General features: G+C 37.1%; 3 protein-coding genes and 3 long non-coding RNA genes across 11 annotated transcripts; all 6 read right to left on the bottom strand.

The window, feature by feature from the left end:
• Positions 1–32,632: 32,632 nt before the first annotated feature.
• On the bottom strand, positions 32,633–40,474 carry LOC126594789 (uncharacterized). Its single transcript, XR_007613431.1, has 3 exons — positions 40,433–40,474; positions 33,906–33,980; positions 32,633–33,571 (listed from the first exon to the last, which is right to left on the bottom strand). It is a non-coding gene; the product is annotated as an uncharacterized LOC126594789 (long non-coding RNA).
• A 512-nt stretch (positions 40,475–40,986) lies between these two features.
• On the bottom strand, positions 40,987–44,720 carry LOC126594788 (uncharacterized). 5 transcript variants are annotated; one of them, XR_007613428.1, is made up of 5 exons: positions 44,487–44,720; positions 44,243–44,378; positions 43,427–43,687; positions 42,567–42,630; positions 40,987–41,189 (listed from the first exon to the last, which is right to left on the bottom strand). It is a non-coding gene; the product is annotated as an uncharacterized LOC126594788 (long non-coding RNA). The 5 variants fall into 5 exon arrangements; XR_007613430.1 differs by lacking the exon at positions 40,987–41,189 and adding an exon at positions 41,268–41,722; XR_007613429.1 differs by lacking the exon at positions 40,987–41,189 and adding an exon at positions 41,912–42,311.
• A 9,959-nt stretch (positions 44,721–54,679) lies between these two features.
• LOC126597118 (protein SIEVE ELEMENT OCCLUSION B-like) lies at positions 54,680–58,532 on the bottom strand. Its single transcript, XM_050263892.1, has 7 exons — positions 58,211–58,532; positions 57,860–57,952; positions 57,291–57,736; positions 57,022–57,116; positions 56,802–56,932; positions 55,855–56,313; positions 54,680–55,495 (listed from the first exon to the last, which is right to left on the bottom strand). Exons 1-7 carry the CDS (start codon positions 58,445–58,447, stop codon positions 54,908–54,910), a joined length of 2,049 nt encoding a protein of 682 aa, XP_050119849.1. The 5' UTR covers positions 58,448–58,532; the 3' UTR covers positions 54,680–54,907.
• Positions 58,533–62,543: 4,011 nt separating this feature from the next.
• On the bottom strand, positions 62,544–126,636 carry LOC126597132 (uncharacterized). Its single transcript, XR_007614149.1, has 2 exons — positions 126,263–126,636; positions 62,544–62,712 (listed from the first exon to the last, which is right to left on the bottom strand). It is a non-coding gene; the product is annotated as an uncharacterized LOC126597132 (long non-coding RNA).
• Positions 102,498–108,584, bottom strand: LOC126597124 (uncharacterized). Of its 2 annotated transcripts, none has more exons than XM_050263899.1 (2): positions 107,721–108,584; positions 102,498–102,678 (listed from the first exon to the last, which is right to left on the bottom strand). In XM_050263899.1, exons 1-2 carry the CDS (start codon positions 108,513–108,515, stop codon positions 102,532–102,534), a joined length of 942 nt encoding a protein of 313 aa, XP_050119856.1. In that variant the 5' UTR covers positions 108,516–108,584; the 3' UTR covers positions 102,498–102,531. The 2 variants fall into 2 exon arrangements, with proteins under 2 accessions (XP_050119856.1, XP_050119855.1); XM_050263898.1 differs by lacking the exon at positions 102,498–102,678 and adding an exon at positions 104,342–105,053 and having other exon boundaries at positions 105,968–108,584.
• Positions 117,130–120,987, bottom strand: LOC126597117 (protein SIEVE ELEMENT OCCLUSION B-like). The gene is made up of 7 exons (XM_050263891.1): positions 120,665–120,987; positions 120,314–120,406; positions 119,741–120,186; positions 119,472–119,566; positions 119,252–119,382; positions 118,305–118,763; positions 117,130–117,945 (listed from the first exon to the last, which is right to left on the bottom strand). Exons 1-7 carry the CDS (start codon positions 120,899–120,901, stop codon positions 117,358–117,360), a joined length of 2,049 nt encoding a protein of 682 aa, XP_050119848.1. The 5' UTR covers positions 120,902–120,987; the 3' UTR covers positions 117,130–117,357.
• Positions 126,637–135,297: the final 8,661 nt, after the last annotated feature.

The raw sequence follows: 135,297 nt of genomic DNA, 5'->3' as shown, positions 1-135,297 counted from the left end.
TTAATTATTTTGGTTATTCCGTGAAAAATTATGTTGAATAACAACCAAACTGACAAAAATACTATCAATTTAATTTGACAAAAATTGAGGCTATTTTGGTCATTTTATCCTTATTTAATGGGTTTTTCACGAAAAGACCAAAATGATTGATAGTAGACAAACTCAGAAACATATTCTATTGGTTTCAAATCTCAAAGACTAAAGTTAGGAGTCATGCATATCTCAAAGATTATTTTAGGTAAAAAAACCTTTCTTTTATTTGGTCAAGTACTTGAAGATGGGATTTAAAACCTATTTATTTTGATTATTTTAAATATTATTTTTAAAGTGAATCTCACGTTTAATATGAATATGGTGATGATGTACAATTTGATTCTGGCACCAATTAAAAATTTGTGAAGTCACCGAAGTCATTGTAAGGACATAAAATATCTCTTCCTCCCTTGATATAAATTCACTCAATTAGTCGAGAATATTATCACCTGGGACTTGGACCTTAACATGACGTAACTACGTAAGAGTAGGGTCCAGTTAATCAGTATTTATATTGACAATTTCCCAAAGTCTTCACCATTCGCAGTGATCTATCGACTATCTGCCAATCCTATTGAGTGCTGAAAGTCTCGTTTCACATAGATCGAAACTTCATATTTTAATTTTAAATTAAGTAATACTTCACAATTGATGACTTGATCTCAAAACCCGAACCCTTCAATTTTTGTTTTATTTTATTTTAGGTTAAGTACGGATAACTTTTTAATCTTAGTAGATAATTTTATTGGTCCCAACCTTTTAAAACATTCCAAAAAACTACATAACATTATTAAAATTAGACATTAATCGGTCAACATCGTTAAGTGATGGTATGAACAAGAATTGAAGCGGGTTTCAGTGTTACATCATCTATAGAGCTCTAGATCCTTGAACCGCTCCCTTTTAAATAGACAAATATAGTTTTAATTTTGGCTAAGAGGGGTCGATTTGAGGATTTAAAACTCCATGAATGACGAGTTAGTGAAAATCAACTTCAATATTTGTCCACGCATTACTTAACAATATCCTTGAACGACAATGATATCATCACTTAACACTAGTGATCTAACAAGTGTCTATTTTTCAAAACGTTAGGTAGTTATTTAGAATGTTTTAAAAGGTTGGGATTCATTTGGAACCACATCTAAAAGTTGAATAGTTATTCGTACTTGACCCTTTTATTTTTTAATACAACAATATTTGAACTAAAGTGGTAAGATATATGTTTATACCATACTTAGGGCCTCCGTATTTAGATCTTGTACAAATACTCGGGGGACTTAAATGTAATTATGTAATAAAGGAAGAGGCAAATATGTAATAAGTGAATAGCCTTTATTCTATAAAAGGGACTCATCACCCTCATAATTGGGGGAGGCCATTTCTTAAGCCATGGGAAGAGTTCTATCACCCTCAGAACCTCTCTCCCTCACTCCCCTCACTTCTCAGAGAAATACAATATCAGTGTGGACGTAGCCCAAACCTTGGGGTGAACCACGATACATCTTGTGTTATTTACATTTCTTGCAGATTCACGGTCGGATACTACGTTGTTCCAAGACCTCCGGTTTTGTGCATCAACATTTGGCGCTGTCCGTTGGAATCGACACGAAAAGCTATGTCGGTTCTCTCTCAATTTTTCACCTTCGCCGTGAATCTGCAAAAACACCAAAACAAGGCCTCAGGTGATCAGTTTGTTCAATATTCATAACCAAACCACAAATTCAGTTGAACGCCGTACCCAAGTCAATGAACTCAGTAGACTCAGTTTCTGTACCCAAACCCAGCTCCAAATCATCATGGCTTTCAGCTTCAACTTCTTTGTTTCTAATCTTGATCATCCCCATTTTTGCTGTAACCCTAATCTACCAACTTGACTCGTTCAACCCGGCTCCCCTGCCGTTTAGCGAGTTGACTCGGCACTTAATCAAGAAGGCCCCATCTCAAAACTCTCGCATGCTTCGAGGAGCTGAGCGTGTGTTAGAGAAATGGCTTATGTTTCTATACCTGCAGCTGGCAGCAGTGCTTCTATTGCAAGTGTTTCTCATCACCACCCGCCTCCTTTTTACTTCGACGAGAAGTGGACGCTGTCGAAGAAATGAGGGTTGTCGAGATCGAGCCGTTCATTATCTTCCATTCATCTGATGAAGAATTCATCGTAGTCGAATCAACGGTGCGAGTTTTCTAGAAAGTGTGCGAGGTTGGTGAAGGAGCAGAGAGCTCGGTTCTACATCGTGAGGTGCTGCGTCACCATGCTCATCTGTTGGCACGACTACAACGATTCATAAACTGAGAACAAACAGAGAAGAGAGAAAGTTGCCATCTTTTGCCTCTGTTTTTATTAGATCTTTTTGGGGTTTGATTGCTGCAGAAAAGCCCAGTTCACAATCAATTTTTGTTCTTGACTAATTCAAAATCTCCCCCGACCGAAACTCTTACTCTTTCTTTCCGATTGATTTACTGGTAGGCAATAATAACAACCGAATAGTGACCAGTTCTGTGAAATTTCTGACAGATAAGATTGGCCGGCGGAGGCGGAGGAGGACACGATGGCATTGGCGGCGCCGGTGAACAGGGCCGAGCGGGCCCATCAGATGTACTGGGAAATCAAGAAATCCCGCATCCATGAAGGTAGTTTGGAAAGTACCATGAGTAGGCATCCAGAAATCCCAGGGCAGGGACGAGTTCTTCAAGACACGCATCCAGAAATCTCAGCTCGTCGCCTTCCTTAATGGCAAGAGCTTCCCGATGCTCTTCGACGTCTTAAAAGTTGAGAAGAATGACATCTTCACCGGAACCTACATGCCCTCCCTAAAGCTCGCCGGCGGCTACCGCATCCTCTCCTACCTCAACCCATCAAAACTGCCGAAGTGGAACTACGACGACTCAAGCACAGACCAAGCCCATGCTATCCTGTCCGTCTATCAGCTTGTCAAAAGAAGCAGAAACAAAAGCAAAAGCAAAAGGAAAAGAGAAAAAAGAAAAAGGTGCGGAAAGTGAAAAAGGGATGGGGAGTGATGGTGAAAAAGTTGAAACGGGTTGTGTTGGTGAGGAAAAGATGAGGGCTTTCCTCCAATACACCACTTTCTCTGCTTTTGTGTTGGTGAGTAAAACAGATTACTTTAGTGAATCAAAGACTCTCACAGCTATGCAGTCAACACTATCGTTGTGGATACAGCTATGTAGTCAACAATTATTTCCGGAGGAAGCCATAACCTTCACCCAGACCGACAGTAGAGAGGAAAAAGATAAAGCTTCCTATTATTATTCTATCATGATTCTTTTTTGCCAGGTGAAGAGACAGAGAGAGTGCGGTGGAATGTTATGCCTTTATCTGTCATCGCCAAAAGAAAGATAAAGAGAAAGCAAAAGGGAGACACATGGGGACACTGCAAAAGTAAGGAATAAAAACCCTACCAGAATGATGTAATTTATTTTTCTTATCTTTCGGAGACATCTGTATAACCCCATCAGAGGGTAATAATAATAATAATAATAATAATAATAATAAATAAATAAATAAATGGCAAAGCCCAAAATAAATGGGCTGGAATGTTATGTGGAGGGCGAAGGCCCATAAGCCCAAAATAGCACCAACCAGGTGACCAAACGTACGCCTAGTACTACAAAAAATTATTCGGCACCCCGCCTCTGTTATCACCAACCAGGTGATCAAAAGTACGTCCAGTGCTACAAAAAATTATTCGGCAGCCTGCCGCTATTACCACCAACCAAGTGATCAAAAGTACGCCCAGTACTCTAAAATTATTCGACAGCCCGCTGCTATTATCACCAACCAGGTGATCAAAAGTACACCCAGTACTTCAAATTATACATGAGCATTACTCATGTCAATCATACATAAACATTCATGAGCATTACTCAAGTCAATCATACATAAACATTCATGAACATCACTCATATCAACCATACATAAACATTCATAAGCATCACTCATGTCAACATTCATGAGCATCACTCATGTTAACATCCATGAGCATCACTCATGTTAACATCCATGAGCATCACTCATGTCAATTAACATAAACATTCATGAGCATCACTCATGTCAATCAGCTTCAAAAGCTTCATTTATAGAGCTCTAGCTTTAAAAGCTTCATTTACAGAGCTCTAACTTCAAAAGCTTCATTTACAAAAGCTCTAGCTTCAAAAGCTTAATTAACAGAGCTCCAGCTTCAAAAGCTTCATTTACAAAAGCTTTAGGTTCAAAAGCTTCATTTACAGAGCTACAGCTTCAAAGCTTCACTTACAAAGCTTCACCTACAAAGCTTCAGTGCAGGGTATACAAATACCGTCTCCGAACAACCGCCACTTTGGCCCATACATGGATTCAATTTGAAGTCTCCAGCCAACAAACTCTATTGACCGAAGACTTGAGAGACTACACTATACACCATATATTGGGCCTCATGAAAAATACTTGGGGGATTTAGCCCATTATTTATGTACTGAGGAGCGAGCCCTTATTCTATAAAAGGGACTCCCTCACTTTCATTAGAGAGCAGCCATCACTTATGTATTGAGGAGCGAGCCCTTATTTTATAAAATGGACTCCCTCACTTTCATTAAAGAGCACCCATTCTTCATGAACTGAGAAGCAAGCCCTTATTCTATAAAAGGGACTCCCTCACCATCATTAGAGAACATCGCTGCCAGCTGAGCAACTGCCTCGCCGCGAGCATCACTCCTAATCCATCATTTTTGTATTGAGGAGTGAGCCCTTATTCTATAAAAGGGACTCCCTCACCTTCGACGCCACAAGCCGAGCCAACCAAGACAACATAAGCCACAAGCCGAGCAGCCTTGCAACATGTGCTACTTCTAGTTGAGCATCATTTCAAATTGAGCACCGCCTCATATCAAGCATCAGTTCAAGATAACATTTAGTTACTTCGGCCCACACATGGACTGAATTTCAAGTCTCCAGCCAAAAGACTCTTTTGACTGAAGACTTGGGGGACTACTGTTTATACCATACTTAGGGCCTCTGTATTTAGATCTCGTACAAATACTCGGGGGACTTAAATGTAATTATGTAATAAAGAAAGTGACAAATATGTAATAAGTTAGGAGCCCTTATTATATAAAAGGGACTCCTTACCCTCACAATTGGGGGAGGCAATTTCTTAGGCCATGGTAAGAGTTCTCTCACCCTCATAAGCTCTCTCCCTCACTCCTATCACTTCTCAGAGAAATACAATATCAGTGTGGACGTAGCCCAAACCTTGGGGTGAACCACAATACATCTTGTGTTATTTATATTTCTTGCAGATTCACGGTCGGATACTACGTTGTTCCAAGACCTCCGGTTTTGTGCATCAATAATATATATATATATATATATATATATATATATATATATATATTATATATAATGAGTTAGCCTCAAGGTGCAAAACTCTAATCCTTTCTGTGAACTCCAGAACTCTAATCTTTGATTAATTAATATTTAACCTGATTATTTGTTGGAAAAATTAGTTTCCGGTCCTGATTTATTAATGTTTATTGACTGAAATCTTATTAGTTTTCAGATTTTAATTGAAGTCCCTAGCATTAATATAATAATGAATTTACAAATCAGTTACATAATTTTTTTAAATAAAAATTAATAATTAATTTTGGATTTTAATACTCATACCTTTATTAGACTCCTAACTAATTTTCAATTCAAAACATTTCCAAAATAAATAAAAAATTAGAATAAGTTTGTACCCATTAGCTTTTTAAAAAAATGCTTTCAAATTTTATGCACCCATTCATGTAATTGTTTTTTCAATTTTTAATCTTAAAATGTACCTGTTATTAAATATACCAATTTGTTATACGTAAATGTACCTTTTTTTTTAATATAAAATATATTCAATTTTTTTCTAACCATTTTTAAACTTATATGGTTACATTCTTTTCTTTTGATTTGAAAATGTATCCATGTCAAGTTTAATTGAAGAAATTTACTAATGTTATTAAGCCTAATATCTATTACTTTTTTTGTGTGGTTTTGAAGAATGTACCCATGTTTTGGTACAATAATTTTTTTTTGTTAATTTTGATGAATGTACCTATGTTTATATATACGTATACACAATAATGTAATTTATATTTAAATATTTTTAATCCCACAAATTATGGGCTTTTATTTAAAATCTCATTAATATAAACAATTATAAATTTCAATTTGTAATTTATAAAATATAGTAACCTACATAGAAATCAAGTATCACATTAATTTTGAGGACTTCGATCCAAAAATGAAAACCAACAAGACTTCAATTAAAGAATATTTGTAACTAGAGACTGCATCCAAAATCTACCTTATTTGTTTTGCTCAAAACCAACATGGAAACCACAGGTGGCTCCTCCATATAGACCCACAATCCATTTTAATATAAGCCGACCAACACTTGTACGCTACCTAGAGGTTGTTCCCACTTCCAATGTCAGACTAACATGAAATTCCAACTCAAACAAATAAGCTGAGACCCTACAATGCTCTTAAGTATGCTTTTACTTATTATACAAAAATATGATACAAAAATATGATGATCTTTCATCATAAAATTAATTTATAATATGGGAAGTAGCTTTAATTATTTATAAGTACATTTATGGTCCCTTTTTCCTCCGATGTGGAATTCATACTCTTAATATGTCACTTTATTTGTGGCAAAATTTTAAGCCTAGCACTAGAAATCTGTGGATGGAGAATGACAAATGGCAACTCAAAGGAGAGAGAGTGAATGCACACGAAGGAGAAAGTTTTTCACTGCGCTTGTTTCACGCGGCTGCTGAGAGAGAGATTAGGGAATTTTGAGAGAGAGAGAGAGAGAGAGAGAGAGAGAGAGAGAGTCCATGCGGCTAGGGTTTTTAGGAGGTCACGGCTAAGAGGTGAATGAGATGTCATGATGACGTAACACTGTGTTTGGATGAGAAAATTTAAAATAACTATGGAATTCCAAAATGACGGAATTTTATTTTCTACAATTTGTGAATTTTCTTGTTTGGGTTACCTAAAAGAACAATAGAATTTGACGTTGGTTTTGACTTTGTGAAGAGCTATGTAAGGATGTCATGGGAGCAAATTTGCTTGACTTCAATCTTCTAATACTTTGCAGATGTGAGAAGGGTGCAATATGTTTGGTGTTAACTTCGTTGAAGCATCTTGTCTTGGTCTGGTTGAAGGGTGCAATATGTTTGATGTTAACTTCGTTGAAGTATCTTGTCTTGGTTTGCTTGAAACATGCGGTATTATCTTCATAGTTTGTCGTTGAGACTAAACGATAGATAAAAAACCATACGTACTTTGAAAATGCTCAATAAGAGCTCTCAACCATATCTCTCACATGTGATGTAGTGAGGTGCAGTGAGCTTGGAACGATTCCAAGATTTTACAACTAATGTCTATTTTGTTAACCTCCAAAATATTGTTGTATCGGTAACAAAAAAGACATAACTATTTGGGAACGAATAGTTTAAAGTTTGTCCATTACCCACTTCCCCAGTATCACTATGAAAAAAAATGAGCACTATTTTCTTACTGCTTAAAGTTATTAAGAGTAGCTAGAAAGGAGCAGCAGTGTAAATACCTGTTCAATAATATTGTGAATGATCTCGATTGAATCCTTAATTTGTTTTTTTACTTGTCGAGAAAAGAGCATGAACAACAAAGTTGGCATGGCTCTCAGTAACATTGTAATTAATTGCAAACATGAGCTTGATCATTTCGTTTTGAGGCCTGGCGAAAAGGCTGATCCATTCACTACCTTTTCTTCTAGGCTTTGTATCCAAAATGGTATTTGTTGATGCACAAAACCGGAGGTCTTGGAACAACGTAAATCCGACCGTGAATCTGCAAGTAATGTAAATGACACAAGATGTATCGTGGTTCACCCCAAGGTTTGGGCTACGTCCACACTGATTGTATTATGTTTTTCTGTTGAGGGGGGAGAGAGAAAGAGCTTAGAGCTTAGGGGGTGTGAGGAGGCTTAGGGTTTGTGAGGGTGAGGAGACCATTTTATAGAATAAGGGCTCCTCCCCTAATTACATATTTGCCCCTTCCTTTATTACATAATTATATTTAAGTCCCCCGAGTATTTATACGAGGTCTAAATATGATGCCCTAAATATGGTATAAACAGTAGTCCCCCAAGTCTTCAGTCAAGAGAGTATTTTGGCTGGAGACTTGAAATTCAGTCTATGTGTGGGCCGAAGTAACTAGATGTTGTCTTGAACTGATGCTCGATATGAGGCAGTGCTCAATCTGAAATGACGCTCAACTAGAAGTAGTACACGCTGCGAGGCTGCTCGGCTCGTGGCTTATGTTGCCTTGGTTGGCTCGGCTTGTGGCGTCGAAAGTGAGGGAGTCCCTTTTATAGAATAAAGGCTCGCTCCTCAATACATAAATGATGGGCTAGAGTTTATGCTCGCGGCGAGGCGGTTGCTCAGTAAGCGGCGATACTCTCTAATGGTGGTGAAGGAGTCCCTTTTATAGAATAAGGGCTCGCTCCTCAATACATAAGTGATAGGTTAGGAGTGATGCTCGCGGCGAGGCGGTTGCTCATCTGGCGGCGTTGCTCTCTAATGAAGGTGAGAGAGTCCCTTTTATAAAATAAAGGCTCGCTCCTCAGTACATAAATAATGGGTGCTCTTTAATGAAAGTGAGGGAGTCCCTTTTATAGAATAAGGGCTCGCTCCTTAATACATAAATAATGGGCTAAGTGCCCCGAGTATTTTTCATGAGGCCCAGTTGAGGCCCAATATATGGTGAGACTTGTATAACTCTTCATTTTAGTTCCTAAGATTTGTCCACCATCAATCTTTCCATAAAAAATTATGTTAAATAAGAGCAAAAATGACGAAAATACTATCAATTTAATAAATAATGTTCAAATTGATTTGACTAAAATTGAGGGTATTTTGGTCATTTTATCCTTATTTAATGGATTTTTCACGGAATTACCAAAATGATTGATAGTAAACAAACTGAGGAACCACTTCAATTGATTTCAAATCTCGTTGATTAAAATGAGAAGTTATGCCTATCTATCTCATGAACTAAAAATACCTTTCTTTTATGCAGTCAAGAAAATGGGCTTTAAAAACTATTTATTTTGATTATTTTAAATATTATGTTGAAAGTGAATCTCACATTAAATATGAATACGATGATGTTGTATAATTTGACTCCGGTACCAATTAAAAATTTACGAAGTCACCGAAGTCTTTGTAAGGACATAAAATATCTCATCTTCCATCGATATAAATTCACTTAATAGTAGAGAATATTATCACCCGGGACTTGGACCTTAACATGATGTAACTACGTAAGAGAAGGGTCCACCTTAATCAGTATTTATATTCACAATTTGCCCCAAAGTCTTCACCATTCACAGTGATCTATCGACTATTTGCCAATACCATTGACTGCTGAAAGTTTCCCGTTTCACATTGATCGAAACTTCATATTTTAAATTTTAAATTAAGTTAGGTGATACGTCACCATTGATGACTTGATCACAAATCTTTCACTTTTTGTTTTATTTTATCTTGGATAAAGTACGGATAACCATCTAATTCTAGGAGGTAATTTTATTGGTCCCATCCTTTTAAAATAAGGAGTTTTAACGAAAAACCCACGGTACTGTCTACTTTAACGAAAAATCATATTTTTAGACTAAAAAGTCAAACCTGATACTATTCACTTTACCCTTTATTTTATCCTTATCATTAAAACTCCAAGTTTTCAAACCATTTTCATTAGTTTTCTTTTTAAAATATTCTCCATAAATAGATAACATTTTGAAAATTAGACATTCATACTTCACCAGCGTTAAGTGATGGCATGAACAAGAATTGAAGCGGGTTTCACTTTAAATTATCTATAAAGCTCCAGATCCTTAAACCGATCCCTTTTAAATAGACAAATATAGTTTTAATCTTGGCTAAGAGGGGTCGATTTGGGGATTCAAAACTCCATGAATGATGTGTTAGTGAAAATCAGCTTCAATATTTGTCCACGCATCTGTAGACATCAAAATTTCGGTAAATAAATGTTGACCGATAAATCAAAGTTTCAACGCTCATGTATTACATAAATTTTACACGTAGCGTGTGTCTAAACAAAAAATCAAAATAAGTTGGAAAAGTCATCAAACAGGACACGTGTCAACACCTGGCAGAAACGACTTATTTCATCTGGAATATTATATTCAAAATTAGGCCTTGGAAATTTCTATAAATAGAAGGCTAATTCATTCATTTAGGAGGACCAAAATCATTAGGCAAAATTCTTGAAGTTCTGAAGCTCTGAAACTCCGAAGCTCTCAAGCATCCAGGTTTCCGAAGAATCAAGAAAGCGTTCTTCGTTCTTCGTTCATCGTTCTTCCAAGATCAAGCCCCGACGGTCCTTGGATTAACAATCACCAATTCAAGATCAAGCCTCAATGCCTAATTTTGAATATAATATTCCAGATGAAATAAGTCGTTTTTGCCAGGTGTTGACACGTGTCTTGTTTGATGACTTTTCCAACTTATTTCAATTTTTTGTTTAGACACACGCTACGTGTAAAATTTATGTAATACATGAGCGTTGAAACTTTGATTTATCGGTCAACATTTATTTACCGAAACTTTAATTTATCGGTCAACATTTATTTACCGAAATTTCGATGTCTACAAATGCCCCCACTTCAAGGCGTGTCGTATACATGTGCTTGTCACGTGTAGGAGATGCGTTTGAAGTCTCTTACTGTAGATGTCGATTCAAGGGTCATCGAAGCTTGATCTTGAATTGGGCTGGAGATTTCTTCAAGGGCGGTTGAGGCTTGATCTTGAATTGGGCTTGAGATTTCTTCAAAGGCCGTCGAGGCTTGATCTTGAAGGTTGAATTTGGACCACAAGGAGCTTCATGTGGTAGATGATCTTTGGCTTTGGTAGTGGATGAATTGGCACATATTTGTTTTTTACGCTTGTTGACTTTCCACAGCTTTGATCTTGAACTGGGTTTGATTCAAGGGTGGTGGACACTTGATCTTGAATCGGTCTTGTGATTTCTTCCAAGGCCGTCGAGGCTTGATTTTGAATTTGGCTGGAAGCTTTTTCAAGGGCTGTTAAGGCTTGATTCTTGAAGGTTGACTCGAACACATGGCAAACAAACACGAGGTGAAAGTGATGACTTGTTGCTTTGTTCAATCCTTCTAATTCACACATGAGCAGTTTGGTCAATGGTATGATCTTCAAGATTGATGGGCTCTTCTTCCAGTTGGTGACTTGGTCTTTAAGGATTTGATTCAAGGGTGGTGAATCAGCACGTGCAGCCCACAACGCCTAGCGAGTCGACCCAAGAATTTGAGGGTCAAAACGAGTCATCCACCCATAGTGATTGCAACCCTGATGATATGAGATACTTTTGCTTTGGTGTCATTTGTTTGTTGAGGTACCCTAAGGAATAAGGAACACTGGGTGACTTGAGAGGCTTCGTTGGGAAGGCATTCTCGGAGATGAAGAAAGGTTCTCGGAGATGAAGAAAGGTTCTGTATGTCTGCCTTGCTATGGAGGGTGAAGGTGGACAGTTATAGGAAGTTTTTTTTTTAATACCTGTAGAGGTACTATTCTTTCACTCGTGTCGGCAACCATTGAGTGATTGATCAGTATGGCTTCACGTGTTTTCTTCTTCAACAGAAATCTTCGACAAATTGTCCGTAATTTCCGCAAAGCTGAGTTTGCGCGTGACGGGTGCTGACGAGGCTGAAAAAGATTGGTGCCTCTTCGATATCTGGGATTGGCGCTTTAACAAATTGCCCGTGATTTTCGCAAAGCTGAGTTTGCGCGTGACGGGTGCTAACGCGTCTGGAAAAGCAAGATGCTTCTCCGATTTTTGAGCTTGCCTCCTCGATTTTTGAATTGGCCTTTTCGAATTCTGAGCTCGCTTCTTCAATCTCTGAAATCCCGTCAAGTGTTGATTTTTATAGAGGCACGCAGTTCGTTTCAAAGCACACTTGAATTTTTTTTGCTTGTAGAAAACTCCATTCGTGCATTTCTAAGATCTTGATTTTGTCCGACTTCTTATTTCTTCAACACCTTTGAAAATGTCTGGACCCTCCGACCGTCGTTTTGATTTGAACCTTGGTGAAAAGGCAGCCCCGCCTTCTCCAGATAACATATGGCGCCCATCCTTCATATCCCCTACTGGTCCTCTTACCATTGGGGATTCGATGATGAAGAATGATATGACCGCTGCGGTGGTGGCCCGGAACCTTGTCACTCCCAAAGATAACAGACTACTTTCCAAGCGGTCTGATGAGTTGGCTGTTAAGGATTCTCTGGCTCTCAGTATGCAGTGTGCAGGTTCTGTGTCTAATATGGCCCAACGCCTATTTGCTCGAACCCGTCAAGTTGAATCTTTGGCGGCTGAAGCGATGAGTCTCAAACAGGAGATTAGAGGGCTCAAGCATGAGAATAAACAGTTGCACAGGCTTGCACATAACTATGCTACAAACATGAAGAGGAAAATCGACCAGATGCAGGAATCTGATGGTCAAATTTTACTTGATCATCAGAGGTTTGTGGGTTTGTTCCAACAACATTTGCCTTCGTCTTCTGGGGCTGTACCGCGTAATGAAGCTCCAAATGATCAACCTTCGGTGCCTTCTCCTTCTGGGGTTCCGCCGAGTGATGATGCTCTGAATAATCACCCTCTGGTGCCTCTCCGATCTGGGGCTCCGCCGAGTACTGAGGCGCCACCTGATCAATAAAGGCTTTTGTTTGTTTGCACCTTTTTTTTTTTTTTTTTGGCATGTAAATGTTCCGTCTGTAATTTTTCCAGAGAAATCAATGAAATGGACTTTATTTCTCTCAATGCATTTTTTTTTCTTCATGTGGTGCAATCCGCAACATCCCTTTTTTTTTATTTTTAATTAATATATTTATATATTTATTTTTTATTTTATTATTTTTTTTTCTTTTCAGATGGTGCAATCCGCACCATCCCCCCTTTTTTTATTATTTTTTTATTATTAATTTTTTTCTTTTCAATGGTGCAATCCGCACCATCCTTTTTTTTTATTATATATATATATATATATATATATTTTTTTTTTATTATTATTTTTTTTCTTTTCAGATGGTGCAATCCGCACCATCCCCTTTTTTTATTATTAATTTTTTTCTTTTCAATGGTGCAATCCGCACCATCCCTTTTTTATTTTTATTTTTTTTTATTTTATATATATATTTCTTATATTATTTTATTATATATATATTTTTAATTAATTTATTTTATTTATATATATATTTTTTATATATTTTTTTATTATATTTTTTTTTCTTTTCAAATGGTGCAATCCGCACCATCCCCTTTTTTTTTAATTATTTTTTTTTCCTTTTCAATGGTGCAATCCGCACCATCCCTTTTTTTTTTTAATTTTTTTTAATTTATTTTATATATATATTTTTTATATGTTATTTTATTATATTTTTTTTTCTTTTCAGATGGTGCAATCCGCACCATCCCCCTTTTTTTATTGTTTTAATTTTTTCTTTTCAGATGGTGCAATCCGCAACATCCCCCTTTTTTTAATTTTTTTTCTTTTCAGATGGTGCAATCCGCACCATCCCCCCTTTTTTTTAATTTATTTATTATTTATTATTTATTATTTTAATTTTTTATATTTTTATATTTTTTCTTTTTAGATGGTGCAATCCGCACCATCTCTTTTTTTTTTTTTTTGTTAAATCATCACCCTCTCTCTTTTTTTTTTTTCTATAAATACCCCCATATGTTGCTTGGCAATGGGCAGAAGATTGAGCAGATGGAGGATGCAGACGGACAGAGAACTGCAGTAGAGGCTTCATGACCGGCTAGTCGTTTGACGGCGGTTATTGTTTTTTTTTTCATGTGGTGCAATCCGCACCATCCCTTTTTTATTTTATTTTATTTTTATTTTTTTAAAATATTTTTTTATATTATTATTATTTTTTTCTTTTCAGATGGTGCAATCCGCACCATCCCCTTTTTTTATTATTTTTTAATTTAATTTAATTATATATATATATATATTTTTTTTTTATATATTTTTTTATTATATTTTTTTTCTTTTCAGATGGTGCAATCCGCACCATCCATTTTTTTTATTTTTTATATTATTTTTTTTTCTTTTCAGATGGTGCAATCCGCACCATCTTTTTTTTTTTTTTAAATTATCACCCTTTCTTTTTTTTTTTTCTATAAATACCCCCATATGTTGCTTGGCAATGGGCGGAAGATTGAGCAGAGGGAGGATGCAGACGGGTGACATTGTGCTGCAGCAACAACAAGTTTTTAGGTATGTTTTAGGTTGAGGACAATTTCAATCTTTTGGACCTCATATATATATAATCTGTTTAGGATGCCAGAATATATATACATTCCTTCAATCGTCCCATCACCATCACCATTTGCGTCTTTTCAAGCCATATATATATACGCACACCCATATACACACACACATATAATACCATATAATGTGTCTATTTTTATGAACAGTGTGTTTGTGCCCCCACTGAGGGATTTCTTTGCTGTGACGTCAGGAATCCTTAATTTTTAAGAAGGCAGAGCATGATACTGGGACCCTCATGAAGCTTTTAGAGGTGTGATTGTTGGTGGCGGAGTGAACAGGTTGCCTAGTGCTTGTGCCAGAGACTGCAGCAGAGTTTCGCTATGTAGTGCCTTTTGATCACAGTTTTCCCTCGGTTGTGCGCTGCCGTGTGGTGCTGTGCAAGAGACTGCAACGGGGATTTGCTATGTGGGGCTTGAGGCAGAATGTAAGGTGGCAAGCTTCATGATCGGCTAGTCGTTTCCTTTTTTTTTTTTATTTATTTATTTTTTATTATATATATATATTTCTTATATTATTTTATTATATCTTTTTTTAAAATTTATTTTTAATTTATTTAATTTATATATTTTTTTTATTATAATTTTTTTCTTTTCAAATGGTGCAATCCGCACCATCCCCCTTTTTTTTTTAATTATTTTTTTATTATTATTTTTTTCCTTTTCAATGGTGCAATCCGCACCATCCCTTTTTTTTTTTAATTTTTTAGTATATATATATATTTTTTATATGTTATTTTATTATATTTTTTTTTTCAGATGGTGCAATCCGCACCATCCCTTTTTTTTTTTTTTTAATTTTTTCTTTTCGGATGGTGTAATCCGCACCATCTCTTTTTTTTTTTTTTTTTCTTAAATCATCACCCTCTCTCTTTTTTTTTCTATAAATACCCCCATTGCCAAGCAACATATGGGGGTATTTATAGAAAAAAAAAAAGAGAGAGGGTGATGATTTAAAAAAAATAAAAATAAAAAGAGATGGTCTAAAAAGAAAAAATATAAAAATATAAAAAATAAAAAAAATAAATAGTAAATAATAAATAAATTAAAAAAAAGGGTATTATATTTTTTTTTTAATTTTTTAGTATATATATATATTTTTTATATGTTATTTTATTATATTTTTTTTTTCAGATGGTGCAATCCGCACCATCCCTTTTTTTTTTTTTTTAATTTTTTCTTTTCGGATGGTGTAATCCGCACCATCTCTTTTTTTTTTTTTTTTTCTTAAATCATCACCCTCTCTCTTTTTTTTTCTATAAATACCCCCATTGCCAAGCAACATATGGGGGTATTTATAGAAAAAAAAAAAGAGAGAGGGTGATGATTTAAAAAAAATAAAAATAAAAAGAGATGGTCTAAAAAGAAAAAATATAAAAATATAAAAAATAAAAAAAATAAATAGTAAATAATAAATAAATTAAAAAAAAGGGGGGATGGTGCGGATTGCACCATCTGAAAAGAAAAAATTAAAAAAAAAAAAAAAAAGAGGGGCGATGGTGCGGATTGCACCATCTGAAAAGAAAAAAAAATATAATAAAAAAATATATATATATAAAATAAAATAAATAAATAAATAATAAATTTAAAAAAAAAAGGGGATGGAAGATTGCACCATTGAAAAGGAAAAAAATAATAATAAAAAAATAATTAAAAAAAAAGAGGGGATGGTGCGGATTGCACCATTTGAAAAGAAAAAAAAATATAATAAAAAAATATATAAATAAAATTAAAAAAAAAGATATAATAAAATAATATAAGAAATATATATATAAAATAAAAAAAATAATAAAAAAAAAAAGGAAACGACTAGCCGGTCATGAAGCTTGCCACCTTACATTCTGCCTCAAGCCTCACATAGCAAATCCCCGTTGCAGTCTCTTGCACAGCACCACATGGCAGCGCACCACCGAGGGAAAACTGTGATCAAAAGGCACTACACAGCGAAACTCTACTACAGTCTCTGGCACAAGCACTAGGCAACCTGCTCACTCCGCCACCAACAATCACACATCTAAAAGCTTCATGAGGGTCCCAGCATCATGCTCTGCCTTTTTAAAAATTAAGGATTCTTGACGTCATAGCAAAGAAATCCATCAGTGGGGGCACAAACACACTGTGCATAAAAATAGACACATTATATGATATTATATGTGTGTGTGTGTGTGTGTATGGGTGTGCGTATATATATATATGGCTTGAAAAGACGCAAATGGTGATGGTGATGGGATGATTGAGGGAATGTATATATATTCTGGCATCCTAAACAGATTATATATATATGAGGTCCAAAAGATTGAAATTGTCCTCAACCTAAAACATACCTAAAAACTTGCTGTTGCTGCACCACAATGTCACCCGTCTGCATCCTCCCTTTACTCAATCTTCCGCCCATTGCCAAGCAACATATGGGGGTATTTATAGAAAAAAAAAAAAGAGAGGTTGATGATTTAAAAAAATAAAAAATAAAAAATAAAAAGATGGTGCGGATTGCACCATCTGAAAAGAAAAAAAATAAATAAATAAAATAATATAAAAAATTAAAAATAAATAAATAAATAAATAATAAATAAATAAAAAGGGGATGGTGCGGATTGCACCATTTGAAAAGAAAAAAAATATAATAAAATAATATAAAATAAAATAAAATAATAATTAATAAATAAATAAAAGGGGATGGTGCGGATTGCACCATCTGAAAAGAAAAATAAAATAAAATAATATAAAAAATATAAAATAAATAAAATAAATAAAAAATAAATAAATAAAACGGATGGTGCGGATTACACCATCTGAAAAGGAAAATATATATATATATATATATATATATATATATAAATATAATATATATATATATAATTAAATTAAATTAAATAAATAAAAAAAAGGTAAATAAAAAAAAGGGGATGGTGCGGATTGCACCATCTGAAAAGAAAAAAAATTAAAAAAAATATAAAAAATAAAAAATAAAAAAAATAAATAAAAAAACAGATGGTGCGGATTGCACCATCTGAAAAGAAAAAAAATATATAATAAAATAATATAATATATATATAATTAAATTAAATTAAAAAAAGAAAAAGAAAAAAAGGGGGATGGTGCGGATTGCACCATCTGAAAAGAAAAAATAAAATAAAATAATATAAAAAAATATTTAAAAAAATAAAAAAATAAAATAAAATAAAAAAGGGATGGTGCGGATTGCACGACATGAAAAAAAAATGCATTAAGAGAAATAAAGTCCATTTCATTGATTTCTCTGGAAAATTACAGAGGGAACATTTACATACCAAAAAAAAAAAATGCAAAAAAACAAAAGCCTTCATTGATCAGGTGGCGCCTCAGTACTCGGCGGAGCCCCAGATCGGAGAGGCACCAGAGGGTGATTATTCAAAGCCTCAGTACTAGGCAGAACCCTAGGAGGAGTAGGCATCAAAGGTTGATCATTTGAAGCTTCATTACACGGTACAGCCCTAGAAGACGAAGGCAAATGTCGTTGGAACAAACCCATGAACTTCTGATGATCAAGTAAAATCTGACCATCAGATTCCTGCATCTGGTTAATCTTCCTCTTCATGTTTGTGGCATAGTTATGTGTGAGCATGAGCAACTGTTTATTCTCATGCTTAAGCCTTCTAATCTCCTGTTTGAGACTCATCACTTCAGCTGCCAATGATTCAACTTGACGGGTTCGAGCAAATAAACGTTGGGCCATATTAGACACAGAACCTGCACACTGCATACTGAGAGCCAGAGAATCCTTAACAGCCAACTCATCAGACCATTTGGAAAGTAGTCTGTTATCTTTGGGAGTGACAAGGTTCCGAGCCACCACCGCAGCTGTCATATCATTCTTCATTATCGAATCCCCAACGGTAAGAGGACCAGTAGGGGATATGAAGGATGGGCGCCATATGTTGTCTGGAGAAGATGGGACTACCTCTTCACCAAGGTTCAAATCAAAACGACGGTCGGAGGGTCCAGACATTTTCAAAGGTGTTGAAGAAAGAAGAGGTCGGACAAATCAAGATCTTAGAAGTGCAAGAAGAGAGTTTCTACAAGCGAAAATTCAAGTGTGCTTTGAAACGAACTGCATGCCTCTATAAAAATCAACACTCGACGGGATTTTAGAGATTGAAGAGGCGAGCTCAGAATTCGAAGAGGCCAATTCAAAAATCGAAGAGGCAAGCTCAGGAATCGGAGAAGCATCTTGCTTTTCCAGACGCGTTAGCACCCGTCACGTGCAAACTCAGCTTTGCAGAAATCACATGCAATTTGTTAAAATGCCAATCCCAAATATCAAATAGGCGCCAGTCTTTTTCAACCTCATCAACACTTGTCACACGCAAACTCAGCTTTGTGGAAATCACGGGCAATATGTCGAAGCGTCGATCCCAGATATCGAAGAGGCGCCAGTCTTTTTCGGCCTCGTCAACACCTGTCACATGCACACTCAGCTTGGGGGAAATTACGGGCAATTTGTCGAAGATTTCTGATAAAGAAGAAATCACGTGAAGCCATACCGATCAATCACGCATTGGTTGCTGACACGAGTGAAAGAATAGTACCTCTACAGGTATTAAAAGACTTCCTATAACTGTCCACCTTCACCTTCCATAGCAAGGCAGACATACAGAACCTTTCTTCATCTCCGAGAACCTTTCTTCATCTCCGAGAATGCCTTCCCAACGAAGCCTCTCGAGTCACTCAGTGTTTCTTATTCCTTGGGGTACCTCTGCAAGCAAATGACACCAAAGCAAAAGTATCTCATATCATCAAGGTAGAAAGCAAGAGTATCTCATATCATGCTTTATCCCCGTCCTTTCCTTTGTCCTTGTTCTTACCTGCAAAGACAAGGATAAAGAAAACAATATGTCGAAACCTCCACTCAAACTCGGGTAAGGAATCGACTACCAACCTTTGCCTGGTTACTTACATGGTATTACTCTCGAGTACTCGTCTTCCACTGCTGCTGTACTTCCAAAGAAGCTGCCACATCTGCCTGGAGGACAAATAAGGCAAGTGAAAATGATACCTTGCAACATGTGGAGACAACATGCAGAAGGAGTCTGAGTTGAGGAACTTAAGAAGCTGCCACATCTACCTGAAGAAACAAGTAAAGAAGAATGCAGCCTGCACAGTCAGCTCAGCAGAAGGAGTCTGAGTTGAAGAACTCGAGAAGATGCTACATTCTGCCAGAATAATAGATAAGACAAGGGAAAATGATACATTGAAGCATGTGGAGACAAGCACAACAAAGCACGTGCCGATTTATCCGCTACTTCTTCAAAATCAAAAGTATCTCATATCATCAGGTTTGCAATCACTCTGGGTGGAGGACTCGTTTTGACCCTCAAATTCTTGGGTCGACTTGCTAGGCGTTGTGGGCTGCATGTGCCGTTTCACCACCCTTGAATCAAATCCTTAAAGATCAAGTCACCAACTGGAAGAAGAGCCTATCAATCTTGAAGATCATACCGTTGACCAAACTGCTCAGGTGTGAATTAGAAAGATTGAACAAAGCAACAAGTCGTCACCTTTACCTCGTGCCTGCTTGCCAAGTGTTTGAGTCAACCTTCAAGAATCAAGCCTCAACGGCCCTTGAAGAAATCACAAGTCCGATTCAAGATCAAGTGTCTACCACTCTTGAATCAAAACCTAGTTCAAGAATAAGCTGTGAAAAATCAACAATTGGAGGAATCTAGAAAATTCTCCAACCCAGTTCAAGATCAAAGCTGTGGAAAGTCAACAAAGCGCAAAAAACAAATACGTGCCGATTCATCCACTACCCAAGCCAAAGATCATCTACCACATGAAGCTCCTTGTGGTCCAATTTCAACCTTCAAGATCAAGCCTCGACGGCCCTTGAAGAAATTCCAAACAAATTCAAGATCAAGCCTTGACGGCCCTTGAAGAAATCTCCAGCCCAATTCAAGATCAAGCCTCGATGGCCCTTGGATCGACATCTACATTAAGGGACTTCAAAACGCATCTCCTACACGCGACAAACACATGTATACAACGCGTCTTGAAGTGGGGGCATTTGTAGACATCGAAATTTCGGTAAATAAATGTTGACCGATAAATCAAAGTTTCAACGCTCATGTATTACATAAATTTTACACGTAACGTGTGTCTAAACAAAAAATCAAAATAAGTTGGAAAAGTCATCAAACAGGACACGTGTCAACACCTGGCATAAACGACTTATTTCATCTGGAATATTATATTCAAAATTAGGCCTTGGAAATTTCTATAAATAGAAGGCTAATTCATTCATTTAGGAGGACCAAAATCATTAGGCAAAATTCTTGAAGCTCTGAACCTCTGAAACTCCGAAGCTCTCAAGCATCCAGGTTTCCGAAGAATCAAGAAAGCGTTCTTTGTTCTTCGTTCATCGTTCTTCCAAGATCAAGCCCCGACGGCCCTTGGATTAACAATCACCAATTCAAGATCAAGCCCCGACGGCCCTTGAAGAAAGTGTTCTTCGTTCTTCGTTCATCGTTCTTCCAAGATCAAGCCCCAACGACCCTTTGGATCAACAATCATCCACCAATTCAAGATCAAGCCCCAACGGCCCTTGAAGAAAGTGTTCTTCGTTCCTCGTTCATCGTTCTTCCAAGATCAAGCCCCGACGGTCCTTGGATCAACCATCCACCAATTCAAGATCAAGCCCCAAAGGCCCTTGAAGAACTTCCACCAATTCAAGATCAAGCCCCGACGACCCTTGAAGAAAGCACCATCGTTCATCATCCGTTCATCCAAGATCAAGCCTCAACGGCCCTTTAGATCAACAACGTCGACAAATCCACACATCCAACCGTTCTTCAAGATTAAGCCCAAAAGCCCTTGAAGATCCGTTCATCACTGTTTTTTTCAAGATCAAGCCCAAAAGCCCTTGAAGATCCGTTCATCACCGTTATTCAAGATCAAGCCTTAACGGCCCTTGAAGAAACACTCATCCTCAAGATCAAGCCCCAACGGCTCCTTGAAGATCCGCTCAAATCCACCTTCAAAGATCAAGCCCACGGCCCCTTGAAGAAACTTCCAACAGTTCATCCAAGATCAAGCCTCAACGGCCCTTGGATCAACGAAACATCCACAAATCAATACCTTACGGAGATCGAATCAGATGATCAAATTTGAGAGAGATTGTAACCCAAAATCATCAAATACAAATATTATTTTGTACACGTTGTTCTTGTCTCTTTCGTTTCAGGAAAATTTCGTGTTTACAGCATCACTTAACAATATTCTTGAACGACAATGATATCATCACTTAACATTAGTGATCTAAAGAGTGTCTATTTTTCAAAATGTTAAGTAGTTATTTGGAATGTTTTAAAAAGTTGGATCTATTTAGAACCACATCTAAAAGTTGAATAGTTATTTGCACTTAAAGTTTTTATTTTTTAATACAACAATATTTGGAGTAAGGTGGTAAGCCATATATATATATATATATATATATATTATATAATGAGTTTTTTGTTTTTGAACAATTAATATTATCTACACTAATGGGAAGTGGGTGGGCTTAACCCCACAATGGGCTAGCAATAATATTGTTCAAATTTGCCTTTGGTGAGAATTGAACCTAAGATCTCTCACTTACAAGTGAACAGGAATACTACTAGACCGTAGTACTAAGTGACATATTATATAATGAGTTAGCCTCAAGGTGCAAAGCTCTAATCTTTTTTGTGACATCCAGAACTCTAATCTTTGATTAATTAATATTTAACTTAATTATTTGTTTTGATCAAAACCAACATGGAAACCACAGGTGGCTACTCCATATAGACCCACAATCCATTTTAATATAGGGAACTTTAACGAAAGGCTCCTGGTACTGTTTACTTTAACGAAAAATCATATTTTTACACTAAAAAGTAAATCCTGGTACTTAGAAGTTGTTCCCACTTCCAATGTCAGACTAACATGAAGTTCCAACTCAAACAAATAAGCTCAGACCCTAGAATACTCTCAAGTAATGCATTTTCTTATTATACAAAATGTGATGATGTTTCATTGTAAAATTAATTTTTAATATGGGAAGTAGTCTTAATTATTTATAAATACATTTATGGTTCCTTCTTTCCTTGACATGGGATTTATACTCTTAACAATATTAATATGTGGCAAATTTTCAAGCTTATCACTAGAAATCTAGGGATGGAGAATGAGAGATGGCAACATGGAGGGGAGAGAGAGCAGATGCGCATGAAGGAGAGAGTTATACGCAATTCAACCCACCACGCTTGTTTGACGCAGTTGCTGAGAGTGAGAGATTTGTGAAATTTTAAGAGAGAGAGAGAGAGAGAGAGAGAGAGAGAGAGAGAGAGAGAATCCATGCGGCTAGGGTTTTTAGGGCATCATGGCTGACAGATGAATGAGATGTCATGATGAACTAACATTGAATTTTATTTTCTAAAATTTGCGAATTTTCTTATTTGGTTAATATAAAAGAACAATAGAATTTGAAAACGAAATTTAATGTGTATAGAGTTACTATATAAATGAAAGATGTAGTTAAGAATGTGCTTGTAATGGTGGTGGTGATGACAGTGATGATGGTGGGTGGTGGTAGGTGGCAGTGACATGTGGTGGTGGCGGCGGTGGTGGCCACTCATGGTTGAATTTTTGTTTTTGTATTTTTTTATTTTAAAACTCTCATGCATAGAAATTTGAAAATGATACCTATTTACATGCTGAAATTTTTATGTTTATGAATCTAAACAAAAGAATTGGTAGATGTTAATTTATAAATTTTTTGGGCTTTTGTATGTAAGTGTAAGTTTATTTGGGCTTACGTTTGGAATTTATATTTGGATCGAACACTTGCATAAAAACAAGGGAACTTTAACGAAAAGCTCCCAGTCCTGCTCACTTTAACGAAAAACCATATTTTTACACTATAAATCAATTTTGGTACAATTCACTTTACCCTTTATTTTGTCCTTATCGTTAAAACTTAAAATTTTTAAGTCATTTTCGCTAGTTTTCCTTAAAAACAAGGGCGGAATGAATTATTCTAAAAAAAAGGTAAATTAATAATATGGTCCGGTTTGGACCAGTTCTGTTGAGAAAAAAACTGAAATCTGAACTGGTTAGATCGGTTCGGTTCTGTTCTAGATAGGGTTTGATCAGTTTTTTGTCAATACAATTTTTTTTGGTTTTTTCATTATTCGGTTCAGTCCAATTTTATGCCCAACCTTACTATAGAGAAGTATTTCCCTTTTGGTTTGAAACTCTTAAAGGGGAACGAAAAGAGATGGTGTGGTGATTAAATGTGGTCCAATTGTTGGAAACTTGAAAGCGGATTATCGATCTTATTCCCTCGTGCTTCGCATGCATCTGTTAAAGGGGATGAGGTATTGAAAACAATGTGTGGAATGTAGACCAAAGTTGGTGCAATCAGGAAACCCTAGTTCTTGCACTTATTGATCCGCATGGTCTTTCTAAGAAATCATGTCACGAAAAGTAGGCATATCTTCAAAAAATTCGAACAATTTTATTGATCACGGTAATTTTGCAGTTTTTAGTTAACTTGAGTTTCAACAATTAACTTGAGTTTCAACAAAGTGTTTGAAGTCTGATCATCATTGTTTAAGATTGGTCATGCTTTTAGAACTAATTTGCCAAGATCCTTTTAAAACTATTTTTTTTTCATAACATGTGTCTGTAATGCATTTTATTCAATAAATGCAATGACTTGCCAAGAAAAGGTTTCATTTGAATCCTTTCTTTCCAGTTTTCCTTGGATAGTTCCACCATGCAACTAGATATACAAAGGCATTTTGTTCTTCATCACTCAATCGATCAACCTCACACAGAAATTTCAGTTTCATCAAAGAACTTATTTTCTCGCTTTAAGCAAGAAATTTTGAACTTATCACAAAAAAGTGATCTCAATTCGATCTCAACACTTAACTAGGAAGCAACGAGAAAATTTGCAAGATAAAAGTTGATAATAGTATGCACTAGGAATGGTGCCTGTGCGATGCTGTAGGTTTAAAACTGTAGATGTTTAAATCTATTTACAACTGTTACCAAGAGAATTTGTGTAAGATGGACAAGTGGAATATCAATAGTGACATAATTTTTTCATAAGACATTGAAAAAACTAAGTTAAAACTTGTAATGACACGACACTTCAATCATATGACACAAAACACAATAACTCTTCACAAAAACATATTTGCCAAGAACGGAAAATCCCTGAAAATAAAAATCAGCAACGATGAAATGTGGTAACAAATCAGTAAGCTCACTTATATAGCATCAGGATTAACTATGCTAATTTGTTTATGTAAGTGATCTGTTTACCTACATTTCTTGTTTTTTTAGCAGACAATAGACCTATTCTGTTTTTTTTTTCAAACGTGCAATGACATATAATACTGTAACAGAATGATGAAACAAAACAGGTTAATTTTTTAGCACAACATGGGTTAAAATTACCTACATTTTACAGATGCAGATTAAGGGAAGTGGTGGCATACCTTGTAATTTTTGCAAGTTGGACACCTGCAATATCAACAGTGACATAATTTCTTGTTAAGGCATTAGAAAAATTAGAACCTGCAATTACATGACACTTTAATCACATGATAGAAAACCATAGAGAACATAAATTGAAAAAAAAGAAGTTGAATAAGCAAAAATACAAATTACCAATGAAGAAATGAGGAAACATTGTAACCAAATTTGATGAGCCCAACTGGAGCAAATCGAATACTAACATTCAAAGTGGATTAAAACAATGAGAATATGTTTTAAAAAAGTATTAAGTTTTTATTTATGTGTAGTACAATGGTGTGGGATCAGAAATTGGATATACTATCTTATAACTGAATGATCATGCAAGGAAAATTACTGTGAGATCGCAAGGAGGGTGGAAAAGTTATCTAAACAATAACATTATTGATTAATAGTTAATTTATTAGCATTTTCCTTGTAAAAATGAAATAAAAGGGTGTAAAACAATGGATCAGATTTAGTTGGCTTGGTAATTTCCCAAGTTATTTCAGTATTCATTAGTTGGAGGAATAATCATCACTTCCATCTTTTCTCTTCAAAAGAATCAGTTGTTAAATATTGAGACTTTCTTCTTTTGACGTATTCTAAATGCATGATTAATCAGTTGACTATACACTAAGTGGTTTAAGAAGGACATCCAAAAGTATAAATAGAGATGCTCCCACCAAAGACACACCCTCTCCACATGCCTTAAGCGCAAAGAACACGTTAGGAGTGGGGGAACCATTAAATCTAATTAATGAGTGATGGGAATGGTTCATGGATAGATTTAACAATTCCAACATTACTAAGGTGTTCTTTGGCTTAATTAAAGCATGTGGAGAGGGTATATCTCTAATGGGGACATCTATATGTCCAACTTAACCCCTCAATGTGCAGGCAAGCAATTAGCCATGTATTTAGACCAGATGACATCTATATTTCAAACAGATGATAGTTTCGACTTTGGAGATTGGAATATCCCCAAGGTCTCTAGTAAAAACATTTACAAAAAGAAATGGTCAGTAGCCTCTTTTAGAAGTGAACACCACGTCAAAATAGTTGAAAAAGCTTATGCTCTTAGTAAAGAACATGAAACTTGTCAATTATTCACACCAGAACAAATCAAAACTCGTAGAAAAGATGGTTACAATTACATTCACATAGGTCTAGTCCAAATCGCAGTCAAGCCCTTAACAAGAAGAGGCCTCAATACCTCTATTTTGTTATGTCTCCGAGATGCAAGATTCATTGACTTTAGTGATAGCATTCTTGGAATGATTGAGTCAAGTCTTTACAACGGACCAACTCAATTTGATTGTTTCCTAGATCTCACAATAAGTCTTTCAAACCCCCACATGTTGAAAGCACTCACATTAAACATAAAAACTTTACAGTACCAAGTCCTTGAAGGAGTCCAACCATTAGCTTTAATTTTTAGAGTCTACAATAAAGTCATAGGAATAAACATGAATTTTCAAGCCTTAGTTAAAAGTCCTTGAGACCACACACTCTTGATACAAACTAATCAAGACAATGCCAACATCAAAATACCCAGAGCCATTAGGTGGTCAAATATCAGTTTGCATTCAGATTGGTGTTTAATCAATGAAAGTAAACCAGTAAGCATACAAAATAGCTTAGTCAACTTAGACAACATAGAACAATATTTTGACGGAACAGTTACAATCAACTTTGACCGTCCAGCCAAAAAATCAGGTTTCCACCTTCATGATTTAGCCCAGTCACACAAATCATTAGAACCAAGTAGGAATTCTTTTTTTGGATCCACATCAGCTGATATGGTGGGTCGAGATCAAGATTTAATCAATTCCTTAGACGATAGAAAATTAAAGGCAGTAGAAACAGCAGTCACCCAACAACAATTAATCAATGACTTGATTAGCATAAAACTAAAGTCAATAGAAACAGCCTCTCAGGTGACTCACCCAAGATATCAACCCAATACTCAGAACCAAGGAGAACAAACCTCTCCAACAGAATTCGACTTCGAAGCAAGTCAAATCAACCACCAATTACTCGTACTGAACAAGCCATTCAAAATTTGATGGAAGAAACTCAATTCTAACATCGAAGCAACAAAGAATATTCCTAGAAGGAATATTTTTCAAAATAAAAATACAAAAGAACAAAAATTGGACATTTACAATAAATGGACCAATTTCATAAAAAAACACAGATTTGAAGTATTTTTCTTCGATTTCGTTGAAAAATATTACGAGTTTGAAAAGAAGTTAGAAGTCATCACCAAAGAAAATTTGGTCGAAGAAGACAAAACCATAATCTCTTCTAGTCACCCTCCACAAGAAACAATTTTAATTACAACTGCAAAAACACAAGTACCAACCACTCCTTTCAAACTTCCAAAAAAAGATCTAAGAGTCAAGCCAGTCATCAAACAAAACAATTTCACAAACCAAAGTCTACACACCATAGGAAAACAGTCAGACAAAATTGAAACCAAAATAGATAGACTTTCTCAACCAAAACCAACAATTAGGGAAAAACCCCTAGTCAACATCCAAGAAGCCTCATCCAGCACGATAGAAAACAATCTCCACAAGTAAAAAAATTGCACAAATGTTACAAGAATTAAAACAAGAAAAAACAATCAATGTTTTACAACATCTAGATGGATCTAAATCAGAAACAACTTCTGCAATATGGGATTCAGAAGACAAGAGTGAAACAAATTCCATCAGAAAAGTAGAAGAAGCTCTTCAAAATCTTGAATTAAAACGAATCATAAACAAAAGAGTCAACCCAACAACTCTTACCAAAAATTGGTATCCAAGGCCAACACATCTGAATATTCAATTTGAGGAAAGAAACATCCAAAACCAATTCTCAGTCTCAGCTGATAAACTCTATGAATGGAACATAGATGGATTATCAAAACAAGAACTTTTGAACAAATTACAACACACCTCCATGGTTGCTAATAGTTATATTACAAATCATAACCTTAGTCAAATTCAAGTTGTCGACTTTTTGGTTACTGGATTTATAGGAATGCTCCATTCCTGGTAGGAAAAATATCTCACTGAACAATCAAGAAATAAAATTAAAAATGTAGTAATAAAAGATGAAGATGGAACACCCATCTTTGATGAGCATATAGGACGAGGAGTCCCAGATGCAATCAACACATTACTTTTCACCATTATAGAACATTTCATAAGGACACCCAGTAATGTCACCTCTAGAATTCATGACCAACTTAGTAACTTAAGATGTCAAACCCTAAGCGATTTTAGATGGTACAAGGATGTTTTCATGTCTAGAGTCATGCTTAGAAATGATAGTAATTGACCATGTTGGAAAGAAAAATTCATTAATGGATTACCAAATCTATTTGCCCATAAAATTAGAAATGTTTTCGTGAACGAAGAAGATATCATACCATATCATACCCTTACTTATGGAAATATTATTAATATTATTAAAAAAAAAGGATTGAAAATGTGTATTGATATGAAAATTACAAAACAAGTCAACAAAGACAAGTCAATAGCCAAATACGAATTAGGAACATTTTGTGAATAATACGAATGACCTCCTATTGCTCCATCCAACAAAAAGAAAAAATCAGAAACCTACAATATGTACCCAAATAAGTACTCAAGAAGGAGGTTTCCCAAATATAACAAATTCAAAAATAAGAATTTTGAAACAAATAAATTTTACGAGAAACCCAAGTCCAACAGGTGGAAGAGGAAACCCTCAGGAAAATTCCACTCCAAAAACCAAGAACAAAAAGGAATTTGTTACAAGTGTGGCAAATTCAGTCATTATGCAAATAAATGTAGAGTTAAGAAAACAATCAACTAATTGAAAATCTCTGAAGAAGAGAGAACTAACTAATTCAAGTCTTAGAATTAAGAGATACAGACCATAGTCAATCTGAAGATGATTTAGGTTCTAATTCGTCTTCTTCCAGTAATTCCTCAAGTAGTCTTTCATCACCCGACATTAAAATAGGATGCATTGATACTTGTTGTGAAAAGATTTCAGTCCTCAACAAACAAAAAGAACAAGAAGATCTTCTTATCGAGCTAATCAGCAAAGTAGATGACCCTAAATTAAAGTCATTTTATTTAAAGAAACTTAAGAAGTTAGTCTCCCTTGAAGAAGCCAATACTAGTCAACCGAATTTCCCATTACTCCACTTCCAGTCAATCTGGCACAACTAGCACAACCATTACTGCCAGTCATCCCGAAACAATCATTATTAGACATTAATCCATCTTCATCCCTGAAAGGAACAATCAAGTCTTCCAAATCATCAAACTCAAAGAAAAATAAAGCCACTCAGCTTGAAGATTTAGCACAAAAATTACTTGCAGAAGTAGCGATGCTCCATACTGAAAAAGAAGAAGCCACAGATTCCGAATTTTCAGACGCATCCTCACAGCAACCATCCAACTTAGCAAGCCAAAAAACACAGTCAGCTAAGTGGGCCGACTACTAGGATTCCCAGGACCCATTTGCATAGAGTCATGTGAAAATTTCAGTCATCTTTCCAAAATCACCATGTGAAATGTTCATGCATTATTAGCACCAATAATTCAGACAAAGCATGAAATTATTCAGTCAACCAGCACGTTCCCACCTATTATTCTGACAAAGTTTGGAGTCATTCAATCATCCATCACATGCTTCTACAGTAAAAGCAGCAATTATTCCAACAAATTTCATTGTTCATCAATAGTGAAAGCAAGTCATCATTCATCAAATAGTAAAAGTAAGTCTTCCAAGACCTTTTCCAAGTCTATAAGAATGGACGACGGATGAGAAAGTTTCAAGTTTGGAATTTCCACAATTTCTCAATAAAAGCTTTCTTTGAGTTCACACAGTACCCAAAGAAATAAAAAATTGTAAAAACTTTTAATTTTCAAATGTAAAGGATGTCTGCGTGCATCAATATCTTTTTCATCAGCCATTTTTCTTATTTGCTAACACAATCGTCAGTAAATCAATTGTACGTTCTAGTGTAAGTTTTGCAATAAAACTTATAACTTATTTTCAAATTATATTTACATCATTATTTTGAATTCATTATGAAGAATATTTTCATAACAACTGATTTTGAATAGCATAAAATCCTTACTCACGGTCAATTCATCGAATATCTCAAATTCAAGGTAAACACAGACCAATCATTTGTTCAATTCTTTCTATTTGTTTATAACAGTTAGTTTCATGGCATATTTAATCCTGATTATCATCCACATCAAATTACCAATAATTCAATTCACAGTTCATTCAATTATGATCATTATTGCCCTTGGTTTAATTGTCCTCATCGTTATTATCATTAGACCTTCCGCCCCATTTGGAATCCAAGTCCATAGAAAACCCAACAGAAAACCTAGTTTTCGGATTACTACAAAAATTTAGGATCTAGAAATGGTACTCTAAAATAAAAATAATAATTGAAGACTTCCAGTTAGAAACAATCCAAGTCCATGCAAATCAGTCGCCAATGCAATTAAAATATGAAATCCCAAAAGTCCATGTCAGTTAAAACAATGTTGGTTTTAAAACTCCATTTGTTTTGATAAAAAAAATTTCAGACCCAGTCATTTTAGGTCTCCCCTTCATGGCTCTCCTATATCCTTTTAAGGTACACCATAATCGTATAACCACTAGAATGTTAGGACAAAAAAAAAATCACATTTGAGTTCTACACGGAAACTGATCTAAAAAAAATAAGACAATTACAAAAAGATAGCATCTCAAAAACCATCAATCTAGTTACCTAAAAATCACAACAAATTAATTTTTTAAAAGAAGAAAATAATTACGAAAGAATTGAAAAACAATTAACAATCAAATCTTTGTTACAAAGCATTGACAACTTTCAAAAGAAACTTGTTAATGAAATTTGTTCGGATATTCCCAACGCCTTTTGCCACAAAAAACAACACATTATTAAACTTCCTTACAATAAGGAATTTAATGAAAGGAAAATACCAACAAAAACCAGACCAATCCAAATGAGTCAAGAAGTTATGGAATTCTGCAAAATAGAAATCCAAGAATTTCTCAACAAAGGAATCATTAGGAAAAGCAAATCACCCTGGTCTTGTCATACTTTTTATGTCCGAAAAAATGCCAAATTAAAAAGAGGAACTTCCATGTTAGTCATTAATTACAAACCTCTTAATGAAATCTTGGAATGGATATGGTATCCAATTCCCAACAAAAGAGATTTAATTAAGAGACTTAGTCAAGGTGTAATCTTCTCAAAATTCGACATGAAGTCTAGAATTTGAAAGATTCAAATTCATGAGGATGATAAACACAAAATAGCATTTGTCACTCCTTTTGGTCATTATGAATGAAATGTAATGTCATTCGGTCTTAAGAATGCACCCAGTGAGTTTCATAATATCATGAACGAAATATTTAATCAATACAATCATTTCTCAATAGTTTTATTTTAACGATGTGCTCATTTCAAAATTGATAGATGAGCATTGGAAACACTTAAATATGTTTGCTAGGATAATTAAGTCAAATGGATTAGTTGTCTCAGCAACCAAAATTAAGTTATTCCAAACCAAAATTAGGTTTCTAGGATACAATATCCACCGGTCAACCATTCAACCAATAGATAGAGTAATTAAATTTGCAGATAAGTTTCCAAATGAAATCACTGACAAAACCTAATTATAGAGATTTCTATAATCTTTAAATCATGTTGCATAATTGTATCCACATCTTAGACAACAATGTAAACCCTTGTTCAATCGTCTAAAAGAAAATCCCTCATCATGGTCCCATACTCATACTTCCATAGTCAAACAAATCAAATCACATGTTAAGACCAACTCGTAATTCCTTCAAAATTGTTGAAACTGATGCCTCTGAAATTGGTTATGGGGGTATTCTCAAACAGTTAATTTCTTCTAGATCTCCTGAACAAATTGTTTGTTTCCATTCAGGAGTATAGAATTTAGCACAAAGTAATTATAGTACTATTAAGAAAGAAATATTATCTATAGTATTATATATTAGTAAATTTCAAAATGATTTATTAAATCAAAAGTTTTTAATCATAGTCGATTGCAAATCTGCAAAACATGTTTTACAAAAAGATGTTTAAAACATTGCATTAAAATAGATTTTTGCACGATAGCAAGCCATATTAAGTATTTTTTATTTTGAAACCGAATACATCAAAGGTAGTCAAAATTGCATCCCTGATTTCCTAACCAAAGAATTTCTGCAAGGGAAGAGTGATAGCAAGAAGACTTGATCAGATGAGGCTTCCAGCCATTCTACCACCACCACCAGTCAAACAAGAATCAAGCCCATATTCTTCATCGGCCTTAGCCATTACCAACCGATTCATTCCCTTAGATTCCACAATAGGAAACCTTAGGTCAAACTACCAGTCACCACATCCCAATTATCAAATGACACTAGTCAGTCAATATGATCCTTATTCAACCCCAATATACCAATCATCATCATCCCAACCAGTCCACCAAAACATCACCATATGTCAAGAAAAATCCCTGTGAATATCTTTTCAGTATCCATTTCAATCTCAATCAAGAACAAACACCAGAAAAATTAGCAAAAACAATATTTCCACCCAATTTCCATTATCATCCTACAGAACCACATAAAACACTGAAATAATATCAAGCCATCCTCAGTGAAACTGAGTCCATTTCAATCAAACCTCTTTACAGCAAAATCCATGAAAACAAAATCATCTACCATTCTCTTTACATTGGAAGGTTTCTAACCGAATCAGATTGGGGAATCCCCCTTTACAAAACCAAACCTCTTCATACCTAATATGTCTACATTCCCAATAACCATTACAATTACCTTGATTACATTGATGCATAGACTAACATCTTTCTCCATCAAACAGAAGATTTTAGTCATTCATGGTTCATTAATTTTGACAACAGTTTCAAATTGAATTTTCCTGCATGGTTCCCTAAATGGTGGTCAATTCATAGCCTAACAACTAGTCTCCTACCAGAAAAACTTATGCAGGTCCTATCAGCCAGTTTCCAAAAGAAATTTGATAGAAGTCGATTCAACTACATAATTACACTTCTCCCAATATTCATGGCCAAGTACAAAGTCCCATGGATCATGAAGAAGAATTATGAAATTGAAACATGTGAAGTCTTTAAAGTCAGATTAGTCAAATGGTGGGATAAATTCAACTATCAAAAGACCATCAGTCAGGTCCTCATCGACTTTCCCATTACTCCACTTCCAGTCATTCTGGCACAACCGGCACAACCATCATAGCCATCGCTGGCAATCATCCCGGAACAATCATTATCGGACATTAGCAAACATTGAATTTAAACGCGAAATGCCAACGAAAGAAAACCAAGAAAAAACAAAATTCACATACCATTGGATCCTTGCGATTTGATTTAGAGTTTAGAGTTTAGGATTCATGCAATAATCATTGTGTTTATACCTTTGTGAAACCTATTTGTTGAAGCTGCAACTTGGTTGTTGACTTTGTGATTTCCTTTCTTTTTTCTTTTTCTTGTTTTGTTTTGTTTTTTTTTTTTTTTTTGTCTAATTGTTACACAAAGCTTGTAACATCTTATTCCATACCTAGACGCCAATCATACAAACTTCATTAATTAGAATATGACTGATCTTTCTAAAATTCCATGAATTTTAATTTTTTACCAAACAAAATTGAAAGAGGTCAATATCACACTCTCAACCAAACATTAAAAAAGTGGATGGACAAAACAAACAGGTTTTAGTCCTCACTATAGTTAAAATAATTATGTTATTTGACTATTAAACAACATTGATACGTCTCATCTGGATTAAGAAAATTAGTAATTGAAGAATCTCCAAGAAATTATCAAAGTGGATTCAAATTTATCAAATTTTGATTGAAATAAACTAAAAAATAAGTAATAGAAATCAAGCTAACTTGCGTTTGGTATATGGAAGATACTGGATCTCCTTTTGGCCTTTGTAAATGACATGTTGTTCATTGTGTACCAAGCTAAAAAAACACAGTGAAAATGTTAATCTAGGCTAGAAAAAGTATATAAAGAGTGTATTATGTAGATATTTTCAAATAAAGAACGAATGTTTAAAACAATTGATTGCAAAAAAAAAAAAAAAAAAAACTCAAGGATGAGTCAGAGAAATCTTTGAAGCAGAGAAATATAGCAAAAGTTTTTCCAATTGTAGCCATGCATAAACCTCTAAAAAAAGGCCTATATTGACATAGCTGGAAGGCTAACCAGCAGACATTATGTTATATGGATAAAAATGGATTCAAATAGAGTTGAAAAAGGTAGAAATTGTTGTAGGCATAATTTACTGAAAAATTATGGAGGCTAGAGAGAGAAAGGGGTGCGGCATAGATAAAGAGAAGAGAGAGAGATGTGTAATTGTGGGTGTCTATTATTCCACCTCATTGTGCCTTTATTTATATTAGTAGGGAAGGTTAATTCCTTTTCCTTTAGGATTACAACTCTTAATAGGATATTAACTACTAATAGGAATATAAGAGATATTCCAATATATACTAGGATTTACACAATCACATTCCTAATCTAATAAGATTACAACACTCCCCCTTGAGTGTATAAATACTCAAGTAAATAGCGCATTAGGTCTTCAGTGATGAAGCAAGTATATTTGATGAAGTCGTTGGCATAATGAGCGAATGCGAGTCTCAAATCAATGGAAGAATGCATAAAAAGTAAAACTCACAAAACCTCGCTATGGTAAAACCCAAGGTGGGAGAAAAACCCATAGACTAAGGAGAAAAGTGAAAAGTTGTATTAAGTCAAAATTATACATCTTTTGGATGTAAGTAGAATAGCTCACAAGGGTATGATCAGCCCAGGATGGGTGCCTCGTTAAAACCTAGTTAGGTAGCAAAAACCCAGTGGGACAAATGCTCCTAATTGTAGGGAAAAAGAGTATATTAAGATCAAGTGAGTATACTTTTGGATACTCCTCCTGAGTTTGACATAACTTCCAAATGAGAGCAATAAGCATTGCATATGAATAGTTAGGCATACCAATTCCTCGGACAAGCTTCTGGAAGATTGACTTTGGCAGTGACGTCATGTAGAGGTCGACAAGGTTGTCTAGGATCGGCTTGCATGACTTCAATCTCTCGATACTTTGCTGATGTAGATGTGGATGCAATATGTCTTGGTGTTGACTTAGTTGATGTATCATGTCTTGGTCGGATGGATACATGCGGCATAATCTTCATGGATCGTCGTTGGGACTCAACGATGGATGAAAACACAGCAAGTACTTCGAATATGCTCAACAAGAACTCCTAACCATGTCTCACTTGTGGCGTAGTGAAGTAAGGTAAGTCTTCGAACGATTCGAAGATTTCGCAACTAAGGTTATATCATGGACCTCCAAGATATTACGATATCCTTAATGGTAAAGACATAACCATTTAGAGATTTTGCCTTGTGCGGGTTTGATAAGTAACCAGTGTCAGCATAACAAATAAGGCAAGCATCATTTCGAGGATTAGGGGGGTTGGATCCGCTCGAGATGCGTTAGGATTTGCCCATGTAGTACCTTCAGGGTACGTCTTTAATACCAATTCAGTGGATGCATGTTGGCGCGGTGCTGCATCTTTACCAAAATCAACAGCAAAGGAGATGTCCTGTCTAAATACAATGAGCTAAGTACAACGAAGCGCAAAGTTGAACTTAGATATGGACTTTCGGATTCCATAATATCTTCAAGGGTCTCATTTGCATATAACGTATGGACGATCATAGGTATACTCAAAAGTGACACCTTTAAGGTGTAGTTCGACTAGTAGACCAAAATACCGTCAGAGCAATGCTTCAACTTCATGTCAAGGCATAAACGAGTTTTCCCAAGATCCTCATCTCAAATTTCATTTTCAGGTGCGAGGTAGTTTTCTCAAGATCTTCTGGATTCTTAGTGAGATTTGTGTTAACGACATAAACTGTAAATCTAGCAATTTGGAATAAGACTTCATAGTTTAACACACAAGGGCATAATTCATCCCTGACTGATCAAATAATCACTTAGACGGGTATACCATATCCGTCAGAATTTTCAATCCATAAGTGAACGCCTCAAAACAAGTTAAGAGGGTGTTTCGTGGTTTTGGAACTATTTGAAACAATCCATGTAATTCTTCGAGAACTTCCATGTAAATCTCCGTATCTATATCCCCATGGAGAAAACACTAACCACATTTCATAATGCTGCTATCAATCACAGGACGTTTGAGAGAAACCTTGAGCCGTAAGGAGTGCATCGTATTACACGACTTCATTCATCTCATAACGCTTCCTTTCCCACTTGTAACACAACAGGGTTACCTTGGGCAATGTAGGAACGACAGGTCCAATACACACTTTGGTAAGGAATTTGACCTGGATTGTAACTTTAGTTGTCCAATCAGTTCTACGTTGTCACTTAATCAACGGAACATGGTTCAATATCGTCGCTTTTCATTTATGTCGGTAGCTACCATATAAATGAAAACATCATCAATGATAATCTCATTTCAATTCTATTTAGCTCATCCAAACTAGTATACTAGACCAAGAACTTTAAGTCTTAGGAGAAATCCAGATTAATCTCATGAGATGAGAATGATTTGAGACAGCGATCGAGTTTAGATTCATTGTTGTGCCGTGTCTTCCTCTTCCAGGGAAGTGAATCCTACGAACTAAGTGATCTATCGTGCTCTAGGCCAAGACAGATTGATTGGCTATTAACCGGTGTACCGGACCGTCCAACATGGGCGTCTAAATCGTCCAATAGGGGAGGCACACCCTCTAGGGATGTTGACTCGACGTCCGTTAAGTACGTCTATACTTGCAAACATGTTTGCAGCTGGTATATGATCTCGTCACTTGAGCTAGATCAGAGGAATGCGTCTGGAGCAACATTCTAAAAACTAGAATTCATTGCACTTTCTTATCACACTTGTGCAGTATGGGGATCGAGATGAGACATAGTGGGCAAGGTCTACGCAAATTCACACCGTTCTACATGAACGTTGACGTTTTTATCTCCCCCTAATTGTGAGAAGACTGTCTCATTAAAGTGACAACCTGCAAATGAGCGGTAAAGAGATCGCATGCAAGGGCTCGAAGAGAGCTAGTGTGAAGGAGAATCATGATCAACAAAAGATACACATCCTTCATTGAGAACCCATGGTGGTATGTTGCGACGACGCAACTTGGCATATAGGATGCACACCTAAATGCGTACATACGAAAATCGTCAGGTTCGTACCTAGTAACCAACTGTAATGTCATATAGGTTAGGTGGCAATGGGCCTCAAGGCGGACTAACATAACGGCATACAAGGATTGCATAGTCTTAGGCAGAAACTGAAAACTTGGTACATTTACCAAAATTCGGGCTATCATTTAAATTGCGCTTTATGATCACTAAGCGAGGCTATTTGGGGTGAACATGAGAATTAGATGTTCAATTATAAACCCAAAACTACATGCAATACTTTATCGAAAATCATAGATATAAATTCTTTGGCATTATCCAGTCTCCCAGACTTTAAGGGATAAGTAGGGTGGTGAACCCTTAATCGGCCAAGAGGTTTAGCAGTAATGTGTGTGGACAAACATGTGATCAGTTTGTCGATTCATCAACCAAAACCATAAGTATTTATATGGTCCGCGTTTTGGTTAGATTAGTCCACATATATTCCCTTGAATCCACTGTGAAAAATGGGTGGTTTCGTATCTTTGCGAGGAATGATATAGAAAATCAATTTTCCTAATAAGCAGGCTTAACAAAGTGTGCATGTAGGCACAAGATCCTTACTTCAAGTAAGGAGATGCGTTGTAGCATCATTGTTCGATCTAAGTGTCCCAAAAGGTCATGCCAAAGCAAGTAAACCGCTCAATCACCAGGCTTCATGCCGGGCACATATGGTGTATTCCCAATTAGGAGATAATCCATTGGCCCCAAATCAAAGCTTCATGCTCTTTTTTTTTTTTTTTTTTTAATTTTGGAGGTGGTGCAAAGATATTCACTCTGTTTTCTTTAGTGGTTTCATTTATGATCATTATCAACTCGAATATCCTTAAAAACTTAACGTCAGGGAGAATTTAAGGTCCCTTAAATGGTGATTCAGTATCATTCATACAACGAGGAGCGTGCCAATGCTCTTAGTCAGGTTGTATAGACCTGAAGTCGTTGTTAGAGATGTGATTTAGGTGTAAAGTTAGTGTGCGTAGTACGCATTCATCCAGACAACTAACTTTCCCACATTGCTACCTAATCACGTGTTTAATTGAATCGGTCACATGTATTAAGAAACACGATTCAATTAACTCATATTCGAGGACAATATCAATAAGATTATTGATAAGTAAAACATACAACAAACGTGAATGCAAGAAGATGGAAAAATGTTCACAAAGTAAACCAAAGTTACTAGGGTGGATTCGGCCAATAAGGCCATTCATGTCAAAATTATGCTCTGCCAATGATGTTTGGTGGAGCAAAATTAGTCTCACATATTGACTACTAGAATGATACTCTTTAACAATATTGGTAGGGGCACGAACAGGTGCATAACCAATGATCTATTCTATCAAGGCGGAAGTAGATTCTGCAGGGTGAAGGTTTAGGAATATTATCCTTTATTCTTGAAGTTTTAGGTCTTAGGTACCAAGGATCACGATTCGAGCATGATGCCACACCTTGGCAGGCCCTGATTCTACCATATGTTTGTGGTAGTAATCAGATCCGAGAATTTGGTAAACTTCCACTTTCTACACTGCTGCTTCAAGGGCAAGTTAGAAGCATGGAAGGACAGGAAGAGTATTCTCCAGTCAAAATTCAATCGGATTTATAAACTTCATAATTGTACTAATTCATAGACGTAATCATGGTGTGCTGCAGGCAATGTTTTTCATGATTAGACAGTCCGTAGAAGCGAGCCAAAGAGCCATGGAATCCCTGTTCAAGAGGTACTTCCGTTCGTAATGCTTTAGACATAAGTCTTTGAGTGAAGATCATGGCGGAGGCTTATTCAGCTCTTCCATGCCATTGTTGGCTTCAATGGTTTCTCAGCTTCTTTAATAGTCAAGTGGAGATTCACGTCTTGTACCCCACATGAAATGGTTTCTATTAGAAACGTCCAAAATAAGGGAAATCGAACTTGTGAAGGTTCGGCAATCCACTGAATTGGAAGAAACAAGATTATGATTGGTGTTATGGGAATGAATCATCCATAAAAATCAAATTTAGAATATTCGAGTTCTAAGACATGGTTTTGATGAAAAACGTCGGGTTTTCTTAGGTGTATTTGTTTTATGAAAACTTCGGGTTTCTAAGGCACTAAATTTGAAACTACAGGTTCAATTTAGTTTATGAATGTTTAGTTCATAAAAGAGAGGTTCTTGTAAGAACATAGAATGTAATATGCTGATTTAAGTGTAGTGGATTTGAGGTTCTTCGGGAACTCAAGTGTGAGAGCTTTGGGACTACGAAAGTAAGTCAATGGTTCAAAGAAAAGAAATAAAATATTGAATCGTAAATGTCCAAAAGTGATCTTCAGGTCAATAATTTTGAATTCATTATCAGATTAATGGATTGCAGGTCACTTTTGATTAATTCAATAGATCGGGACTAAACGGGGTTGATCGTAGAAGCAAAAAATAAAATTTGTCAAGACACATTATTTAATGTTGGCTACAGGCCACACAATAAAATAGGCCCAAATTGGGCTCAAGTAGGTTACAATTGGCAGCCTAATAACATGCAAAGCAAGCTGCATGCTTGTTGCAGTGTTATAGGTCGAGGAAAAGTGATAGCCCAACAGCCTTAGGTTGTTGGCTGTGCAATCCAGGATAGGCTGGTAAGCGGGCTAAAACAAAAAGGAAGCCCAGGTGGGAGTAAGGAAAAACCAGCCCAGTTTCAGGTTGGCTACAGGTCGAGATTTGGGCTTGGAAAAGCTTATGTGCAGCCCGGCGTACAAAGCAAGCTGGAAGCTTGCCATTGAATGTAGACCGATGGAGAATAACAGGACAAGCCTAGTCAGCTATTGGAGTCTTAAGTGTGGGCTAGAGGTGCTATAGGCCCAGCGATAATAACCTAGGCTTCCGGCCTAGTTTGTCACACGCGCAGTAAAGCCCAAAAAAAGGGTTGCTGTCTCACAGTTGCGTGGTTAGTTCCCCTTTTTTTCCTTCTTTTTTTTTATTCAGATTATTAGGGTTTTCAGAACCCAAAAATAATTATGCTTCTATTTTATTTTGTTTCTTTGACTCACAAATTCCACATAGCAAAAACTTCGTAATGCATGAAACAAATATATATATTGACAAATATATTAAACATATACAATATCTATGTTGGAAGGAAAATATAAACATAGGGGGTTCATGCATCATGGGGAATGTTTTCATGCTTGAAGGTCGTTTCAAATATTTTACTTTATGTTAAGCTTACTTGATTGACAGAAAACAGCAAAAGCCTTTGAATTTGTAGAAGATCATTCTCAGAAAGTCGGAATTGTATCTTCAATGCGTTGTATCACGTTCAACACAAAAAATTAAATTAAATCAATAACATGTAGATTAATTCAATAAAATAATTAAATTAATCATGAAAATAATGATTAAAACGTAATATTTCCCTGATTGAAGATAAAACTCTCTTTAACGCAGCGTCAAGAGCTTGCTGATAACGTGTTGTAGGCATAATTTACTAAACAATTATGGAGGCCAGAGAGAGAGAGGTGCGACATAGATAGAGAGAAGAGAGAGATGTGTAATTGTGGGTGTCTATTATTCCACCTCATTGTGCCTTTATTTATAGTAGTAGGGAATGTTAATTCCTTTCCCTTTAGGATTACAATTCTTAATATGATATTAACTACTAATAGGAATATAAGAGATATTCCAAAATATACTAGAATTTACACAATCACATTCCAAATCTAATAGGACTGCAACAGAAACAGTGTATAGCAAAGAACATTAAGTTTTAAGCACATCAACTCATGAAGCATACCAACATATATATGCAAAAAGAATGATACAAATACCAGCATACACATGTAAAAGCAATTATTAACACAACTAACAAACTTTTGTAATTTTAAAATTTTACACTATTTAACTGCCCGACTCACATTTCCCCTTTTTTTCTCTCTCTATTTGACCAAGAGCATTTTGCAACTCATATAAAGTGCTTCCATAACAATCTGCAGCAAAAGTGAAATTACAAATTAAACACACAAAACAGTAAAAGTAAAATATTTTTTTTTCCACTCAAAGCAATGCAGAACTGAAAAAAGCATAATTGTAAAAAAGATTAAATTTTTTTTACAAAACATATACAGTCTAAAACCCGACATTTATAAACAATTGCATTTTTTGTCAAAATTTTGTTTGCTTTACGTCCATAAGTTTGATTTCTTTTCAATGTTTTTTAGAGCTTAATGAAACCATAAAAAGACAAACAACAGCACTCTAACTGTTTTTGCAAACCTACAACTAGTTACACAAATAAGAATGCAGCATTTCTTCTAAAGCATGTAATTCTCCTCTTCCCATATTCTTCCACTTTCTCTAGCCAAATAAAAATTTCCGAAACCATGTACCAAAAGCTCAAAAGTGGGATTCAAAGAGTCAACAGGTTTAAATGCTATATTTTTATTAGGACTTCATAGTCTATTTAACACTTGGTTTCTCGAGTAGTAAGTTCCCCATTGTTTGTGTAGCTAATCTCACACGCCTACAACAAATAAAATAGTTCAATAATTTCAGTATAATTACCAAATTTTAACCATTCAAAACTAAATCTCCTTTTTTTGTACCCACTAAAGTACACATATGAATATCAAAACAAAAAACCCCCAATTATGATAGCATTCCCTTTCTATCTTAATTTTTGAAAAAGAAAACACAAATGGAAGAAAAAAAATTCACAAATTGATCTTGTAACTCATAACCACAGAGAGTAAAAAACACTTCAATTATACAAGGAGTAAAGCTACTTCCAGCGCAATAAATTTACAGTTTGGCCAAAGCAAGCAGAATGGAAGCAAATTGCTAACCCTTTTTTTTTTTTTTGTACATTGTATTTACAAATTTACTTGGGAGCAGCCTCTCCATAAAATGGGGGTAAGGCTAGCCGACATTCACCTCTTCCAGACCCTGCGTAAAGCGGGAGCCTTGTGCACTGGGTACGACCTTTTAAGAGGTCGCACTTGGTGCGATGGCAAGTGCCTTCGTCCATGAGCGGTAGGTCTCGGGTTCGAGACTTGGGAGCAGCCTCTCCATAAATGGGGGTAAGGCTAGCCGACATTCACCTCTTCCAGACCCTGCGTAAAGCGGGAGCCTTATGCACTGAGTACGACCTTTTTATTGTATTTACAAATTTACAGTGCCTAACAACAAACTGGTAGCTGGAAGGTGAAAAAACAATACTATCTTAATTGATCTTATACCTTAACCAAGTAAAACCAAAAATGCACGCTACCAGTACTATCTATAACTATAGAATAAGGAAATTTAGGTCTGAACATTTTCTATTTCCACGAAACAATTAGAATGAAAAATTAACTTGACAAAGAGACCTCAATGATCTAGCTCAATTCATCGTTGAAGACTTGGTTGAACTGTGATTCGCTCACTCCATCCCTAAACAAAAGAAAAGCAAACCAAGTTCAGCAAGAATTATGCATGATCTTTGTGAAACTATATAATGAATGGTACAACATTGTTAAAAAAACATGGACTGGACCTGAGCATAAAATTTATTTAAAAGGGAAGTGGTAAATCTTATGCTAGGCAAAGAAGAATGGAAGTAATAGATTACAAAACATTCCCAACTCTTTTACCTTGCATATCATGTCCTTTTATTGATTGCGAGTAAGGGTTGAGGGGATCTCAGCTTCTTCAAAATAAGGCCCCTCTTAACTCTAAGGAGCTAACTAAAAGGGCCATCTGATCTAACATTCATAGTGAATCTTATCACATGTGGTTCTATTTTAAATATCTTTAAGAACCAATCGGCCATGGTTTTCAAGCCAGGACTGAACTCAGAAAAAGATGATTCATAGTAACATTGACTTACATTTGTGGTAGAAGGACTAAAATTTTCTCTTATTTTATTTTATTTTATTTTATTTTTTTATTTTTTAAAGATAAAAGAGACAGAGACTTCATTTGGATATAATAAGGATTTAAAAGAATGAATTCATATTTTGACAATAAGCTCAGATTTGTTAGAACCATAAAGATATAATCCACGGAATGAGCAAATGTAATGTAATAACTGAAACTAACATGACTATGTTCAATGAATAATTCGAAATCCATGTAATCCTTCAATCACATAAATATAGACATTATATCCAAGCACCTAAAATTAACACATGAACCAAAATCCCAGAAATTTCACTACAAGATTGAAGCTTAATAAACATACACGCACCTGTAGCAATTGCCTTATAAGAATTTCCTTGAAACAGTGTGAATCGAGTTTAGGATCAGAACCTATCATTGAATAGAACAGTATGCAAGTATCAAACAGAAACAGGAATCCAAATGACCAAAAAGATAAATGCAGTGAAAAATAAAGCTAATACCTATTCATATTCCCCTTGCACTAGCTGTAAAGATCAATCAAATCCTTCTTCTAAAAATAAAATCCCTTCTAGTTTGCTTTGAACACTTCGATATCAGCTTCAGTGACCTGCAATGGATGTGTTGTTAGAAATGTGCGGAAAGTACAAATGACATTGTGTTATATCAAAAGACAGCGTAAAAAAGATGAAAACATTGTACTCTTTTATTATATGACCCAAAAATATGAAAATATCCCAATCTTTTAATATATGACCCAAAAATATTCATGCAAATCTGAACAGCATCACCAACAACATCCTCCTCATGGAAATGCAATCAAAATAAGCACCACTTGAACAAAGGAAACATTTTATGTTCCAAAGTATCTAAAAGCCTCCAACTTGATCTTCCAAAGTAGTTGCGCAAGGTACGGAGATTGCAATTATTCTAATTGAGAATCATCTACCTCTACATTTCTACTTGTCATTTCTAATAAAGAATCCTATTTATCATACTGAACAATAGAATGCATTAAAGCGACTGAATAAAAAAAAATTAAGAAAATCACATCAGACACTCACATCATCCTCAAAGCAACCCGTCTCTTCAGTGTTTTTTTGGAAGCAGAAAAACGGAAAGTACCAGAAACTCAGAATAAAAAATAAATAAAAAAAAGGAATACCTTTGTGGGTTTGAAGCTCTTTTCTTATAACTGTTACAGCATTGGTGTTGCGCCTCAATTCGTGATGTTTTCATCGGTAACAATCGAAGGTGGGGTTGTTGGTTTGGGTGAAGAAGAAGAAGAGGAGGACCCGAGCCTACAAACAGAATCACAAAAAGCAACATAAACACAAAACCCATCTGCAAATCCAAAACCACAAAAAAAAAAAATAAAACACCCATACTTAGAAAGCAGTAAAACTCACCAGGAAATGCCAACTTTTCTGGGTAAAAAAATTGGATCGGATCGAATTGAAAAATCTAAGAAGTTGTAGCGGCTGAGTGATTTTTCCGACAAGAAAACACTGTTGTTGATAATTCGTGAGAGAAAGATGGAAGGTTGGAGGGCTAGAAAAATCGCCATTTTGGAGACAGAGAAAGCTAGAGTTGAGAGTAGAAGAAACTGAGAATGGCAAGAGAGAGATACAAAAGCAGAGAAGAAGTCGATTTATAGAAAAATTAAATCAATTTTTTTTTAAATTTTTTTAATTTTTAATTTTATTTTTAAATTTTTTATTATTAATTTTGTATTATTTTTATAACGTTACTGATGTCATCATGACATCAGCCTTGTATCAACGCCCTCACGCACTCGGGTTGTTGATTCCCGCCTCCCCTCTCACGCGGGCTTCACCCGAGCCCAATCTCCGGCATGGGCTGGAGCAAGGGAGGGAGGCAATTGCAATTAAATGGTCCCTGGTCTATTGGGCCATCACCCCCGCTGGACTTGCTCTGAAAGGCTCGTGACTGGGAACGGCAAAAGCAACTTTTTACTATAGAAAACCTAAACAATATGTTATCCAAAGAAGAAATTGAGGGCATTTTCGCCCCTTCACTGTTAATGAACAATGCTTAAAAATTAAGTTTTAGTATATGTATAATGTCCACAACCTCTAATCAATCTGGACGTAAAACGAAAAAAAGACGTGTGCATGAAAAGATAATTAAGAACAAATATAAAAGTACAAAGAAAAAAATGAATGATAATTAAGGATAAAGTTTAATTCTCTGTTATTGCTGAGCCGCATAAGATAACATAAGATAAGATAAGATTTTAATGTTAAATTCTCAATTATTAATATGCATATGTGTCTCCGTGGGAACCATTCCTGAAAGGATTAACATGTAGTACCTTTTGTTAAACAGAACCATCTAACTTTTTTAGATTATTTATTTATTGTTTTTATTGTTTTTTTTTTAATGAACCATCTAATTCAACACATAATCTGCCAATACATGTATTTTCTCCTTTTGGGTACATCATGCAGTGGCAATCTCTCTCGCGTGCCAACTTCGTTAGTAATTGTCATGTCCTTAGACAGGTGTGGAATAAATCATATGTAAAAAAAGCAGTGCCTACTGGTACTGCCTAGCCAGTTCGGTGCTGCAAACTGGTCATCGCCATGTCCATAAAAAAATTAGGCATGCATGGTGACAAGCTTCGTACATCATTTCATCCATAACAAAAGCAAGAATCGTGGACCACAATGAGAGATCGGCCCACTCACTGAGTCACTGTTTGTCCTGATTAAGCGCTCAGCATAACGAACTTTGCAGCGGATGGTATTTTTGATACTAGAAGAAAATTGTGATTCTACTATAAAATTAATTAGTAATACAGAAAGTATCCTAATTTTGTAATGGGGTTTTTGAACATTAGTCTTAAAAAAAATAAAAAAATAAAAAACCTGGTGTTAGATTACATATTGATTTTAATCCTTTCAAGTACTTTTATTAAAATTCATACTCTATTTTTGTTATTCAATGTGTAATTTTATTTAATGTTTCCACCTTAATTTTGATTTTGTTAGTATGTACATTTTAGTTCTTCCAATCGTAAGTAAACCTAAATGAGAAAACACTAAAACAAATCAGTAAGGGTGGGCGTAGGTTGGTTTGGGTCAGTTTTGGGCCAAAACCGAAACCAAACCGACCTAGTTGGTTAATTGGGCCAAATTGCAAACCGAAACTAACCAAGTTGGGTCTAAAACCGATCAGCTTGGTTAACCAACAGTGACGGGTTGGTTTGGGTCGGTTCTTATTTTTGTTTGAAGATGAAAATACATAACAAATTTCTCTTCAAACGCTACAGAACGTAGCACCAATATAAGTGATTGCTCAAAGGAAAACACAAATGAAGTAGCCCAAGGAGAGCATCAAAGCAGCAACTACTGCCTCTTCCAAATGGTCCCCCTTATTCTTCTCCAGAGGGACTCTTAAACTAATTAGGTTTTGCTTTCATGTGGTAGAAACACAGTTACTTGTAAATAACTAACCATTTATATTACTACACGTATTAATTATGATTAAAAAATAAAATAAAATATATTTGGATTTGGTTCGGTTAACCACACCTAAGAATTTTGGGAACCGATTGCCATACTAATTAAGGTTGGTACGGTTTGGTTAACCACCTAAAATTAAATTGACTTGTAAAAAAAAATTATGTACCGAAATATATTATAATGAATTAGTGTAAACTTTGAAAAAGAAAAATCATGAAATTTCAAACTAGAACCTATAGGGACTAAACTTAATTTTGAATCTTATACCAGGCACTAATCTAAACTTCATCTTATTAGGGATTAAAATATAGTTTTCTATTTATTTGTTATAAGCTCATGTAAGGTCATTTCTCTCACTAATGTGGAATTCATACTTAACACGCTCTTTCACGAGTGACGAAATTTCAAACCAAACACATGGATGTGAATGAGGTGACGTGGAGCGCGTGTATGAAAGAAAAAGAATTAGCAAAACTAAGATTATTTGAGCAACATACATAGCATAATTAACAATTAAAAGGTGAAAGCTAACTCATATGCATTCAAAAACAAAATTTACTCATAAAATTCAAAGCTTAGTAGTGTGGTGAACCTTGACTCAACTCAAATTCACAAGAGAGCTAAAAACCATTACAACTTTGTAGATCCTGTTTGCATTTGCAAAGGCTATTGCCCCCAAGTGATGGTCTTCATTCATTTGCTCTCCTTTGCTCCTTTGGAACTCTAGCTTCTTGAATTTGGATGGTGAAATAGGAATCTCCAAAGTTTCTAAGAAAGGAAGCCTCTAAGTCTCCACACCAAAGTAGGATGTAAAGAAGAGATGAGTGACATGGGAGGAAGATATAGTGCAAGCAATCTTCCTCCTATGTGGCCAGCTATGGTGTAGGGGGACGAGCGGTTTGTTTTCTCTCGATCTCTTTTTTCTCACATAAAACCCAAAGTGAGGACGGAAGTATAAAGTCTCTTATATAGGGCTCACATATAAGTGAACACCTTATCCTTTTCTTCATGGCTGGTTTTGGACAATCCTTGGGCCTTTGGGCCATTTGTGATTTGGATCAAATTAGCAAATTAATCCCAATGGGCCATGAAACCTGAAACTAACCTTAGGCCTATTTAGAACTTATACGTTCGATTAATTAACATATTAATTAATCTCATTATAAACAATTAACCTACTTAATTGTTCTTAATCAACTACATTGTATTCTTCAGTCTCTACCTTACACGGTGTACGTCCATTAGGTTCTAATTAGTGAGGTAGTGAGCAATTAGAACTCTTACTAATCGATTGTGAATTAAAACTGTCTTTCAATTTTTCCTTTGATTATGATTAGTGATTGCTAATATTCAAGGCTTCCACAAGCCAAAAGTGACACCTAGTAGTATGTCATGGCTACACAAGCTAAGTAGAAGAGGTGGAGAATGTATTCAGCTTGGAATTACAACGCAATATGATCATTCTCTATATCAATTGTCTTGATCACATCGCTTGGTTGATAGTTTATTTATGTCTACCATCCAATGTGATCGTCTTGTCTATATGATTATTGTGAATGTGATTTGGAATGTACTTTATAATCATTTCTTGTACTCTGCCGAGAGACCTTTGAATCATATCATAGAGTATTATCCTTCAATCATTTTAAGACTAGAGATCCCTTTTGGTACACTTACATGCCTCTGTGGATAAATCAGTTATCCTAACAATGTGTGGACAAACCATAAGGTTGTGATGCATCATCCAATGCTCAATGACGTATCCACAAGACAATTGTGGAATCTCAGATCAAATGACTACTTTGCATTATCTAACTAGTCAGTTCTCATATGACATGAGTACGTGAATTCATGTTTGATCGTGTTCAATGAACTCATTCTCTATTGAGTACCTTGTTAATGATGGGCACTTTAAGACCCATAAAGAAGTACCAAATTGGGAAAGGGCCCAAGGGCTGGCAAGCTTGGAATAGAACATGTCCGAGTGCTTCAATGCCAACCAATTGACATTTACATTGAACACTGACCGATGAAAGCATATGGGTAGACTGACAACTTTGATGCACGAGTCTTCATGAAAAGGTCTGCTCATATGTCATTCAAACTAATGGATGACTTGAAGTCAAAAGGCGAGGACCCGGATGGGACACAAAGTATGTCGGAGTGGCATTCGGACAAATTAAGCTGAGTAACCGAGGCTGACTTAGAGAAATGGACTACTTTATTTTGGGCAGGAGTGCACTGGACTGGATACCCATATCTTTGTCGTTGAATGCCAAGCTAGCTGGCGAAAAGGTGTCAGGGGTCAAGCCTACAAAGAGTGGTGCATTAAATGCTTGTTGGGGAAAGCCCAAGGGACAGGGGTTCGCTAAAAGCCTATATAAAGGGGTTGCAACCCACAATATTGAGGTCAGACGATTTGAGAAAGAGAAATTGATGTACTAGCTTACGGTTAATCAATAAAATGTTGGGAATATGCCTAACTCAATAGTAAGATGATACTTTACAGAAATTTCATATGTTAAACTAAATTAGTTCAGTGTAAAGGTAAAGATTATGGTTTAAAGCCCTCCCATTAAATGTTATACGCTTAAACGATAACTCCAAGGAATATGTAGTTAGGAGAATGTGATCTAAAGAATTAAGATTCACCAGAACATTCTATTTCATACACATATCCTAAATGTTTCTGATCATATGACTGCTAATATAGCATTAATGATTCTTGTAGATTAGTACATATTATGTCTTCTCTCGAGAAGAGTGACTGATCTCGAGTCATTGGTGTGAATGACACTAAGCCAAGTATGTATGTGCTTAATAGAGAGTGCATCCACTGAATGCGATCAACAAGGAGTTCTCATACTCATGTCGCATGAGAACTCATAATTGAAATAATGCAAAGTAGTCTTCTGACTTGAGACATCATAGTTGTCTTGTGGTTAGGTCCTTAATCTATGACTATGTTAAAGGCACTCCATTAGATATTGTCTATGCATAGTTAGGGCTAAACTACTTAATCATGGAGACGTGTGAATGTGCAACAAAGGATTTCTACCCTTTAAACCGTTGAGGGAGAATACTTTATGATATGATTAAGAATCTCTTACCAGAGTATGAATGAGATATAGGAAGTTCTAAATCGCATTCAAGGTAATCATATAAGTAAGAGAATCACATTGGATAGTAGATATGAATAAACTATCAAACCATACAATGTGAGAAAGACCATATTGCATTGTAATACGAAACTGAATAGGTTCTCCAACCTCTTTTGATTAGCTTGAGTAGCCATAACATGCTGTTGGTGTTGCTCATGGTTTGTGGAAGCCTTGAAGATGTATAATCACTAAAAGGAGAATTGAATGTAAGTTTCAATTCACAATCGACTAGTAAGAGACTAAGAGTTCTAATTGCCCACTGTCTCGCTAAAAGGAACTTAATGGGTCTCACATCGTGTAGGGTAATAATTGATGAATATAATGAATATAAGTAAGGACAATTAAATAGTTTAATTGTATATGACAAAGATTAATTAATATATTAATTAATCATGCGAAATGTTCAAATCAGGCTTTAAATAAGTTTCATGTTTTAGGACCCAAATTGAGTTTTGGTCCACAAGACCCATTGAGTTAAGTTCTATGACAACTAAAACAAAATGAGAATTAACCCAAACATAACTACATAAACCGTCCAAAGCGAAAGGGAGTGATGGTTTACTTATTACAAGTTTGCTAATCACTTAGAATGAGGTATAAAGGCAACTTTATAACTCCATCCCTCATTAGGATTTTCTATGAGGCAAAGAGGGAGAAACACAAACTCTCTCCTTCCTTAGATAGGCTAGCCACCATGGAGAACATTGATAGCATTTTTTTCTTCCATTGTCACTCATTGTGTTCAAAGGTATAATGTTTCTAAACTCTCTTTGTGTTTAAAGTTGAGTCTTGGTTCACCTCTACTACTAGGCTTTGAATTTCGTAGTTTAAGTTTTGTTTTAGAGTGCATACAAGCATGCTTCCGCCATTTAATTGTTAAATGTATGTATTGTGTTGCTCAATGAACTTAGTTTATCAAACATTCTCCTTCATAGAATTCATGCAACATTATGAATGTACCTTAGTTTTGTGGGGTGAACCATTTAAGTCTGGGTCCATTTCATTTTCAATCAACATCTTGAAGCCTACCAAGGGTTACACACCTTTGATTATCAGGTTTAAAATTTATGAGTATACACCTGGATTCGTCTGTGTTTGACTTGCAAATTTAGAACCTTAGTAGTTTAGCGCTGTTTGTAAGAAATGCATACGATTTGGTTTTGTTTTCTACCCAGCTGATCTAAGACACACTTTGCGGCAAGGAAGAATCACCCTATTAGATATCATGATGAACCAGAGAAGAAAAAATGATGCTCAACCTATTTATAGCCGTATGGCCAGTGAGATAAGAGGAGCAGCAGGGGGGAACTCTATATCATACCCGGGCGCTTGACAGAATTTATCTCCCCTCAACTGAAAGACAGCAACGCCCAACTCAAGAGACGACGAGATCCGAGAATACCTGAGCTCATGAAAGAATTGAAAACAATTGTGTTGTTAGGAGAATGTCAGACCAGACTGTCATGATCAACACAAAGTTAATTGTGAAAGTCCAAGCGAAGCTGATAAAATTGTCAAGGGCCAACACTAATGTATTTGCCTGGTCGTATGTAGATATGCCAAGAATAGATTTGAGCGTCATCTCTCATAAGTTCAGTATTGATCCACATCGAAGGCCTATTCGGCATAAACAACAGTCTTACGCAAAAGGTTATGAGGCCATGTTGGTTGAGGTAGACAAACTGCTTAGAATCAGTTTCATCATAAAGGTAGATTACCCACGGTGGGTGGCAAATGTAATGGTGGTAAAAAAAGCAACGCAGTAAAAAAACTGACCAAATTGTGCATATGTATAGACTACACGGATTTCAAATGGGTATTTTCAAAGAACTATTTCCCGCTGCCAAGTATCGACCGACTCTTGGATGCTACGACAGGATGCGAACTTTTAACTTTCCTCAATGCTTTATCGGAGAACAACTAGATCTACATGCACTCGACCGACCAAGACAATACGACGTGTAGGGAAGACGATGGAGGTTTATGTAATGCCCCGACCCTAAAATTTTATTTCGGAAAATGATTTCGATGGTAGGCCAAAATTAAACCCTGTTTAATTAACTACCAATTGATCACAATTTTTATTTAAAATTTCTTAATCACTCACAAAATCTAACCAAAAATTTACTTACTAAACCACAAGTTTTAATTTCCAAATAATCATCAAAATTTCATTTCTTCAATCACATTCCCACAAAAGATTACTCTCAGTTATTTAAGACTATAGCTAACCCCTGTTAGACAACCTACCTAACCTTGATGCAGGATCAAGCCTTTTGTAGTTCACCAGTTGCTTTTAATCCATTTCCAAAATCAAACAAGTGACTACCAATCACGGAACTAGGTTCAAACAAATGATTCACACCAACTGCATATCATAAATGCCTTAAGAATATCGAAATTAACTTAAAAAGACAGCTTCGGTCCTCTGGCCATGCGCCGTTGTAGGTGGTGGTTTCCGGTGAACGGAAACCCAATTTTTCCAATTAACTCTAAAAATTTCCAAATTTTACTGAAATGAAGATCTCAATGAGTAGAGCAAGTTTTATACTTGTGGCCAAGTCCAATTTGGCCGGGAAAAGCCCCAATTTCCCTCGAAATCGCCGGAAACCCTAGAAATGGGTGACTTCAATCCATCACCTCCGATACTCCGCCGCTCTTATAGTTGTTTGGGGTGTGTTCTTGGGCTCAAGAGGTGTCTAGGGGTGGTGGTGATTAAAGGAATCACCTTCAGAAGTGGCAGATTTCCGTCAGTCTCCCCATGGCGTCGTTGGGGCTATTTCCAAGAAACCACCATAAAAAACCATCGGGTTTAGGGTGGAACTTGAAGGAGGGTCGTGGAGTCAAGCACAGGATGTGGCAAGCCTTGGATCGCCGGAAAACGACGGAAAAATCAACAAACACAGTCGATTTGAAACTGGGTCGCAATATGGAACCGGGTCATGGGTATGGTTGGCTAGTTCTCACTCTTTCTCCTTTCCCTCCTTGCTATCTCCTCTCATTTGTCCTCTCTTCTTTTTCCCTTTCTTCGATTGGCAGCCCCCCTTTCCTTTCTCTTCCATTCCTTCAATCTCAGCCACACACGTGACACCATATCCACTCTTCAACAAATCTGGAGCCTTAATGATTAGATTACCATTTTGCCCCTAACTTCGTTCATTAAAAACTTATTCGTTATAATTCCATTTCACAACCGGTTTGCTCCTACGTGTTCGTGAGGTCGAGCTCTATCCAAATATGCCAAGAAATACGATAGAAAATATGAGGATAAAATATGTCCTTGTATAATTAACTTTAGCCAACTAGAGCCATTTTCGTCTTTTCCCCTTATCGAGATAAAATTTTACGACTTAAATTATATAAATTTCTGGAAGCAAAATTTTTAAAATTTATCAATTAAATTTTCACAACCATAAATCGATTATTTTTTTATTGTTCCTCACATATTTATATATTTAAAATTTTAGGGTATTACAGTTTATATGGAAGACATGCTTGTGAAGAGCAGAAAAGAAAACTAGCATGTGGCAGAATTGACTAAAGTGTTTAACATCCTCAACCCATGCGGGATGAAGTTGAATCCTGTGAAATGCGCCTTGGCGGTCGGATCATGGAAGTTTTTGGGGTGGTAAGCCAAACAGGGATAAAGGTCAACCAATAAAAGATATAGGCCCTCATCAATATGGCATCACCACGGACGAGTAGCGGCCTTGAGCCAGTTTGTTTGGAGATCAACGGACCGGTGCCTACTTATTTTCAAGGCACTCCGTGGAGCTATGTGAACGATTGAATGGACGGAGGAATGTCTACAGGCATTCAACAAACTAAAGGAGCACATCGGCTGAGCGTCAATCCTGTCAAAACCTTGGAACGATGAGCTGCTTTACGTCAAATCCTTGGTTATTAGTAACACAAAATATAGGAATGGTACCCCTTTCTTAGAAATTCATTCAATATACGTAAACATGCCTTTAGTACATAAAAACTGAAAAGTAAACAAAAGTTTGCAACAATTGGACAAAAAACCAAGCACGATGCAGTAGTTGAGAAGCATTGCGCTAAATACATAGTATGCTAGTTTTCTACAATATATACATGCATGTCAGAAAGAAAAATCGGGGCCTTGTGCGGTGGCACCAGTTACATACCATTGAGACCAACCTTGGGGTACATGAAGATTGATTTATGTAAGCTTTCATTTTTGTTTTCAATTTTGAGTATTTATTTCAACAATTATGCCAATTTTGTCGGTAAAGAAGTATAATAATTTAGAATCAAGGTTTCCTCTAATGGAGATGCCATAATTGACGTGGCAGCTGAGTTATTTAACTCCTTACTTTCTAGCTGCCTTTTTATACAACAAACAAAGATGGAGTCAAATGCCTTTAATTTATTTTTTAATGCATGGGTTCCATTGACAACTAACAAGATGAAAACTAAAATCAATTTGAATTATTTTTTAATACTTAATGTAACTATGGGGCCCAAAATATTAATAAAATAAATATTTGACAAATCTATTAGACATGAAGAAAATTTAACACCTATATTCAATTGGCCAAACTCGGAGTCAAATTCCTTAACAGCAACTAGGATTCTCATTTTATTTTATTTGTCCCTCTAAACACATACATTATATATGGTTTATATTTTGAATCGTTTACAAGTTTTGTATGGATAATTGGTTTTATAATGTAGGTTCTAGTGGGACTTAGCTAAGCTAATTACGAAAAGTTGGTAACCTCAAACTCAACTTTTTTACTAACTGTAATTGCGCGCGAGGGTGATGAAGGAACTTCAATCAATCAGCTTGGAAACACGTTTGATGATTTCTTGAATTTTTAAAACGTCCAAGGACTTAGATTTGAAGTTATTTTCCTCAAATATAAGTCTGAACAATTTGAAGTAATTGATAATTCATACACACACTAAGGGAAATGTAGACATCTCAAATTATTCAAATAAACATTGCATTACATAAAGTAGCAGCTACATACCATGAAAACATACTCAGGAAGACAATTACATAAGCATACTAGTCCCCATTAATAAGGCATCAAGTATCACCATGCATGAGCTAACTAGGTTGCCCTTTATTATAGATATTACAACATACTACTCTGAACTTATTGGACTAGCCAACATCACACTTGAAGTAGTAAAGGGAAGTAGAACGAGAACTTAGTGATGTGCAGTAGGACCATCAATGTGGCAACACTTGTAACTGATGAAAGTCTCCATGCTCCGGTGGCAATCAGGACACTTCATGGTGTCTGGAACCTTCCCGGTAGAGCCTGGAATATCAAGGCGGCAGCAAGGTCGACTCACAGTGCGAACCCTCTCATGGTATGACTTGAAGCAAAACTCAAAGCCACTCTCTTTCACATGGTCCTTCCATTTGTCAAAGTCCTCTACCACCCTCAAGATCGAGACACCGTGGCCGGTGAGCACCACAGAATGCCCTTTGCTGAGCACAGCCCATCCACTTTCGTTTTTGTAAGAAAGTAGCTTCTGGATTTCTTGACCGACTTGGTCGGCTGGCTTGTGAACCTTGGTGAAGAACAAGCTTTCGATGCCAGTCCAGAACTTCCCGAGGATGCCATGGTCATCTTCCCCCTTGCTTCCTTTTCCCACGCAGAACAACTCGATTTGAATCTTTGCTTCCTTGAAGATGGGGTCATTTGCAAGGGCAGTTGCTTTCTTTGTGAACTCTTGAATCCAACCATTGTCTTTGCCACCATAGAAGAAAATATACTTGTCCTCTTTGATCTGTTTGACCAAGCCATAGTTAGATCAACCACACAAACTTAACTAACGAAATGTATTCTAGATTTAAGGAGCGTTGCTATTCTATACTAATCTCTATTAATGGGAGAGTTGCGTCTTGTACAATTTTACACTTCTCCGTCAATTATAATATGTTTTGTTATTTTATACTTCTTGCCAAAAATATGTTTCATTATTATTACACCTTTATTAAAGAGGCGGTACGGTAAAAATAACATGTTTTTTGTATCCACGCTTATATATGTAAGATTAAGTTGTATTAGAAAGGTGGTTAATAATGTGGTAAGTAAATGTGGTTGCAATAGCGGTCCTCATATTTAAACAGTTAAAAGGGAAATTACCGTAACAGATTGGCTAACCCCTTGGACAACAGTGCCAATCCATTTATCTCCGTGACCATGTGAGAGCTCTTCTTCAGTTGCCTTTGTGAAAGGGAAAGCATTGACTCCCCAAACCCTAATCATGTGGAGAGCGTTGGGATGTTCGACCTTTCCTTGTGGGTTCATCACCACTAGTGTGGGCTTACCCTTGAAGCTCCACTCCTCCTTGATGAATCTGATGCCTGCTACAGGTGCCGAGATCTGCACTGTGTACCATGGCATCTTATTTCGGAGGCTCTCAAACTTCTTTCGGCGGTCATCGGTCCAATGCTCCACAATCGGAATCCACACAATCTTGTGCTGATTGTCTTTCTTTATCATATCATAGATGGGCTTGAGGATTGAGATATCATCATCAGAGATGTCTAGGCTTGAAATGAACAACAACACGTTCTTCTTCCTCAGGATATCGATTTTAACCTGTTTAAATGAATTATGCACGTTGTAAGTAATTAATAAGTAGCAATTTGACTAACCGAAAAATCATGTCACCAAAAACTGATTTTCTTTGCTAATACTCCTCCTTAAAGGTGTGTCTCACATACAATGGTTGCACTCACCTTTATTTATAGTGAGTTCGTAATGATGTTTATTTTACGTGTCTAAATAGTATTATGATTGACTAATCACATAGGAGCTCAGTAGAAAAACTGAATTGTATATACAAACATGCATATTAAAGATTAATATTCCACGTGACATTTTAGGGTTCCAATTAAATTAGTCATGCCAAGAAAATTACGTTGGAAATTTTGTATGACAAAAAAGTACTCCTAAGCAACTTTACTGCCATCTTTTTCTATGGTACGTTACTGTCATATTATTAACTTTAATTTTCCTTGCAGCAACATAGTGCCAGCGGTAAAAATAATTCAATTACACATTATAGTACTGTGACTAGAACAAACCATTTGTTTAGTAGAACCATCAACGAGCGGCTGGACATTTTCCTTGGTAAAAATCAGGGCCTTGAAAACCTCCATGATTTCAGTAGGAGTTCGGAAGATTTTCCTTAGCCTCCGGTAAGTCTCTGCCTCCTCTGCATGCATGAAACAAAGATTATCTTGAGCGTTTCATTTGTGCAAGTACAGAAAATAATTCCAAATGAAACATCTCCATTTAACCCACCAATTTGTTTTCTGCAGACAATAAGCTGGATCTTAAGCTTGTTTAGGACATAGTGAATTTTTTGAGCAAATGGGGCTAGATCATGCTCCTTGTCCCTAAAACGAAGGCAACCATGGTCATTTTATTAACTACTAAACAAATAATTTTTATTTGCCAGACCAATGCTAAATTAAGTTGTTAGGCTGTGAATTTGGATTACGAAACTTCACTTCAACCAGATGCACGGTCTGGCAAAAGAGCGATTTCCTAAAGGTCAATGGAGAACTTACTCATTACAGGTGAGGATGGTGATCTTAGTTGCACAAGCAACAACAGTGGCAACAGCCCAGTACACATCAACTGGAATATGGTCCATTGCTAGCGCCAACGCTGGGACATCTTTTGGGTCGTAGCTGGAAAGCTTATCGAATTGGTCGATGCACTCAATCACTTGCAATGTGGCCTTGATCAGATTGTTAAGTTCAAGCACTGCTTGTCTTTTCTTGTGCAGGTCCGAGGGCTTGAGGAGCAAGGGGACTCGCTTCAGGATTGCAATTGATTTGGCGAGTCGGTCTGATTCTTGAAGCTGGGCGAGGAGCCAGAACTCCCCGTATTCCATGGCAAAAGCTGCTAGAGTCAGCACTGCCTTTGCTTCCCATGAATAGCTTGATAGCTTGTTCAGTATGGCCAGGGTTGTGTTGTGGGCAACTTCCTCACTAGGAGGCTTGCATTGCATCTGAAATTTTAAGATTAACCATGATAGTGTGAATATTCAAGAATATACATGAAAAGTTACAAGAAATATACATATCATTATGTGTGTGTGTGTGTGTGTATATTTAATTTCCCAGGTAATGACCTCGCTGGCTATGGACTTTAGTGTGCACAATGGTGCACTGAAGCCTGCTTTGGGTGTGTTCTCCTCTATGTTCTCCACGTGCACTTGGGTACCCTGAAACAAGGCACAAGTAACATAGAAGTGAGTTAAGTGCACGAGTACTGCTTTCTTAGATAAAATAACATATTATGTTATTGTGTTATAAAATAGTCTCGTAAATATTCCATCACTTCTCCTAAAAAAATATAGAAAGAAAAAAAGAGCATGTTATGTTATTTGGTTAAAATTAGTGACTTAATTTTGGTATACTATAATAATGATTTGACAGTTTAATAATCGTGCATACGTTACATGTAAGCTAAAAATATATACCTGCACAATTTTGTCAACAATTTGGGTAGCACGCTTAAGGATATTTTCGGTGATGCCGAAAAGAGAATCATCATCAAAGGATTCATCAGCATGAACATGAGTACCATAAATTTGTTCCAAGATTTTCTGGTCAGACATGGTAAATAGGCTAAGCTCATGATCGCCAGTAATGTGTTGATGAGTAGTGGTAACTACTGAGGCCACCTTGGCAGCCACATTGTTTGCTAGACCTAGCATGGTGACTCTTTTGGGGGTTTGAAGGCAGGGAAAGAGAGAATACGATGGCTTCTGGGTAATTGTATTTGGCTTGTGTGAGTGCAGCACCTGCAATATGCCTGCCCTATTTATAACCTAACTGAGCTTGTACACTATCCTCAAAGTGGGGACCATTTCTACACGATGTCGCCACGTGAAGGGTGTGGATTGAAGATCAGAACAATTAAACATGTGAATAATGAATATGGTTCAAGTTCTTTGTTCATTATTATCTCCACGGGAAGTTATATACTGAAACAGAAACAAATAATAAAGTCAAAACTGAATGTAGATTATATAATGGCCATCGAAATTTTACAACCTCAGTATTGGTGTAATACATAGAAGAACGGGATTTAATCTGAAAATGAGGACGCCAATTGCATGTCGGCTGTCTTGAGAGGTTTAAATTCCTTTTTGAATGTTATTTATTTACTTTTTAGCTAAATAAATAAATTCATGTAAGAAAAATAGTAGGATAAATATGAGGCAATATACATATAGGGAGAATTTATTATGATGTTTTTTTCATTCTTTGGATTTCAATGGATACAAATAATTGATGTATTTTCCTACTTAGGTTAACAAATTGCCTTTCGTTTTTTGTATTTTCCTACTCAGTTTGATCAATGTCAGCGTTTAACAATTGCCTTTTTGTTTTTTTTTTTGTAGTATTACATGGAAATTGTTTTTATTTTGTACTTTTTATTAAGCATAATACTTGAGGATATTTGTTGTAATTCAGTTTTACCAATGTCAGTGTTTATTTTAAAGAAGTTATAATAAACACAACATACCATATATGAATAAGTATTTGCACGTTACATGCATGTTCATTTCCTCCTTTCTATACAACAGAACAAAAACAACTTAGGAGACGATGTCTCGTAAGGAAGGAGTTCGCCGCGAAGGGTTTAAGGCGACAGAGTCCCGTTGGACAAAATTAAAGACACTTTTGCTGACGAAAATAAATATTCGTCGGGCAATATAAACTCACCCCATGAACGTTCATCGAGTAAGTATGCATTGACCATTGAGGCGTGGCGAAAATGTTTTGACCCGACCAAAATATGTCGTCGTGCAAAAATTAAATTTTATTTAAAAAGATTTTAGTCCAGTTTGTCTGACGAACTTCTTGTCGGGCTAGCGGTGCTTTGGATTAAAAAATATTTCCTTGAAATATTTGGCCAACAGAGTGTATTGCCGGGGATGAGTGTTAATTAGGTTCATTGAACAATTAGGTATTAAATATTCTACACAGGTTCATTGACTCTTCAACATTAGGTTGAGCCAAATACGTTTTTTTACAAAGCAAAAATAAAAAAAGAAAAATTAGTATCCAATCCCTAATTACTAATGTTCGTTGACTGAAACCTTATTAGTTTTCAGATTTTGATCAAAGTTCTAACATTAATGTAATAATGAATTTACATGTTAGTTACATAATTTTTTAAAATGAAATTAATAATTGATTTAGAATTTTAATACCCACACCTTTATTAAACTCCTAACTATTTTTCAATTCAAAAGATTTCCAAAATAAATAAAAAATTATATGTACCCATTCATGTAACTTTTTCAAATTTTTAATCTTAAAATGTATTCATTCTTAAATACACCAATTTGTTATATGTAAAATGTACTTTTTTTATATAAAATCTATTCAATTTTTTTAAATCAATTTTTAAACTTATATGGGTACGTACATTCTTTTTTTCTTTGATTTGAGAATGTATCCATGTCAAGTTTCATCGAAGAAATTTACTAATGTTAGTAAGCCAAATATCTTTTTTTTTTCCTTTTGTGATTTTAAAGTATGTACCCATGTTTTGGTACAATAATTTTTTGGTTAATTTTGATGAATGTACCCATGTTTATACACACACACAATAGTATATTTATATTTTAATATTTTTAATCCCACAAATTATGGTTTTTATTTAAAATCTCATTAATATAAACAACTATAAATTTTAATTTAAAAAATATAGTAACATACATAGAAATAAATTATCACATTAAGTTCAGGAACTTCGATAAAAATTTGAAAACCAATAAGGTTTTAGTCAAAGAATATTCATAGCTACAAACGTCATCCAAAGTCTCCTAATGAAAAATCATGAGATCTGGCAGTTCCATTTTTTTTATTTTGTGGTCATTTCTAAATTGCCTATTTCTTGATCCCATTGTATCATTGCATTCACCTAGCGCTCTATTTCATATCAGTGTCCTCGTTAAATATCTATGTGCAGCAAGTTTTGGATCTGAATGCATACAGTGTGAAATCAGGACATTAATTAGTTTGTTTTCATGTACGTAAAGTGTTGGAATGCAAGGTTGAAATGCAATGCTTCCACTAATCCGTAATCTTCCTCGTGTTCGTGCCACCTGGCCTTGCCATCTCGTCTCTACCAAAACTGGTGCAAACTAGTGAAATGATGTTATCCCTTTACATGGTCTTTTTGGCCCAAGGGTAGTCTCGGTACCCTTTGTGACAATGCCATCTCGTCTCTACGTTCATAACGCGTGTATGGATATATATATCCTAAAATCAGAAGGTGAAAGTGATACAACAGGCTATAATTTTTACCCTTTTTCAGTTTTCATATGCTTACTGATAAGGATATGGGGAAAGGACAAAGACAGGTAAGGTGTGAAGCTAAAACTGAAAAGACTGTTGAGGTTTGACTCATGTTATATGATGAGGTTTGGAAATCATGTTGCTCGAATATACCACACATTTGTTCTGCTACTGAAAATTGTCCGTTGGTTCTTATATAGATTCTTGGGTTAAATTTAGGACGATTTTATGAAAGAAGGTTAAACTTCAACAGTGGGTTCTTTATCTTGTTCCTACTATAAAAAAGACTTATAGAAACTCTTAACATGATATAAACCAAAGTTGAAAGATGCCCATTACTCACTAACTCATCATAGTGGGACATGATACCTAGAGCAATATTATCAATGAAATTTAAGGTTGTTTAGAGATAACCTTTTGCAATACTTATTTCTAGACAAAAACTCATCACGTTTTAAACCTCCAACTAAAACTCGAATTTGAAATTAATTTCCAAGTAGACAGATAAGTGACATACTATTACCCAAATATTGACAAATGTGTCGCAATACACTGATTATGTTAACGAATTTAATTATGCACCATAATTATGGCAAATAAGTGCCTTATTATTACAAAATTATCCACTCATGACGATGACTGATTGAACTGATTCCAGTAAAAGGGATTCAAACTAATTTTACCTATATTTTGAAAATTGATTCTGTAAAAATAGTCGAGGATGGGTTAAGCTTATGGCACATATTGACTTGTTGGAGTTGTGAGGGCTAGGCTCTAGTAACAGCCTTAAAGTCTTAGAGGTATGGCTGGTATTTTAAAACATTGATTCCATGTCTTTGGGATGGGCTTTAGTTATTTTTATGTTTTGTCTCTCATTGACATGTTTAAAAACTAGTGGAGGTCCTTCAAAGTTGAAATGTAGTGAAAGTTTTTGTCTCTATATATAAAGCTCCCATTAATATCCAAGATTTATTGTAATCGTAAATTTGTAACATTAATGTCTTTTTCTCCTTTTTTTCTTTTGCAAAATCATTAGTCCTGCCTCTTACAATCTGCATAGAATTAATTGTGTTTACAATCTGTATAGAATTAATTGTGCATATCATACATGCAATAGGGATATGCCAGGCATCTAAAAAATGTAAAATGTGTAAAGTAAATCATAATTAATGAGTTTACATTTATGGATCCTAGTCACTAAGTATTCTTTAAGAAAAAATATTATGTCGGACTTAATGTAGAGAAAATAAATTTGAGGAGCTAAATGCATTTTCTTAACTACACAAAAATAAATTGAACTGTTGTGCAATTTATGGACAGAGTGGATATATGCCTTAATGAATGAGACGAGAACAAAATATTTTAGGCAAATAAAGCCAAAAAGACTAGAATTATCTTGGCATGGGATCCAAACACTCGTGGTATACACATGTCAAAGAAATTGGCCATATAATGAGTTTAAGAAAACTGCATATAGTATTATATTTGCACATGACATAATAATTATAAATTCATTTAAATTACTAAGAAAGTTTTGAAAGTACAACTGATAATGGAGTGATTCATTTAAAAGTGTAAACAATATCTCTCACTTGAATCAATAGAATTTAGGCGGTGCATATGTGTTTTGGCTTGTGTTCTTCTCTGTTTTCTTTAAAGAACAAAACTAATTGCACTCAGTGTTAAAGGCATATAAGAGAAACACTAAAGATATATAGACTCTCTAGCCGCACTATTGAGGGTTTTGATGACGCCATAGACGTTGTCCCATGCGTTAAGCCCTTCTTCACTTACCCTCTTTGGCTTGTACATTTTCTCCCTCTATAGGAGGTAAGTCATGTTCACACAAATTATGGGAGTGCCGCTTGATTATCCATCAAGCATTTTCAACCATTCATAAAGTGTGAAGTAGAAATGTCAAATAGTGATCACAAGTCTTGTTGGGTCTGCACAACTCCCTATAACAAAATGATCCATAAACTCAAAAGGTCACGATTGTGGTTGCCTATCTATTGATTCCATTGGATCACTGCATTCACCAAGCGCTATATTTCCTATCGGTGTCCTCGTTAAATATATATGAGGAGCTAGCAATGCCGACATGAAATATGTGCAGCACGTTTTGGATCTATACGTAAAAAAAAACGCAAGGCACGTCCACAAATCCATAATCTTCCTTGTGTTTGTGCCACCTGGCCCTGCCTGCTCGTCTCTACCATAAAAGGTGAAATAATGGCATATACCTCTTTTCCACATGCATAATCCCTGAATGGTTATAACCTAAAACCAGAAGGTGAACGTGATACAACAGGCTATACTTTTCACCCTTATGTTAGCCTTATTAGGTTATACAATTAAAACACAAACGAATGAGTGACTAACCTGATTCCAACGGTAGCCATGGAAGTCGAACACGAAAGGAAGTGGGCATGGCAACACCAAGATCTTCTATAAGTTCCTAGCCGAATACAACTACTCTATGGGAAGCATTATGTTGTGTGTTCTAGGGCTTATAGGGACCGGTGTTTTATATAGGCTAAAAGCTAGGGTTTCCATCCATAAAGGAAACCTAAACTTACTTTATTAGCCTCCAAGTCAAGTATCATCATAATCATATTCAATTAAGGATTCCATCAATCCTATTTCCAATATAAGACACCTTATATAGGATTGATATCTTTAAGAGATCAAATCACAATTAACATTATTCTCCAATATTACATTCCTATTACATATAGTAGACCACTTAAAGGTTGATTTATATTGGATAAATCCAACACCTTATACAATTTTCACATGCTTACTGATAAGGATATGGTGAAAGGACCAAGATAGATAAGATGTGAATTAAAACCGAATTCTTATGTTAAAATCTCGCCAAAGGCGATTTGAATCACATTATTTTACTCATTATGCCATTTAGCTCACTCTCCTATATTATTGGTGTAGATACTATCGTTTGTTCAAAAAAATAAAAATTAGGAAGAACTTATAAAAGAAAGTTAACAATGGATATGTTATTTATCTTGTTCCTACTATAATAAAAACCTATTGAAACTCTTAATTTGACATAAACCAAAGTTGAAAGAAAATTTGTATTTACTATATGTTGTACATTTGAGGATGAATAAAAGAAAATTTGAGCAAAACACGCTTTTGTACAAGGCAAGAATGAAAAGTCTTGAGGTCTGGCAGTTCCATTCTTTTGATTTTACGGTCATCTCTAAATTGCCTATTTCTTGATCCCATTCGATCACTGCATTCACCAAGCGTTCTATTTCCTACCAGTGAAGAGCTAGCGATGAGGACATAAAACATGTGCAGCACGTTTTGGATCTGAATGCATGCAGTGTGAAATCAGGAAATTAATTGATTTGTTTTCATGTACGTAAAGTGTTGGAAGAGAAAACGCAAGGCTGAAATGCACTGCTTTTGTGTTCGTACCACCTGGCCCTGCCATCTCGCCTCGACCAAAACTAGTGCAAACTGGTGAAAATGATGTTATATACCTCTTTTGTATGGTCTTTGTGGCCCAAATGTAGTCTCTGCATCCTTCGTGACAATGCCATCTCGTCTCCACATGCATAACGCGTGTATGGATATAACCTAAAATCAGAAGGTGAAAGTGATACGACAGGTTAATTATATTTTTACCCTTTTTTAAATTTTCACATGCTTACTGAATACTGATAAGGATATGGGGAAAGGACAAAGATAGGTAAGGTGTGAAATTAAAACTGAGAAGACCATTGAGGTTTGAATCATGTTTTATGATGAGGTCTGGAAATCATGTTGCTCGAATACCACACATTTGTTCTACTATTGAAAATTGTGCTGGTTCTTAAATAAATTCTTAGGTTAAAATTTAGGAAGAATTTATAAAAGTTAAACTTCAGCGATGTGTTCTTGATCTTGTTCCTACTATGACAAAGACTTGTAGAAACTCTTAATTTGATAAAAACTAAATTTGAATGATGCCGATTACTCAATAACTCATCATAATGCGACATGATACCAAAAGAACTATTATCAATGATGTTTAAAGTTGTTTAGAGATAAGCTTTTGCAACTTATTTCTAGACAAAAACTCATCACCTTTTAAACCTCCAAATAAAACTTGAATTTCATATTAATTGCCAAGTAGACAAATAAGTGACTTACAATTACTAAAATATTTACAAATGTGTCACAACACTCTAATTATGTTAATGGATTTAATTATCCACCATATATGGCACATAAGTGCCTTATTATTACAAAATAATCCACTCATGAGTTTTCCACATTATTTTTATACTTATCTTACAATCATGTCTCCCAATTTTTTTTATTTGGTGGTCATCATTGTAAGTAAATTATTTTGCATGTATTATTACATATATTAGGCAGATTTTGTTATTATTATATATTTGTGCAAATAATTTACTTATACTTATGTAAATTATAAGTAAATTAATTTTGAATCAAACAACATTTTTTTTTTTATTTTCAAAGTAAATTATTTTATATGTATTATACATATATTCACTACTAGAAAGTACCATTAGCCCGATGGACAATCTTTCGCCGGGTAAAGGTCATTTGCCTGACACAACTAAACGTTTCAAGCAAAAGTGGTCACCGTTTTTGCCTTTTCAATGACTTTTGTCTAACAAATGGAGTTCGAGGGGTAAAGTACCATTCATCAGGCAAAGTTTTCGCACAAAGGGAAAAATTTGGTATGTATTATGTGGACCTTTAAAATCACGATTTTAACGTTTATTTTAGCTCTGATTTTGATGATTTTTCATAAATATACTCCTCGACCCTAGAAGAATACAATGAACTAATCCGATCACCAATTAAAAATATGTACACTAGTGGTTTCCACAAAATCTTACGTTCTACTTAATGGAAGTATAGAATAAACTCTAAGTGTTTGTTGTGAATCTATTGTTTTGACATAATACTCAGTTTACGAAACTAATTTCAATGATTCAACTGTCCCCGAGATCACATACACTAAAAATCACCAAAAATGAACTTTAGGAGATTAGGTAACGGAACGAAATCATTCGACGGTTAGAAAAGAAAATTCACGATTTAACATTTTTTTTACTCCAATTTAGATAATTTTTTTAGAAATATACTCCTCAACCCTAGAATAATCCAATGAACCAACCTGATCATGAGTTTAAAATATTTACACTAGTGCTTATCACAAAATCTTACATTCAACTTAATGAAAGTACGTAATAAAATCTCAGTGTTTGGCGAATCTATTGTCTTAAAATCTTACATTCTATTATTGAAAATTATGTTGGTTCTGAAATAAATTCTTGGATTAAAATTTGGGAAAAATTTATCAAAGAAAGTTAAACTTCAAAGGTGTGTTACACACACACACACACACACACACACACACACACTAAGGGTTACTTTGAATGTGGTCCCTATTTATCAACGTTCTTCGATTAAAACTTTGTTGATTTTTAGTTTTTTATTGAAGTCCCTGGAATTAATACAATAATGCATTTCTATATAGGTTATTATAATTTTAAATTGAAATATGATATTTATAGTTGTATTAAATGAGATTTTAAATAAAACCATGATTCGTGGGATTGAAAATATTATAAAATAAATTACACTTATATAAAAAAGTATAATTTATCTTAATGACATGATTTGTCATTACTTATATTATTGACATTTCACATGCAAAAAAATTGGTAGTTTTAATAGGTACATTTTCCTTACAAAAAGTTGGTATATTTAATACAAAAAAGGTGGTACACTTTATATGAAAAAATGGGTACATTTTATAATAGAAAAAAACAATGGGTACATTTATATAAAAGAACAATCGGTACATTTTAGATTAAAAAAGTTGGTATATTTGATGCAAATTAAAATTTCGTTTATTAATTATTTGGCATGCGCACCACTAGACTAAGTAGTTTTTAGGGTCACAATTTTGGCACGCCCAGTAGGACCCAGTGCTAAGGCTATGAAGTTCATGACCATTGAAACACGGTCAATAAAAAAGAAAACAACTATGGATCAACCAACCACCAGTTTAGCACCTATAGTTCAGAGTCCAGTATGCGTCGTAGTCGTAAGATCCTCCTGTTGCCATGACACTTGAAGCCACAGGTTGGGTGCACCAAGAGAAGGAAATTAATCTCAGCAATCAGAATCATGATGCCGTGGTCTTCATCCAGATTACCAAGATGGCAAAATATGGTTTTATTGAAGGTTTGGTAGAGGATTGTGACGACGACAATGAGAGCTCTGGTCCACCATCTAAATCTTTACTCCGACGATGATTGGAAGAACAATCTTGGTAGTTTGGGCAAATGTTTGGCTGAGAGATGAAAATCCTACTTGAAGTAGTACGTGATAAGAGTGTTGAAGTAGTACGTGATAAAAGTGTTTTGAATAACAAGCTGCTCGAAATTTTAGTTAACAATGCTCACCAAAATGAGCCGGTCAATCAACCTAGGCAGCGTTTTATCAAGAATGTTCCTTTGGGTGAAGAAGGGCTGTTGCTAATACCGGCTAAGATAGAACTCACTCGACCTAAGATAATCGATCTTGAGAAAGCATACGGTGAACCAAGCACTAGTTCGGCTGAATTCGGCCAAAGAACAGAAGCAACACTAGTGTGTATGGTTGAAGTCTAGAAGATGATCGATTCAGCCTTGAAAAAAGGGTTGAAATTTCCAAATTTTATTCATCCATATCTAGCCTTTGTAGAAAGGCTTGAATATCCTCGACGATTCAAGATCCCAGATTTCAGTTTCTTCACTAGGAAATCGTCGTTGTCCTCATTTATACATGTGGCTAGATTCATTGCCCAATGTGAAGATGTCAACATTGATTTTTATAAACGACAACTATTTAATTTCTTGTTGACAGGCACAACGTTTACGTGGTACATTAACCTTCCACTGGACTCTATACAAAACTGGGAGGAACTGGTTGAGAAATTCTATAAACAATTTTATCGACCAGAATAAGAAGTGTCAGTCTCCTCTTTAGCTAGGATGGCACAATCATCTGATGAGTCACCGATGGACTTCTTTACCAAGTTCAAATCGGCTAGGAATTGGTGTCGAGTACCCCTTCTTGAGGTGGAATTTGTTAGGCTTGCCCAGAATGGCCTAGATGTAGAATACAAGAAGAAATACTTAGTGGAAAACTTTCGAGATATGTATAAGTTGGCTCAACATGTCGAGCAATATGATTATCCGCTTAAAGATGAAAAGATCTCGAAAACTCCAACCCGTGGGACAATTTATAAGAACCCAACGGAAGGATATGCATCAGTCGAGGGTGACGAGTCCCAACATGTTAGCATTGACGCGACCAAGATAGTAATCAATAAACCTTATGTATACAAGGCACTGGCTCATACTAGTTCCAAAGATGTCAAAACGCACTTGGCCCTTTGTTGAAGTAGTCATCAAAACATCAAAGGTTTTGACATCACCAAGGCTGATGTTATCTTTGACCAGGTACTACTTACAAAGATCATCAAGCTTCAGCCAGGGCATGACATTCCTAAGGTCGAAGATTAAAAAGGAAAACATACTGCAAGTAGCATAACTTAAACAAACACACAACAAATAACTGCTTCGTGTTCCATAATGCTATTCAAAGCTGGATCGATAGTGGCAAACTAAAGTTCCCAGAAAAGACACAGATGTTAGTCGATGCTGATCATTTCCCTTCGGCAACAATACGTATGGTGGACGTCCATTTGCTGAAGGATAAGAAAAAAAATAAAAGCTGAGTACATCCCGATTTATCACGTCACAAAACAGAATCCTCGGCCACTTGAAAATCAATTTTTCAACGAAAATGACCCCCCATGTTCTTCTCGAATCCTGTGTATGTCGAACCGGCATCTGTCTCCAATTCTGATGAGACTGAGAGCCCAATAATCTTATGTAGTAAATGCCAATCAAAAGTCGTCATAACCGAGCCAAGACTACTGAAACCATCAGTCGAACCTATATATATGGTTTCAATGAAATCTTAACCAGTGCTCACCTCGAGACAACGACAGCAAAAGGTTTTTGATAGACTCGACCCTCAACAATAGAATTACCAATCGCCTTCAATTAGACGGCGCCTTGATTTCGAAGGGCCATTTTATGATAAAGATTACTATGTATACAACTTTGGAAGTTCAAGTTCATCAACGACCCAACGAACTTTCAAACCACTTAAGCCATGAGACCACCAGTGGCATAATTATAATCTTCTTTCCGGTATGTATACCATTTTGTCTAAATCCCAAAAATGTCGTCTACAGAAGATGGGCTGCATGGCCTGTCTACGAACAGCATAAGAAGTTTCAGTCATGAAGTGGCAGCTTAAAGAGACGGCAAGAAAAGAGGATAATAGCCAACCTCCGACAATCATAACCGAGTTACTCCGAGGAAAGAACGTAATTGATTGCAATTTTGAAAATGAGATTGAAGAATCTAAGAAACGAATCAAACTTCTTCTTCGGCTTGGAGAAATGAAGGCTCGTATCAAGCATTTAAGAAATGAGGTTGAAAGTAATCGCCATTGATTAAAGTTAAAAGGAATTGCCATCCGCCGTTTTTTGGTGAGGCTCTAGAATACATGCAGGAATTTCACAAATAGAATTCAGTTAACGACCTATACGGCCTCCCAATGGTTAAATCTAATAATGATGGCCAGATTCCAACACATTCGCGAAGCCAGTATTCTAGGTTTTGACGTCAAACCATACACCGATTTAGACCTGCATACCTCTCATTATCTTTAGACAATCTGCAATATTTGCGGCATCATTTTAAGGTTTTTTCGACCGTATCCCAATTCGGCCTTACAGCCGAATAGACAGCGAGTTAGAAGGTTGGATGCTTACCTAGATACGCAAGATGCTCACATCGCATATCAAGAGTGGGTTCGCAAGGCTTTGCAAACACAAGATCAAGTCCCATCGATAGAACAAGTTGTAGAAGTTGAATATAAAATGGCCACACCAAGTACCTAAGTGCGTATCTTTTGCCTTTGGTAGAAGACGATGTCGTTGAGGTGACCAATGATCAATATGCTATGCTAGAAAATCCAGAAGACGGGGATCATGATCCAATAGGTCCATCAATCATCGATAATATGGAAATTAGCATGGTCCATGTCTTATCTGCAGAATTCCAGCCAACCACGTCCCAACCAAGCTTTTTTGGATGGTGATGTGGTTACCGAAGAAACAACGTAAGTCGAGTTCGTGGATGTCGAAGAGGCCATACCGTTGGCAAATAGGAAAAGCTCAAAGTAGCATTAGTTGAGCTTTTTCCCTGTTCCTTGGTCGTCAACCTCCATCACTTGAAGCCATTGTTTGTGACGGCCCATATCGGGGGATATCTGATGTCTAAAGTTTTTGTTGACTGTGGAGCAATGGTCAATATCATGCCTATTTTCATAATGAAAGCTTTGCGCCGTTCCAAAGATGAGCACATTCCATCTGGTGTAACTATGAACAGTTTTGTCGCGACAAATCCCAGACTAAAGGAGTACTCCCTTTGGAAGTCAATATCGCAAGTCGAAACCACATGATCGTAATTTTTACAGTTGACTTCAAGACCGAGTACAATGCGTTGCTTGGTCGTGACTGGATCCACCAGACTGGTTGTATGCCTTTTTCACTATACTAGGTCCTTATTTTTTTTTACGGCAAATCGGCCATAGTTTATCCAGTAATTAATCAGCCGTTCGAGGCTAACATGATTCAAGCCCATCATTAGTTGGCTAGGTCGGCTACATCACTTTACAAGGCTTTAACGAATAAAGTAGACCGACCAAAATCTCTGTCCAGAAAGCCATCGAGGTTGGCGCTAAGACCATCCAGTAGGATTCGGCAAGACTCAGATTTGCTAACTGAGCCAATTGTCCTGATGATTGACACAACACGATGGGATGAACGAAGGGCATTGGTTTCATCTATAATGGAACAACTATTGTCCCACTGGTATACCAATTCCAAGGAGCCGAATTATAGCGTGAACTTAGTAGAGTTTCTCGCTAAATGAGATAACAGCACAAAGCTGTCCTTCGACGAAATTAAGGCTGCACCAGCCAAGCTTAAAGATAATAGGCCTGAAGTCAAAGATCCTTTAGAAGAAATAAATATTGGGACGGCCGATGAACCTCAGCCTTTATTTATTAGGGCTTTGTTGCCTCAGCCTATGAAAGGCGAACTTTGTAAATTACTTGAGGAATTTAAAGATTGTTTTGCTTAGAGCTACCATGAGATGCCTAGCCTTGATCAGACATTAGTTGAACACGAGCTACGAATTAAACCCGGCTGTAAACATTTCTGCTAACCCTCACGCCAATTCTCGACCGAAGTTCAGCTCGGAATAAAAGACAAAATAGTTCAACTTTTAAATGCCAGGTTTATTCGGATAGCTCGATACGTTGAGTGGTTGGGGAATATTGTCCCAGCCTTAAAAAAGAATGATGCCTTGCGCTTTTGTATCAATTTTTGTAATATGAATCTAGCAGCCCCTAAAGATGAATACCCAATGCGAATTTCAAATTTATTAATCGATGTTGTGACAAACCATGAAATTTTTATCGTCGAGGCCGACATCCATAAAACTATGTTTCAATGCCCCAATGCACTAGGGACTTACGAATAGGTCGTCATTTCTTTTGGACTTAAGAATGTGATGTGAAAATTACTTGACACACAAATTAAACCCTATTGATGACAATTGTAGCAAAGATGTAAGTAGGGATCGTTCTAAACCGGGGATTAACTAGGGCTGCTAATCTACTCAAATTAAACTCTAAAACACTAAACTAGACTTAAAAACACAAGAATATACTCTATAGACTCTAAACTGACCTAAGACACTCAAATCTGCAAAACTAAGTGAAATTGACTCAATTCTAAACCTAACAAGTGATGTGGACGAAATTAAAACTTACTTTGACTCAAAAGATTAAAAGAAAACAGATTGTAACTTAACTAACTCAGAAAACACTTAAAAGACTCAAAACAACATAATACGAACAATTAGACTCAAAACAGATTCTAGAGATGAAATTAGACGAATTTAAGACTAAAATAAGACCCAAACAATGTTTATGGACTAATTCTAACCTATATTGACTCAAAACACTCTAAAGAACCTAATTAGGACATATTATGACCTAATAACACAACAGAAAAGGGTGTTTGATTTCTGACGAAATTGAATTAAAACTAAACAAATTGCAAATCAAAGTAAACTAAAACGAAATTGAGATGAATTCAAGGGTGAAAAGATAGTTAGAGGATCCTTCTCCACACATGAACATATGCAATATAAATCAATTTCCAGTATTGTTTCTTTAAACCATGAACGACAATGCCCCAAATTAATCGTGAATGCACAAATTAACTATTAGATTTCCCTAAATTCATTGAATTGGATGAATGCATGTAACAACCCAAATTATTCTTCTCAAGTTCCCTATATGAACAGCATGATAGAGATACATTCAAAGATCATTAAATTCCATGGAAATCATAAGCATTGACAAGGCAATTATAACTATGAACTGCATGATACTTTTGCCAAGAATCTACTTAACACGATTGTGACTAACAATCTCCACTACTTGTAATTATAAGTTTCTAACGATTAGGTGAAAGTCCCTTATAATTTAGCATCAGATTCAAGCATGCAAACTAAGTAGGCCTCCTTAATCAACACACAAGAATAAGTTATCAATCAAATAGATAAGTAAATCGTATTCATGTTTTACGAAACAATAACTGAAAGGAATCAATTCATATTAACATATGTCCATGGCTTCAAATTCACCACTAACTAATAAGAGTTTAGTTCCACATGTTCATAGCAATTGAAAAGCAAATTAAAATAAACATCAAAACTGAAACGAGGGAAGAAAGAACTCTTAAAACTCCCAATGATGCAGATGGCTTACGCATAAGGCCCTCCTTCATCAATGGAATGCACGACAAGGCTCTCATTCTTCTCCAAAAGGTGCGGCAGAGATGTATATGGATGTAGGATGGTGTTTTGTGATGTAGAATGGTGATTAGGGTTGGGCAAGGTGTTTCTAAATAGTGTGAAGGGTGGTGACGAATTTAGGCTTTAAAAACACATATATATAGGCACGGCAAAGCTAGGGTTTTCACAAAATCTGATGAGAAAAGGGTTAGGGTTTTGAAGATAAAAGGCTTGACCCATCCAAGGGAGAAAAGAACTAGGGTTTGTGCAGATTTTTAGGCTTCTAAAAGTGTTAGGTGTGGCACAACCCTAGGGGAGATAGATTAAGGTTTAAACTTAGCAGATTTTAAGGCTTAGGGCCTAAGGATTCGGTTTAGGGTTTAAATCAACAAAGAAAAGGATTTTTGGCCCACTTAGTTTCTGAAAAGGATTTGTAGAACCCAAATCCACAAGGAAAAGGGCCTAACAAATCAGAATCCAAGAGCGAAGAAGCTTGAGAGGTGTGGCAAGGGTTGGAACCAAGGTGAAAAAAGATTAGGAAACTTCCAATCCAAGAATAGAAACTTGCAAGAATGAAAACCTCCAACTTTAGAAACTTTGGCTTCCAATTCTGAACTCTTTGTTCTTCATGTTCATTTCTTCATTTCTTGCCTCCTTTGATCTTCAATTTCGTCCATCCATTTGACTCCAAGCATGTGATATCCATTTTATGCTCAAAACTGCTCCAAAAGGCTCCAAATTGCACCTTCTTGCATACTTTGTCATTTGGACCTACAAACACACAAAAATAGATTAAAACACTATAATAACCACAAACTAACTATAAAAGTGCAAGAAAACAAGCTAACTAAGTCGCATAAATATGCTCCTATCAGAATACGGGTACCACATACCAACGTACGATGAATACCATTTTCCACGACCTGATTGGCAAAATCGTTGAAGTATTCATCGACAATGTCGCAGTTAAGTCCAAACGCTACTGAACACATTTAGAGGATCTTTGGCATACTTTTCTTCGCATGCGCAAGCGTAAACTCAAAATGAACCCCGCTAAATGTGCCTTTGGCGTATCTGTAAGAAACTTCTTAGGATTCCTTGTGCATCATCGAGGCATAGAGGTAGATAAGGACAAGGCTCATGGGATCATCGATGCTCCACCATAACAACTAAGAAGTAGTTACAATCCTTGCTTGGCAAGATTAACTTCCTTTGCTGATTTATTTTTAACTCGGTAAAAAAATGAAGGCTTTTTTCACGCTTCTCAAATTTAAAGATTCTAACTGATTCAAATGGTGAGATGAACATCAAGACGCCTTTACACAAATCAAGGTCTCCCTTACTAGCCCTCATATTCTTACGCCACCTCAGCGTGGCAAAACACTCAAGTTATATATCTCAGCTGCTGAAGAATCCATTGGTTGTCTTCTTGCACAAGATAATGACATCGGTAGGGAACAAGCCATTCTTTTTCTCAGCCTAAATCTCAACTCAGCTGAGATAAATTATTTGGCCATCGAGAAACTTTGCTTGGCTTTATTCTTTACCGTATCTAAGCTCAGGCATTACATGCTCCCTTCCGTTACTTAGGTCATTGCCCAAACGGATGTTAATCGATATACGGTTACTTGACTAATAATCAAAGGTCGAATTGGAAAATGGAGAATGGCATTATCTAAATTCAGTTTGCAGTACATACCTTAAAAAGTCGTAAAGGTCAAGCTTTGGCCGATTTTTTAGACCAACATCCTTCTCCATGCGGTTTTGGGGGCAACGATGTCAAGATTGGCATGGTATTAACATGTGATAATTTTTGGATGATGTATTTCGACGGCTCTAGTACTGCGACCTCGGCCGGTGTTGGCATTGTCGTCCAATCACTTGACCATTACAGATGGTATTTTGCTCTCAAGTTAGATTTCAATTATAATAATAATCAGGCCGAGTACGAAGCCCTTGTCATCGGCCTTAACATTCTTCATGACTTGAAGGCAACCCACATACTCATCCTCGGTAATTCAAAACTTGTGATTAACCAGCTTAATGGGACTTTCTGTTGCATGAGTTGTACTCTGGTGCCGTATTATATATCACTAGCTATTTAGCCAAATCATTTGTACGCATCATTGTAAACACAAAAATTCTGTAACAAATGAAACGAGAACACGTGTACAAAGTAGATTTATATTGATGAATTTGTAGGGTTACGATCTCTATTTAAAATTTTCCTCTAATTCAGTCTTCAAATTTGATGTAGATGCGTAGGTTGGTGATCCAAGGGTCATGATGACTTGATCTCGGATGAACGATTGAACAATTGCTTCAAGTTTTGAGGTTGAAACAATGCGTGGATAATTTTCACCTCTAGGTTTGCATATGACCTGCAGCAAAGGTGATGTTGACATGGGATTTTGTTGATTCAAGGGTCTTGGCAACTTGATCTTGAATCCAACGCCGTTACAAGTTTTAAGCTTGCAACAAAGTCTTGAAGAAATTGGTGTTGGAAGTATGCCCACAAAGCCACTCATTTGATGTAATAGCTTTTTGGAATACTTAATATATTAAACTTTTATATGTTTAATGAAGGGCAAAGCTTATTGTTGATCACTATTTATTGTATCATGTGTTTAAGTAATAAGGGAATCCAAGGGATGTATTTGATCTAAGAGACAAGTGATCTAAGTGAGTTAGATTATCGAGACCATTCTCTTATGTTCATTCCTAAAACGTTCCTAGCCATAGGATTGCCAATTGGGTATTGACAATCCGTTAAGGTTAGTATGTGTTATGTCGACTCAAGCTTGAGTATGACTAGTCTCAAGTCATTTGGTGTTGGACACTAAGACAAACACATAGGTGCTCGAAAGAGTAATCGAGTACACTGAACAACGATCGAAAGAGAGTTCGAACATACATGTCATGTAAGAACTCGAAAGTTGCAATATGCAAAGTAGTCCTTTGACCTGAGGCATCATAGATGTCTAATGGTTAGGTCCTTGATCTTTGATCATGTCAACGGCATTCCATCGGAGTGTCCACGGCATTGTTGGGGTCAAGCTATCTAGTCATGTAGGCATATGAATGCACAACAAGGGATCTCTAACCTTCCATGGTGGAAGGAGAATACTCTAAGATATGATTCGTAAGTCTTTGGCCAAAGCAAATGAATATGACTTAGGAAGTTTGTTCCAACTCATATTCAAAGGAATCATATAGAAAAGTATCACATTGGATAGAAGACATGAAACAAACTATCACTTAAACAATGTGATTAAGATTATTGTATTAGAGAAGGACCGTATTGCATTGTAGTTGTAACTGGATAGGTTCTCCAACCAATTCTACTTAGCTTGGGTAACCATGACATACTGCTAGGTGTCACTCATGGTTTGTGGAAGCCCTAATGACTAGCAAACACTAATCATAAAGGGAGAATTGAAATGTGGTTTCAATTCACAATCGATCGTTAAGAGTAACAATCGCCCACTACCTCGCTAATTGGAACCTAATGGATCGTACACCGAGTAAGGGCGATAGTGAAGAAATTAAATGAAATGGATATGCAATTAAATGGTTTAATTGAAGAATGGTCAAGATTAATTAATTAGTTAATTAATTATACGAAAGGTTCGTATTAGGCTTTTAAGTTGGTTTTGGGTTTCGGGGCCCAAAAGTGTTTTGGTCCATAAGGCCCATTATGTTTAAGTTGTATGACAACTAAAACAAAATGGGCAATAAGCCCAATCACAACATATAGGCCGGCCATGGTGAGGAGATGGTGAAAGTTTGCTTAATTGCAAGTTTGCCACTCACCAAAGAAAAGTGTTATAAAAGCAACTTTATAGCTATTTTCTCATTAGGGTTTTCTTTAAGGCAAAGAGGTGAAACATTTTCTCTCTTTCTCTCTACAAAGAGGCCGGCCACTTAGAGAGATTAATCTAGCAATCTTTTCTTCTCTAAGTCATCCATTTCATCTTCACACTTAACCCTTGGTGTGGAGACTTAGAGACACCAAACCTTTGGTGTTTTGGAGATCCTTTCCTTACATCCACAAAGTTCAAAGGAGCACAAAAGGAGAAGGAAATCACAAGAAATATCCAAGGAGCTAGGAGGTGACTTGAAGGCCCTCCACTTGGGTGAATCCCTTGTGTAAACAAGGATGAGCTTCAAGGGTAAAGAAACTTTAAATCTTTACTTCTCTTTAATGTTGTTAAAGAGTTTATTGGTTCACCATAAACTAGGCTTTGAAAGTCATGGGTTTTATGAATTGTTTTTTAATGCATGCCTATTTTAAAGTGTTAATAGTATGCATATGTATTCAAATGTTCTTACTTGTTCTTAGCTAGGACAAAATTTTTCCTTCAATTGGCACAAATGCTTGTTGATTCTTTAAGGGAATGCTTCGGCTTTGGTCGAAAGAAAGCTTCGGCTTTGGTTATACGTTCTTCGAATAAAGCTTTGGCAATGTATTAGTCTTCAAAGATTTGGCAGAGGTTATCCTTTTGTGAGTATTTTGGCCCTTCAATGTAGAAATTGTCCACCTTATCCTTATCTAGGGACCTTGTATTTATAGACTTCCAAAGCCATTCATTTGGATGGATTGGCCGTGATTTGTGTCTTAATTCTTCCATGGGAGAATTTAGGCATGTTTTGTGTCTTAATTTCAGCCACTTTCTCTTGCTTGGCTGGGGCTTTCTTGCCTATTTTGCAAGCAGTCTTTAATTCTTGCTTGTTTTGGGAGCATTTGGGCCCCTTGCCGATTATAAGGAGATTTCTTCCACTTTGTCGAATTTTAGGAATTCCTTTGAACTTCTTTTGCTTGATTTATGCCACATATCGTTGATGACTTGTCCATTTATGATGAGGCATATGCCACGTGGAGCTTTTATGATGCATCATTTGCATGCAACAAAATTTACATGTCTACAAATGCCCCCACTTCAAGGCGCGATATAGGCATGTGCTTGTCACATGTAGGAAACGTGTTTTAAAGTCCTGCAATATGAATGCTTTAACTCAAGGGTCATTTAAGACTTGATCTTGAATTAGTTTGCTTCTTCAAGGATTGTTAAGGCGTATTTCTTAAATGGAAATATGTCTTCAAGGGCCATTGAGGCGTATTTCTTGCATTGAAATGATCAATTTCATCAAAGGCCATTGAGGCTTAGTCTTGAATGAAATGAATTTTCTTCAAGGACCGTAGAGGCTTAATCTTGAATAAAATGGAAATTTTCTTCAAGGGCCATAAAGGCTTGATCTTGAATGAAAATTTTGAAAATGGATAAATCGGCACATACTTCTTGTGCGTATTGATTTTCCATAATTTTGACAAAATACATTTGGTGTGTTTTGAGGCTTGGATTTTTTACTTGTGGGTGTGGGAAAAATGCTTTTCCCTTCCTTAGGTAGGAATCTCCTTCAATTTTGGTAATGGGGATGATTTTCTTCAACATGTTGGAAAGCTTTGGTGATTTGCTTCAAGGTTTTGGAAAGATTTATTATTTTTCCTTGGGTAAGTAGGATTTGCATTTTTTTTTTCTTCCCTTTCTTTTTCCACGACAAGAGAGTGTTTTTCTCTTTTGGTTTGGGAAACTTGAAGACTTGTCCTTGCTTTGGAGGGATTTCCTTTTGTATTTTGGCAAGGAAAGGTACTTTCCTTTGATGTTTTAGAAATTTTAAAGCCCTTTCCTTATTTCTTTGTTTCCTTTTCTTCTCTTTGCTGATTTTGTTGAAAAAACAACTTGTTTTTTTTCTTTGTGCCGAAATCAGCTTGCCTTTTTTTTTTCTTGGAATTTTTTTTCTTTCTTGCAGATAGAATGTGCTTCCTTCTTTTTATTTTCCTTTTGCTATTTGGTATGTATTCTCCCTATAACATTAGGAAGCAATTGACCCTTATTTATAGGACAATCAGTGTGTTTTTGCCACAACAATTCCTTGCCGTGTGCACTGTTCTTACTGCTGCCATGAGTTGTAGCTGCTTGAAGCTTGTTGTAGTACGTCACTTTTTACCGCATGGTGCTGCGTAAAAGACAGCAGTGGGGTTACGCTGTGTAATGCCTTTTGGTCACAGTTTTCCCTAGGTGGTGATGTTGCCTTGCAGTGCAAGAAACTGCTTGTGTAATCGCTACAGGGATGTGTAGTGTGATTATGTAGCATTTTGGTTTTCTTTGCTACTGTAACGTGCTTTAAAGGACCGTCTTGTAGCTACCCTATTTGTTGTGCTGCTCAAGTTTTGTGGCTAATTTCTTTTCGTCGTTGTGACTTTGTTATAATCATACTTCAACGCTCACAAGGTTTGTCTCGGGTGTCTTTTGCTTTAGTGAAGCAATTTTTTTTCTTTTTGCCGCCCTACTCTTATGCTTATGTTGCCTTGTTTATTTTGGTGTAGCCATGGTATTTTTTAAGTTCTTTAAAAGCAATACCATCACCATTCTTGCGAAGGAAGGCGATTCGCAAGATAGGGTAACGACGTTGAAGCTTTGTGTGTCGTTGACTGGCCCTAAGGCACTTGATCTTCCTGCGAAAGATAACTCGATGCATATCTAGTCGTGGTTTTCTGAAGTATCTTGGGAGGTGACAAATTTTGGTTAACCAAATACAAAGAAGAAGGTGTGTACATCGAAGATTCTTATCTTCAAACCTTCGCCCCATGTTTATGACAATCCACTAGCTTCGTTTGAGCTTCTTGGCAATCCCATCCGTAGCAGAGCTATGACTTGAAATAACACCTTTTAGATAACTGGAGAAGCCATCTTTGCTAAGTTTTACTAGGAGTGGCTTGAAGATGTCTTGAGCCGATCCAAAGATGTGCTTACTAATGTGGGCCTTTATCACGCTGTATACGCATCTTTGATTAGTTATGATCGTCATCATTCCGTCTTTCGTGCGTTCTTTAAGCATTGGTGTTTAGCGACCAACACACTTCACACGTCACAAGGGGAGATGTTGATTTCACTTTGGGATCTCCATAAGATAGGAGGCTTACCGATCTAGGGTAAGTTTTACAACAAGGTTATTCCTAGTGTGAAAGAATTTTCTCATTGTAATAGATGAGGATTGCCTATGAGTTGCCACTATTTCTTTTTGGCATATCACAAGCTTTCCTATGAGGCTTAGGGTAAGTTAGGCATGAAGATTTCTTCATGGATTTAATTTTGGTATTGGGATGCCATGAAGTACAAGAACCCTTCGAAGAAAATTGGCTGCAACAAGACCACTAAGCCAAAGGGAGACTCAAACCCGTCAGGTGCCATTGGTTTAGCTAGGCAACATGCCCCTATCAAGTTAAAAGCGTTTGAGGATCTTGGCATACCATAAGAGCATGTGGAATAATCTTACCTAGCCGCTTTCTTAGCTTATTGGCTTTGTAAGTTTGTTTTCCCCAAAGACGACGTCAACTTTATCCTCCCCGGCGTCTTCAAAGTGGCTAGTAAGATGGTTGTAGGTGAATCTTTCAGCCTTGGTATTCCGGTCTTAGCCAATATTTATGATAGCTTGAGTGTTGTTTCGAACTCGACAGGCACCGAAGATTGTGCTGCAGTATTTCTTTACCATTATGTGTACAGTTGGTTAGGTGAGTACTTTGGAACTTATTTTTCTTTGTTGACTTTAGAAAAGTTGGGGCCTTCTTCATCAACTTCACCCAAGTTGGGGCCTTTGATAACAAAGTACCTTGGCATACTTTTTGCATAGAGCCTTGATGATTTACAAGCGTAGGCATTATTTAGAAGCTATAAAGGTTTAAGAATGGACCATCTAGTAAAGGTTGGCTCGGCGCGGCGAGGCCTCGTAGATGATTCACACCTTTATTTCTTAAACTTGTCTTACCTTACGAGTCTTCGTTCGGGGAATGTTTCGTTGCGGCAATGAGACTAATGTATCGTTCAGCCGTATAGTCCTCACCGTTTGACATGCAGTTTGGTTTTGTCTAACATGTGCCAAGCAAGCTGAAGGAAAATGGACAATCGGAATCCTTGCAAGCCATGTATATGCATTAGGAGTCTTGTACCCGTGCATGCACAAATGCTTCTATCACTTTGCCGACCAAGGACGAGTTTAAGAGTAATCCAGTGACTTGTGCCTACAGAGGTTATTGGTTATAGGTACACCATGAATACTTGGGGACAGCAAGTGGCACCAATTCTTCTAGTTCACGCAATGATGCGCTGAGAGAGGGTTATTATGCGGTTCCTACGCAGTTGGCACCTTTTAATTGTGTGAGCGCAACTCCTTTGCAAGATGGACTTGCAACCTTAGCTCTTTAACGCCTGTGTTTGTCTTCTCAAAGTTCGGATGCTTTTAAAGAGGCGGGTGTCGAAGTTGACTTGCACGAAGATAAGCTTGTTTTACGGAAGCGTCAATAGTTTTGAACAAGCGATCGCTTCAAGGTGCTCAGGATGACAGTGATGTCAATTTTCTTCATAAGAAGAAGAGAGTTTTTAGGCATCCTCAATTTGATAGTCGTGCATCACTTGAGAAAAATGTATGTATTTCCTTCTTTCTTGTGATTTCTTCTGCTTTCATTGTTTTAGCTTTTATTTCAAACATCTTTCTTTGTCTTCTTTAGGCTAGGCTCTTTTGTTCCTTTGATTTGGTGAACATATGTGTTCATTCCTTTACGAAAAATGCTGTTTAGAAGTAGTCTACCCACGGACAATGAGATTAGAGACCTACCTAGGGCAGAGCTTATTGCAAATCCGCCAAGTTGCCCAAGTTTACCATGTGTAAGGGAAGGTATGAAAAAGCCTGTCATGCTTCTAACACCTTTGCTAGCTAGCTCTGAGATCTCTCTTAGAGGGCCGAAACTTAGTGGCACTGAGTAGCTTATCCATCGCATCAACATTCGTGGAACCATGGATATCAAGAGCCATATTGAGAAGAGGATTTCAAAGTGCCCAGTGGATAACCTTGCGTTGCTCAAGGAGGTCTTGTCGAAGCTTGTTTCTGCGATGGACAACCTTAACATTGATTCCTTTCTCTAGAGAGTCAAGAATGCCGAACTTGTAGCGCCTTAATTGAGTATTCTTCCTTGCATGCCATTTCCTCGAAGAAGTTGAGTCCAGAGGTTAGAGCTCAACAACTTGGGGCAATAGACTTATCAATTGCCCAAGTTTGGTCTTCTCAGCAAGCTGTTTCGGAAGGTTATCAAGTCACAATAACTTATTTAGCTTACATATGCATGTCTGGAAACTTTGGCGCATGAGTGAGAGCAATTGAAAATTGAAGCATCATGACTTCAAGGTGTTCTCTTGGAGCAGGAAGCTATACTTTCTCAGCATTAAGAGAGGATTTCATGCCTAGAGGAAGAGAAATGCGTGGCCATGGAAGTGCCCACCTGGTCCCCCACCGATGTGGAGACTTTTAAGACTTTGGAAGGCTTGCTTGAAGACCGCTGTCGTAGTTTTAGGGACATAGCCTTTAAGTAGTGTCTTCCATTTTTTGTACTTTAAGACTTCTTTGTTTTTTTACTCATTTTATAATACAGTTTTATTGCCGATTTCTTCCTTTAAAGAAATAAAGTATTCACATTCTTGACTTTGCTCTTTATTCTTCAAAGTATTTGTGTTTTTGTTAATGATGTGACTGTACTTTGTTGATGCACAAAACCGGAGGGGTATTGGAACAACGTAAATCTGACCGTGAATCTGCAAGAAGGTAAATAACACAAGATGTATTCTGGTTCACCCCAAGGTTTGGGCTACGTCCACACTGATATTGTATTTCTGAAGGAGAGAGAGATCTGAATATGAGATTGAGAGCTTTGAGAGGATGAGAGGGCTTAGGGATTGGCCTCTGAGGGTGAGAGTGAAGCCTCCCCCTAATTGTGAGGGTGGGGGGTCCTTTTATAGAATAAGGGCTTCTCACTTATTACATATTTGCCCCTTTCTTTATTACATAATTACATTTAAGTCCCCTGAGTATTTATACGAGATCTAAATACGGATGGCCTAAGTATGGTACAAACAGTAGTCCCTCAAGTCTTCAGTCAAGAGAGTCTTTTGGCTGGAGACTTGAAATTCAGTCCATGTGTGGGCCGAAGTAACTGGATGTCGTCTAAAATTGGTACTCGATATGAAGCGGTGCCCAATCTGAAATGATGTTCAACCAGAAGTAGCATATGTTGCGAAGCTGCTCTGCTTGTGGCTTATGTTTCCTTGGTTGGCTCGGCTTGTGGTGTTGAAAGTGAGAGAGTCCCTTTTATAGAATAAGGGCTCGCTCCCCAATACATAAATGATGGGCTAGAGTTGATGCTCGTGGTGAGGCGGTTGCTTAGCAGGCGGCGATGCTCTCTAATGATGGTGAGGGAGTCCCTTTTATAGAATAAGGGCTCGCTCCTTAATACATGAATAATGAGCTAGAGTTGATGTTCTCTAATGATGGTGAAGGAGTCCATTTTATAAAATAAGGGTTTGCTCCTCAATACATAAATAATGGGCTAAGTCCCCCAAATATTTTTCATGAGGCCCAGTTGAGGCCTAATATATGGTACATAATGTAGTCCCCCAAGTCTTCAGTCAATAGAGTCTGTTGGCTAGAGACTTCAAATTGAATCCATGTATGGACCGAAGTGGTGGTTGTTCGGAGGCGGTATTTGTATACCCTACACTGAAGCTTTGTAGGTGAAGCTTTGCAAGTGAAGCTTTGAAGCTGAAGCTTTGCAAGTGAAACTTTGAAGCTGGAGCTCTGTAAATGAAGCTTTTGAAGCTAGAGCTTTTGTAAATGAAGTTTTTGAAGCTGGAGCTCTGTAAATGAAGCTTTTGAAGCTAGAGCTTTTGTAAATGAAACTTTTGAAGCTAGAGCTCTGTAAATGAAGCATTTGAAGCTGATTGAGATGAGTGATGCTCATGAATGTTTATGTACGATTGATATGAGTAATGCTCATGAATGTTTATGTATGATTGACATGAGTAATGCTCATGTATAATTTGAAGTACTGGGTGTACTTTTAATCACCTGGTTGGTGATAATAACGGCAGGCTGCCGAATAATTTGGAGTATTAGGCGTACTTTTGATCACCTGGTTGGCAATAATAGCTGCGGGGTGCCGAATAATTTTTTGTAGTACTGGGGGTACTTTTGGTCACCTGGTTGGTGCTATTTTGGGCTTATGGGCCTTCACTCTCCACACAACATTTCAGCCCATTTATTTTGGGCTTTGCCGTTTTTTTTATTACCCTCTGATGGGGTTTATACAAATGTCTCCGAAAGATAAGAAAAATAAATCACATCATACAAAAACAAGAAAAGCAAATCACATCATTCTGGTGGGGTGTTTATTCCTTACTTTTGCTTTCTCTTTTATTTTCTGCTTTGCTTTTGCTTTTGTTTCTGTTTCCCACTGCGCCTCTCTCTATCTCATCCCTCCCTAGCCCTGCTCCATTTTCTGAGCACATATAATAAGCTGACTCTTCCTCCTTTTTCTTTTTCTGCTGTCTGAACACCAGCTGTAAAACCCCATCAGAGTACTTTTCTTTCTACTTTTCTGCTTTTGCTTTCGGCCTGTTCAACCAAAAGCAAAAGAATCCCCAATTGCGCCCTTACTTCACTTGTTTGTCTAGCAGCTTGTTCATCTCGTACTTGTTCATCAACTTTTCCTCTGCTTCACTTGCTTATCTAACAACTACTTTTCTAGTAGAGAAACTTGTAGAAACTTATGCATGTGAAGAAGTGGGTACTTTACTACTTCAACTGCAATGTTAGAGGTCACTCGTATGGATGCTTTATATATCAGGTTGATAGGATTAGCAATTTAGCTATGACTTTGATCAAAACCTTGGCATGCCCTTGATTGCCCCGCCGTCCCATTCGGTGAGAAAAAGTCGCAAGAGAAGCGCGTCAGTTTGGAAGTATCCAGTCCAAACAACGTAGTATTATACATAGATAGGAGGCAACGGTGCCGTTCCCAGCTTGAGATTGCTGTCGCTTTCCTTGTCGTCGACATCGCCGTAGAAGATATCAGCTTGCAGGTTCTCATAATACAAGTCTAGGTTTCGGTTGGGATTTATAGCAACCAACATCAAGTCCCACATGGTGGTTAAGTAGTCGTTGCTAGATGTGGTGGTGAGTGGGCACAGCGACACAGCTACCAAGTCGACTTGGAACTCAAGGAATTGAGGGCTGAGCTTCGTGTCACGCAATAAATTCCACGCCAAGGCTGTGGCGAGAATGATTGCCAATAGCGCGATGAAGCAGAAGAAAACAATTTTAAAAAATGGTTCGGTCCGACGGAGGAAAACTTTGCCATTCCCATTCGATATGTTAATTCACTATCCTATAGCTTTATTCTGCAGAATCAATTAGACCAACCGAATGAGAAAGAGAGAGAGAGAGATGGACTAGTTTATTGGGTTTTTATGATTTTGAAGATTCACGGCAGAGGTGAAAAAATGAGAGAGAACCGACATAACTTTTCGTGTCGTTTCCCACAGACGGCGCCAAATGTTGATGCACAAAACCGGAGGGGTCTTGGAACAACGTAAATCTGACCGTGAATCTGCAAGAAGGTAAATAACACAAGATGTATCGTGGTTCACCCAAAGGTTTGGGCTACGTCCATACTGATATTGTATCTCTGAGAGAGAGAGAGCTCTGAATATGAGAGTGAGAGCTTTGAGAGGATGAGAGGGCTTAGGAATTGGCCTCTGAGGGTGAGAGTGAGGTATCCCCCTAATTGTAAGGGTGAGGGGTCATTTTATAGAATAAAGGCTCCTCACTTATTACATATTTGCCCATTCCTTTATTACATAATTACATTTAAGTCCCCCAAGTATTTATACGAGATCTAAATACAGAGGCCCTAAGTATGGTACAAACATACATGAAGTTTTGAAGTTTCAAGTTGCCTACATACCCTCGATTGAGGAGGGATCAAGTCATGACGTAGTTAGAAAGAATGGTGGATTGCTTTTAATGGTTTTGATGGTGATTTTGATAATGATTTTGATTTTCTTTTTCTGTTTTATCGTACACAGATTATGCTCTTGCGGACCATGAGCGTTGGGTGTCACATTTTAAGCTCGTGTGAACAATGAGCATTGGGTGTCGCCTTTTAAGCTCGTGCGAATAAGGAGCATTAGGTGTCGCCTTTTAAGTTTGTGTGAACAAGGAGAATTGTTGCCGTGTGCAGTTTAGGCTCGTGCAGGCAATGAGCATTGCTTGTTTAGTTTAGGGATAGTAACACTTCAAGAACCTGCCATTGATGGGGCCGATCTTTAAGTCATCTTCCGCCATGATTAAGTAGGCGTCGTTAATGTAGACCTCTTGTATTACATAAAGTCCATCCCATTTTGATGTGAACTTGCTTTTTGTCTTGTGAGTTATGATGATAGGCCTTTGTAATGCAAAGACAAGATCTCCATTTTGGAAAGACCTTGGGCGGACCTTCTTGTTGAATACCTTAGATAGCCATGCTTTGTAACATTCCAAGTGTTGTTGAACTTCGATCCTCATTTCATCGAGTGCTTCCAACTCTTAAAGTTGTAGTTTTTCATTTTCCTCTTCAGTCAAGCCTTCTTGTATAGCCATCCTTAGTGAGGGGATTTGACTTTCGAGTGGCAGAACAACTTTAACGCCATATACGAGAGAATAAGGCATAGCTTGGGTAGGAGTTATATGTGTCGTCCTATATGCCCAAAGTGTTTCGCTTATTCTTTTATGCCAGTCTCTCTTTGTTCGGCCGATTACCTTCTTCAAGAGGTTGCACAACGTTTTGTTGAATGCTTCCCCGATACCGTTGACCAGAGCATGATACATGGAAGACTTATGCTGCTTGAACTTGTATTTCTCGCAGAACTAATCCATGAGTCGGTTAGAGAACTATTTTCCATTATCAGTGATGATGTAACGAGGCACACCATATTAATGGATGATATACTCCTTGATGAAAGAGACGACAGTTTCCTTCTTGACTTTCCTCAGGGGTACAACTTCAGCCCACTTAGAGAAGTAATTTGTTATAGCTAGGATGTAAGCTTTTCTTGCAGATAACTTTGGTGTGATTGGTCATATGACTTCAAATCCCCATGCATCAAACGGCCATGAAGCAACTGTAGCATGTATTAGATCAAGTGGTTGATGTATGAAGTTGGAAGTGTAGTTTTGGTCCTGACTGATGTGCTCCTCATACACCTGAGTGTGTTTCTTCCATAGCTTGATTGGCTTCTTCCTCACCTAGGCATCTTAGAAGTACTCATTCAAAAGAGCATCGGTAGAGTGTTCATTTGTAGTAGAGGAGGCGAGGTGCTCGTCGTCGTATTTCAGAGCGATGTCTAGGATCGTTTGGAAGCTTTCCATGCCCCAAGTAGTTGATCAGCGACTGTCTCTATTCTTCAATGTCGACTGGAAGTAATGAGACGATGTTTGTGTCATCTAGTAGCATTTCAGTAATTAGTGGGATCACACATCTTTGGCAAACTAACACGTCTGCAACTTCATCTTCTTCTAGTACCGTACTTGAGGCTAAGTTAGCGAGAGCGTCCGCCATTTGATTTTCTTTTCTTGGCACATGTTCTAATGTCACAACCTCGAAACTTTGTATTAGTTAAGTTGCTAGCCGAAAGTATAGGACGAGATCATCTTTCCTCACTTCATATTCAATCAAGAGTTGATTAATTATGAGTATAGAGTCGTCGTACACTTCTAGTGTTGTGATTTCCATGTTGATTGCCATTTGGAGTCCAAAGATCAAGGCTTGGTACTCAGCGATGTTGATTAATAGGCTAGTACTTGTTTTTGTGGTGACATGAATATTATTCCTACCCCCGCTCACTTCGTTCGTGCGGATTCGTCAAAGAACATTGTCCATGTTAGGTAGATGTCGATGTAGAACACCTCCTCGTCAGGCAAGTCGTCTAAGATTTTCCAATCGGCTAGTTTTGGATGATCGGCAAGGAAGTCTACTAGTGCTTGTCCCTTGATGGCTTTAGCTAGGACGTAGATGATCTCGTATTGATTGAAAATCAACGCCCATTTAGCTAGTCACCCTGTCAAAACAGGTTTGGACATAACTTACTTGACTAGGTCGGCTTTAGCAACCAAGTGGATGGTGTAAGCATGCATGTAGTGTCTTAGCTTTTGGAAGGCAAAGACTAGGACAAGTCACATCTTCTCGGTCGATGAGTAGTTAAGTTCGGCACCAGTGAGAGTTCTACTTAGGTAGTAAAGTGCTTTTTTCTTTTGGCCTTCATTTTCTTATGCCAAGAGTGCTCTAATGGAACCCTATTGTATGGCAAAGTAAAAGATGATCGGTTTTCCAGGCACGAGAGCTCCTAAGACACGTGGGCTTGCTAGGTACATTTTTATGCTTTCAAAGGCATTGGGACATGGGTCATCCCATATGAACGGAGCGTCCTTCTTCATAAGTCGATTGAAGGATTGACAATGTCCAACAAGGCTGGAGATGAAGTGTCTGATAAAGGCTAGCCGCCCTTGTAGACTTTTCAACTCTTGTAAGTTCCTTGGTTCGGGCATGCTTTGGATGGCCTTGATATTCGATTGGTCTACTTCAATGTCACGGTGCTTGATATTGAAGCCGAGGAACTTCCCAGAAGTGACGCCAAATGCACACTTTAATGGGTTCATTTTGAGGTTGTAGTGACGTAGTTTGTTGAACACCATTCGTACATCCTTAATGTGATCGGATGTCTTTTTGGTCTTGACAACTACGTCATCCACATAACATTCTAAGTTTTTTCGTAGCTTGTTATTGAAGATCTTCTGCATTGCACGTTGATATGTAACTCCAGCATTTTTCAAGCTAAAGGGCATTACCTTGTAGCAGTAGATACCTTTTGGAGTGCAGAAAGTTGTTAGTTCCTCGTCTTCGGGAGTTATGCGAATTTGATTGTATCCAGAAGAGCCGTCTATGAAGGATAGTGACTTGTGGCCAGTTGTTGCATCCACCATGATTTTGATGATTGGTAAGGGAAAGTCATCATTCTGGCAAGCATCGTTGAGGTTTCGAAAATCTACACAAACACGTATTTGTCCAGATTTCTTAAGTACAATGACGATGTTGGAGATCTATTTAAGGTATTGCATCTCTCGAATGAAGCTTGCTTTAATTAGCTTATCAACCTCAGCCTCAATTTGTGGAATGAGCTCGGATTGATTACGTCTTTGAATTTGCTTTATTGGTCACGTTCCAGGCTTAACTACAAGACGATGCATCGCGATGGTAGGGTTAAGGTGGGGCATTTCCTTGTAGGTCTAAGCAAAGACGTCTTTGTACTCCAATAGCAGTTGGTGGTACTCATCGATCTCGTCTGCACTTAGCAATGTACTTACGAAGATAGGTTTCAGCTCATTGTTTGTGCCTAAGTTGATCTCCTTGAGATCATCAACCGTGGCTTGCCTCCCATCCTCGAGTTGTGATGGTGCAATAGTGACGTCTTCCCCGGGGGTTTCATTCTGTTTGTCTTCTTGGATAATGATGTGGAAGACGTCTTGGACCTCCTCTTCAGTGTCATCCCTTTAGGCTTGTTGGCATGAAGATTGGCCAGTGTGTACGATGGTACACCTCTTTACCTTTAGTTGTCCTTTTATGTTGACTTCCAAGGTTTCTTAGCACTTTATCCTTGAAGAAATTGAGCTTCGAACGTCGTCTTTTTCTGCTAAACCGTCGAGTTTTTCTTTTTTCGGCATTGTCTTCCTCTTCTTAGAAGGCTTCTTGGTTTCTTCAAGTCTTTCCAAGGTCGACTGTCGCGGATGAGAGCTAGCCGTGTTGCTTTGCTTACTAGGTTTTGATAACTTTTCGAAAACACAGCTTTAGGGTGTTGGTGTGTTGAGCCGTTTGAAGATAGAAGTTCAATCTTGACTACCAATGCGATCAAGTGCCAAAATTATGGGTTTTGAATGATTCGGCCTATCGAAAACTGACGTCTAAGAGGTGGGTTTAGGCTTATCTTGATTTGGTTCAACGTTCACGCTGAAGTGTTGAGCCCTAACATTTTTTGTTTTGCTTGAAATCTTCACGGGTGTATTTGGTGTGAACCCAAGTCAAACTTTGTTGTTTTCAACTCTGTAACCATGTTCCTTGAACTTCTTTTGAGTCTCGATGAGGTCACGTTCTTTGTCATTGATGGTGTTTGAAACCTTCTTTCCAAGATTTGAAGGGGAGGTGAAATTGTACCCAGCCTTTGACATGAATTTGTAGGAGTTTGGGTTGAAACCTTCTTCGGTCATCTTGGTTGGAAGAATGTTCGGTTTCACCCCCTTTGGCAGGGGTTTTACGAAACCTTGCGGTGGTTTTGAAATTTTAGCATCGCCTAGCTGTGTCAAAGGTAAAACTGAGTTTGTCTTGAGTAGCTTTACATCGTCCTTGTGCAGCTGTGTGTCAACTTTGCTTGTTCCAGTTTTGAATGGCGATTGCCCATTCTTTCTTTTTGATGTTAGGATGTATCGAAAGACGAGTATGTTTGGTCTTTTTGAGGGCGTCATACTCTCTTTAGTTGTTGTGGGTTTGGCAGACTCATCATCGCCTTTGTTTGAGGATAGCACTGCTTTCTCTTATTGCTTCTTAGGCACGGCTTGTCACTCTTATTTCTTAGGTGCGGCTTTGCCTGTGGATTTAATCACCTTTGGAAGAACCACGGGTACCATGTCTTCATCCATGTAAAACTTGACATCCGCGAAGTGTGATTCAGCTTCGGTGAATGGCTTGATGTCACCTTGTATCAACTTTACTCATTCTCAGTAGAACTTTAAGTATTAATGAAGGGTGGACGGTACTATTCCATTCTCATGGATCCAAGGCCTTACTAAGAGCAAGTTATAGGATGTTCTTTTATCAATCACGTCGAATAACGTGCTTGATTTGAGTTCGCCAATGGTCATCTCCACTCAAATCATGCCCATTGCTCTTTGTCTTCATTGGCTAAAACCTTGGATTAGGAGGTGGCTTTGGGATAGTTCATCCACCTTGATGCCGATTGTGGTTATTGTTAACTTTGGCATGATGTTTATGGCCGACCCATCATCTATAAGCATATGGTTGATTTTGTTCTATCTCACGTATGAATAGAGGACGATTGTGAGGCTTTGACCCTAGCAGCAAGTCTTCGTCAGTGAAGTTGATTGCGCTATAGGCGACACAGCATGTGGCATATTCATGTAACCGAAGCTTCAAACCTTAATCCTTGCTTACTTGCACCTCGTGGTCGTCGAGACTCGCCATGACCACTACTAGTGCTTTTCGCATCTCTTTGAGCAATCGTAGTGCTTCCTCGATGCTAAAGTATGTCGGCAAGCTTTCGTTAGGCATGAAGGTCTTTTCTTCCTCAATGGTGATAGTTTTGCCTTTCGAGGGCTCTTTTATCTCCACTTCAACCATGTGATAGGCAATGGTAGTGCACTGTTGGAAAAAGTCCTTTGGGAAGTACTCGTGCAAGGAAACGGGAATACGCGGCTCTTGCTTCATAGGTTCCCCTACATATGTTGACTTAGCAACTCTTATCTCCTTTTGGGCTTTCTATTGTTGTGACGGTGGTGCTTTCTCCCTTGTTCCACCTTTGGCCGTGTGGCGTGTGGTCTTGGCTTCCTTGTCTTTTTGTAAGTCACCAGTGTCCACCCTTCTTCATCATCGGTAGGTGCATTTTGGTCGTTTGCCCCCAGTGATAGTTGTGTAAAAGATGCCGTGTAGCTTGAGCATAGACGAGAGTGGTCAGGCGTCGCTTGGAGAGGCACATGATTGAATGATACAAATGCAATCGTAGTAGTATGTGTTACGACCGTGTTTTCAAGGTCAAGCTTGACCTATCCTTGTTGTTCTAGCCTCATGATGAGCTCCTTAAGGACGAAGCACTTACCGACAACATGACTTAAGATACGATGGTTTTTACAATACCTAAGATGGTTAACGCGATTCATCTATTCGGGGCACTTGCATTCAGGTAACTCAATCACCTTCCTTTCCAGCAAATTATCTAGCATTGCAACCACGTCAGAGTCAGGAAAAGGGTTTGTTTTCTGCTCTAGTTCCCTCAAGGTGTTTTTGTACGTATCTTGGGTACGATAAGGTTCACTTCTCTTTATCTTCTTCATTTTGTTTTTGGATGAGATCTTGACGGGCTCGGAGGAGGTCTTGATAGGGGTAGTATGGACGGTAAAAGCTTCATTGGCGGGTTTTTCCCCAGTCTTGTCTACCTTTTGGGCGAACAGCTTATCCTTTTTGAAGTCGATGATCGGCTCCTTCTTCCTATGATTGGCAATACTCAGCTCCATATCATGGGATCGAGTTGCCAATTCTTCAAATGTTCTCAGTTTTATGCCTTGGATGATGTAATGTAACCCCTAGTGTATGCCTTGAACACACATCTCAATGGCGGAGGTTTCAGAAAGCCGATCTTTGCAATCCAGACTTAATGAACGCCACCTATTGATGTAATCGACGGTAGGTTCATCCCTCCACTATTTTGTACTCGTCAACTCCAGCATGCTTAGGTTCATATGTTCTAGCATTGTTGCAGGTTTTAATGAAATGGGCAATATGTTGTTCAGGATTGCCCTTTCCATCGAATTGCATGAATTTGGGGGGATGATAACCCATTGGCATCTTCAAGGAGTCAATCCTTTTAGAGTATGGCTTTGAGTATAGCACAGAATCATGCAAACTTCCTTCATGTTGTGCCTTGATCGTGCTTGTGATCATCTTTTGCAGCTGTTGGATAGAGAGAGATCTCATAAGCATTGTAGCTCAATCCACCTCTAGCTTCTCCTTAGCTTTGTCCATCAGAAGCTCCTCATTTTCGTTAGTTTTCTCATTTGGTGTATCAACCTTAGGGTCAGCATTCTCATGGTGATAGGCCTCCAGACGGTTGACAAGTATAGCAATATGCAAATCCTTTTTCCTCCACGGTCATTGTCAACCTTGTAATTGCTTCGCTTATTTGTGCCAGCTGCTCTTCGATTGAAGTCGCACTAGTAGTCATGACTTGCATGGCTAGGGGATATGAGCTGCTGCTTGAGTCAGCATCGAAAGTCAACGACTCGAAATACCTCATCGAGCTTTCTTCCCTTGGTGCCCTTAGTGAGGCCAGGGTGATCATGGGCATATGCCTCAGGTGCTTGTGCTCATCCAACAGAGTTAATGTAGGGGTGAAGGACACGACAGAGAGAGTTCTTGCCTTGCTTCTGGTTGTAACGCCCAAAGTGCCTCCACTTACGGCAAGGATGTTCTTGTTCTTCGTATATTTCTTGTAGATTTGAAGATAGAGATGAAAGGCAGAGAGGTCTCACCGGGCGTGCCAAATTTGTAAACATGAAAATTTTGTAACGAATGAAACAAGAACACGTGTACAAAGTATATTTGTATTGATGAATTTGTAGGGTTACAATCTCGGTTTACAATTTTCCTCTGATTCAGCCTTCAAATTTGATGTAGATGCGTAGGTTGTTGATCCAAGGGTCGCCATGACTTGATCTTGAATGAACGATTAAACGATTGGTTCAAGTTTTGAGCTTGAAACAATGCGTGGATAATCTTTACGTCTAGGTTTGCATATGACCTGTAGCAAAGGTGATGTTGATGTGGGATTTTGTTGATTCAAGGGTCTTGGTGACTTGATCTTGAATCGAACGTCGTAACAAGTTTTAAGCTTGCAACAAAGTCTTGAAGGAATTGGCACAAGTGCTTGCTGATTCTTCAAGGGAATGCTTCAACTTTGGTCGAAAAAAAGCTTCGGCTTTAGTTGTACATTCTTCAAAAAGAGCTTTGACAGCATATTAGTCTTCAAAGATTTGGCAAAGGTTATCCTTGTGTGAGAATTTTGACCCTTCAATGTAGAAATTGTCCACCTTATGCTTGTCTGGGGACCTTGTATTTATAAACTTCCAAAGCCATTCCTTTGGATAGATTTCGCCATGATTTGTGTCTTGCTTCATCCATGGGAGAATTAGGCATGTTTTGTGTCTTAATTTCAGCCACTTTCCCTTGCTTGGCCGAAATCTATAAGGTTTTCTTGTCTATTTTTCAAGCAATCTTCAGTTCTTGCTTGTTTTGTGAAGATGTTTTAGCTATCTTTTCGGTTTTGGGAGCAATTTGGGCCCCTTGTTGATTTTAAGGAGATTTCTTCCCGTTTTTTATTTGTGTCTTGTTTCGTCCATGGGAGAATTTAGGCATGTTTTGTGTCTTAATTTCAGCCACTTTCCCCTGCCTGGCCAAAATCTATAAGGCTTTCTTGCCTATTTTGCAAGCAATCTTCAATTCTTGCATGTTTTGTGAAGATGCTTTAGCTATCTTTCTGATTTTGGGAGCAATTTGGGCCCCTTGTCGATTTTAAGGAGATTTATTCCCCTTTGCCAAATTTTAGGAATGTTTTTTAACTTCCTTTGCTTGATTTGCGCCACATGTCATTAATGACTTGTCCATTTGTAATGAGTCATATGCCACGTGGAGTTTTGTGATGCATCATTTGTATGCAATGAAATTTACATGTCTACAATCACGTTCAAACATATCTCTTGAATTCGGAATATTAATGTAGATTAGCTGGCTCAAATAGCTTCAGGAGCACAACTTTTGGGGGGTGAGGTAGGTCGGGTTATACCAGTTGATCAGCGTCTATACCCGGCCTTGGTTAATCAACAAGCTCTTAAACTGGACGGTGTCATTAGAACACAGGTTATGTCTTTGCCTTCATTACTCGAACGAGAGGCTCCTGTAGACATTTGTGCGAAACATTACCAGATGATTGGAGAAAATTGATTATACGGTACCTTGATGACCTAAGTGGTAAGCACGACCGCAAGACAAGGTATATGCCACAAATTATATAATATATCAAAATGAGTTGTATCGAAAGGGCGAGAATGGTGTTTTGTTATTGTGTCTCGGCTAAGAAAAGGCCGCTCAAGCCATTACAGAAGTGCATGAAGGAATATGCGATGCTCATTAATCCAATTGCAAAATGCGCTGGTTACTCCGCCAACACGGATAAATCTGGCCTAGTATTTTAAAAGATTGAATAGAATATGCCTAGAGTTGCTTACAATGCCAAATCCATAGACCTATTCAGAGAATCTCGGCTGAATTACTTCACTCGTTCACTAAACCATGGCAGTTTAGAGGGTGGGCCATGGATGTAATTGGCAAAATAACACCATCATTTGGATCAGTGAAACATACGTGGATACTTGTAGTGACTGATTACTTCACCAAGTGGGTCAAAGCGAAATTGTACATCGAATTAATGTCCAAAAAAGTTTGCAATTTCGTAGAAGAAAACATTGTAACAAGATTTGGCATTCCAGAAATGATTATCACGGATAACGGCACGATTTTCATGGTCGATAGGTTTAAAGACTATACGGTGAGTCTAAAGATTCGACTCAAACAGTCCATGTCGTATTACCCATAGGCGAATGGGCAAGCTGAAGCAAACAACAAGGTTTTGATCAATATTCTCGAAAAAATGGTGAAGGAAAGACCTGGTATGTGGCATTTAAAGTTAAATGAGGCATTATGGGCATATCAAACTTCGCTTCGATCAACAATAGCAATGACTCTATATGCTTTGACTTATGGGCACGATGCAAAATTGTTGGTCGAGTTAAGTATAAACTCATTGCGAATTATTGAACAAAGTAGTTTGTTCAACGCCAAATATAGTCAAGTAATGATGCAAGATTTGGAAGATCTAGAAGAGGCTCGACTCGATGCCTATAACCTGCTAGTAGCACAGAAAAAGATTGCTGAGCGAGCTTATAATCAATGAGTAAAGAAAAAGTCATTCGGCAAAGGTGATTTAGTTTGGCAAACGGTGTTGTTAGTATGGATTAAGGATCCTAGATTTGGAAAATGGTTGCCAAATTGGGAAGGACCATTTGTTGTTCACAAAGTTCTCAAAAATAGGGCATACCATCTCAATGATCGAACTGGTATAATATATAAGTTGCCAATCAATGGGGAGTTCTTAAAAAATATTATCCAGTTAATTAGGAGTTGCAAGAATAAGAAATATTTCATTAAGTCGACTAAAAAAAATATGTATACAAAAAGTCAACTGGCCAACAAGTCAGCATTAAGAATATAATATATGGGGTCGAAGGAATGAAAGCTTCAAGTATGGCTTTTAGCTCCAGCCATTTTACTTCACCCATAGTGATCTCAGCATGCCAAGTCCTCTTGTCAGCCTTCAACATTTGTATCCGTTTTATGACAACTGCATACTTTACTAGCCGAGGTTTATTTGCCTCAAAGATCCTTTCAAGCACAGAGGCAATGGCAGACCTTTGAGATTAAAGTTCAACAATCTGACGATCAAGGTTGGCCATTTTCTCTTCCTTTGCCTTCAGTGCCTCGAGCTCTAGTAGGATAGCTTCTTGAGTGGCTGTTGCAACCTTCAGGTCCTCGTTGGCTTGAAGAGCTTTCTAAAAAATATCAAAGTATAGCCGAGTTTTCTCCAAAATGGTCGTTAGGTGAACAACGTTTTCATTGCTCACCAAACCATCGGCTGTAGTTGTTCAAGCACTCTCGCACAGAGTCAAGGCCTTTGTTTTCAAGAGCTTACATGGCTGAGATGGACATAGTCTGTTTGGCCAAAGCGTTGGACTCGACCGAGGCTACAAAATGACTAGCTACCCCGAATCTGCTGGCAAAATAGGCGTCGAGCTCAACTTCCTATAAAGGCTGCACAAAAAGAAAGGTTAGATAAGCAGAATCTAAAGGAAAACATGACAGAAGAAGTTATTTTAGATCTATCGAGAAGTGACTTCGGCCATATCTTCTGGGCTGTTGCTCGAACCAAAAGAACTTAATGGCCGAGCCCAATGTTTAAGACAACTCTTCAATTCATATAGTCGATGAAGGTTATATATGTTCGATAGCCACCTAGGCGGCTATGAAATAGAGATAAGGCCCCTTCAGCGCATAAATTTTTGATGAAACGATCAACTGGGCTCTTGACAGTTGACAGTTTTATTTTGGTTTAGCATTCCAAGATAAAATTTAGAATCAAAATGAAGAACTTACAAATGCCGAGGTGACATCTTGTGCGGGGATATCGAGATCCTGGTTTTAAGGATAAACTGGCATCTTCGCGGTCGCTTCTTCCCTTGCAGAACCAACCGGCTCCATGGCTAGCCTCTCAACGACCGCCTCAACTAGTAGTTGGATATCCGGGTCTGGATTAGGCATGGAAGATATGACACATTTGCTTTTATCCAAAGGCAGGAGTACCTTATTTGTTTGCTTAGCCGATAAAAAACGCCTCATCAATGGATCGGCTCACTGTTGTTTTCTTGGTAACAAAAAATGATTAAATACTAATCGAAGATGTTTAAGGAAAGAGAAGCTTTGAAAACTCCATACGCCTTCTGGAATATTCGACACTAGAATAATTTTTGGATTAGGAGAGTGAATCACTTCAACCAAAATTGTGGTCGCCTCTTTAAAAAAAAGCAGTTGTTGGGCTGACGTCCTTGACAAAAGGGATGGTCGAGGCTTGGACCGCAAACTCCTCGGCCACTAGGGTAACGACTTGTTCAGCCACAGTAGTAGTCTGTACCATGGGTTAAATTGTGACCTCCTGATTAACATTTGGGGTCGAGGAATTTTGAGGTATCCCTATTGGGACCTTAACACCAAGGGTAGGATAAGGAGCGTCAGGAGTTAAAGTTCGTGTTTCCTGGCTGGAAATGACAAGGATCTCACGCTCCCCTTTCTTTGCTCTCTTCTTTATTTGTTTCATGGGTCGAGCAACTTCATCAGTTATCTCGGCCAAAGGATGAAGTCGTTTGCCACCGCTGTCAATACAGCAGCAACGTCCGCTAGAGTTGGAGAGGTCGAAGTCATCTTGGGAGAAGAGGCTATAACAGTAATGGCCTTCTTCAATGGAGGGGCGATCTTTTTTCTAGACTCTACCATCGCGACTACTTCGGCCCATTTTATCGAGCAGCCACTTGGACAAACTAATTGAGAGTCACGACGAAGATGTTTGGTCAAGTATATATATAAGCAAAACAAAATAAAAGTACCTTGAGCCGTATCTTTGGATTTTGGAGTAAGAGTTTTCTTTGGTCGATCACCAAAGATTTTGTTTTTGATTTCTTCGACTGATGTGCCAAAGAAATCTTTGGTGTAGATTTCCCACCAGTCAGCAAAGGTACTGGCACCATAGGTTTCACAGGTATTCGACTAGAGGTAGAATTTAGTGCACCATTCTTGAAACTCTTGCCCTACTTCCTCACATTCCTTTTTAAAAGAGCAAGAAAGTCGTTCTCGACTAAAAAACGAGCTAGTAGTGAGCAAAAGCGCATGACACCCCTAGAGATAGGCTAGTTGTCGAGCCACAAAATGGGGATGGTAGACTTCCCAACTGGCCTGCCAAACGTCACAACCGAAAGGAAGGTCTCGAGCTAGCATGAATGATCCCTAGGTTCACCGAAGATCGGTGACTTTTGTTTCTTCCTATGCGGATGTAGGAAGCTTGATGGATGATGGATAATTTTTTCGATGATAGATCAGGAATTCATCATTGGTAAGGTCATCTATGCCAAAGAAATATTTGAAAATTTCTTCAACTAAGTAAGTCAGGTTTGGACGTGAAGCCAGTTGAAGACCCATTGCTTCAAATGAGTTGAAGTTGAAGTTCTATAGCCTCAGGATGGGAAACTAGACTTGCAGCTAAAGTTGAAATACCTAGTGTGGGTTATTCTGGTGCGGGTCAATTTTTCCAACAGTTGCCTCGGCCAAGCAGCGCTTAAGGTTAGCAAGGATGGCGGGGCTAAGGGCCAGAGTGTGACCTATAACGAAGGCTTTAGCCACTGGCATATTTCGGTGAGGCATTTGTTCGACTTGGTACAAAAGATGAACTTGTTGTACCAATAGAACAAGAAGGCCTCATGTGCAGAAATTCTTGTGTAGCTTGTTTATTTCGTCTTTTAATACTACCCCTTGGTTATCTTTTTTCAAAACTTCGAAAATGCGCTCGTCAAAGACTGTTTTTAAATTTAAGTCAAATTGATACTGAAAGAGTGTGGTATCGACTAGAAGACCAGATGGTAAGGTGCCAAGGATAGTCCTCATGTCTAGAACTGTTGGACCAATGAGGTCAAAAGGAAGCACCATGATGTTTGTGGCTGAGCACCAGAAGCTCATAGCAACCAACAGGAGTTATCAGTCCATGCTGACCTAAATGGTCAAGATCTTAATGGTGTCAAAGATGCCAAGTGACTTCCAGTTGTCGCCGAAGTGTGGTTCCATTTAGCTAACCCAAGCAACCTAGGCTGCAAGAGTCGATGACCAGGCTCCTTGAGGTTTGGCTGATTCCTATTTCAACCAATCATATCCTTGAAATAAAGAACTCAGGCAGTGGTCCTTCAGCATTTCAGTGATGACCTATAAGACATTGTCCTTAAACAAATGACCCAAGATCTGGTGAGAGGTAACTGAATCTTCTTCAAATCGGAGGGTTTCGATGGCATTCTAATCGATGAAATCGTGACATTTGTCCCATTCTTCGACAAGTTTCGTGATAAAGGTATTAGCAGCCATTGAAGCAAGAGTTTAGAGTTTTTCTGGGTTTCAAAGGTTGGTTCTTTTCTTGGGTGTCAAATCATCAGAAGTAAAGTGTGAGAATTTAGAGTTTTGAAAGCGTAAATGAAGAATGAAGCCTGAAATGGTATTTATAGGCAGATTAGGAAGAAGATCAATGGTCTCAAATTCAAAGCATAAGGGGTAAATTTGGTCGAAATAGTTTTACAATCATTACGAAAATAAAAAATCCAGGCTAAAGGGATGAAAAATACTCAAATCGGGATTGCACGATTGCGTATGGCGACGAACTTTAGGGCATGATCATTATAAAAAGACATTTCAATGTCTACAAGCCTTGGGCGTGAGGTGCGCATGTTGCCGAATCTAGACAGTTGCGACAAGAAGGCGCCGCGTGTCAAACCTTTGCGATTATCAAGGACTGACATATAATGGGAGATCATGTGTGATAGATGTATCTTAGTGGATGGGGAATATTCATTTTTGCAATGATCTTTTGATCAACCACTAAGCGTAGGCCAAGGGTTTATTTCTTGGTTAATAATGGATCGCTTCTTCAAGGTCGAAGTTCGGTCGGATATGGTAGGTCAAATACCTCAGAAGCAAGGAGGCAATGTTTGTATCCAAAATAACACTTTGGGTCGAGCTTAGAATTGTTCTTGGCCCATGGAAGAATATTAGGAATATTCTTTGCCATGGGCAGAGTCTTGTGGAGTTCGGCAAAATCCTATCAGGAAATGGTTTGGCCTGGATAAGGTTGAAGTGGTCGAATCGTAGTGCAATAAGGATTCTTTAGAAGGTAAGGATGCTTTGAGTCAGAAAAGATGCTGAGAATCAAAGGACGAATCTAAGTGATTGAAGAGCTTGGTTCGGATTCTATAGGGGTTAGGATTGGTCGAGACCTAATTAGATTGGGTCAAAGGATGAATCTAAGTGATTGAAGAGCTTGGTTCGGATTCTATAGGGGTTAGGATTGGTCGAGACCTAATCAAATTGGGTTGAGGAATTCTAGTTTGAGTGAAATTCTACCTAGGCCATAGAGGAAATCACTACTATAAATAGATAGGGGAGTCATCATTCAAAGCCCCTCCAATTCAACACACAACTACCCTGCGCAAACATCTCAAACACCTTGAGATTTTTATTTTCTTTTTTCCGCCAACACATCTTTAGTTTGGATAAATAGCCCTGTGAAGGCAACCAACAACATCTTCAATTTGGATAAATAACACTGGAGTTGTAGAATCAGCTGACCGTGGAGCACCTTCAGTTTGGATAAACAGTACTGCTTTGAAACCAACTGATTACCTATCCAAGTCTCGGCCAGCAACGATTTCCAAATCCTTGTTGGAAGAGGTCATCTCATCAGCCTTCTCGGCGAAGTGAGGTGTTACCAGGCTCGACACATTGAAAGCGGAGTTTATTTTATGATTAGAAATTCACAAATACATTTTAGAGTTCGGCTTATTTTGACGGCCAAACCACATTTACAATCAAGACACTTATCTCTTTTGAGTATTTGTGTCCATATAGTCTGGTACCAGTTCGACGTACTTATATTCTTACAAATATAATTACTAAGGCCAAACCACATTCATTTTACTCCCTGGCCGAACTCAACCGACGAGTTGGTACGCCCGGCATTCGACTAAAGGACTTAGGTAGCTTATTAATTACTTGGCCTAAACGCCACATAGGCTAAGTAGTTTTTAAGGTCAACACACATGCTTACTGATAAGGATATGGGGAAATGACATAGATAGATAAGGTGTGAAATTAAAACCGAATTTTTAGGTTAAAATCTTACCAAAGGCAAATTTGAATTACATTATTGCTAGCCTATTTTGAGACTTAGCCAGCTATACCACCACATTAGTGTAAATAATATTGTTTATTCAAAAATAAAAATAAAAATTGGAAGAACTTACAAAAGAAAGTTAACAACAGATGTGTTCTTTATCTTATTCCTACTATAACAAAAACCTATAGTTACTCTATTGCTCAATAACTCATCATAATGGGACACGTTACCTACAGAATTATTTTCCAATATAACTGTGCCAGCGTGCCAAGAAAATAGGCCATGGAACCAGCAGAAAAGAGAATTAAGTATAAACCAAAAGAAGCAATGTATGATGTAACTTAACCTTTTTCATCAATATTAGAATGGTCTTCCTCAAAATCATGTTTACTAGACAATACAAAAAAATATTCTCAAAGAAAATTTAATAACACTATATTCATTTTTTTTTTCTAAAAATGATATTATCTACATTAAAGGGGAGGGGATGGGTTTAGTCTTATAATGTGCTAACAATAATGTGGTTCAAAGCAAAAATCAAACTTAAGACCTTTCACTTATAAAAAATTTTAAAAAAAAAAAAATAACCTCCAAACCGTAATATTAAGTAACACATTTTTTTAACTACAATACAAAATTACATTTAACCGTTGTACAATTTGTGGGGACAGAATGGACATATACCCCACTGAATGAGACAAGAACAATATATTTGAGAGCAAATAAAGTCAACTAGACTAGAATTATCGTGCCATGGGATCCAAGCTCTCGTGGTGAACATGTTAGGAATTGGCCATTATAGTGAGTTTGAGAAAACTACAAAGAGTGTCACAGCCAAAAAATATAATTTTTCCTACAATTTTTTACTCGACGAATAAAATTTTGTCTTGTAAAGGAACTTTTATCCGATGGCTATTTTAGTTGGTAGGGCAAAAATGATCAACATTTAAGGTTACTCAAAACCTTTATGTGACGGAAGGCTATCGGAGGGCAAGTCACAAATCGTCAAGCAAAATTTTGATGCGAAGGAAAAAATTGTACACAATATCTGTTTGCACGACAAATCATGTCTTCGTTTTGGTTTTGCCCAACAACAATGTCTATCGGCTAACTTCTACTGTTGGTGGTCAAACTATGGCTATTGTTGTAGTAAGATTTTTTAGTTAATGTAGACAACAACAACAACAACAACAACAAAGCCTTTTCCCACTAAGTGGGGTCGGCTATATGAATCCTAGAACGCCATTGCGCTCGGTTTTGTGTCATGTCCTCCGTTAGATCCAAGTACTCTAAGTCTTTTCTTAGAGTCTCTTCCAAAGTTTTCCTAGGTCTTCCTCTACCCCTTCGGCCCTTAACCTCTGTCCCGTAGTCACATCTTCGAACCGGAGCGTCAGTCGGCCTTCTTTGCACATGTCCAAATCACCAGAGCCGATTTTCTCTCATCTTTCCTACAATTTCGGCTACTCCTACTTTACCTCGGATATCCTCATTCCCAATCTTATCCTTTCTCGTGTGCCCACACATCCCACGAAGCATCCTCATCTCCGCTACACCCATTTTGTGTACGTGTTGATGCTTCACCACCCAACATTCTCTGCCATACACCATCGCTGGCCTTATTGTCGTCCTATAAAATTTTCCCTTGAGCTTCAGTGGCCTACGACGGTCACACAACACGCCGGATGCACTCTTTCCATCCATCTCGTATTCTATGGTTGAGATCTCCATCTAATTCTCCGTTCTCTTGCAAGATAGATCCTAGGTAACGAAAACGGTCGCTTTTTGTGATCTTCGCTAGATTGCTCCGGTCATTAGTGTGGATAAGTATATAAATGGATAGAGATAGGAAAGCAAACACAAGATGTACGTGGTTCACCCAGATTGGCTACGTCCACGGAATAGAAGAGTTCTCATTAATTGTGAAGGGTTTACACAAGTACATAGGTTCAAGCTCTCCTTTAGTGAGTACGAGTGAATGATTTAGTACAAATGACATTAGGAAATATTGTGGGAGAATGATCTCGTAATCACGAAACTTCTAAGTATCGGAGTGTGGTGTCGTCTTGACTTGCCTTATCTGTCTCATAGGTAGATGTGGCATCTTCTCTGGAAGTACTCTTCCTCCATCCAGGGGTGGTATCTTTAACTGGTGGAGATGCACAAGGTAATGTATCAATTTCACTTGAAGCTTACTTGTAGTTTCAGGCTTGGTCAAGCGCGATACAAACCATGTAGTAGGAGTCCCCCAAGTCGCCGAGCTAGGGGGTCTGCTGAAAGAGGTGACAGACAAGGTAAGCAATCAGAGCTCCGACTGATTGTTCACCTTCTCCCCATCTTGCAGCAGCATGAAGGATAAAGAGAAGAAAAATGAGAAGAGATGATATGAGATACTTTTGCTTTTGAAGAAGTAACTTTCCACAGGCTTATTCTTGAACTGAGCTGGAGGGTTTTCTGGTTTCCTCCAGAGTATAAGGCCGACTGAAGAATTTGAGGGTCAAAACAAGTCCATCAAATCTAGAGTACGTTCCACCCTGCTGATATGGGATACTTTTGCTTTTGACAGAGTAATGGATGTATCGGCACGTGTGCTGTTACGCTTGTCTCCACATGCTTCCTTGTATCCTTCGCACTTGCCCTATCTGTTCCTCAAGCAGATGCGGAATCTTCCCTGGAAACATAAGATGTTGAAGATGAGTACTCGAGAGTAATGCCAGGTAAGTAATCAGGTAAGGGGTTCCAGGTAGTCAGTTCCTGGCTGGAAGCTTGATTCCAAGTGCTGACTGATTGCTCTCTTTCTCCTTGTCTTGCAGGTAAAAACAAGGCCAAAAGAAAAAACAGGGAAAAAGCATGATATGGGATACTCTTGCTTTTAACCCTGATGATATGAGATATTCTTGCTCTAGTATAGCTTGTTTGCAGAGGTATTATCGGGGGGAAAGAAAGCTGAATATTTCGAAAGGCTTTGTTGGGAGTGCCCTCTCAGATATGATGAAGGGTTGAGCATTTTTGCAGGTCTGCCTGTCCGTTGGGGATGGAGGTCGACATATATAGGAGTCTCCCTAACAACAAGTAGTAATGCTATTCCTTTACCCTGCTTGGTCATAGCACGGTAGTGGGAGCTGCCAGTTTCACATGTTTTAACTCTGTTAGAGCACTTTGAAAAAATGGTCTGTGGTATCTGGCTCTCGAGATTCGGAGAACAATGCCTCTTCGATTTTTGAGAAAGCAATCATGCTGGGGGTCTGACTCTCGAGATTCGGAGAGCAGTGTCTCTTCGATTTTTGAGGAAGTAATCATGTTGGGAGTCTGGCTCTCGAGATTCGGAGGGCGGTGCCTCTTCGATTTTGGAGCAAGCAATCTTGTTGGGAGTGTTGTCTCGAATGTGAGTAAAGGTTGGACATGTTTGCTAGTCTACCTTGCCACGAAGCACAAAGGTTGACACACAGGGACTTTCCAATTATCCAGCAATGGTACTGTTCCTTTACCCTCTCTTCGATTTTGAGAAAGTAGTCATGTTGGGAGTCTGGCTCTCGAGATTCGGAGGACGGTGCCTCTTCGATTTTGGAGCAAGCAATCTTGTTGGGACTGTTTTCTCGAATGTGAGTAAAGGTTGGGCATGTTTGCTAGTCTACCTTGCCACGAAGCACAGAGGTTGACACACAGGGACTTTCCAATTATCCAGCAGTGGTACTGTTCCTTTACCCTTGTGGGTAATAATATGGTAGCTAGACCTTCAAAATTTATGTGTCTAAACTTTGTTAGTGCTGTTTCTTTGCTATTCTTTTACCTTTTTTGGTCAGAGCGATGTAGTGGGAGCTGCAAGCTTCACGTGCTCAACTTTGGCAGAGAACTTTGGCAAAGTGATCTGTGGTACCCATGAGTTATTGTTGCGTGTGGGAAGTGGGTGATTGAACAGTAAGATTCATGTGCTTTCTACTTCACCAGAAGTCTTCGACAGAATGCCCATAATTTCTGCAAAGCTGAGTGTGCGTGTGACAGGTGCTGACAAGGCTAGAAAAGTAGGTGCCTCTTCGATTTCTGAGATCGGCCCTTGTGGTCTCTGAGCAGCCTAGCTTTTGAGAAAGCGAGCGTCTCTTCGATTGATTCGGAGAACGGTGCCTCACCGATTTTTGAGAAAGCAATCATGCTGGGGGTCTGGCTCTCGAGATTCGGGGAGCAGTGTCTCTTCGATTTTTGAGAAAGTAATCATGTTGGGAGAGTGGCTCTCGAGATTCGGAGGGCGGTGCCTCTTCGATTTTGGAGCAAGCAATCTTGCTGGGAGTGTTTTCTCGAATGTGAGTAAAGGTTGGGCATGTTTGCTAGTCTACCTTGCCACGAAGCACAGAGGTTGACACACAGAGACTTTCCAATTATCCAGCAATGGTACTGTTCCTTTACCCTCTCTTCGATTTTTAAGAAAGTAGTCATGTTGGGAGTCTGGCTCTTTAGATTCGGAGGACGGTGCCTCTTCGATTTTGGAGCAAGCAATCTTATTGGGAGTGTTTTCTCGAATGTGAGTAAAGGTTGGGCATGTTTGCTAGTCTACCTTGCCACGAAGCACAGAGGTTGACATACATGGACTTTCCAATTATCCAGCAGTGGTACTGTTCCTTTACCCTTGTGGGTAATAATATGGTAGCTAGACCTTCAAAATTTATGGGTCTAAACTTTGTTAGTGTTGTTTCTTTGCTATTCTTTTACCCTTCTTGGTCAGAGCGATGTAGTGGGAGCTGCAAGCTTCACGTGCTCAACTTTGGCAGAGAACTTTGGCAAAGTTATCTGTGGTACCCATGAGCTATTGTTGCGTGTGGGAAGTGGGTGATTGAATAGTAAGATTCATGTGTTTTCTACTTCCCCAGAAGTCTTTGACAGAATGCCCATAATTTCCGCAAAGCTGAGTGTGCGTGTGACAGGTGCTGACAAGGCTGGAAAAGTAGGTGCCTCTTCGATTTCTGAGATCGGCCCTCGTGGTCTCTAGGGAGCCCAGCTTTTGAGAAAGCGAGCGCCTCTTCGATTTCTGAGATCGGCCTTCGTGGTCTTTGAGCAGCCCAACTTTTGAGAAAGCAAACGGCTCTTCGATTTCTGAGATCAACCCTCGTGATCTCTAAGCAGCCCAACTTTTGAGAAAGCAAACGCCTCTTCGATTTCTGAGCAGGCGCCTCTTTGATTTCTGAAGCTCCGTCGAGTGCAGATTTTTATAGGGGCTGGCATTAAGTTCCAAAGCACACTTGAATCTCCACCAGTAGAAGCTTCATTCTTGCACTTCTAAGATCTTGATTTGTCCGACCTCTTCTCTCTTCAACACCTTTGAAAATGTCTGGCCCCTCCGACCGTCGTTTTGACTTGAACCTTGTTGAAGAGGCAGCCCCGCCTTCTCCAGACAACATATGGCGCCCATCCTTCGTCTCCCCAACTGGTCCTCTTATCGTTGGGGATTCCGTGATGAAGAATGATATGACCGTTGCGGTGGTGGCCAGGAACCTTCTCACTCCCAAAGATAACAGACTACTTTCCAAACGGTCTGATGAGTTAGCTGTTAAGGATTCGCTGGCTCTCAGTGTTCAGTGTGCAGGTTCTGTGTCTAATATGGCCCAACGCCTATTTGCTCGAACCCGCCAAGTTGAATCATTGGCGGCTGAAGTGATGAGTCTCAAACAGGAGATTAGAGGGCTCAAGCATGAGAATAAACAGTTGCACCGGCTCGCACATGACTATGCTACAAACATGAAGAGGAAGCTTGACCAGATGAAGGAAACTGATGGTCAGGTTTTACTTGATCATCAGAGATTTGTGGGTTTGTTCCAAAGGCATTTATTGCCTTCGTCTTCTGGGGCTGTACCGCGTAATGAAGCTCCAAATGATCAACCTCTGATGCCTCCTCCTTCTAGGGTTCTGTCCAGTACTGAGGCTCCAAATGATCCCCCTCCGGTGCCTTCTCTTTCTGGGGCTCTACCGACTGCTGAGACTTCTCCTAAGCAACCTTTGTGAAGGCTCCCTCTTGTGTGTTTATTTTGACTCATGTATATGTACATATTTGTAGCTTATCGGGGATATCAATAAATAAGCTTTCCTTCATTTCAACGTATTGTGTTAAATACACCAAAGCCTTCTTCGCTAAGTTCTTTGAATTTTCTTTTGTTGAAGCTTGTATGTTGAAGCTTTCTGAGTGGAGCATGTAGGTTGGGGTAGTGTTCCCTTAATTTCCCGAGTGAGGAAAACTTCTTGGTTGGAGACTTGGAAAATCCAAGTCACTGAGTGGGATCGGCTATATGAATCTTAGAACGCCATTGTGCTCGATCCTGTGTCATGTCCTTCGTTAGATCCAAGTACTCTAAGTCTTTTCTTAGAGTCTCTTCCAAAGTTTTCCTAGGTCTTCCTCTACCCCTTCGGCCCTGAACCTCTGTCCCATAGTCGCATCTTCTAATCGGAGCGTCAGTAGGCCTTCTTTGCACATGTCCAAACCACCGTAACCGATTTTCTCTCATCTTTCCTTCAATTTCGGCTACTCCTACTTTACCCCGGATATCCTCATTCCTAATCTTATCCTTTCTCGTGTGCCCACACATCCAACGAAGCATCCTCATCTCCGCTACACCCATTTTGTGTACGTGTTGATGTTTCACCGCCCAACATTCTGTGCCATACAGCATCGCCGGCCTTATTGCCGTCCTATAAAATTTTCCCTTGAGCTTCAGTGGCATACGGCGGTCACACAACACGCCGGATGCACTCTTCCACTTCATCCATCCAGCTTGTATTCTATGGTTGAGATCTCCATCTAATTCTCCGTTCTTTTGCAAGATAGATCCTAGGTAACGAAAACGGTCGCTCTTTGGTATTTCTTGATCTCCGATCCTCACCCCTAACTCGTTTTGGCCTCCATTTGCACTGAACTTGCACTCCATATATTCTGTCTTTGATCGGCTTAGGCGAAGACCTTTAGATTCCAACACTTCTCTCCAAAGGTTAAGCTTTGCATTTACCCCTTCCTGAGTTTCATCTATCAACACTATATCGTCTGCGAAAAGCATACACCAAGGAATATCATCTTGAATATGTCCTGTTAACTCATCCATTACCAACGCAAAAAGGTAAGGACTTAAGGATGAGCCTTGATGTAATCCTACAGTTATGGGAAAGCTTTCGGTTTGTCCTTCATGAGTTCTTACGGCAGTCTTTGCTCCTTCATACATATCCTTTATAGCTTGGATATATGCTACTCGTACTCCTTTCTTCTCTAAAATCCTCCAAAGAATGTCTCTTGGGATTTTAGTTAATGTAGACGTGTGAAGAAAATATAAAAAGTATATACAATGCTCGTAATGAGAAGCTCTACAACTTTTTGAAGATGTCAACTCCGAAATTCGCCACCATAATCCCATAAACCATAGATTTAAATTTAACAGTTGATTGTAATTTACACTTACGCTCATTCTTCTTACCGAATTTTGTTTTTTCAAATTTTTTTTTAAAACATGATCCTTTAGCGGATGCAAAAAGATGATCGGTTCGGATCGTTGATATCACATTCACATTTTTAAGGTTAGTAAAAATATTGCTCGGAGGTTATAAAGTCTCTAGAAAGTATATAACATCGACTCATATTTAATTCATCATAAACATCGGAACGTGATATCAACAGTCCGACCATTCATTTTTATAACATTCATTAAAAGATCATGTTTACAAAAGATAAAATCTGAAAAATGAAATATAGTGAGAAGAATATAGTGTAAACAACAATCGACGGTTAAATATAAGAGATTATGGATTATGGTTGAATTTCGGAGTTGATTGTATATGTTTTTACATTTTTCACACTTCTACATTAATTTTGCACACAACAATAAACACTATTTATGAGGGTTTGGAGAGTTTTAAAAATCTAAATGACAATATAACCATCATGTAAGCGTAAAGGATGCAACCACATGCGTTTGTATTCTTTTCACATTTTTCAAATTATTATTCTGAATTTTTATTATAATGAATTAGTGTAAACTTTGAAAAAGAAAAATCATGAAATTTCAAACTAGAACCTATAGGGACTAAACTTAATTTTGAATCTTATACCAGGAACTAATCTAAACTTCATCTTATTAGGGATTAAAATATAGTTTTCTATTTATTTGTTATAAGCTCATGTAAGGTCATTTCTCTCACTAAAGTGGAATTCATACTTAACACGCTCTTTCACGAGTGACGAAATTTCAAACCAAACACATGGATGCGAATGAGGTGACGTGGAGCGCGTGTATGAAAGAAAAAAAATTAGCTAAACTAAGATTATTTGAGCAACATACATAGCATAATTAACAATTAAAAGGCGAAAGCTAACTCATATGCATTCAAAAACAAATTTTACTCATAAAATTCAAAGCTTAGTAGTGTGGTGAACCTTGACTCAACTCAAATTCACAAGAGAGCTAAAAACCATTACAACTTTGTAGATCCTGTTTGCATTTGCAAAGGCTATTGCCCCCAAGTGATGGTCTTCATTCATTTGCTCTCCTTTGCTCCTTTGGAACTCTGGCTTCTTGGATTTGGATGGTGAAATAGGAATCTCCAAAGTTTCCAAGAAAGGAAGCCTCTAAGTCTCCACACCAAAGTAGGATGTAAAGAAGAGATGAGTGACATGGAAGGAAGATATAGTGCAAGCAATCTTCCTCCTATGTGGCTGGCTATGGTGTAGGGGACGAGTGGTTTGTTTTCTCTCGATCTCTCTTTTCTCACATAAAACCCAAAGTGAGGACGGAAGTATGAAGTCTCTTATATAGGGCTCACATATATGTGAACACCTTATCCTTTTCTTTATGGCTGGTTTTGGACAATCCTTGGTCCTTTAGGCCATTTGTGATTTGGATCAAATTAGCAAATTAATCCCAATGGGCCATGAAACCTGAAACTAACCTTAGGCCTATTTAGAACTTATATGTTCGATTAATTAACATATTAATTAATCTCATCATAAACAATTAAACTACTTAATTGTTCTTAATCAACTACGTTGTATTCTTCAGTTTCTACCTTACACGGTGAACGTCCATTAGGTTCTAATTAGCGAGGTAGTGAGCAATTAGAACTCTTACTAATCGATTGTGAATTAAAACTGTCTTTCAATTTTTCCTTTGATTATGATTAGTGATTGCTAATATTCAAGGCTTCCACAAGCCAAAAGTGACACCTAGTAGTATGTCATGGCTACACAAGCTAAGTAGAAGAGGTGGAGAATGTATTCAGCTTGGAATTACAACGCAATATGATCATTCTCTATATCAATTGTCTTGATCACATTGCTTGGTTGATAGTTTATTTATGTCTATCGTCCAATGTGATTGTCTTGTCTATATGATTATTGTGAATGTGATTTGGAATGTACTTTATAATCATTTCATGTACTCTGCCGAGAGACCTTTGAATCATATCATAAAGTATTATCCTTCAATCGTTTTAAGACTAGAGATCCCTTTTGGTACACTTACATGCCTCTGTGGATAAATCAGTTATCCGAACAATGTGTGGACAAACCATAAGGTTGTGATGCATCATCCAATGCTCAACGACGTATCCACAAGACAATTGTGGAATCTCATATCAAATGACTACTTTGCATTATCTAACTAGTCAGTTCTCATATGACATGAGTACGTGAAGTCATGTTTGATCGTGTTTAATGAACTCATTCTCTATTGAGTACCTTGTTAATGATGGGCACTTTAAGAACCATAAAGAAGTACCAAATTGGGAATGGGCCCAAGGGCTGGCAAGCTTGGAATAGAACATGCCCGAGTGCTTCAATGCCAACCGATTGACATTTACATTGAACACTGACCGATGAAAGCATATGGGTAGACTGACAACTTTGATGCACAAGTCCTCGTGAAAAGGTCTGCTCATATGTCATTCAAACTAATGGATGACTTGAAGTCAAAAGGCGAGGACCCGGATGGGACACAAAGTATGTCGGAGTGGCGTTCGGACAAATTAGGCTGAATAACCGAGGCCGACTCAGAGAAATGGACTACTTTATTTTGGGCAGGAGTGCACTGGACTGGATACCCATATCTTTGTCGTCGAATGCCAAGCTAGCTGGCGAAAAGGTGTCAGGGGTCAAGCCTACAAAGAGTGGTGCATTAAATGCTCGTTAGGGAGAGCCCAAGGGACAGGGGTTCGCTAAAAGCCTATATAAAGGGGTTGCAACCCTCAATATTGAGGTCAGACGATTTGAGAAAGAGAAATTGATGTATTAGCTTACCGCTAATCAATAAAATGTTGGGAATATGCCTAACTCAATCGTAAGATGATACTTTACAGAAATTTCACATGTTAAACTAAATTAGTTCAGTGTAAAGGTAAAGATTATGGTTTAAAGCCGTCCTATTAAATGTTATACGCTTAAACGATAACTCCAAGGAATATGTAGTTAGGAGAATGATCTAAAGAATTAAGATTCACCAGACCATTCTATTTCATACACATATCCTAAATGTTCTTGATCATAGGATTGCTAATATAGCATTAATGATTCTTGTAGATTAGTACATATTATGTCTTCTCTCGAGGAGAGTGACTGGTCTCGAGTCATTGGTGTGAATGACACTAAGACAAGTATGTAGGTGCTTAATAAAGAGTGCATCCACTGAATGTGATCGACAAGGAGTTCTCATACTCATGTCGCATGAGAACTCATAATTGAAATAATGCAAAGTAGTCCTTTGACTTGAGACATCATAGTTGTCTTGTGGTTAGGTCTTTAATCTCTGACTATGTTAAAGGCACTCCATTAGATATTGTCCATGCATAGTTAGGGCTAAACCACTTAATCATGGAGACGTGTGAATGTGCAACAAAGGTGCAACAAAGGATTTCTACCCTTTAAACCGTTGAAAGACCATATTGCATTGTAATACGAAACTGAATAGGTTCTCCAACCTCTTTTGATTAGCTTGAGTAGCCATAACATGCTGCTAGGTGTTGCTCATGGTTTGTGGAAGCCTTGAAGATGTATAATCACTAAAAGGAGAATTGAATGTAAGTTTCAATTCACAATCAACTAGTAAAAGACTAAGAGTTCTAATTGCCCACTGTCTCGCTAAAAGGAACCAAATGGGTCGCACATTGTGTAGGGTAATAATTGACGAATATAATGAAGATAAGTAAGGACAATTAAATAGTTTAATTGTATATGACAAAGATTAATTAATATATTAATTAATCATGCGAAATGTTCAAATCAGGCTTTAAATAAGTTTCATGTTTTAGGACCCAAAATGAGTTTTGGTCCACAAGACCCATTGAGTTAAGTTCTATGACAACTAAAACAAAATGAGAATTAACCCAAACATAACTACATAAACTAGCCAAAGCGAAAAGGAGTGATGGTTTACTTATTACAAGTTTGCTAATCACTTAGAATGAGGTATAAAGGTAACTTTGTAACTCCATCCCTCATTAGGATTTTCTATGAGGCAAAGAGGGAGAAACACAAACTATCTCCTTCCTTAGATAGGCTAGCCACCATGGAGAACATTGATAGCATTTTGTTCTTCCATTGTCACTCATTGTGTTCAAAGGTATAATGTTTCTAAACTCTCTTTGTGTTTAAAGTTAAGTCTTGGTTCACCTCTACTACTAGGCTTTGAATTTCGTAGTTTAAGTTTTGTTTTAAAGTGCATACAAGCATGCTTCCACCATTTAATTGTTAAATGTATGTATTGTGTTGCTCAATGAACTTAGTTTATCAAATATTCTCCTTCATAGAATTCATGCAACATTATGAATGAACCTTAGTTTTGTGGGGTGAACCATTTAAGTCTGGGTCCATTTCATTTTCAATCAACATCCTGAAGCCTACCAAGGGTTAAACACCTTTGATTATCAGGTTTAAAATTTGTGAGTATACACCTGGATTCGTCTGTGTTTGACTTGCAAATTTAGAACCTTAGTAGTTTAGCGCTGTCTGTAAGAAATGCATACAATTTGGTTTTTATTTCTACCCAGCAAATCCAAGACACACTTTGCGGCAAGGAAGAATCACCATGTTAGATATCATGATGAACCAGAGAAGAAAAAATGATGCTCAACCTATTTGTAGCCGTATGGCCAGTGAGATAAGAAGAGTAGCGGGGAGAACTCTATATCATACCCGGGCGCTCGACGGAATTTATCTCCCCTCAACTGAAAGACAGCAACACCTAACTCGAGAGACGACGAGATCCGAGAATACCTGAGCTCATGAAAGAATTGAAAACAATTGTGTTGTTAGGAGAATGTCCGACTAGACTGTCATGATCAACACAAAGTTAATTGTGAAAGTCCAAGCAGAGCTGATAAAATTGTCAAGGGCCAACACTAATGTATTTGCCTGGTCGTATGCAGATATGCCCGGAATAGATTTGAGTGTCATCTCTCATAAGTTCAGTATTGATCCACATTGAAGGCCTATTCGGCATAAACAACAGTCTTACGCAAAAGGTTATGAGGCCATATTGGTTGAGGTAGACAAACTGCTTAGAATCAGTTTCATCATAAAGGTAGATTACCCATGGTGGGTGGCAAATGTAATGGTGGTAAAAAAAGCAACGACAGTAAAAAAACTGACCAAATTGTGCATATGTATAGACTACATGGATTTCAATGGGTATTTTCAAAGAACTATTTTCCGTTGCCAAGTATCAACCGACTCTTGGATGCTACGACAGGATGCGAACTTTTAACTTTCCTCAATGCTTTATAGGAGAACAACTAGATCTACATGCACTCGACCGACCAAGACAATAAGACGTGTAGGGAAGACGATGGAGGTTTATGTAACGCCCCGACCCTAAAATTTTATTTCGGAAAATGATTTCGGTGGTAGGCCAAAATTAAACTCTTGTTTAATTAACTACCAATTGATCACAATTTTTATTTAAAATTTCTTAATCACTCACAAAATCTAACCAAAAATTTACTTACTAAACCATCAGTTTTAATTTCCAAATAATCATCAAAATTTCATTTCTTCAATCACATTCCCACAAAAGATTACTCTCAGTTATTTAAGACTATATCTAACCCCTGTTAGACAGCCTACGTAACCTTGATGCAGGATCAAGCCTTTTGTAGTTCACCAGTTGCTTTTAATCCATTTCCAAAATCAAACAAGTGACTACCAATCACGGAACTAGGTTCAAACAAATGATTCACACCAACTGCATATCATAAATGCATTAAGAATATCGAAATTAACTTAAAAGGACAGCTTCAGTCCTCTGGCCATGCGCCGTTGTAGGTGGCGGTTTCCGGTGAACGGAAACCCAATTTTTCCAACTAACTCTAAAAATTTCCAAATTTTACTGAAATGAAGATCTTAATGAGTAGAGTAAGTTTTATACTTGTGGCCAAGTCCAATTTGGCCGGGAAAAGCCCCAATTTCCCTCGAAATTACCGGAAACCCTAGAAATGGGTGACTTCAATCCATCACATCCGGTACTCCGCCGCTCTTATAGTTGTTTGGGGTGTGTTCTTGGGTTCAAGAGGTGTCTAGGGGTAGTGGTGATTAAAGGAATCACCTTTAGAAGTGGCAGATTTCCGTCAGTCTCCCCATGGCGTCGTTGGGGCTATTTCCAAGAAACCACCATAAAAAACCATCGGGTTTGGGGTGGAACTTGAAGGAGGGTCGTGGAGTCAAGCACAGGATGTGGCAAGCCTTGGATCGCTGGAAAACGACGGAAAAATCAACAAACACAATCGATTTGAAACTGGGTTGCAATATGGAACCGGGTCATGGGTGTGGTTGGCTAGTTCTCACTCTTTCTCCTTGCCCTCCTTGCTATCTCCTCTCATTTGCCCTCCCTTCTTTTTCCCTTTCTTCGATTGGCAGCCCCCTTTTCCTTTCTCTTCCATTCCTTCAATCTCAGCCACACACATGGCACCATATCCACTCTCCAACAAATCTGGAGCCTTCCAGATTAATGATTAGATTACCATTTTGCCCCTAACTTCGTTCATTAAAAACTTATTCGTTATAATTCCATTTCACAAACGGTTTGCGCCTACGTGTTCGTGAGGTCGAGCTATATCCAAATATGTCAAGAAATACGATAGAAAATATGAGGATAAAATATGTCCTCGTATAATTAACTTTAGCCAACTAGGGCCATTTTCGTCTTTTCCCCTTATCCAGATAAAATTTTACGACTTAAATTATATAAATTTCTAGAAGAAATTTTTTTTTTAAATTTCTCAATTAAATTTTCACAACCATAAATCGATTATTTTTTTTATTGCTCCTCACATATTTATATATTTAAATTTTCCGGGTATTACAGTTTATATGGAAGACATGCTTGTGAAGAGCAGAAAAGAAAACTAGCATGTGGCAGAACTAACTAAAGTGTTTAACATCCTCAACACATGCGGGATGAAGTTGAATCCTGTGAAATGCGCCTTGGCGGTCGGCTCATGGAAGTTTTTGGGGTGGTAAGACAAACAGGGATAGAGGTCAACCAATAAAAGATATAGGCCCTCATCAATATGGCATCACCATGAACAAAGAAGGAGATGTAGAGCGTCACCGGACGAGTAGCGGCCTTGAGCCAGTTCATCTGGAGATCAACGGACCGGTGCCTACTTATTTTCAAGGCATTCCATGGAGCTATGTGAACGATTGAATGGACGGAGGAATGTCAACAGGCATTCAACAAACTAAAGGAGCACATCGGCTGAGCGCCAATCCTATCAAAACCTTGGAACGGTGAGCTGCTTTACGTCAAATCCTTGGTTATTAGTAACACAAAATATAGGAATGGTACCCCTTTCTTAGAAATTCATTCAATATACGTAAACATGCCTTTAGTACATAAAAACTGAAAAGTAAACAAAAGTTTCCAACAATTGGACAAGAAACCAAGCACAAATGCCACTTGCGCTAAATACATAGTATGCTAGTTTTCTACAATATATACATACATGTCAAAAAGAAAAATCGGGGCCTTGTGCGGTGGCACCAGTTGCATACCCTTGAGACCGACCTTGGGGTACATGAAGATTGATTTATGTAAGCTTTCAATTTTGTTTTCAATTTTGAGTATTTATTTCAACAATTATGCCAATTTTGTCGGTAAAGAAGTATAATAATTTAGACATCAAGGTTTCCTCTAATGGAGATGCCATAATTGACGTGGCAGCTGAGTTATTTAACTCCTTACTTTCTAGCTACCTTTTTATACAACAAACAAAGATGGAGTCAAATGCCTTTAATTTATTTTTTAATGCATGGGTTCCATTGACAACTAACAGGATGAAAACTAAAATCAATTTGAATTATTTTTTAATACTTAATGTAACTATGGGGCCCAAAATATTAATAAAATAAATATTTGACAAATCTATTAGACATGAAGAAAATTTAACACCTATATTCAATTGGCCAAACTCGGAGTCAAATTCCTTAACAGCAACTAGGATTCTCATTTTATTTTATTTGTCCCTCTAAACACATACATTATATATGGTTTATATTTTGAATCGTTTACAAGTTTTGTATGGATAATTGGTTTTATAATGTAGGTTCTAGTGGGACTTAGCTAAGCTAATTACGAAAAGTTGGTAACCTCAAACTCAACTTTTTTACTAACTGTAATTGCGCGCAAGGGTGATGAAGGAACTTCAATCAATCAGCTTGGAAACACGTTTGATGATTTCTTGAATTTTTAAAACGTCCAAGGACTTAGATTTGAAGTTATTTTCCTCAAATATAAGTCAGAACAATTTGAAGTAAGTGATAATTCATATACACACCAAGGGAAATGTAGACATCTCAAATTATTCAAATAAACATTACATTACATAAAGTAGCAGCTACATACCATGAAAACATACTCAGGAAGACAATTACATAAGCATACTAGTCCCCATTAATTAGGCATCAAGTATCACCATGCATGAGCTAACTAGGTTGCCCTTTATTATAGATATTACAACATACTACTCTGAACTTATTAGACTAGCCAACATCACACTTGAAGTAGTAAAGGGAAGGAGACCGAGAACTTAGTGATGTGCAGTAGGACCATCAATGTGGCAACACTTGTAACTGATGAAAGTCTCCATGCTCCGGTGGCAATCAGGACACTTCATGGTGTCTGGAACCTTCCCGGTAGAGCCCGGAATATCAAGGCGGCAGCAAGGTCGACTCACAGTGCGAACCCTCTCATGGTATGACTTGAAGCAAAACTCAAAGCCCCTCTCTTTCACATGGTCCTTCCATTTGTCAAAGTCCTCTACCACCCTCAAGATCGAGACACCGTGGCCGGTGAGCACCACAGAATGCCCTTTGCTGAGCACAGCCCATCCACTTTCGTTTTTGTAAGAAAGTAGCTTCTGGACTTCTTGACCGACTTGGTCGGCTGGCCTGTGAACCTTGGTGAAGAACAAGCTTTCGATGCCAGTCCAGAACTTCCCGAGGATGCCATGGTCATCTTCTCCCTTGCTTCCTTTTCCCACGCAGAACAACTCGATGTGAATCTTTGCCTCCTTGAAGATGGGATCATTTGCAAGGGCAGTTGCTTTCTTTGTGAACTCTTGAATCCAACCATTGTCTTTGCCACCATAGAAGAAAATGTACTTGTCCTCTTTGATCTGTTTGACCAAGCCATAGTTAGATCAACCACACAAACTTAACTAACGAAATGTATTCTAGATTTAAGGACCGTTGCTATTCTATACTAATTTCTATTAAAGGGAGAGTTGCGTCTTGTACAATTTTACACTTCTCCGTCAATTATAATTTGTTTTGTTATTTTATACTTCTTGCCAAAAATATGTTTCATTATTATTACACCTTTATTAAAGAGGCGGTACGGTAAAAATAACATGTTTTTTGTATCCACGCTTATATATGTAAGATTAAGTTGTATTAGAAAGGTGGTTAATAATGTGGTAAGTAAATGTGGTTGAAATAGCGGTCCTCATATTTAAACAGTTAAAAGGAAAATTACCGTAACAGATTGGCTAACCCCTTGGACAACAGTGCCAATCCATTTATCTCCGTGACCATGTGAGAGCTCTTCTTCAGTTGCCTTTGTGAAAGGGAAAGCATTGACTCCCCAAACCCTAATCATGTGGAGAGCGTTGGGATGTTCGACCTTTCCTTGTGGGTTCATCACCACTAGTGTGGGCTTACCCTTGAAGTTCCACTCCTCCTTGATGAATCTGATGCCTGCTACAGGTGCCGAGATCTGCACTGTGTACCATGGCATCTTATTTCGGAGGCTCTCAAACTTCTTTCGGCGGTCATCGGTCCAATGCTCCACAATCGGAATCCACACAATCTTGTGCTGATTGTCTTTCTTTATCATATCATAGATGGGCTTGAGGATTGAGATATCATCATCAGAGATGTCTAGGCTTGAAATGAACAACAACACATTCTTCTTCCTCAGGATATCGATTTTAACCTGTTTAAATGAATTATGCACGTTGTAAGTAATTAATAAGTAGCAATTTGACTAACCGAAAAATCATGTCACCAAAAACTGATTTTCTTTGCTAATACTCCTCCTTAAAGGTGTGTCTCACATACAATGGTTGCACTCACCTTTATTTATAGTGAGTTCGTAATGATGTTTATTTTACGTGTCTAAATAGTATTATGATTGACTAATCACATAGGAGCTCAGTAGAAAAACTGAATTGTATATACAAACATGCATATTAAAGATTAATATTCCACGTGACATTTTAGGGTTCCAATTAAATTAGTCATGCCAAGAAAATTACGTTGGAAATTTTGTATGACAAAAAAGTACTCCTAAGCAACTTTACTGCCATCTTTTTCTATGGTACGTTACTGTCATATTATTAACTTTAATTTTCCTTGCAGCAACATAGTGCCAGCGGTAAAAATAATTCAATTACACATTATAGTACTGTGACTAGAACAAACCATTTGTTTAGTAGAACCATCAACGAGCGGCTGGACATTTTCCTTGGTAAAAATCAGGGCCTTGAAAACCTCCATGATTTCAGTAGGAGTTTGGAAGATTTTCCTTAGCCTCCGGTAAGTCTCTGCCTCCTCTGCATGCATGAAACAAAGATTATCTTGAGCGTTTCATTTGTGCAAGTACAGAAAATAATTCCAAATGAAACATCTCCATTTAACCCACCAATTTGTTTTCTGCAGACAATAAGCTGGATCTTAAGCTTGTTTAGGACATAGTGAATTTTTTGAGCAAATGGGGCTAGATCATGCTCCTTGTCCCTAAAACGAAGGCAACCATGGTCATTTTATTAACTACTAAACAAATAATTTTTATTTGCCAGACCAATGCTAAATTAAGTTGTTAGGCTGTGAATTTGGATTACGAAACTTCACTTCAACCAGATGCACGGTCTGGCAAAAGAGCGATTTCCTAAAGGTCAATGGAGAACTTACTCATTACAGGTGAGGATGGTGATCTTAGTTGCACAAGCAACAACAGTGGCAACAGCCCAGTACACATCAACTGGAATATGGTCCATTGCTAGCGCCAACGCTGGGACATCTTTTGGGTCGTAGCTGGAAAGCTTATCGAATTGGTCGATGCACTCAATCACTTGCAATGTGGCCTTGATCAGATTGTTAAGTTCAAGCACTGCTTGTCTTTTCTTGTGCAGGTCCGAGGGCTTGAGGAGCACGGGGACTCGCTTCAGGATTGCAATTGATTTGGCGAGTCGGTCTGATTCTTGAAGCTGGGCGAGGAGCCAGAACTCCCCGTATTCCATGGCAAAAGCTGCTAGAGTCAGCACTGCCTTTGCTTCCCATGAATAGCTTGATAGCTTGTTCAGTATGGCCAGGGTTGTGTTGTGGGCAACTTCCTCACTAGGAGGCTTGCATTGCATCTGAAATTTTAAGATTAACCATGATAGTGTGAATATTCAAGAATATACATGAAAAGTTACAAGAAATATACATATCATTATGTGTGTGTGTGTGTGTGTGTGTATATTTAATTTCCCAGGTAATGACCTCGCTGGCTATGGACTTTAGTGTGCACAATGGTGCACTGAAGCCTGCTTTGGGTGTGTTCTCCTCTATGTTCTCCACGTGCACTTGGGTACCCTGAAACAAGGCACAAGTAACATAGAAGTGAGTTAAGTGCACGAGTACTGCTTTCTTAGATAAAATAACATATTATGTTATTGTGTTATAAAATAGTCTCGTAAATATTCCATCACTTCTCCTAAAAAAATATAGAAAGAAAAAAAGAGCATGTTATGTTATTTGGTTAAAATTAGTGACATAATTTTGGTATACTATAATAATGATTTGACAGTTTAATAATCGTGCATACGTTACATGTAAGCTAAAAATATATACCTGCACAATTTTGTCAACAATTTGGGTAGCACGCTTAAGGATATTTTCGGTGATGCCGAAAAGAGAATCATCATCAAAGGATTCATCAGCATGAACATGAGTACCATAAATTTGTTCCAAGATTTTCTGGTCAGACATGGTAAATAGGCTAAGCTCATGATCGCCAGTAATGTGTTGATGAGTAGTGGTAACTACTGAGGCCACCTTGGCAGCCACATTGTTTGCTAGACCTAGCATGGTGACTCTTTTGGGGGTTTGAAGGCAGGGAAAGAGAGAATACGATGGCTTCTGGGTAATTGTATTTGGCTTGTGTGAGTGCAGCACCTGCAATATGCCTGCCCTATTTATAACCTAACTGAGCTTGTACACTATCCTCAAAGTGGGGACCATTTCTACACGATGTCGCCACGTGAAGGGTGTGGATTGAAGATCAGAACAATTAAACATGTGAATAATGAATATGGTTCAAGTTCTTTGTTCATTATTATCTCCACGGGAAGTTATATACTGAAACAGAAACAAATAATAAAGTCAAAACTGAATGTAGATTATATAATGGCCATCGAAATTTTACAACCTCAGTATTGGTGTAATACATAGAAGAACGGGATTTAATCTGAAAATGAGGACGCCAATTGCATGTCGGCTGTCTTGAGAGGTTTAAATTCCTTTTTGAATGTTATTTATTTACTTTTTAGCTAAATAAATAAATTCATGTAAGAAAAATAGTAGGTTAAATATGAGGCAATATACATATAGGGAGAATTTATTATGATCTTTTTTTCATTCTTTGGATTTCAATGGATACAAATAATTGATGTATTTTCCTACTTGGGTTAACAAATTGCCTTTCGTTTTTTGTATTCTCCTACTCAGTTTGATCAATGTCAGCGTTTAACAATTGCCTTTTTTTTTTTTTTTGTAGTATTACATGGAAATTGTTTTTATTTTGTACTTTTTATTAAGCATAATACTTGAGGATATTTGTTGTAATTCAGTTTGACCAATGTCAGTGTTTATTTTAAAGAAGTTATAATAAACACAACATACCATATATGAATAAGTATTTGCACGTTACATGCATGTTCATTTCCTCCTTTCTATACAACAGAACAAAAACAACTTAGGAGACGATGTCTCGTAAGGAAGGAGTTCGCCGCGAAGGGTTTAAGGCGACAGAGTCCCGTTGGACAAAATTAAAGACACTTTTGCTGACGAAAATAAATATTCGTCGGGCAATATAAACTCACCCCATGAACGTTCATCGAGTAAGTATGCATTGACCATTGAGGCGTGGCGAAAATGTTTTGACCCGACCAAAATATGTCGTCGTGCAAAAATTAAATTTTATTTAAAATGATTTTAGTCCAGTTTTTCTGACGAACTTCTTGTCGGGCTAGCGGTGCTTTGGATTAAAAAATATTTCCTTGAAATATTTGGCCAACGGAGTGTATTGCCGGGGATGAGTGTTAATTAGGTTCATTGAACAATTAGGTATTAAATATTCTACACAGGTTCATTGACTCTTCAACATTAGATTGAGCCAAATACGTTTTTGTACAAAGCAAAAATAAAAAAAGAAAAATTAGTATCCAATCCCTAATTACTAATGTTCGTTGACTGAAACCTTATTAGTTTTCAGATTTTGATCAAAGTTCTAACATTAATGTAATAATGAATTTACATGTTAGTTACATAATTTTTTAAAATAAAATTAATAATTGATTTAGAATTTTAATACCCACACCTTTATTAAACTCCTAACTATTTTTCAATTCAAAAGATTTCCAAAATAAATAAAAAATTATATGTACCCATTCATGTAACTTTTTCAAATTTTTAATCTTAAAATGTATTCATTCTTAAATACACCAATTTGTTATATGTAAAATGTACTTTTTTTATATAAAATCTATTCAATTTTTTTAAATCAATTTTTAAACTTATATGGGTACGTACATTCTTTTTTTCTTTGATTTGAGAATGTATCCATGTCAAGTTTCATTGAAGAAATTTACTAATGTTAGTAAGCCAAATATCTTTTTTTTTCCTTTTGTGATTTTAAAGTATGTACCCATGTTTTGGTACAATAATTTTTTGGTTAATTTTGATGAATGTACCCATGTTTATACACACACACAATAGTATATTTATATTTTAATATTTTTAATCCCACAAATTATGGTTTTTATTTAAAATCTCATTAATATAAACAACTATAAATTTTAATTTAAAAAATATAGTAACATACATAGAAATAAATTATCACATTAATTTCAAGGACTTCGATAAAAATTTGAAAACCAATAAGGTTTTAGTCAAAGAATATTCATAGCTACAAACGTCATCCAAAGTCTCCTAATGAAAAATCATGAGATCTGGCAGTTCCATTTTTTTTATTTTGTGGTCATTTCTAAATTGCCTATTTCTTGATCCCATTGTATCATTGCATTCACCTAGCGCTCTATTTCATATCAGTGTCCTCGTTAAATATCTATGTGCAGCAAGTTTTGGATCTGAATGCATACAGTGTGAAATCGGGACATTAATTAGTTTGTTTTCATGTACGTAAAGTGTTGGAATGCAAGGTTGAAATGCAATGCTTCCACTAATCCGTAATCTTCCTCGTGTTCGTGCCACCTGGCCTTGCCATCTCGTCTCTACCAAAACTGGTGCAAACTAGTGAAATGATGTTATCCCTTTACATGGTCTTTTTGGCCCAAGGGTAGTCTCGGTACCCTTTGTGACAATGCCATCTCGTCTCCACGTTCATAACGCGCGTATGGATATATATAACCTAAAATCAGAAGGTGAAAGTGATACAACAGGCTATAATTTTTACCCTTTTTCAGTTTTCACATGCTTACTGATAAGGATATGGGGAAAGGACAAAGACAGGTAAGGTGTGAAGCTAAAACTGAAAAGACTGTTGAGGTTTGACTCATGTTATATGATGAGGTTTGGAAATCATGTTGCTCGAATATACCACACATTTGTTCTGCTACTGAAAATTGTCCGTTGGTTCTTAAATAGATTATTGGGTTAAATTTAGGACGATTTTATGAAAGAAGGTTAAACTTCAACAGTGGGTTCTTTATCTTGTTCCTACTATAACAAAGACTTATAGAAACTCTTAACATGATATAAACCAAAGTTGAAAGATGCCCATTACTCACTAACTCATCATAGTGGGACATGATACCTAGAGCAATATTATCAATGAAATTTAAGGGTGTTTAGAGATAACCTTTTGCAATACTTATTTCTAGACAAAAACTCATCACGTTTTAAACCTCCAACTAAAACTCGAATTTGAAATTAATTTCCAAGTAGACAAATAAGTGACATACTATTACCCAAATATTGACACATGTGTCGCAATACACTGATTATGTTAACGAATTTAATTATGCACCATAATTATGGCAAATAAGTGCCTTATTATTACAAAATTATCCACTCATGACGATGACTGATTGAACTGATTCTCCAAAAATAATCATGACGGATTGAACTGATTCTAGTAATAAATGATACAACCTAATTTTACCTATAGTTTGAAAACTGATTCTGTAGAAATAATCGAGGATGGGTTAAGCTTATGGCACATATTGACTTGTTGGAGCTGTGAGGGCTAGGCTCTAGTAACAACCTTAAAGTCTTAGAGGTATGGTTGGTATTTTAAAACATTGCTTTCATGTTTTTGGGATGGGCTTTAGTTATTTTTATGTTTTGTCTCTCATTGACATGTTTAAAAACTAGTGGAGGTCCTTGAAAGTTGAAATGTAGTGAAAGTTTTTGTCTTTATATATAAAGCTCTCATTAATATCCAAGATTTATTGTAATCTAAAATTTGTAACATTTATGTCTTTTTCTGCTTTTTTTTGTTTTGCAAAATCATAAATCCTGCCTCGTAAATTTGTAACATTAATGTCTGTTTCTCCTTATCAGTTTTCACACGCTTATTGATAAGGATATGGGGAAAGGACAAAGACATGTAAGGTGTGAATCTAAAACTGAAAAGACCGTTGAGGTTTGACTCATGTTATATGATGAGGTCTGGAAATCATGTTGCTCGAATACCACACATTTGTTCTACTACTGAAAATTGTCCGTTGGTTCTTAAATAGATTCTTGGATTAAATTTAGGACGAATTTATAAAAGAAAGTTAAACTTCAACAGTGGGTTCTTTATCTTGTTCCTACTATAACAAAGACTTACAGAAACTCTTAACTAGATATAAACCAAAGTTGAAAGATGCCCATTCCTCAATAACTCATCATAGTGGGACATGATACTTAGAGAAATATTATCAATGAAATTTAAGGGTTGTTTAGAGATAACCTTTTGCAATACTTATTTCTAGATAAAAACTCATCACGTTTTAAACCTCCAAATAAAACTTGAATATGAAATTAATTTCCAAGTAGACAAATAAGTGACATACTATTACCAAAATGTTGACAAATGTGTCGCAACACACTAATTATGTTAACGAATTTAATTATGCACCATAATTATGGCAAATAAGTGCCTTATTATTACAAAATTATCCACTCATGACGATGACTGATTGAACTGATTCCAGTAAAAGGGATTCAAACTAATTTTACCTATATTTTGAAAATTGATTCTGTAAAAATAGTCGAGGATGGGTTAAGCTTATGGCACATATTGACTTGTTGGAGTTGTGAGGGCTAGGCTCTAGTAACAGCCTTAAAGTCTTAGAGGTATGGCTGGTATTTTAAAACATTGATTCCATGTCTTTGAGATGGGCTTTAGTTATTTTTATGTTTTGTCTCTCATTGACATGTTTAAAAACTAGTGGAGGTCCTTCAAAGTTGAAATGTAGTGAAAGTTTTTGTCTCTATATATAAAGCTCCCATTAATATCCAAGATTTATTGTAATCGTAAATTTGTAACATTAATGTCTTTTTCTCCTTTTTTTCTTTTGCAAAATCATTAGTCATGCCTCTTACAATCTGCATAGAATTAATTGTGTTTACAATCTGTATAGAATTAATTGTGCATATCATACATGCAATAGGGATATGCCAGGCATCTAAAAAATGTAAAATGGGTAAAGTAAATCATAATTAATGAGTTTACATTTATGGATCCTAGTCACTAAGTATTCTTTAAGCAAAAATATTATGTCGGACTTAATGTAGAGAAAATAAATTTGAGGAGCTAAATGCATTTTCTTAACTACACAAAAATAAATTGAACTGTTGTGCAATTTATGGACAGAGTGGATATATGCCTTAATGAATGAGACGAGAACAAAATATTTTAGGCAAATAAAGCCAAAAAGACTAGAATTATCTTGGCATGGGATCCAAACACTCGTGGTATACACATGTCAAAGAAATTGGCCATATAATGAGTTTAAGAAAACTGCGTATAGTATTATATTTGCACATGACATAATAATTATAAATTCATTTAAATTACTAAGAAAGTTTTGAAAGTACAACTGATAATGGAGTGATTCATTTAAAAGTGTTAACAATATCTCTCACTTGAATCAATAGAATTTAGGCAGCGCATATGTGTTTTGGCTTGTGTTCTTCTCTGTTTTCTTTAAAGAACAAAACTAATTGCACTCAGTGTTAAAGGCATATAAGAGAAACAAAAAAGATATATAGACTCTCTAGCAGCACCATTGAGGGTTTTGATGACGCCATAGACGTTGTCCCATGCGTTAAGCCCTTCTTCATTTACCCTCTTTGGCTTGTACATTTTCTCCCTCTATAGGAGGTAAGTCATGTTCACACAAATTATGGGAGTGCCGGTTGATTATCCATCAAGCATTTTCAACCATTCATAAAGTGTGAAGTAGAAATTTCAAATAGTGCTCACAAGTCTTGTTGGGTCTGCACAACTCCCTATAACAAAATGAACCATAAACTCAAAAGGTCACGATTGTGGTTGCCTATCTATTGATTCCATTGGATCACTGCATTCACCAAGCGCTATATTTCCTATCGGTGTCCTCGTTAAATATATATGAGGAGCTAGCAATGCCGACATGAAATATGTGCAGCACGTTTTGGATCTATACGTAAAAAAAAAAAAACGCAAGGCACGTCCACAAATCCATAATCTTCCTTGTGTTTGTGCCACCTGGCCCTGCCTGCTCGTCTCTACCATAAAAGGTGAAATAATGGCATATACCTCTTTTCCACATGCATAATCCCTGAATGGTTATAACCTAAAACCAGAAGGTGAACGTGATACAACAGGCTATACTTTTCACCCTTATACAATTTTCACATGCTTACTGATAAGGATATGGTGAAAGGACCAAGATAGATAAGATGTGAATTAAAACCGAATTCTTATGTTAAAATCTCGCCAAAGGCGATTTGAATCACATTATTTTACTCATTATGCCATTTAGCTCACTCTCCTATATTCTTGGTGTAGATATTATCGTTTGTTCAAAAAAATAAAAATTAGGAAGAACTTATAAAAGAAAGTTAACAACGGATATGTTATTTATCTTGTTCCTACTATAATAAAAACCTATTGAAACTCTTAATTTGACATAAACCAAAGTTGAAAGAAAATTCGTATTTACTATATGTTGTACATTTGAGGATGAATAAAAGAAAATTTGAGCAAAACACGCTTTTGTACAAGGCAAGAATGAAAAATCTTGAGGTCTGGCAGTTCCGTTCTTTTGATTTTACGGTCAACTCTAAATTGCCTATTTCTTGATCCCATTCGATCACTGCATTCACCAAGCGTTCTATTTCCTACCAGTGAAGAGCTAGCGATGAGGACATAAAACATGTGCAGCACGTTTTGGATCTGAATGCATGCAGTATGAAATCAGGAAATTAATTGATTTGTTTTCATGTACGTAAAGTGTTGGAAGAGAAAACGCAAGGCTGAAATGCACTGCTTTTGTGTTCGTACCACCTGGCCCTGCCATCTCGCCTCGACCAAAACTAGTGCAAACTGGTGAAAATGATGTTATATACCTCTTTTGTATGGTCTTTGTGGCCCAAATGTAGTCTCTGCATCCTTCGTGACAATGCCATCTCGTCTCCACATGCATAACGCGTGTATGGATATAACCTAAAATCAGAAGGTGAAAGTGATACGACAGGTTAATTATATTTTTACCCTTTTTTAAATTTTCACATGTTGGGAGCAGCCTCTCCATAAATGGGGGTAAGGCTAGCCGACATTCACCTCTCCCAGACCCTGCGTAAAGCGGGAGCCTTGTGCACTGGGTACGACCTTTTTTTTAAATTTTCACATGCTTACTGAATACTGATAAGGATTTGGGGAAAGGACAAAGATAGGTAAGGTGTGAAATTAAAACTGAGAAGACCATTGAGGTTTGAATCATGTTTTATGATGAGGTCTGGAAATCATGTTGCTCGAATACCACACATTTGTTCTACTATTGAAAATTGTGCTGGTTCTTAAATAAATTCTTAGGTTAAAATTTAGGAAGAATTTATTAAAGTTAAACTTCAACGATGTGTTCTTGATCTTGTTCCTACTATAACAAAGACTTGTAGAAACTCTTAATTTGATAAAAACTAAATTTGAATGATGCCGATTACTCAATAACTCATCATAATGCGACATGATACCAAAAGAACTATTATCAATGATGTTTAAAGTTGTTTAGAGATAAGCTTTTGCAACTTATTTCTAGACAAAAACTCATCACCTTTTAAACCTCCAAATAAAACTTGAATTTCATATTAATTGCCAAGTAGACAAATAAGTGACTTACTATTACTAAAATATTTACAAATGTGTCACAACACTATAATTATGTTAACGGATTCAATTATCCACCATATATGGGAAATAAGTGCCTTACTATTACAAAATAATCCACTCATGAGTTTTCCACATTATTTTTATACTTATCTTACAATCATGTCTCCCAATTTTTTTTATTTGGTGGTCATCATTGTAAGTAAATTATTTTGCATGTATTATTACATATATTAGGCAGATTTTGTTATTATTATATATTTGTACAAATAATTTACCTATACTTATGTAAATTATAAGTAAATTAATTTTGAATCAAACAACATTTTTTTATTTTCAAAGTAAATTATTTTGTATGTATTATACATATATTCACTACTAGAAAGTACCATTAGCCGGATGGACAATCTTTCGCCAGGTAAAGGTCATTTGCCTGACACAACTAAACGTTTCAAGCAAAAGTGGTCACCATTTTTGTCTTTTCAATGACTTTTGTCTAACAAATGTAGTTCGAGGGGTAAAGTACCATTCATCAGGCAAAGTTTTCGCACAAAGGGAAAAATTTGGTACGTATTATGTGGACCTTTTGCTTGACGAACATTTTGTCGAGCTAACGGGTGGCAGGGAAAGAGCCAGGATGACTGGCTATAAACTGTAAAACTTGTTTGGATATACTCTAACATTTCATATGCCAAAAATCACCAAAAATGAACTTTCGAGGATTACATAATGGGACGAAATCCTTCGACGTTTAGAAAAGAAAAATCACGATTTTAGCGTTTATTTTAACTCTGATTTTGATGATTTTTCACAAATATACTCCTCGACCCTAGAAGAATACAATGAACTAATCTGATCACCAATTTAAAATATGTACACTAGTGGTTTCCACAAAATCTTACATTCTACTTAATGGAAGTATAGAATAAACTCTAAGTGTTTGTTGAATCTATTGTTTTGACATAATAGTCAGTTTACGAAACTAATTTCAATGATTCAACTGTCCGCAAGACCACATACACTAAAAATCACCAAAAATGAACTTTAGGAGATTAGGTAACGGAACGAAATCATTCGACGGTTAGAAAAGAAAATTCACGATTTAACAGTTTTTTTTACTCCAATTTAGATAATTTTTTTAGAAATATACTCCTCAACCCTAGAATAATCCAATGAACCAACCTGATCATGAGTTTAAAATATTTACACTAGTGCTTATCACAAAATCTTACATTCTACTTAATGAAAGTATGTAATAAAATCTCAGTGTGTGGCGAATCTATTGTCTTAAAATCTTACATTCTATTATTGAAAATTATGTTGGTTCTGAAATAAATTCTTGGATTAAAATTTGGGAAAAATTTATCAAAGAAAGTTAAACTTCAAAGGTGTGTTACACACACACACACACACACACTAAGGGCTACTTTGGATGTGGTCCCTATTTATCAACGTTCTTCGATTAAAACTTTGTTGATTTTTAGTTTTTTATTGAAGTCCCTGGAATTAATACAATAATGCATTTCTATATAGGTTATTATAATTTTAAATTGAAATTTGATATTTATAGTTATATTAAATGAGATTTTAAATAAAACCATGATTCGTGGGATTGAAAATATTATAAAATAAATTACACTTATATAAAAAAGTATCATTTATCTTAATGACATGATTTGTCATTACTTATATTAATGACATTTCACATGCAAAAAAATTGGTAGTTTTAATAGGTACATTTTCCTCAAAAAAGTTGGTATATTTCATACAAAAAAGGTGGTACACTTTATATGAAAAAATGGGTACATTTTATAATAGAAAAAAACAATGGGTACATTTATATAAAAGAACAATCGGTACATTTTAGATTAAAAAAGTTGGTATATTTAATGCAAATTAAAATTTCGTTTATTAATTATTTGGCATGCACACCACGTAGACTAAGTAGTTTTTAGAGTCAACATTTTGGCACATCCAGTGGGACCCAGTGCTAAGGCTATGAAGTTCATGACCGTTGAAACACGGTCAATCAAAAAGAAAACAACTATGGATCAACCAACCACCAGTTTAGCACCTATAGTTCAGAGTCCAGTATGCGTCGTAGGCGTAGGACCCTCATGTTGCCATGACACCCGAAGCCATAGGCACGGTGCGCCGAGAGAAGGAAATTAATCTCGGCAATCAAAATCATGATGCCGTGGTCTTCATCCAGATTACCAAGATGGCAAAATATGGTTTTATTGAAGGTCTGGTAGAGGATTGCGACGACGACGATGAGAGCTCTGGTCCACCATCTAAATCTTTTCTCCGACGACGATTGGAAGAACAATCTTGGTAGTTTGGGCAAATGTTTGGCTGAGAGATGAAAATCCTACTTGAAGTAGTACGTGATAAGAGTGTTTTGAATAACAAGCTGCTCGAAATTCTAGTTAACAAAGCTCACCAAAACGAGCCGATTAATCAACCTAGGCAGCGTTTTATCAAGAATGTTCCTTTGGGTGAAGAAGGGCTGCTGCTAATACCGGCTAAGATAAAACTCACTCGACCTAAGATAATCGATCTTGAGAAAGCATACGGTGAACCAAGCATTAGTTCGGCTGAATTCGGCCAAAGAATAAAAGCAACACTAGTGTTTATGGTTGAAGTCTAGAAGATGATTGATTCAACCTTGAAAAAAGGGTTGAAATTTCCAAAATTTATTCATCCATATCTAGCCTTTATAGAAAGGCTTGAATATCCTCGAGGATTCAAGATCCCAGATTTCAGTTTCTTCACTAGGAAATCGTCGTTGTCCTCATTTATACATGTGGCCAAATTCATTGCCCAATGTGAAGATGTCAACAGTGATTTTTATAAACGACGACTGTTTAATTTCTTGTTGACAGGCACAACGTTTACGTGGTACATTAACCTTCCACCGAACTCTATACAAAATTAGGAGGAACTGGTTGAGAAATTCCACAAACAATTTTATCGACCAAAATAAGAAGTGTCAGTCTCCTCTTTCGCTAGGATGGCACAGTCATCTGATGAGTCACCGATGGAATTCTTTACCAAGTTCAAATCGGCTAGGAATTGGTGTCGAGTACCCCTTGCTGAGGTGGAATTTGTTAGGCTTGCCCAAAATGGCCTAGATGTAGAATACAAGAAGAAATACTTAGTGGCAAACTTTCAAGATATGTATAAGTTAGCTCAACATGTCGAGCAATATGATTATCCGCTCAAAGATGAAAAGATTTTGAAAACTCTAACCCGTGGGACAATTTATAAGAACCCAATGGAAGGATATGCATCAGTCGGGGGTGACGAGTCCCAATATGTCAGCATTGACACGACCGAGATAGTAATCAACAAACCTTATGTATACAAGGCACTGGCTCATGCTAGTTCCAAAGATGTCAAAACGCACTCGGCCCTTTGTTGAAGCAGTCATTAAAACATCAAAGGTATATACTTTTGACATCACCAAGGCTATGCTATCTTTGACCAGGTACTACTTACAAAGATCATCAAGCTTCAGCCAGGGCATGACATTCCTATGGTCGAAGATTAAAAGGGAAAACATACTGCAAGTAGCATAACTCAAACAAACACACGACAAATAACTGCTTTGTGTTCCATGATGCTATTCAAAGCTGGATCGATAATGGCAAACTAAAGTTCCCAGAGAAGACACAGATGTTAGTCGATGCTGATCATTTCCCTTCGGCAACAATAGGTATGGTGGACATCCATTTGCCGAAGGATAAGAAAAAAAAGAAAAGCTGAGTACATCCAGATTTATCACGTCACAAAACAGAATCCTCGGCCACTTGAAAATCAATTTTACAACGAAAATGACCCCCCAGGTTCTTCTCTAATTTAGTGTATGTCGAACCGGCATCTGTCTCCAGTTTTGATGAAACTGAGAGCCCGATAATCTTATGTAGTAAATGCCAATCAAAAGTCATCATAACTGAACCAAGACTACTGAAACCATCGGTCGAACCCATATATGTGGTTTTAATGAAATCTTAACCAGTGCTTACCTCAAGACAACGACATCAAAGGGTTTTTGATAGACTCGACCCTCAACAGTAGAATTACCAATCACCTTCAGTTAGACGGCGCCTTGATTTTGAAGGGCCATTTTATGATAAAGATTACTATGTATACAACTCTGGAAGTTCAAGTTCATCAACGACCTAACGAACTTTCAAACCACTTGAGCCATGAGACCACCAGTGGCATAATTATAATCTTCTTGCCGGTACGTGTACCATTTTGTCTAAATCCCAAAAATGTCATTGACAGAGGATGGGCTGCATGGCCTGTCTACGAACAGCATAAGAAGTTTCAGTCATGAAGTGGCAGCTTAAAGAGACCGCAAGAAAAGAGGATAATCGGCAACCTTCGACAATCATGACCGAGTTACTCCAAAGAAAGAAGGTAATTGATTGCAATTTTGAAATTGAGATTGAATAATCTAAGAAACGAATCAAACTTCTTCTTCAGCCTGGAGAAATGAAGGCTCGTATCGAGCATTTAAGAAATGAGGCTGAAAGTAATCGCCATTGATTAAAGTAAAAAAGAATCGCCATCTGTTGTTTTTTGGTGAGGCTCTAGAATACATGCAGGAATTTCACAAATAGAATTCAGCTAACGACCTATACGGCCTCCTAATGGTTAAATCTAAGAATGATGGCCAGATTCCAACTCATTCATGAAGCCAGTGTTCTAGGTTTTGACGTCGAACCATACACTGATTTAGACCTACACCCTCCATGACAAGGCAGACATACATAACCTTCCGTCATCTCCGAGAATGCCTTTCCAACAAACCTTCTTGAGTAACTCAGTGTTCCTTATTCCTTGGGGTACCTCTACAAACAACCCATCCAAAGTAAAAGTATTTCATATCATGAAGGTTGAAAGTAAGAGTATCTCATATCATGCTTTCTCCCTGTCCTTCTCCTTGTCGTTGTTTTAGGACAAGGAGAAAGAGAGCAATCAGCCAGCACTTGGTATCAATCTTCCGATCAAGAACCGACTGCGTAAAACCCTTTCCTAATTGCTTACCTAGCCTTGCTCTCGAGTACTCATCTTCATCATCTTATGCTTCCGCTTCGTCTACCACATCTGCCTGGGGAACAGATAAGGGAAGTGAAAATGATATCTCGAAGCATGTGGAGACAATTTACCAATTCATCCTCTGCTAGGGACAAGGAGAAAGAAAGCAAGAGGTGGGCACTTGGAAAGATTGAAGAAAGAAACAGACCAACACCTCTACCTCGTGTCTGCTTGCCGTGCAGAAGAAACAAGCAGAGAAGAATGCAGACTGCACAATCAAATCAACCCAGCAGAAGGAGTCTGATTTGAAACCAAGGAACTCTGATATTCCTCGCCTCGTCAATGCTTATGTTTTTCATAGAACTTAATGATTCTTGCTTGTATCTCTATTATGCAATTCATGTAGGGAACTTGTAGGGAATGTTTTGGGTTGTCGTATGCAATCATCCAACCCAATAACTTGTGGAAAAACTGAGGGTTAATTAGTGCAATTCACGGTTAATTTGGGGCATTGAGTATTCATAGTTTATCGAAAAGCAACTGGAAATCGTTTTGTATGCAAGTGTGACATGTGTAGAGAAGAACCTCCTAGCTAGCCTTCCATCCATAAGTTTCATTCAAATTCATTTACAATCTGTTTTGATTTACAAAGTTTGTTTTGTTTTCAAATTCGTCAAAACCAATTCCCCCTTTATTTTGAAGTGTTAGAAATCAATTTAGTTTGTGTTTTTAAGTGTCTTGAGTCAAGTTATAACATATTTTCGTCCAAATTCTTCCTTAGTGTTCAAAACTGCCCAGATTGTGTTTTTAAGGCAGTTTTGAGTCTTTTGGTTGCTGTTTTGAATCTTTTTGTTTATCTTAGTGTTTTAAACTTTAGTTTTGCATTCTTTGAGTCTAGTTTAGTGTTTTAAACTTTTAAACTTTCTTTTTAAGTTTTGAGTCAGTTTTCAAGTGATTTGGCAATCCCTCCTAATCCCCGGCCTAGAACGATCCCTACTTACATACTTGCTACAATTGATAAAAAGAGGGTTTAATTTGTGTGCTTATATATTTCACATCATAAAGCACTAAATGCACTAATATAGTTATTGATTATTGATTATTGATTATTGATTATTGATATGAAATTATGAAATTATTTTATAGGGTAAAAATTAAAATTTGAATTCTCGATTATTGAATTGAATTATTACATAATGTATTATGTATACAATTATTCATATGATTAGTTGAATTGAATTTTTATTTATCGAATAATTTGTATGCTTATTGGTATTGATTAATTGGGGTTGGATTAGTTATTATGCATACTATAGTATAGTCTACTCTAGGATTAAAAGTCTAAGAATTTTTTTTTTCTTTCTACTTTACAATTACGTAATGGAACGATATTATATGAAACAATGCATAACTCCTCCTTCAAACATTTTGGGTAGTTCTTCTCCTTCAAATATTCCAAGAAGTCCTCATTCGAATATTCCTAGTAGGTCACAACAAAGTGAGGCCACTGAGTTGGATGAAATATTGGCTAATCTTCTTGCAGACCCTAGACATAGACGTCGAATGCTTGATTATCCACCTAATTATCGTGAAGCAATTTGTAGACACTATCTCCAAAATGATCATTGTCAACCTAGAGACCACATCATGCCAAGAAAAGTTAGTGACAAAAGATGTTTTATCATCGGTTGGTTTGATAAGTTTAAGTGGTTGAAGTATAGTATATCAAAAAATGTTGCATTTTGGGTGTGCAACATGTCACCTCTACAACTAGTAGCTCACTTGAAGAGGCTATTGAGAGATTCTTTGCTACAACAAATTTGTGTATGTCCAAGTT

This window comes from Malus sylvestris, chromosome 13 (genome assembly GCF_916048215.2).
Source record: "Malus sylvestris chromosome 13, drMalSylv7.2, whole genome shotgun sequence".
NCBI lineage: Eukaryota > Viridiplantae > Streptophyta > Magnoliopsida > Rosales > Rosaceae > Malus > Malus sylvestris.
The sequence above is the reverse complement of the archived record's forward strand: the minus strand, read 5'-3'. Positions and strand labels throughout refer to the sequence as shown.

Excerpts from the sequence above, each read along its gene's own strand:
- LOC126597118 (XM_050263892.1), bottom strand. The coding sequence starts at position 58,447 with ATGCTAGGTCTAGCAAACAATGTGGCTGCCAAGGTGGCCTCAGTAGTT. Across the intron at positions 57,953-58,210 it reads TTGTTGACAAAATTGTGCAG|GGTACCCAAGTGCACGTGGA; the intron begins GTATATATTTTT and ends GCCTTGTTTCAG. Across the intron at positions 57,737-57,859 it reads TAAAGTCCATAGCCAGCGAG|ATGCAATGCAAGCCTCCTAG; the intron begins GTCATTACCTGG and ends TTAAAATTTCAG.
- LOC126597124 (XM_050263898.1), bottom strand. The coding sequence starts at position 108,515 with ATGTATGAAGGAGCAAAGACTGCCGTAAGAACTCATGAAGGACAAACC.
- LOC126597117 (XM_050263891.1), bottom strand. The coding sequence starts at position 120,901 with ATGCTAGGTCTAGCAAACAATGTGGCTGCCAAGGTGGCCTCAGTAGTT. Across the intron at positions 119,567-119,740 it reads ACCATCCTCACCTGTAATGA|GGACAAGGAGCATGATCTAG; the intron begins GTAAGTTCTCCA and ends CCTTCGTTTTAG. Across the intron at positions 117,946-118,304 it reads GGGTTAGCCAATCTGTTACG|ATCAAAGAGGACAAGTACAT; the intron begins GTAATTTTCCTT and ends TTGGTCAAACAG.